Here is a 144,179-nt window from a genome sequence, read left to right on the forward strand (position 1 = left end):
TCATCACCAAGGGCTTTCTGCACCATTCTCAACGTATGCGCAGTAGAAAATTGATTCCATAAACAAAATTTAATGCAAATTCTTTGCTCAACAAATTTTGACATCGCAAAAAACGAAAAACTCACTTTTAGCAGCTCACAAAACGACACGTATCTCAAACACTAATTAATATTTTGACATAAATGTATCATACTGTACTCAAGACTTCGACTCTTTCACAATTCAGAATTTAGTACTTCCGCTGTGAGTCGCCCAGAAAAGGGTTAAATAAGTTTCGACAGGTCATGTAATGCAATTTATGATAGTATCTTGTTGTGATTTCCATAGTGTATTTGGTGAGAAGAGTGTCACTGTTGTATTTTAATTTTTTTATTGCAGAGAATATTTTTCTAGCAAACAAGTGAAATTCCAGGTTCTGCGGTTCCATGTTTGTATATACATGTATGTATGTATATGTATGTAAATTAATTTTTTATTTTCTTTATTGCTTTTTTTTTAAAGTAACTTATAACTATCGCTTATAACTCATAACTCTCGCTTATGACTTATAACTCATAACTGCCCTATTTATCTCTTATTTTTAGTTCTTATAGTATTATAATGTTGATCATGCAAAAAGGATGGCTGTGGCATTTCTTGTTGCGTGATCAAGTTCTTCTTGTAATTGTATTCCAATAGATTTTATGATGACTTTGCAAATTGGCTATTGTTGATTTTAATATTCTTTGTTTACGTTAATTCTATTTGTTATGATAGGCGGTTGGCTTGATCCTATGGATGAATGTGGTGTCGACTTACATCACATATGTGTCTACTAGAGATGAATGGGATAGGGGTTTGTTTTAGTGTGTTTGGGTTGCATTAACTACCCCCCTTGTTAAAAAAAGAAACGTCCTCGTTTCGGCTTAGGATGTTAATTCATCAATTTTGTGATAGATTCAAGCATATTGGCATTAGCTTCTTCAATTTTCCTTTTTTTATATTTTTTAATTTTTTGCCGGATTTTGATAATTACATAAATCAAAGCAATAATTATTGCCAGAAATAAGAGTGCCCAAAGGGTTGGGTGAGATTTAATTTTTTCTTGGCCCATATTTAAAAGGTTTGTATTTTTAAATTTTAAATCTATATTTTCTGATTCAAGATATTCGAGGACATCAAACCGACTAGGCTGATTTGATTTAATATAGTTCCAAATTATGCTACTTGGATTTTCATAAATTTTGTTGTCAATTACTATGGTGTTATTGAAGGTTACTAAATATGTACCATCGAGGTCGATGTTATCAACTGTGTGTTTTCCTGATATTAAGATTATGTCATCTTTAATAATTTCTAATTGTTTGTTTTTTTCTTTAATTGGCACGATTCCGATTACTTTGGCGGAGGGGTAAAAAAAACGAATTTCCGTATAAAAGGGGTATCTACGGATAGGGGAGCTCCTCCAGAGGAGGAATATCTAAAAATAATTTAAAAATTACTAATATTTTTTAAAATATTCACGATTAAAAGTTCAAAAATTTGCACTAAGAAAACATAATATTTCTCTATGTTTCACTAAATTTTTTCACATTTTTTACTTTGTATATTTAAATACACACGCTTTGAAATAAGCTCACATTTCACATTTATTTTTCAATTTTTAAGCTAAATTTTGTTATTTAAAAATCACTTAGCACACTCATCGTTGAGAAGGTCAGATTATTTACTATTATGAGGAAAACGAGCCTTGCCACATCTTAAACAGTAAATATGTAGGATTTTTAACAATTTTTCTTTGTTTGTTTTATCGCGTGATTCTTTTTTCTATATTAACCATAAAAAAATACTTTCTACCTATGTATATGTATGTGTAATACGTAATTTATGTGACTGAAGTACTTTCGCGAAGTACTCATTTATGCATTGGCGGCCTTCGGCCGCGCTTTAAAAAAATAACCCTGGTCGAGCGAATACCCGGGGTGACTGAAGTACTTTCACGTAGTACTCCTTTCTGCGTTGGCGGCCTTTAGCCGCGCTCTAAAAAAATAACCCTGGCCGAGCGAATACCCGGGGTGACTGAAGTACTTTCGCGTAGTACTCCTTTATGCATTGGCGGCCTTCGGCCGCGCTCTAAAAAAAAACCCTGGCCGAGCGAATACCCGGGGTGACTGAAGTACTTTCGCGTAGTACTCCTTTATGCATTGGCGGCCTTCGGCCGCGCTCTAAAAAAATAACCCTGGCCGAGCGAATACCCGGGGTGACTGAAGTACTATCGCGTAGTACTCCTTTCTGCGTTGGCGGCCTTCGGCCGCGCTCTAAAAAAATAACCCTGGCCGAGCGAATACCCGGGGTGACTGAAGTACTTTCGCGTAGTACTCCTTTATGCATTGGCGGCCTTCGGCCGCGCTCTAAAAAAAAACCCTGGCCGAGCGAATACCCGGGGTGACTGAAGTACTTTCGCGTAGTACTCCTTTATGCATTGGCGGCCTTCGGCCGCGCTCTAAAAAAATAACCCTGGATGAGCGAATACCCGGGGTGACTGAAGTACTATCGCGTAGTACTCCTTTCTGCGTTGGCGGCCTTCGGTCGCGCTCTAAAAAATAACCCTGGCCGAGCGAATACCCGGGGTGACTATAGTACTTTCGCGTAGTACTTCTTTCTGCGTTAAAAATAAAAACATATTAACTTTTTGCTGACAGATATAATAACCAAAAATATAACCACTTTATATCCGAAACTCATATTTTAAATATAATAATATATATATCGTCACCTAAAATACAAACCAATGTATCATAAAAAATAAATGGAAATCGCTGACAGATATAATAACCAAAATATATAACTACTTTATATCCAAAACTCAAATTTTGTTTCAATATGAGTGCATGATAACCGAAAAATATAACCACTTTATATCCAATATTCAAACAAAATTTAAGTTTTCGTTATAAAATTGATACATTTTGGTTATTATATCTGTCAGCGATTTCCATTTATTTTTTATGATACACTGGTTTGTATTTTAAGTGACGATATATATATTATTTTATTTAAAATATGAGTTTCGGATATAAAGTGGTTATATTTTTCGGTTATCATGCACTCATATTGAAACAAAATTTGAGTTTTCGTACTGTACTGTACTGTACACCTTACACTTTATTACGTAATATTATTATATAATATTACTTATACAAATGTATATAATATTATTATATAATATTACTAATACATGTATATAATATTACTTATTTGCTTAATAAATTTAAAAAAGAAAATATCCATTTGCATGAATAGAGGAATTTTTGCGAAAAAGAGGAATTTCAGCGAATTGCCTTGCCATCACATAGCAGCGCTCCATTTCTTCGTAATTTTTGGTAAACAAATGAGGTTCAAAAGAGTGTAAAATGTAATTTTTAAAATAAAGATTTTTTATACAAAAAACCTGCTAAAAGTGTAAAATGTGGATTTATTTAAAAGATTATAGTGTAATTTAATTAATTTGAAGAGAAAAATGTAAATAAAGTGTGTTTAACGTGGTGAAATAGCTTCTTGAAATGTTCGAATTTTGCGAATTTTTGAACTTTAAGGTCGAATATCTCCTAAACTAAGCGTTTGCGGTACCTATAATATATTTTTTAATCAGGAGGACTTCCTCTTTCCAACGGTACCTTCAAATCGCGGCGCCAAAGAAATCGGAATTGTGCCCTTTAATTTTCAGACATTCTCCTTTTTGATTATTTAAAATTTTAGAAAAGCAAGTTTCTTTAAAATCCATTTCACAATAACTAGCACTTAATTCTATTTTACATGTTTTAATGTTAGAGTATGTGTTTTTACATTTAATTATATCATTTTCTATTACTAATTTTCCATCGCTTTGACTTATAGATTTAGCTTCATATAGTATACATATATCTTTAATTACAGGGTGTTTAATATATATTACAATTATTTCATTATTCTGTATTATTTTAAATTTAGATGCGTCAATTACATCTGTGATTGTAAAATTATTGTGTTCATGACTTACAATATCTTTAATTTCTTTTATATTCAATATTGTTGGGTTAAGAATTCCGACTTTTCCTAATACAATAGTTTGGAGAGTATTTTCTAGATCTGTTAGTATTAATTTATTTCTGTGTTGCATTATGTTAATTAAGGTTGAACTATTCTCTATTTTACTGACAATATTTGTTAGTTGTGTAACTACCTCAAATAATTTGGAATTTGTAGTAAACTGTCTATTGTTATTTTCTATGAGTTCAGATAATTTCGCGTTTATTCGTACAATATCGTCATGGTCTGGTGTTCCCGAAATCCATTTCCATATTGTACCGAGTTCATTTATACCTCTTTTTGATTTTCTCCCCGTCGTAATTTCTAATTGTGATATCAGTCGTTCTATTTGGTCCATTTCTAAGTACGTGTTGAATTTATTATAATAAACTGTGTTTCCCGTATCACTAGTCTTGACTTTTATAAAGTTTGAGCTATGTGATTCCTTAATTAGTTTTGTTTTTGTGTCATATAGAATTTCTTTATAATATGTCAAATTTGTTACGTCAAATATGTCTCCCCAGTCAGTGTAAGTCGCGGCTGGTCCAATTTCTATTAGGACATAATCGTCTCTCGTATAGTCAGTAATTTCGCATTGAGTGAATGGTATCAAAAGGATAATTATCGATGTAAGAATCATTTTCTGGAATTAATTTTATAATTTTATATTATCTTTATGAACTATTCTTGACTTGCTATATATTTTTACAGTGTTACCTAAATCATCTTTTACCCTTTGTTTTTTGTATTTTGGTTGTAACTTATTTCTTTCTCCTATTATTTTTTCATATATAACGTCATTCTTTTTATATGTTTTTATTATTCTATTCTTATTATTTCTTTCTATCATTTTTTCCTGTGCGTTGCTTAGCTTTAATGGTATTTAATTGTGTGTGATTTTATTAAGATATATATCTATAGGTTTTTTATCAGTTACGGAATGGATTGATTTATTGTATTGTTGTGCAGCCCTGCAGATACTTTCTGAATCGCTAATTAAATGGTATTCCTGTTGGATACAACGTGATAGTTTTATTAGGGTTGAATGTACTCTTTCAAGTTGACCATTTGTGGTACTATGTTTCGGGGTGCAATAATAAACTTCGATGTTCATTCTCTGCATTAAAGATTTGAATTGAGTTGAAGAGAAACATGGTTCATTATCGCAGGTAATGTGTTTTGTCTCGGGAAAACTTTGAAGTATGTCGAGGACCTTTTGATCTAGGTCTATTCTGTCATCTATGTGTTTGATTATTAAGTATTTGGAATAAGCGTCTACTGCTGTTAAGAACTTTAATTTCTATACAAAAAATATGTCTATATGAATTTGTTCTCCTTCCCTTTCTGGTATAGGTGCTTCACCGATTGGCACTCTTTGAGGGTGGCGATTGTATTTGTTTTTGTTACATATGTCACAATTTCGAACATATTCCTTAAATTGTTTGGTCATGTCTGGCCAATAATATAATTTACATATTTGTTTTAAGTTTTCTCTAAAATTTCTATGTTCTCGATTGTGTGTTTCCTCGACAATCATGTTTTGATCTTCTGTGTTAATTGCGTCCGTTGGGAAGTTTTTAGTATAAAGAAATTTAATATTGAATGTTTCTAATAATTTGGATTTTATTTCGTACAAATCTTTTACGGTGCAATGTATACCTGAAACCACATTTGGTTTCAAAAATTCTTTAAGTATATTTATCAAATTGTCAACTGTATCATAATCTATAATGTGCCGTGTTTTTCCGAAATTTGTAACTGATTCATGTATTGTGAATCTAGCTTTACTCAGTAATATCTGTTGCGAATACTGATTTAGTGGTCGGGTTGTTTCTGCTATATTTATATTGTCGCTACTTTCTGCTGAATGTTGAGTGCTGTTACTTGAAATGTCTGATATATTGTGTAAGTATTGTCGAGAAATAGCGTCTGCTACAACGTTAGTTTTTCCCGGTTTGTATATGATTTTTGGAGAATATTATTCGATTAATGCATGCCATCGCTTCATTTTAGCATTAGGATTACGGGTAGAAACTGCAAATGTTAAAGGTTGATGATCCGTGTGGGTTTCTAGGTTTGTAACGCCATAAAGGTAATTCCTTAAAGTTTTCAAAGCAAATACGATAGCATATAACTCTTTCTCATTTGTTGCATAATTTAATTCAGTGTTATTTAATGTCTTTGATATGAACGTGATTGGTTTATCTTCTTGGGACAGAACTCCTCCGACTGCAACATTTGATGCGTCAGTAGTTAAAATAAATTGTTTTGTACAGTCTGGTTGTGCCAGTTCAATTTGGTTTGCAAATAGATTTTTGAGTTTTTCACATGCAATAACTGCTTCTTGGTCTAAATCCAGTTTTACTTTCTTTGACATATGTTGGGAAATTCTTCCATTTTCTCCTGACAAGTATCTGGTTAAGGGTTTTGCTATTAAAGCATAGTCTTGAATAAATTTCCTATAGTATCCTGTAATTCCTAAAAACTTCGTAATTGTCTCAAAGTAGATGGAATAGGGAAGTGTTTAATGCACTCAATTTTTTTGGGCCTGTTTTAATAATTAATTGGGCAACCATATATCCTAAAAACTCGACTTCGGTTTCATAAAATTTTGATTTTTCTAAAGATATTTTCATATTGGCATCCTTAAGTGTTTTGTCTATTACCTGTAAGTGTTCTCTATGTTCTTCTATATTATTTGAATAGATTATTATGTCATCGATATATGCATGACAAAACTTTCCTACATAATTGCGTAATATATTATCCATCGCTCTTTGAAATATGCTAGGGGCATTCCTTAATCCGAAAGGTAGTCTTAAATATTCATATTTGCCATTGTTGACACTAAAAGCTGTTTTTTCTATATCCTTTTCGTGCATTGTAATTTGATGGAAACCTGACTCTAAATCTAGTGTAGAGAAGTATTTTGCTGTTCCTAAGTTTGCTAATATAACGTTTGTGTCTGGGATAGGGTATTTATCGGGAACTGTATTTTCATTAATTTTCTTATAATCTATAACTAGCCTAAGTTTTGGTGTACCATTTTCGTTTACTCCTTTCTTTGGTACAAAACATATTGGTGAATTATAGGGGCTTTTACTTGGACGTATTATACCATTATCTAATAGATTCTTTATTTCATTGTTCACAAAAGTATTAACGGACAAGGGGTATGGGTACTGTTTACTCCATATGGGAGTTTCAACAATTGTGCGTATTTCAGCTTTAACGTCCGTTCTAAAGGGTAAATTTGTATTTATGTATATTTGAATGAATTTTTTCGATTTCATTCTTTGTTTCTGTTTTCAAATATTCAAGACTTCCATTTTTTAAATTATTATAAGCGGTATTATTCTTCGCTGGCTTTCAAGGATCTTTTTGTCCCAGAGTAGTACTTAAATTACATAATTGCTGGCATAATTCATCAGCGGGCGCCATAGGAGCATTTGAGCTTCCCAAGGTAGTATTAAAATTTCCATTATTATTTTCAATATAAATTTTTTCCGTTTTGTTTTTATATTTTAATATTTCATTCTTTAAATCTGTTACAACTCCTGCTTTTTTCAAAATATTAAGCCCTATTAGCATATCTGCTTCTAAATTTTCTATTACGTAAAATCTCTGTATCGTATTGAAGATATTTACATCACTATAATCTTCAATAGTGGTGAATCCGTTAATTGTTTTTACTCTTTTAATTATATCTAATTTATCTCTATATAAAAAAGTGTTTGGTTTGCAATAGCAACAAGTGGCTCCTGTGTCAATTATGACTTTTAGTTTTCTTCCTGTTACTCCGCAGTACCTATAAATGTATGGGAGTTCTGTCATTAGCCTAAAAAAGCTTGTTCTTGAATATTATTTATGCGTTGAATTTTAGATGGAGGTTGTGGTGTTCTTTTATGTTCTTCAAAATTCTGTTTGGCGTATGTTTGTAAACGCAACACGTTGTTTGTGGATACTGGAATCCACGTCCATTGGTTCAGGTTGGTTTCTTTGGTGTCCTTGATTAAATCTTTGTACGTGTTGTTGGTTATTTTTGTTTACTTGAGGGAATACTAAATTGTTCTGGAACTGGTTATTTGTGAAGTTTAGAGGAGATGTTCGAGGATTATGAACTTGCAATTTTACTGGGTTCGGCTGAGCCTGACTCCTACTGAATTGGAAAGCAAAATTTGCTCTCATATTGTTTGAATTTAATTCTAGAGCTTTCGCTAAAGCATTTGGTAAATCAGATGGGGCTAAAGAGAACAAAATGTTTGATAGGGAGCCGTTAAGTCCTGAAATGAATATTCTCAAGGCATTTTTCCTGTGTTGGTCATTAAGTTGATCTACTAGTCCCTTATTTAAACCATGTGACATTATCGTCTTATTAATTATCAAAGTCAATTTTTTATAGACTTCGTTATAATAATCAATAATGGACAAGTTTCCTTGTCGAAGAATGCTTATCTCTTGTTCAGGGATATGGATTGGTTGCTTATCGGCATAGGCGAAATCCAAGCGACTTATGATCGCGTCAAAATTGAGGACCGTTCCGTGATTTGTAAGAACGTCATTTGCGTATTGTATTATTTGGTTTCTTAATATCGTTAGTTCGGCAAAGTATCTTTTGCTACCACGGTTATACAAAGACATTGAGTTATGGGCGGCTTCTCGCCAACTAACGTATGCTTCAGGTCTTCCTGCAAACTCCGGTAAGGATTTTATTACCTCTAATGATTCGTCGCATCTAACATTTGCGTCAATAGCCTGTACTATGTATTCTGTTATATTATCTCTCGTCGTTAATTGAGTTATTTGATTTTTCAAAAGTTCTATCTCATTCTGTAACGAAATTGTATTCCTTTTTATTAATTCTGAAATAATTTCTGCTGTTAGCATTCCTGTGGTATTGCTTGCTACACTCATTTTGCTAAATTTTTCTATAATTTTATCCAGTTTCACTAATATCACTATGATACATTCACTCAAATTTTTCTCAAAGGATTTGTGTCAATCGTCTGTCGTATTCTAACAATTAAGTATGTGTATACTTATTAAAGTCTTATATATTATATTATATACTGTATTATATTATGTTATATATATATTTTACTTATACTGTTCTTAAAAATAAGCTTACGAGTATGTTTTTTTCTGTGGTTGCTGTTGCTATTACCGCTGTTCTGCTGTAGTTGCTTCTGCCGTCGTTGCTGCCACTGCTGCCGCTCCGCTGTAGTTGTTCCTGTTGTATTTATTGATGATTATAAATGCTTCTGGAGTTTCATCTACTATAACATCACTTTAAATTCCGTTAGATCCTCATATATTTAATTAATTAAAATAAGTGGATATGATTGATATCGCCTTTTCGAACATAAACGATTTGACGGCGGATAGTCTCGTTTTGGTTTGCGGCAAAATTTGATTGCTGTTTATTCGTTGCTTTACATTAATGTTTTGAATTTATATTTTAACATTTATTTTATATAATTAAATTATAATTTCAATGCACTACAAATTGTATTATATTTTTTTGTTGTTTTTTATAGGCAATGTTTTTTATTATTATTTATTTTCAAAATTTTATTAAAAAAAAAATTTAATATATATATTTTTTTTAAGTTTATTTTAGTTTATAAAAGTTTTAATTTGTTTTATTTTTCTTTTCTCCCTTTCCTTTTCTGGGATACTTGATTAATTTTTTTTTACACTTGTTTCTCCCTTTTATGGGATATTCGATTTATAAGTTTGTTTCCGTTACTGTTGTTGATTCGGGTAACCTTAAGGAAACTTGGAGGTTTATATTATTTTTTTATTTATGGACCCACACTTCCTATATGGAGCTTATCATATGGACCCACACTTCCTATATGGAGCCATCAGCTTACCGTCCTCTATGCATGCTTGATACAGCGGGAAAGCTATACGAAAGCCTCATAAAACCCAGACTCGAAGCGGCCATTAACGAAGCTGGAGGATTGTCCCCTAGACAATATGGTTTCAGACCCGGTAGATCAACAATAGGAGCCATAAAATGCGTCGTCGAAAGCGTAGAAGCAGCGCAGCGTAGATGGCATAAATATAAAAGAATAGTGTTACTGGCGACTCTAGATGTCCGAAACGCTTTCAACAGTGCTGGATGGGTGGACATGATTGACGCTCTCGAAAAAAGCTTCAAGATACCCGACTACCTCAGGGCTGTGATGCTGAGCTACCTTAGCAACAGAAAACTGCTGTATGAAACCAAAGAAGGGTCACGTTACGTCAGGAGCAGCACAAGGATCCATTCTAGGCCCAGACTTATGGAACATCAGCTACGACGCTATATTAAAACTAGAAATGCCAGACGAATCATATTTTATTGGCTACGCGGACGACATTGCGGCAGTAATCACAGCAAGGGACACAGAAGACGCGCGAAGAAAGCTGAATCAGGTCATGATACGGACGCAAACATGGCTTGACACACACAACCTCCAGCTCGCTACGGAGAAAACAGAGCTACTGCTGCTAACAAACAAGCACATACCTCTCGAGATAAGCATGCACACAACTACGGATATTCTTAGGACGCAGAGAGCAGTAAACTACCTAGGCGTAAGACTGGACCCCAGACTAACCTTCTGGGTTCAAATCCAGCACGCCGCAGGAAAGGCAGCGAAGATCACCTCTCAACTGAGTCGATTAATGGCCAACATAGGGGGCCCCAGCCAAGAAAAGAGAAAGCTCCTAATGTCGACGACAATAAGCGTCTTACTATACGGAGCCGAGATCTGGGCAGACGCTCTTAAAAAGGAAAATCGGCGTAAGGTAATGGCCAGAGTGCACCGCACCGCAGCCCTCAGAGTTGCATCAGCGTACCGGACAGTATCAGGCGATGCAATATTAGTTATAAGCGGTAATGCCCCAATTGACCTACTAGCATATGAAAGGAAAAAGCTGTGGGAGCTAAAGAAATCATCCAATAACAACAAGAGCGCAATTCAACAAATAAGGAAAGACACAATAACAACATGGCAACAAAGATGGGAGAATGAAAGTCGCGGCAGATGGACGGCCAGGCTAATAAAAAATCTAGACTTATGGACAAGCCGTAAATTCGGAGAAGTCGATTTTTACACAACTCAGTTACTATCCGGTCACGGATACTTCAAAAAGTACCTCCACAGAATGGGAAAAGTCGAAGAGCCGTCATGCCTATATAACGACGCGACAGAAGACGACGCTGAACACACATTCTTTGAATGTGTGCGCTCGCAACAAGAACGCACCGCCGTAGAAAACCTGGTTGGCCCAATAAACGCGCACAATTTAGTCAGCGTCATGTTGGAGAGTGAAGCAAACTGGGAGATCATCAAGAGTTTCGCAGCAATAAGCGGGACCTGGACGCAGGTGCGCAGATGTAAATCTCTCAATGAGAAAAATGGAACGCCACCCTGAAGTAATGCAAACGCGGTCCCAGGGTGGGCGACGGTTCCTTAGAGGGGGGGTTTTTAGTGACCTGCAAGTGGCACATACCGCTGCTGTGACGATAGCACCGATGATGCGGAAGGCATTTTCCACCCCCTCACCCGCAAAAAAAAAAACACTTCCTATATGGACATCCGTGTCCTTTTACTGGAGTCGAACCACACTTGATGAAGGATATTTTTGTGCGGGCTCGGGCGCCAATTAATTTTTTATTTTCTTTATTGGTTTTTTTTAAAGTAACTTATAACTATCGCTTATAACTTATAACTCTCGCTTATGACTTATAACTCATAACTGCCCTATTTATCTCTTAATTTTAGTTCTTATAGTATTATAATGCTGATCATGCAAAAAGGATGGCTGTGGCATTTCTTGTTGCGTGATCAAGTTCTTCTTGTAATTGTATTCCAATAGATTTTATGATGACTTTGCAAATTGGCTATTGTTGATTTTAATATTCTCTGTTTACGCTAATTCTATTTGTTATGATAGGCGTTTAGCTTGATCCTATGGATGAATGTGGTGTCGACTTACATCACATATGTGTCTACTAGAAATGAATGGGATAGGGGTTTATTTTAGTGGGTTTGGGTTGCATTAACTTGTATATGTGTACATATGTTATATGTATAATGGAAATTCCATCGAGTACATACATACAAAATATATATCGGGTGATTTTTTAAGAGCTTGATAACTTTTTTAAAAAAAAAACGCATAAAATTTGCAAAATCTCATCGGTTCTTTATTTGAAACGTTAGATTGGTTCATGACATTTACTTTTTGAAGATAATTTCATTTAAATGTTGACCGCGGCTGCGTCTTAGGTGGTCCATTCGGAAAGTCCAATTTTGGGCAACTTTTTCGAGCATTTCGGCCGGAATAGCCCGAATTTCTTCGGAAATGTTGTCTTCCAAAGCTGGAATAGTTGCTGGCTTATTTCTGTAGACTTTAGACTTGACGTAGCCCCACAAAAAAATAGTCTAAAGGCGTTAAATCGCATGATCTTGGTGGCCAACTGCCCATGCATCCCGAAAAATGCACTGTTTGGTGTGGTTTGTACGCTGGTGGAATCATTGGACCGTATTTTTTCAAAGATGCTGTTGGACGCAACGTTACGGTGAATGGCGATCGCTATCGTTCGATGCTAACAAACTTTTTGTTGCCAAAAATGGAAGAACTGAACTTGGTTGACATGTGGTTTCAACAAGATGGCGCTACATGCCACACAGCTCGCGATTCTATGGCCATTTTGAGGGAAAACTTCGGAGAACAATTCATCTCAAGAAATGGACCCGTAAGTTGGCCACCAAGATCATGCGATTTAAAGCCTTTAGACTATTTTTTGTGGGGCTACGTCAAGTCTAAAGTCTACAGAAATAAGCCAGCAACTATTCCAGCTTTGGAAGACAACATTTCCGAAGAAATTCGGGCTATTCCGGCCGAAATGCTCGAAAAAGTTGCCCAAAATTGGACTTTCCGAATGGACCACCTAAGACGCAGCCGCGGTCAACATTTAAATGAAATTATCTTCAAAAAGTAAATGTCATGAACCAATCTAACGTTTCAAATAAAGAACCGATGAGATTTTGCAAATTTTATGCGTTTTTTTTTAAAAAAAAGTTATCAAGCTCTTAAAAAATCACCCGATATATATATATATATATGTATATACGTTCTCGATGGAATTTCCATTGTTTACGCTTCGAAAATTTGTAACATGCGCACGTTTTCAAAGCTGATACATTTTTTGCCACACATGATTCAAATCAGTCCAGCAGAAAATTAATTCAAAATTAAGGAAATTTCATGAGATAGGGAAACTTCCCCGAATATTAAATAAAACTCTAAAAGATCAGGGGGGTTACTCTGTAATGCGATACTATTATGAAAATGTTCGCATCTTCAATTTTGGTACTCTGTAATTCGACAATCGCAGTAAATTTTGAAATTTTCGAATTTAGTTTTTCCCTTTCGCATTCAGTTTTTCCCTTTCGCATTAGCGGTACTCTGCTTTGCTAAAGCAATTGTCAAACATGCGTTATATTCGTAATTTTTGTACTACAAGTATAAAGAAGTCGCATTGCTTGGAAATGTAAGTTTCAAATATAAATTAGTTGTTTTAATTGCTACTAAAATATATAACGCCGTGAATATGAACTATTCTGCACAAATTTACAGGGAAGCACCGAAAATAAAACAACAAACTCAACCAAAGCAATTTGAAATTCTCGTGGATTTCATGAAGGCGCATCCCGATTTATCGAAAGGATCACTAAAAACACCAGACGCCAAAAATACCTCCAATAATTTATGGAAAAATTTAGTTTCCCATTTAAACGCAGCTGGGCCACCATTGCGCGACATTGCGGGGTGGAAAAAGGTAATTCCAATAATTGCACAGATAAATTATAAATGTGATTAAATGTAATCAATTAAAGGTTTGGGCAGACTATAAGATTCACTTAAAGGCAAAAATGCGACGAAACAAAAATAATATTTCGGGAACTGGAGGTGGTCCCTCACTTTTCATACCCTTATCACAGTTAGAGCAACAAGTGAGTGAGTTCTTGTCAATAGAGGAATCAATAAATGGAATGAGTGGTACCTTGTCATTCGGTGCAGCTACAAGCAGCATGTCGGAGGTAAATGCAGACCCTACCGAACCAAATACACAAAACAGGGAACTACCACAATGTTCCAAAGTGGCATGCACACCTCACAAAAAACAGCAGACTCCTCTTAATACACAAGAAAATGAACTACCACATTGTTAAAATGTGACGTACCCACTGCGCAAAAAGCAGCAGACTCTGCTTGAACAACAAGTCGAAAACCAAATTATATTCCACAATAACTCGATTAAAGTGTTAAACGATATAAATTTTGATATAAAAAATATTTCTAAAACATTGAAAAAAAGAAATAAATTAGAAAAACGGAGACTAACCTTTGAAAAGGAAAAATTTCTATATAAACAAAAAATTGATGAACAAAACTTGAGAAACTGGAAAATGTAAGTTAAATAACTATATAACTGCGAGAAACAGAATTAAAAACTACAAATTTAATCTGTAATTATTTAAATTTAATTTTCGTTATTACAATGAAATAGAAGACTGGATTTATTAATTTGCAAATAGTTCGTTTTAATTAAGTTGAGTTACGAGCATTTATCATATTTGTTTATTTGTTTTGTTTTTATTATTTTCTATATTTTGCTCGTTTATACTTTGACATTTTTGGAAATAATGCCAACTATTACATAAAAAGAAAAAAAAAGCAAAGGTGAACAACATTGTTAGTGATGCGTAAGCAATACAGAGTATCAATTGCCTATCGCATCGCATTGGGCTTTCGAATCGCATTGTCTTTCGCATCGCTATACAGAGTAAGCCCCCAGTATTGTAAGGGCTACTCGAAAGCCACAACTACTCGATCAAATAATGGCCGGTACGTCGTACGACTACCATTAAAGCCACAATTTTCCAACAGTCCACAAATCGGTATAAAAAACAAAGTCAGAGTTACCTATGACAGTCCATATATTAAAAGCACATACAACTTTTCGGCCCCGCAGGATGGCTTTCGTAATGAAAAAAAAAACACAATCCTGAACGATTACTTAAGCGGTGGCGTACTACTACTTGTCAAATTACAAATTTTCCAAAAAGTCGAAAAATCGACACCTATAATACAACATGGGACAACTCAAAATTAACGTTAAGGGATCACTATGTTCCCTATGCGATACTGTGACGCACCTGGACTTACAAAAAAGCAAAGGTCGCTCTTATCGCATCTACATAAGCGCTCCTCATATTGGTGATTGTGGGAATCAGCTGTAAAAAGCTTCAAATTAATTATGAATTAATAATCACAGGGTATGTTTTCAAAGGCGCACCCATTCTGGCCATACCTGAGCCAGGCATGGAGTTGCAGTCCATAATAAGCCGATAAAAAAAATAAAATAAAATGAAACTGCACCAATCGGCAATAATACAGAAAATCAAATAATAAATAAACCGCACAATAAACTGATAAAAAAAATCGCAAATATAATAAGTCGTCAGTGAAATTAAATAAATAAGCAAAATAAAGGTGATTATCTCAAACACCTACACGTATATTAAAATTCATAACAAACAAAAGGCCGTTTTCTACACAAAGGTGTAAATATACATATATCAATTAGAACTCCATCACCAAATATCCGACGGCCGCGATGCTACTCCACTAGTAGTGCGCCAACATATGTACATACGTATAATACTAGGCGAAATATTCCCCTACGGGGCCCGAAAAGTTTTATTACTCAACGTATTTTTAATAAAGCAGTTCCCTCGCGAAAATTCAGTTATTATAGGACACGTTTTGTCTTGTGCACAAAAATGGGTATAAGGATAGTTGAATTGCGAAAAATCATATTATACTGTTGAAAAGAATGAGTTAATTATGCAACTTGACAAATAATTATGCACGTGATAATGAGGACAACAAACAGTCGAGAGTATTCATTTATTTCATTTTATCTAATATTTTTACCAACTTGACTGAAATATGGAAGATTATGAAAGATGAAACGTTACTTACAAATACATACTATACGTTAAGCCTACGATCAAATTTGCCTTTTTCTAGTTTTACGCTTGTGAATCATTTTCAGCACACAAAAACATGTGCAAATCCTTTTGTTGACAAAAAAATCAAATAACGCTGCCAACCACTGATAAGCAGTAGAACGAAGCAAGATATGTTTAAATACCACAATAGCTCTCCCTTAATATTTCAAATTCAAATTTAATCAGCGCGCTTCGTTGTCAGCGCACTCTGTGCATCGATCTGTGAATCTCTTTGTCGCTCCAGCAATGAGTGGGGAATTTCATGGTGCCCAAGCATTCGTAAAATTGAGTTTCCCATTAGCGATCTATGTACATTGCATGGCATAAAGCTTTAATCTGGCAATCAACTCAGCCTGCGAAGTTCTTGGTATCAGAAATGCACTAGGAACAATTGGATTGTTACACAACTTTTTCCGTTGGCCAAAACGATTGGAAGTGTTGAAAAGCGAAATTGAGAAGTCTGGAAATGAATGTCAAAAACAAAAACTGAAATCTGTATGCCCAACAAGATGGGCTGAAAGCCATGAAGCCGTATCGACATACATCGAATTGCATCCGTTCGTGATTAAATCATTAGAAAGAATCGTAACTTAGAAGGATCCGGAGACTTCAACTACGGCCTCTCAGCTCTTTGCTGCTATTTCTGCTGCAGAATTCCAAATTTCCTGCTTCATAATGCAATCCGTACATGCAGTCGTTCTACCTCTCAGCCGGCAATTACAATCGCCTGATGAAGATCTCGCAGAAGCCATTAGATTAGCGGACGACGCTTTAAAAGAGTTCGAAGAAATGCGACAAAATGCCGCAAAAAACTTTTTTTTTGATTTTTAATAACGTTGAAGAAGTATGCACCGAACTAGGTACAGAAATAAAGGTACCACGCTACAGTAGTCGCCAAATGAATCGCTACATACTATCGCATTGCTTTTTATATTCCCTTTCTTGATACTTACATTGCTCATCTGAAAAGCGGCTTTCTTGACCACAGATCAGTGTTAGAAAATTTTTGTGTATTTTTCCCAAAGTACGAATTTGACGCTAAAAAATCTTGAGAAATATTTTCTTTTTATGAAAGGGTGATCAACTGTTCAGAACAAAACTTTCTTTCTTCTTTCATTTTCGGAATGCTCTCGAAGCTTTAGAAGCAGTGAACAAAACGTCTTTTGAGAATGTTTTCAAGATTTTACGCATATTGGCGTTATTGCCTGTTTCAATAGCATCACCGGAAAGAAGTTTCAAGTTTAAAGAGAATTAAAACCTATTTACGAAATACGACAGGTCAAGATAGGCTTAATGGTCTAGCATCAATGAATATTCATAGGGATTTTGATCTGTCAGTTGATGAAATACTAAAAGAATTCTTTCAAAAACCAAAGAAAATGGAATGTGAGATCCCATGTAATCTTCAATTAATCACTGAGCTTCAACGATACTGCTTGTACAAATGTAGAGAAAGTTCGAATTATATGAATAACAACAAAAATCGTGTAACATATTATAATTGCTCATAATTTGATGTGATTTTTTGGATCAATAACCTCATTCCCAATCACAAACACAGCGAAAATCATAGTAGAGAACTACTACCCACAGCAGTTGTCTCCATCGAATATCGAGGAGAACTGTTCAAACTAAGAGCCCTAATAGACCAAGGATCACAACGATAATTCATAGCGTCTAGGCACAAAATAGGCTAAAACTGCCAACAAAATAAGCCAATTATGAAATTACGGGAATGGGCGGACGAGTAGTATAAAACTCAAATAAAATTTGCCCCATTACCCTAATTTCCCCTCAAGCGGATAAGCGCGTTCAAGCAGAAGCCATAGTTTTACCGCAACTTACCAACATGCTTCCAAGCTATCATATAGATAGCAAACATTGGCAAAAGGTTACACACCTAAAGTTAGCAGATCCCAACTGCAAAACCCCTACTCAAATAGACCTTCTAGTAGGCAGCGATCTTATATCGCAAATTATACTAGAAGGTGTTGAAAAATTTTCAAAAACACTTCTGGCGCAAAATGCCATTTTCGAATGGTCTAGTTGCGGAACCAGTCACAACAATGGCAACTCAAGTTGATGGGGGGAACTCCCCCCATTTCAATTACAATACCAGAAGTTCAGTATTGTGAAGACTTTTACAAAGCCACAAATACTCGGTCATATAATGGCCGGTAAGTCGCACGACCACCACTAAAACAATAATTTCCAGACACACTCGCCTTAGGTCACTCTCGCATCTCTGCAATATAGCAGTTTCTAACTATGGAAAAAACGTACTTAGAAAAGGTGAGCTCAAAACAAGATTATGATGGTGTCTTAGAAGAATACCTCCATTTAGACCACATGGAGGAAGTAAGCCCATGCGAAAAAATCATAAAAGGCAAATATTACTCATTTATACTTGCCACATCATGCAGTAGTAAAGCCTGACAAAAAAACAACAAAGGTTAGAGTTGTCTTCAATGTCTCAAGATCCACTAGCTCGGGGAATTCCCTAAACGATATTCTATGGGGTCCCGCCATATTTAAGTGGCGTATATACAAATACGTATTCAATGGGGATGTCGAAAAGATGTATCGACAAATACTCGTACATAATGATGATCAAGATTTTCAGCGGATTATTTTCCGAAAATCTGCCAATAGTCCACTACGCGACTTTAAATTGAAAACAGTTACCTTTGGCGTCAACTGTGCCCCATATCTAGCCATTCGTACACTACACGAACTAGCAGAAGACACAAAGTCAGAATTTCCTCTGGCAACACAAGTCTTAAAAACGCAAACGTATGTAGACGATATCCTGTCTGGAAGCCACAGTCTTCCACAATCATACTAGGGTTTCCATTGAAAAAGATAACAGCTAATCACCCAAATATTTTAAAAAATATTCCGAAAGACCATTTGTTGGATACTAATTTCCTTATATATTATACTTATTCTTCTTCTTCTTAATTGGCGTAGACACCGCTTACGCGATTATAGCCGAGTTAACAACAGCGCGCCAGTCAAATCTTCTTTTCGCTACGTGGCGCCAATTGGATATTCCAAGCGAAGCCAGGTCCTTCTCCACCTGGTCCTTCCAACGGAGTGGAGGTCTTCTTCTTCCTCAGCTTCCTCCGGCGGGTACTGCGTCGAATTCTATCAGAGCTGGAGTGTTTTCGTCCATCCGGACAACATGACCTAGCCAGCGTAGCCGCTGTTTTTTAATTCGCTGAACTATGTCGATGTCGTCGTATATCTCGTACAGCTCATCGTTCCATCGAATGCGGTATTCGCCGTGGCTAACGTGCAAAGGACCATAAATCTTTCGCAGAACTTTTCTCTCGAAAACTCGCAACGTCGACTCATCCGTTGTTGACATCGTCCAAGCCTCTGCCCCATATAGCAGGACGGGAATCATGAGTGACTTATAGAGTTTGGTTTTTGTTTGTCGAGAGAGGACTTTGCTTCTCAATTGCCTACTCAGTCCGAAGTAGCACCTGTTGGCAAGAGTTATCCTGCGTTGGATTTCTAGGCTGACATTCTTGGTGGTGTTTACGCTGGTTTGATGACAGGAGATATTTCTTTTGCTTCCTTGTCCAGTCTGGAGAAAGCAGAACTGGCGCGGGTGTTGAGGCCGATGATATCAATATCATCGGCATACGCCGATATATACTACTATATACTACAGAGTCAATATCCGCATTAAGCGCCATAACAAAAAGACAAATTTTGTCCGCGGTCTCAAAACTTTTTGACCCCGCAGGATGGCTTTCGCCAATTATGATACAAGCGAAAATTCTGATACAAGAATTATGGCTACACGGTGGGTAAACTATTCCTCCGAATACAAAGTGGAACTACACGGCTTTTGCGACGTCTCTGAAAAGGCATATTGTGCCACTATATACTATGTGCGTATACAAAACGATGTCGCAACTACAAGCCACCTACTAGCGGCAAAAGCAAAAGTTGCGCCTTTAAAAACGCTAAGTCTCCCACGACTTGAACTCTGTGGCGCTCTGCTACTAGCAAAACTAACTTCAATGGTGCAGACCCACTTAAACATGGCGAAATACAAATTATATTTATGGTCCTCCGCCTATATGCTCAAGTTTTTAGAGGCTTAAACTTAAAGTTAAAGGAGTAACTTATATTTAACTTAAAGCTAAAGGAGTAACTTATATCCATTGCGATGCATTGACGCACCAAGACTTACAAAAAGTAAAGGTCGCTCCTATCGCATCAACCCAAACGTGCTACTTCAGCCGCGATATAGCATTACTAAGGGAATCGAAGCCTATTGATAAAAATAGCTCACTCTTAGTTCTAAACCCATTTCTAGACACGAAGACACATGTGCGAATGGTCGGCTTGCTAATTCAAGCCTAATGTATAATGAACGCACCCTATAATCACACTAGAGAGGTGTCCGTTTGCCACTTTATTTATTAGATATATCCACATACTAATGCTCCATGCCGAACATTGTCTCATACAACATATGGTCCGCCAAGAGTTGTACATACCCCGACTGAAGACCCAAATAAATAAGTGCATTTTAATATGCAAAATTTGCACTATGCTTAAGCACAAAATGCGATCGCAGATTAGGGCAGCACTTCCACCTGAACGCTGCAATTTTGCTCCGCCTTTCACCACTACAGGTGTAGATTTTGCTGGGCCTTATATGATAAACGCGTCCATTATAAGGTCTCCTACCCTCATGAAAGGCTATGTGGCATCTTGAGCTATGCACGAATCTGACGAGGGAGGTTCTTCTTGCGGCTCGTTTTGTCGGACGACGAGGCTTTCCATCAAAAATCATGAGCGATAATGGTAAAACATTTATCGGAGCTTAAAGAGCTACTGAAAGACAGTTTGTGAACTTCCCAAAACAAGTCTCACCTGACATTGTCCAAAAATACGCTCCTCAAGGTATCAATTGGCAGTTTATCCCCCCAAGCGCTCCTCATATGGGCGGCTTATGGGAATCAGCGGTAAAAAGCTTCAAATCTCATTTTAAAAAGATAGCTGGCAACCACAAATTTAATTATGAAGAACTCACGACTCTGTTAACTAGAATTGAAGCCGTTCTTAACTCACGGCCTCTCGCTGCACTCTTGCAAGATCCCTCAGACTTTACTACTCTCACGTCAAAAAAAGCATCAACTAGTAATAAACACCAACAAATGACAAAAACAAAACAAGGTCGATCCACATGACGACTCGTTCCACATTACGTGGACCCAACGGTCATATGATTATATACACATATATATATGATAATTAAAAGAACTATTTCTTAACAGATCAATATGGATGATGAGATGCCAATTGTACCTACGCCCACTGTGCGTTCGACCGTCACGGTTCCGCGCTCTAAAGCTGCCCCAGTAGCAGCGCCGCGAACAACCATCGCTACCGCAGCCCCCCGAGCAGTTCCAATAGCTCCGCGTACGCATCTGCATCTTCAAGGGAATGACACTTCAGTAACGCAGGTCGCCCAGGCCCACGGCCATTGCTTGAATTGTCTGGCGCCTACCCATCTAACGCGCGAATGCACCTCCGGGTATCAGTGCCAGGTTTGTATGCGTCACCATCACACGCTGCTACACCGCACTGCCGGACCCGACGTCGAGCGTCATCATGCCCCTCGCGGACCGCCGTACGACAGACCTCAGTAACGTTGTAGCAACTCTTCAACAACTACAGAGGCTACTAGGCTAAATACTCGCCTAGAGGGGCCAGGTTGTATAAATGAGCATCCTATCCCGACATCTACACATAGACCACACTATCACACCACATCAACTCAGTCTCACAACACTGACACGCACCTTCACCATACTCACCATCAGCGCTTACAACCCACATTCCACACTACTCAGGCGAGCACCACACATCGACACCCACATACCAACCACATCACACCATCACCAAAGGGAGGAAAAAGGGAACCGACAAGGAGATCACACCTCACTTCGCTTTCGATCTCAGTAGCGACTTGTACGCGTGTGCGAATATTGTTCCGGAACGGCATCAGCGTTTTTCTTTTTTTTTAATCCTCAATACAGAAGCGTTTAAGTTGGGAAAACTTCGGCAGGCAGTCAATGCGACTGCTGTTCCTTTAATTGGTGGAATATATTCAGGTGGCTATTGGGAGGTTAGGAAGGCTCTCAAGGACCGCTACGTGAACAAAAAGCAGCTAGCGGAAATACATGTATGCCGTTTTCTTAACCTTAAACCAGCTACCCATGAGTCATCACAAACGTTATTGGCTGTTGTGGATACGGTTCATGAGTCGCATTACGTGTTATGGACATCCTATAATTGGCTGTACCAATCGTGGTGGCTAAGCTTCCAGCCGTAACTAAGCGTGACTGGTGTATGGAGTTCTCCACTACAGAAATACCACAGTTAAAAGATCTATTGAAATTTCTGGAAAGACGTGCTCATAGCCTCGCTCCTTAACCATCGGTCTCAGTTATGGCTTGCCACTGATCACTGAGAGCGCATGTGGCTACTATGGATGCCGCTCTATGCGCTCATTGCGGGTTAGCGCATCGACTTGCCAAGTGTCCTGCAATATTGGGTCTTAGTATCGAGCAACGATTTGAAGCCCTTAAGAGGTTGAAATTATGTTACAACTGTTTACGTTCGTCTGGTAATTCTCGAAATTGTCCTCACAAGTACAACACAATCCTATGGTGAGACAAGTTCAACAAGTCGTCAAAGTTTTCTTCTACCACTACGCCAGCCGTATGCAATGAGGTACCTGCGGAGGTGCCGACAACCACAACAGCATGACTAGCCGCACCAGCAAGGCCTCTCGTTACCAATCCAAAGCCGATCACTTTTTTAGCAACAGCACCTGCATATGTCTTTGGAGAAGCATCGGTGCAGCGCGTGGCACGAGTTCTGTTTAATTCCGGAACACAGGTTAGCTTTATAACGGATCGTCTAGAAAACTGTTTGCAGCTATATTGACGAAAATGCGACTTGATGGTAGAAAGTGTAGCTGCGACCATGAATAATCGAGTGAAAGGCAGCATTAACAACAACATCTAATTTTGAAATGCGAATTGACGCCTTGGCTTTATATTCCATTACTTCTCCGACTCCAGCAGTGAAGATTGACATGAACCAATGGCCATACTTGAGAGGCATAGATTTGCGGACAACCAGTTTGGTACGCCTGGAATTATCGACGTTCTTATTGGCGCGGACGTGTGGGGGCGTCTCATAGAAGGTGAAGTCATCGGTGGAAAGCCAGACGAACCAGTTATATGATACAGTTCCCTTACGACGGAAGGCAACGGAACTGGGTGACTCGTACACACGGGCATTACAGCAATTTCATAGACTAGGGCGTCGTTTGGTTACGGATCCAGTCCTTAGAGAAAACTATAACGACTATCACATATGGTATGGCATGCAGTCCACATAAAGCAATACGAACCCTACAACAATGTGCTTATGACAATGATTCGAACGATAGTCAGGTGATAATGAGTTTATCTAATGAGCCGTCGACTGTGGTCAGTTTCGATCACAGCTTTTAGAGCTTAATCAAATTCATGCATGGAAATGGCTCCACGTGTTGAAACATCGTTTCATGGGTTTTGCGATGCTTGTTTACATGCATATGCAGCGGTGATTTATTCGAAGACGTCGTATACAGACGGTTCTGTACATTTCACTCTTCTGTTGGCACATACCAGGGTGGCACCACTCAAGGCTGCTACCATACCACGCCTGGAACTTGCCACAGCGTTACTTCTTGCCGACACATTCCAGAACGCACGGGATTCTTTGGGACTAGCTAACGTTCCCTACTATCTATGGTCGGACTCAGCGATCCTGTTGTGGTGGCTGAGGAAGGATCCAGCAAAACTTAAAACTATTCATATCAAATCGGGTTCGTAGAATACAGGAGTTGACATCCGCCGAGCAATGGCATCACATTCCTTCTGCTCATAACCCAGCTAATTGTGCCAGGAGAGGCATCACACTTGGCGAGCTACTAGTACATCCACTTTGGTGGCATGGATGTAAGGTGGCAGAGATGATTTATTTGGACAGTAATGATGTTCCTTCAGCAAGGATGAGTCAGATGTTTTACTCGCCGAAAACCGAAATACGATCAAATTGATTGTACTCGTATCACATCCGTTATTTACTCGTCGTCCAAACGGATACGCTATTCTGTTAACTGAACGGTTCAGTAGTATCACCCGATTGTTGGGAACGTTGGCCATTATCCTACGTTGATTAAGAAACATCGACACCTTCGCCAACCGGCTATCAGTGCTCAGAAATTGGACGATGCACTATACACTATAATCCGTTTAGAGCAAGAGGAACTTTTTGCAGTGGAATATCGAATGCATCTTCCAGTCGAATAATGCATTTAAGTACCTTTATAGATAAGAACCGAATCCTACGTGTTGGAAAACGAATTCACAAGGCCGAACTAGAACATGATCAACGATTCCCTATTGGTCCTGAAGCAACAATTGGCTTCCTTATCCGGGCAGAGGATTAGAGCCGCTAGACCGTTCATTTCATCTGGTGTCGATTACTGTGAACCTTTCACACTACGAATCGGAACGAAACGCCCTTGAACCAACCAAGGCTGTACATGTTCAGGTGGTTGATGACCTATCGACACAAGCCCTTCTAGATGCCTTTATATGGGATTTATATAGTAATATTGGTACAACAAAAGTATGTATATATGTATGTATGTACGTACTCGATGGAATTTCCATCGAAAATTTGTAACATGCGCACATTTTCAAAGCTGTACATTTTTTGCCACACATGATTTGCTGTACTCGTAGATTTACACGTAGTTTACCCGCAGTTTCACATCGTTTCAATCAATCGTCGCAACGCTATGAACTGACATGAGACGATTTGAACCGAAGCCAGCCATACCGTTTACTCGATCGTGATTGCCGAAGAACAGATTTTTTTGTTTATAATGAACTAAATAGATTTGATTGTGTTTTTGGTACGAGTTCTGATTTAATCATACTTGTTGCAGCTCACTGGTGCCAACCGACTCCTGAAGGAAGATCTCTCAGCATGGCAGGGTGAGAATAATCAGCGATCGTTTGCAAATTCGGGCGCGCATTGGCATTTTATTATACCCAGTGCGACGAATCAAGGAGGTCTCTGGGAGGCTGCAGTAAAGTCCGCTAAGCACCATTTGATACGCTGCGTAGGTGCGCAGGTCATACGGTACAGTCAACTGCAAACTCTGGCCGTGAGCATGTCTCAACTTCCGTCCTATTACACCACTTTACGACGATCATGAGGAGAAACTTGCGTTAACGCCTTGTGATTTTCTGATTGGATCTCCACCACTGGTTGTCCCCGAACCAGATACCAAACATATTCCTAGCAACCGACAGAAGCAATAGCAAATACAATAAGGATTTTGGAAGCGATGGAGTGAGCAGTATCTCACCATTCTACAGAGACGAAATAAATTTCTTCGGCGCACGAAGAATATAAGGGTGGATGATATCGTCCTAGTCAAACAGGAGAACCTGCCTCCAACCCACTGGTGCCTGGATCAAGTGACAACAGAACATCCCGGGGTGATAGTGTAGTCCGCAATGTCCGCAACAGCTAGAGGATACATGAAACGAGCCGTCCAGAAACTTTGTCTGTTGCTTGAGAAGGAGGATTTCGAGTTGACCGGGCAGGAAGTTTAGGATTATTGACGATAGCTTAAAATTTTTTTTAATAATCTTAAGTCTGATCTGCCAATACGGTTTTATCTAATTCTGTTTCTCATCTCTCTTTTATCATACATTTCTATTTATTTTTATATTTGTTTATTAATATTTCGAAGTTAAGGTATTTTAAATTCCTTTGAATTCCTACAAATACCGGAGGACATATATGTACAACTCTTTTCTCTGATTTTAACTCAGTGCTGATGGTACTCATCTCAATAAAGCATTGAGGACCCGTTGGTAAATTAAATTATTTAACAGTAATAAAAAATGGTTTATCTTCTATCGATTTTCATTGAAAACATTATAAAAAAAAGGACAAGCAGCCGTTTACGAGAGTTAAAAACTCACATAGCTACCGTCTGTCACTTACAAATTTGGTTATGATTAAGTGCGCAATTAATCCGGATTAACGCCGTCGTCTGTCAAGGCTATAACATTTATAGCGCAATTCTGTGAGCAGTCTCTAGTCACTCTTTGAGGTAGTCTCAATTTGTGACTAGTAACAAGTTATAGCGCGATTCTGTAAGTAGTCTCTAGTGACTATTTGAGACATTTTGAGGTAAAACCTCAATTTATGACTAGTTACCAAGAATGATAGAAACAAAGACTGCGCAATTACGAGTTCAAATTTTGTTGGTTCTGCGCATCTACGTCACGGTTGACCAACGTACAATCAGCTGATTTTCAGTTGTTTGTTTTTCTTTGCAATAAGAAGCATTTTTGTATTGCAGGCACACAAAAACATGAATATCATCAAAAGTTAACATCAGTATAAGTGAATATTTTATAGTGAACATTTACCTACATATTCATTTAATTGTATTTTCATTTTATTATTTGATTTTCTTTTTTTTGCTATGCATATGTTCAATTAAGTTTTTATTTAAGGAACGAATCCTAAAATACATTCTAGCTCTGAAAATCAATTCTTTTACTTTCGAGCTACAATTTACAAAATTACTTAAATCTAAGTGCTTCTGCACGTAATTTGTACATACATATATGCAAATCAGTACCATTAACATCGCCAAATACTGCTCTCATATGCTCCATCAACATATCTGTTGGTTTTGAGAGTCCTCCTTCAGAAAGGTGATCCACCCAAGAATAAGGTGAACAATTTTCTGAATTGGCACAAATTTCGGGGTTGTCTTTACCGAGTTTGTGGCAGATATACCCTGCCAAATTCTCAAGTCCGTCGTTGTTGAGAATCTCCAAGTCATAATTTTTTTCAATTGGGTCAGTGGAATTTAGATCAACTGACACACGTTGAAAAATATTACCTGCAAAAAATAATAAACATACATACATGCGTATAAATAAATGGAATAATTTGTTAGTCAAGATTATCATTATAGTTAGGATAAGAAACAGTGGTTAGTATGCAAAAACTTAGTTTGTATGTAAGTACATATTTGCATTTGTTAACATCAATACATTTTTATATAAGAATGTTTTCCTCTAGTTTTAGGTTTATAATACTACGTACGTTTAATATTTTGATAATTACCGGTTAGAGATAAGTAATTCCCTTCCAGATCTGGTGTGTTGTCGACTTCAACATTTCCTTCTTCTGTGATCGCTCCTTCGTTGTGACCAAGTATATAGGAACGCAGCCTATATTTGAACTCCTGCCTGTCAGGGTGATCGTGAAGACCGCCTTTTGACCTGATTACGCCAAAAAAATTTTCCAAAACATCCTGGTTTATTCGGTTGGTCAAAACGTAATCAATTTTGTACTGCTGTCTTAAGTCATCCAGCAGCAATTTCAAAACAATATTGCTTTGGAGTATACCTATAAATCATAAGTAAAATCAAAAACTGTAGAAAATCAACTTATCTAAATATATATAGCTTGGGTATTACCTTTTTGGAATGAAAGGAACCCATTTTTACCAATGACTCTCATTGATGAAACCATCTCCGTCATCTGTTCCAGTACATTATATTGTTTGTTCAAAGCCAAACCGTAGGCGTGCAAGCGTTCCCTCACTCCATCTTTGGGCTTTGACATTCATTAGATCAAACCAGTAATTTTTCTACAAAATTAATATTTATTATATATGAACATTTTAATTAATATTTTAAATATTACTTACAATTTTGAAAAGTCGATGGCATTCCTCCCAATTTTCGTTATCTAGTAGACCTAAACTAGCGGCTCGAGTTATTGCTTGAGCAATTGTGTGGGAGAACAATTTTGTGGCTAGTTTAACCTTTTGCCTTTCTGCTTCTGTTACAGACAAATGCTTCTGGGAAATTTTGTGCATGATGGACAGCTCGTTGGAGGTAAGCGAGAGCAGCTTCAGAATTATGTCTTTTCTAACAATTTTTTCATTGATAGTAAAGCCCTTATCCAAAAAATGATTTCTCTGTAGTTTTATTAAATGGGGGACCGTTGTGTGAAAACCCGCAATAGAAAAAAAACACAATTAAAAGTATATCATAATTTACATAATTTTTTAGTGAGGTTTTTCCACATTATTTTCAAGATCATTATATAAGCCTCCCTGCGAACCACGGCTACCCGCTTGAGACAAATATTCCAATACAACTACACATTTTTTCTCTATACACTAACACCAACGCACATTTTCGGGTTATTTTTTGTTTACCTAAATGCGATGAAAAAAAGTTTCTTTCATCTCTTGATTTATTTGAAGGAGTGCGAAGGAGAAAACATTATTGTCAATAGTGACAAAAGAAAATCCCAAAAAGGGTAATAAAAAAACGATTGAAAGACGCATGTCATTCGTGATCGTACTATCGTAAAGGAGGCTCGTACAACAAGAAGGTAAGTGAATGATTTTTTTTAAATAATTTGCAAATAATTACTTCATTTGTTTTTATAGCATTGGAATTAGCAGCTGCAGCAATATCATCAGAAGCAGCAAATTTAAATTGTTAAGTAAGTACGTGAGAAAAAGTGTCTGTTGTTTGAAATTGGATTGCGCAGTTCAACATAATACGCAAAAATAATTACATACATATGTACATAAGTATGTATTTTATGCGTTTAAGGTGGCCTGCACAATCCAATATAATAGGTGAAAACAAATGTTTGCCTTATATTTTAAATAATCAGATAATATTATTCTTTTATTTCAGATTTATTATGATTTTTATTTAATTATTCTTTCTTTTCAGATTTTATCACTATTTTTATTTAATTAATATTGGCTTTCATAGTAAATTCTATTTGTATTTAATATATTTTATTTTCAGGTATTTTTCTTTTATAATATTTTTCCACTCTTTTATTTTCAGGTTTTAAAAATTCTTTTCTTTATTTAATCTTTTTTCAGATATTAAATATTTTTTAAATTAAATATATTTTTATTTATATAAATTGTAATAAATTTTTTGTAACATATAAAAAATAAAATAAAATAAAAATTTTGAACATTAAAAAGTTTAGTTTGAAATTTTAAAAGTAGGAATCAAAAAATGCAACCCTGCATCAGCTGTTTAAAATGCAACCCTGTATCAGCTATTTAAAAAGAGAAAATGCAACCCTGCATCAGCCGTCGATTGGGGATATTAGAGCAGGACAGATATACTTTTTTATATGACACTGCTGAATGAGCGCAACAAAGATGTATGATCACATGTATACGTACGTGACTGGGTAAAATATCTGCCAGGCTCTATATGTTTACCACCACGTTTACCACCATGTTACCCGCTAATTATCTGGTGTTTTACCCGCTCATGGTTGACAGGGCTCTATTTGATCTACCTAAATCGCTTACAATGGCAACAATATTGTAACCGCACTTTTTAAGGCTTGACAAAATGCTAAACAGTACTTCCTTCGTCATTTTGCAATCATACACGAAGAATACAGGGTGTTTCCATTTACTTATCAAACCTAAAAGAACAAAGTACATTAGAAAAAATTGACTTCAAGTAAATTAATGAGTTTAATTACCTCTTATCATTGCCACCTGAACGTAGTTAACAGGAGGCAATGTGGAATCAGTGGATCTATCGTAACAGTAACTCTTTCTGATCTTCATTTCATCAAAACTGAGTACACAAATTTTTTGCGCTTGTGTTAGCTCAGTTGCTGCCTTCAACAGTTTCATCACCGGCTCTATGACACCTGGAGCTACGTCAATTTTCTTTGACCACCATTGCAAAGTGCGCACACCTGGTAGAGGAAAGTTGTTTCTCCGTAAAAGTTTCTACGCTTTCGGGCTCGTTGAATATAGCGTGGTCGACTTAGCTATGTCTTCTTCTTTCCAATTCCGCCGTTTATTTCCATCCCTTAATTTTTCAATCTATGTATGTGTAATGAACTTTAATATATTTTGCAATATACTTTTTAAAATTTGGGCACTTACCAGGCCGTTGGTAAAAATGCAGCTAAGTTTTTGCTCCAAATTATTTCTGTGGAATTCCGAGGTTTTAATGGAAATCCTAAGGCGTTTAACTTCTGCTGACTGCTCATTTTTGCACTTATTCAAAGTTCTAACAACACTGTTCAGCCTTTGTCTAAAAATAATAAGAAATACACATACTTATGTAAGAAAAAGATACTTCATCAATATCAATTAGGACTAACATTTCTGTTTCCAAATGCAGTATTTTCTCGTCTTTCTCATCGATGACCTCTTCTCCTGCAGTTTAAGGTGCCTCTCCAACCTCGTGTTCTTGAATTACTTCAACAGGGGCGGTATTCTTCAACATTTTTGTTAACATCTCTTTTTTAGAACGAGACTCCATCCTTTTCTGACGTTCATTAGCCTCTGCAGGAGCAGTGGTTAACGTGGGAAAAGCGCTAGGTAGCAACTTAGTTGGATTCCGCGAACTTAAACCTGCAAGAGTGTTTGGTTATAAAAGTAAAATTATTGTAATCAAAATCCTATAATTACCCATTTCAAACTGCAAGTTTCTTTCGATGGCTTCTGGCACGAAGTGCACTTCACAAATGCATGCATTTTTAACATTAATTTTGTCCGTACGACGACAAAAATGAATCCATTGTTTTACTACTGTTTTATCTTTAGGGAAATGCAAAAATCTCCATTTCGTAGCACAATTTTTACCATTATAATTATTGCACCCGAACACTGCGCAACGCATTTTAAAAAATATAAAATTTCAATTTAATACAACACTTGAAAACACAATTCGAATTCACTTTCAAAAGCGCGGGCGAATAATAAGTCAACCGTGACGTCAGCAAGAACAGCTGACTGAAAGCAAACATGCGCATTGCGTAATCTCTTTCTCTATCGTTCTTGACTAGTCGCTATTTACTAAACAGTCTCTAGCGTTAATCTCAAAATATTGCCTGATAGATAACAGGTCACAAAACTAAAAAGAACTTTTGTTTGCCATTTTGAATATACTGAATGAATCTATGAAGATCTCTATAGAGGCACGATTCCGATTACTTTTGTGGTCGGGTAAAAAAAAACGAATTTCGGTATAAATGGGGTATGTACAGATAGGGGAGCTTCTCCAGAGGAGGAATATGCAAAAATAATTTTGCTAACACTTATATTTTTTAAAACATTCCTGATTAAAAATTCAAAAATTTTTATTAATAACACATAAATATACACTCAAAACATTGAAATAAGTTCATATTTCACTTTTATTTTGTTATATTTTAGCTATATTTATTAATTTAAAAAACACTTAGCACACTCATCGTTGAAAAGGTTAAATTGTTTACAATTATAAGGAAAACGAGCGTTGCCACATCTTAAACACAAAATATGTCGGATTTTCAACGATTTTTTTTTTTTTATATTTTCGCATGATTCTTTTTTTCTCTTTATTAAGTATAATACAAAATACTTTCTAATATTTTTCAAGTTATAATTGAGTTGTGAACAATTTTTCCATCTACATATTTATAAAATAGATAGAACATATTATTAATGAGGTAATGCACCGCGACCTAGGGTCTATTGTGCCCTCTCCTATATCACATGTCTTCCCAAAATTCCCGGGCGCTATTGAGGTGATGTGATCCCTGCTAATGTATATGGAACCCAGGGCCTTAAGCCTTCTTCTGCAGATTGCTGTACAATCCAGAATTAGGTGTGCTGGTGATTCCTGTTCCAGGTCGCAGAACCGGCAGTTAGCACAGGAGACTATGCCCATGAGCTTGCAGTGCCCTGTGTAGATCGCGACGAGAAGGCGGAATTTGTTAAGGGGGAGGTTAATTAGTTCTTTGAACCTGGAGAGGTTGTACCCCCCAAGAAGCAGCTTGGCATGGCGCATACTTGCTGCCTGCTGCCAATGCCGTTCTCTCTCCATTCCTTAAGAGTGTGGGATCCTACCGCTATGCATGGTTCTGGTCCCATCATCTTGGAAGCTGCCTCTCATTTCTTCTATTCCTTTATGCCCTGGAATCCAAATTAGGTGCACCCGGTTGCACAAGGATAGGCGGTTTAGCCTTTCTATGCATTCCTCTACCAAAAGCGATTTGGTCTTATATGCTAAGATCGCTTTTAGTGCGGCTTGACTATCACTGAGAATGGCTATGCGCTGGTTGCGATAGTTGTGGCGGAGGTTGACTTCTGCGCACTGACATATGGCAAAAACTTCAGCCTGAAACAGCTTAGTACGCGGTCCCGCAATACCTGCCCCAATATCCTCCGGTGTTTTTGAGCCGTCAGTGTACCACTGGATGGTACTGTCTTCCAGCAGCATTTCTAGCGTGGAATCGTTCCACTCAGTCTTGCTGCCGAGAGTCACTCTGAAGTTCCTTTTGAAATTTATCCTCTTCGTGGTGCCGTCCTTTGGGAGGAGGGCCAGCGGTGTGCTTTTCGCTAGTGCCTCCATCTGTCGAGAGGACATTAGCTTTCCTTTTCCGCAGCCCTCTGCTGACATTAGCAACATGGTATGTTTTGCTACTTGTTTTATCCCCTGATGCAGCGGTGTGAGATCCAGAATGACTTCCAGTGCCACCGTGGGGCATGTACGCATTGCCCCCGAAGCACAGACACAGGCAAGCCTTTGCAGCTTTGATAGTCTACGGACCACCGAAGACTGCGCTGCCTTGGCAGCCCAGGCAACCGCTCCATAGGTGACGATAGGCCTTACAATCATGGTATACAGCTCATGATACCGGGCTTGCATCCTCAGGATCTGCCTGCCAGGCGTCTGCATATCATAAGTGCTTTAGTTGCTTTGGACAGCGTTAAGTCCAAATGCCTACTCCACCGTAGGGATGAGTGTAAAGTGAGCAAATACCTCCAATAGTTGGGGACCTCAAGCCTGGAAGTGATCTCTGCGTAGTAAAAGGGATCACGGTAGTTTTTGCTGGGTTAATGTTGAGCCCTACCGTGTTGCACCATCCTTTCGATAGGTTTCCTCCACCATTGTTTGCGCTATCCTAGTGTGCAGTAGGGCTCCTATCCATCTGCATACCGAAGCTGTTACGTTCTTACTCTTCAGTGCCTTGATCACGCTAGTGTGAGACGCGTTATCAAAAGCACCCTCAATGTCTAGAAAGGCGCAAATCGCTACCTCGCCGTTATCCAGCGAATCCTGCAACTCAGACGTGAGTTGGTACAGAGCCGTGTTAGTGGATCTACCCGCTCTGTACGCGTGCTGTCTGAGATGTAGGGGTCCATCCCCTTTAGCATGAAGGATGTGAGACTTATAGGCCGGACTGAATTGGCTAACGAATAGTCTCTCCTACCTACCTTGGGGATGAAGATTACTTTTGCAATTCTCCATGGCTCTGGGATATACGACAACGCCAAGCTGTCTCTCATCAGCCCCTGCAGGTGTGGCAGGAGAATATCCATACCTTGCTGCGAAAGGGCTGGGAAGACGCCATCCTCCCCGGTGACTTGTAGCTCAAAGAGGAGGCCAGTGCCCACTTGACTGAATCTACAGTGAAGAGATGCTTTGCAGTCAGCCAGTCTGGGCGATCCGGCCTACGTGTGACTGATGCTGGAGTTAGGTCAGCCTGAACTGTCTCCGGAAAGTGCGCTTGTAGGAGTGTTTCTGTCCTCTCTTCCGCGCTAGTCGTATAGGTCCCGTCCTGTCTTTTATGGATAATACCATGTCTGTCTTACCTCTCGACAACGCCTTGTGCAGCCGAGCTGCTTCGGAGGTCGAGGAGAAGCTGACACAGAATTTCCTAAAACTATTTGTCTTTGCAAACCTAATATCCTGGTTGTAGGTTGTTAGGTGCTGCTTGTATTCCTCCCAGTTGCCTGTCCGCTTGGCTTTATTGAACAGCCCTCGCACCCTATGTCTGAGAGCCGAGAGTTTGCTAGACCACCAGGAACAGATTTATTTACTGGTAGTCACTCTTAGTGGACAGGCACAGTGATAGGCGTCCATTCTGGACTGGTTTATGGCACTTAGTCTGCTCTCCAGTCCAGCTGTAGTGGACCTACCATCTGCCTGCCCCACTCCGCTTATGTGTAGCTGTAGCCGTCTCTCCTGGAAAGTAGGCGGATGCGAGAACGAAGTCTGAGCCTTCCCTGTCCTTCACTTGTACCGCCACTAGATCTTACGTTAGAAACTCTGAAATACAGAAGAAGTCTATATCGATTCTAACGACTACACAAGAACGGGGTCTCTCGCTAGAGAGATCCCAGATTACCATGATTTTTCTCGAATTGAGGCCTCTTACCTCTCCTTTGTACACCCATGGTTCTTGGATTACGAGGATGCCCAGGTTATCCGAGATGAACCTCTTTACGATGATAGGCAAGGCTGCCGATGCGCGATGCAGGTTCACCTGGTCAACTTCTATGCCGGCGCTGGGGCTTACAGTATCGGCTCGATGAGAGACAGGTCCTCGTCATCGCCATCTTCACCCACCTGCATTTCCAGCCCTTCCAGAAGCTCTTGGGGGGATGGAAGCGTGCCTTCCTGCTCGTTGGGGAGCTCACTGCTCCTACTCTTATCGGCGACAGTGGTTACAACCTGCCCAGCCATGGTGTCGTTGGGGACTCGTGTCGCTCTCCCGCAACCACAGCGGCAATCGCATCCTGCTCTGCTGAGCTGGCCACGGGTAGAGTCGGTACTGAAACAGAAGTTCGAAAGAGTGAAAGGATTCGTCATCTACTGTGATGTTGAGGTTCCACCCTGACCCCTCAACTTTGCTTGCTACGACCTTCCACGCTGAGGTACTTAAACCGAGGTTTTGTTCTTTACCAAACCAAGCGCGAAGTCGTAGGTCTTGTCCGCACTTCGGGGAAAGAATACTGTCATGTTGTGCACTTGTGGTATTTCCTCACCTCTTTTTACACACAGGAGCGGACCCTCCCAACCCTCTGGCTTTGACGTGACTTCCGTTAACCAGGTGGCCGACTCTTCATCCTGACAGTCGACCAGCAGCATACCTCCCTTAAAATAGATACCATTAAAGGAGCCGGTGTATCCATCGCCCATGAATAAGGAATTTACCAGGCCGTCTGTAGTTGCGGGGCACCACTACCATCCGGATGCTTCTCGCGGCCTCCTCGTCTGTTTCTTACGACCGTTCAGCCCACATTGTGGGCCTACCGGTCTATTAATTAGGAGGGGAATCTCAAAGGTCCGCCGCGCCAGAGCCCCTTGACGCGGTAAGGCCACCGTTACTTCCCAAGGCGGCCTGGTGTTGGGAAGGCTCCGTTCGAATACAGCCGAATTTACCTCGTGGCTGCAAATCTTCCAATGGGCACGCGAGTTGCATAACACCCTGGATTAGGAGGTAGTAGCTCTTGGTCGCCGCACACATCCAGCTTCTGCCAACCACCAGGAGAGATGCTATGCAGCATTACCCATGACGGTTGGAAGATGCCGTACTGTGTTGCAGTTTAAGCCCCTGCACCGCGACAAGGTGCCTACCATTCGCAGACATAATATGTGATTTATATTTAATAAACACAAATAAGAAAAAATCTATGATAATTTTATAAAATTTATGTCATGTGGACTTCGGCTGCGCTTTAAAAAAATAACCCTGGTCGAGCCAATACCCAGAGTGACTGTAGTACTTTCGCGTAGTACTCCGTTCGGCGTTGGCGGCCTTTGGCCCCGCATGAAAAAATAACCCTGGTCGAGCCAATACTCAGGGTGTCTGAAGTACTTCTGCGTAGTACTCCTTTAAAAATCTAAGTATTTTATTACGTAATATTGTTATTTAATTTTACTTAGTTGTTTATTAAATTTACATAAGCAAATATCCATATGCATGAAAGACTGTCTATACTCATTTTAATTTCAAATATAATTTGCAGACCCATGTTTTTAATAGAAATAAGATTGCTAAATTAAGAAAGAGGAATTATTGCGAAAAAGAGAAATTTCAGCGAATTGCTCATATTTGCTTATTATCATATGGCAGCGCTCCATTTCCTCAAAATGGTTAGCACATAAATGATGCTCACTACGAGTAATATTTAAAGTATAAATTTCTTTATTATAAAACCTGCAAAAAGTGTGAATTGTGAATTTGTTTAAATGTTTACAGTTTAATTAAATGAATTTGAAGTGAAAAATGTGCACAAAGTGTGCTAAATATAGTGAAATAGCTTGTTGAAATGTTCGAATTTTGGGAGATTTTGAATTTTAAAGTCGAATATCTCTTAAACTAAGCGTTTGCGGTACCTTTAACCCTGGATATTTTTCAATCAGGAGGACTTTGTCGTTTTTTTATATTTTGTAAGCAACTCTAACACGAAAAAGTCAATTTTACATAAATTTCGTAATTATGAAATATATCAACATATATTTTTATTGGTAATTATGCCTTTTGACTAAGTTATAGAAAATTTAATATTTGTTATAGACATATATATTTTCATTCCAATTTAAATACATCTCTAAACTGAACTGAACTGTAAGAGCTGATTAGACATGTTCGTTTTCAATTGAGAGATTTTTGTGACTGTTACGTACTGAACTGCAAAATCGTTTCAAGTGACGAAATTTGTCTCTAATTTAAGATCTCAAATTTAGAGACTCGACCTTTATCACAGTACAGAATTCTGGTCAGGAATAAAGGGATGTCCAACTTATTCCAGTGTAAGAGCGCTTCAAAATTAGGGTTTTTTGTAACATTTTCCATTATGGCCAGATTGAACAAAATAATAATTTTTGGGCATTTAAATTAAAACACCCAACATTTAGTATGAATAAAAATTACTATATAGTGGTTATTTATTATATGGAGAAACTATTTAAATCTTATTGAAGTATGTTAGAATAACTGACTTTTGACCTCTCAATACCCAATAAAAGGATTTAAGCTTGTTAGCTCTCAATCATTAAATATTTTTAATCATTTTCCATTGAAAATAATACTATGATGCTTCAAATTACAAAACCTTTCATCAAATGTCTTTAAATTTCACTAATTTATTTAATTTTCATTGCTTTTACATTTTTTATACGTGGTCTTGAACGATACAACAAATCCCTCCGTTTACATATTTTTTTGATAAGATTTCAATTTGGTCGTCCCTCTTTTTCAATTGCTAAACGTCAAAACCTTCTGAACTCGATTAGCTGTCAAAGTTCAGTAGGTTTTGACGTTTGGCAATTGTTCTCTCACTTCTAGTGGGAGAGGAGTTGGACATCTCTTTATCTCTGATTCCGGTTGTTGTTGTGATGTAGCAGCAGAATCAGAGATAAAGAGATCTTTAACTCCTCTCTCACTGGAAGTGAGAGAGCAATTGCTAAACGTCAAAACCTACTGAACTTTGACAGCTAATCGAGTTCAGTAGGTTTTGACGTTTAGCAATTGGAAACGAGCGATGGCCAGATTGAAATCTTACCAAAAAAATATGTAAACGGAGGGATTAGTTGCATCGTTCAAGACCACTTATAAAAAATGTAAAACAATGAAAATTAAATAAATTTGTGAAATCTAAAGATATTTGATGAAACGTTTTGTAATTTGAAGCATCATAGTTTTATTTTCAATGGAAAATTATTAAAAACATTTAATGATTGAGACCTAACAAGCTTAAATCCTATTATTGGGTATTGAAAGGACAAAAGTCAGTTGTTATAATATTCTTTAAAAAGATTTAAATAGTTTCTCCATATAATAAATAACCGCTATATAGTAATTTTTATTCATACTAAATGTTGGGTGTTTGAATTTAAATGCCCAAAAATTGTAATTTTGTTCAATCTGGCCATAATGGAAAATGTTATAAAAAAAACGCTAATTTTGAGGCGCTCTCACACTGGAATAAGTTTAACAACCCTTTATTCCTGCTCTACCGTTGTGGGAACAAAATTCCGGTATTAATTTTTGCTTGCTTGCAACCATTTTAAATTATGTATATATGAAACTAAAATTATTTTTACACTATTTCAACAACAAATGCGTAATACCAAATTAATGAAGTGTTAGTAGATAAAAAATTTAAAAAATATATGTGCAAAATTCATTACAAATCGGAGAAGCTCGCATTTTAATTTTTTAACGTTATATATGTATTTTTTATATAACTTTCCTTATCCATAAATACCCTTTTTAACCCCGAAAGTGGGTATGCTATTCTAAATCCCAGCCATTAATATTCATCTTTTCGTAACTAAATTGTTTAGTTTTTACTTTAAAATTTTTCAGCTGTTTAATTTTTACGTTGGCAACACAAATAAAACTTCCGACTGAAAATTGTAATACGAAAATAGTTGAGTGAATATATGCCCCAGCTCAATCTGTTATTAACTGAATATAATTGTTAATCAACAGTCGCCTATTTTACATAAATAAAATTTTAGTAAATATAAGATAAAATATAATTATGAATCATACTTTTTAATGAAAACAAAAATACGATTACTTTCTGCCCTGTCTTTACTACAGCTGTGGCCCAGTTAGTTTATTATTGTAGTATAATTCTTATAGTTCTTGCTTTTTGTTATTTAATAAATGTATATCAATATTCTAGAAAAGAGCTGAAACAACTTAATCTTTCTTTTGAAGTTGTAGTTTTTGCAGTTGTTCATTGTATAATATATATACTTTTTATTTTGGAGAATAAGATGCATCTGCACCCACTTGTAAGATGTTATATAATCTGATTTACACATATTATTGTTGGTGTTTTCATACACTGCTTTAATTGAAGCTTCCGACTTTAAGAGATTTAAATTAGATCAGCAATATTGGCAGGCATTTCCTCAATAGTGGTGTGGTAGAACTGTTCTATGTCTTTAAGAATTCTTCTATCCTCGTCCGTAATAAAATTAATTGCCACTCCTTTGCGACCAAAACGCCCACCACGACCAATTCTTTAATAAAAATAAAATAAGAATATAATTTTACATAAAAAAAATATATAGTTACCTATGAATGTAATTTTCTCTATTGGATGGCAAGTCATAGTTGATGACTAGCGAAACTTGTTGTACATCAATACCACGAGCGAGCAAATCAGTTGTAATAAGAACACGTGAAGAACCTGAACGGAATTGCTTCATAATCACTTCACGATCACGTTGCTCCATATCACCATGCATGGCAGATACAGTGAAGTTATGATTTGTCATTTCTTGGGTCAACTGATCCACCTGCCAATTCAATAAATTATTAAACCATCTAAAAAAACATCATATCCTTATGTAATCTTTAATTACCTTGCGCCTTGTATTACAGAAAATTACAGATTGAGTAATGGATAGCGTATCATACAAATCACACAGAGTACCAAGCTTCCAGTTTTCTTGCTTAACATTAACGTAAAATTGTTTGATACCTTCTAATGTAAGCTCCTCTTTCTTCACTAAAATGCTTACTGGATCTCGCATAAAACAGCGGCTAACTTCAAGAACATCAGGCGGCATAGTGGCAGATAATAAAATAACTTGAACGTCTGGAGGAAGCATTTTAAAAACATCTTGTATTTGATCTTTAAAACCACGTGATAACATCTCATCAGCTTCATCCAATACGAACAATTTAATATTGTGTGTCCGAAGCACTTTTCGGTTAATCATATCATGCACACGACCAGGCGTACCAACAACAACATGACATCCAGATTCCAGGTTTCTGGCATCCTCACGCACATTAGTTCCACCGATGCAAGCATGCGAATGAACTTTCATGTATTCACCAAGTGCCATAACAACACGTTGAATTTGAGTTGCCAACTCTCTAGTTGGGGCCAAAATCAAAGCCTGACAGTCACGGATGGACATATCGATTTGTTGCAAGATAGCAATTGAAAACGTTGCAGTTTTTCCCGTTCCTTAAAAAGTGACAAATTATTTTAAAGAACCAGTAAATAATAGCTTGCGTATTAACTTTCGTAACTACTAATATTGACATTATCTGCACCTGTCAAACTGAACACCTTGCCAATTTGTCAAGATTCACAATTTAACTAAATTTTTCTCTTTTGTAATAAGGTCGCACGAATTACTTATGGAATTTTCGAGATGTTGGTGATTAATTTTCATGGAATGATTATTATTATGCATTTATGGCAAGCAATTTGACGTAAACTGCTTCCACAGGATAACCAGAAAAAATTATGAGAGTTTAATCACGGCTACATACAAACAATTATTTATTATTTTAAATAAAAAAGTAAATTGTCTAATTATTTTGCTATGCAGATGCTTAATATATGTATGAAAACATATTCATATTTCAAAATAAATTTACCACACCATTATTATTTATTATATTGATTTTTTCAAGGAAAATGAAGATCACTAACCGAATGTATTTCTCAAGTAACCACTAAGAAAATTTTGTTTTTTTACCAAAAACCATAAAATTAGGATAGACGATTTACTCAAATACTGTATATGATTTTTTTTAACTATCACACAAATATTACAAACTAAATACCTATCCTAAGCTGCAAAATAAGATACTTCAGGCATATTCTTGTTTAAGGTAGTTTGTGCAATAACCAATATACATTGTTATAATTCCGAAAACTAATATGGTTGTACAGTTTTTGCAACAATTTGCATCTGTAATTATTATACATACCAGATTGGGCTTGAGCAATCACGTCGCGACCTTTAACACAAGGAATAATGGCGCGTTGCTGAATAGCTGAAGGTTTCTCAAAACCGTAGCCATAAATCCCCCTTAAAAGCTCTTCGCGTAAATTCATGTCATCGAAGTTGTCGTAAACTTCATGCCAAGTTGACTCAATGACACCTTCCGGATCCATACCACTGGGACCTTCATGAGCTATATCACTTCGATCATCCCTATATAATAAATATACAATTATTTATAAAAAAAAAAATAATAATTTTTTTTATTAGTACATTTTAACTGAGTATTCCAAAGTACGAGAGATTTGTAGTAAATTACGTTACTATAAAAATTTTAAGAATGAAATTGTAATGTAGCAAACGCGCACACCTAGTTACTAATGCCAACTAAACTTTCATTTTGAAGCCCTGCAGGAACTATTACCAGGTAGTTGGTTTATCAATTTTGTCTACCTTTATTTGTCAATTGTTACTACATATCTGCCATTTTGTTTTGTACTTCTGTATACTCAAAATACAAGCCATTTAACACTTTGGTATTGTTCTTGCTGGGTGTGCGAATATATGCGATGTTCAATACAGGGTTGCAAAGAATGAAAATACTAGGTTAGAAGTACAACGGCAGTTATACATATGTGTAAAAGAACAATTGCATGGAGAAAACTGATAATATTCTTATATGAATGTTCTAATATTTATAATTTTTCGTTTGAACAAATAACTTCAGATGTCTAAAATTTTATATTTGAATTAAATAAAAATTTCATGTTAGGATATTCAGTGAACGAAGAATTTCTTTGTATATATGTAAATCAATGCTCAATATGGATACATTCTGATCGACCCAATATATATGAAAGATATGATCTCCGAGGCGTTGACATTCAAATTGCCGACATCAATAATTATTCACTTCGGAAGTTTTCTTTTTCATGTATTGAATTTTACGATTTTCTTTATGCTACTCTTCCTACAAACACTATCAATGCGCAAAACACCAACACGGCAACCAAATATTAAACATTATATGTCCAATTTTACTTGAAAACGGGTGATTTTTATCTAATCATAACAATGAAAACTATTTGGACACAAAACACAATATTTTTATAATTATTAGTCAATTTTATACTAACATTTTCTGAAATTAGTTTGGCACTTTTTACACACGTGCTGAATAGGCTTCGTAAAAACCAAGCGAAAGGCTCCATCTTGCCGAATTCTGAGTCATTTGCCAATCGAAAAGTTCGTTTAGTTTACACCTGTTATAAGGTTGGCAATGATGAACTCAACGAAATAGACATATTCTATTACTACTAAAAATCAGAGCAAGTTTAAAAATGATTCAAAGTGATATATACATATTAATATAAGTACTATGATCCGGTGAAACTTGCAACTTAGTGCACATAGAAATGTACACATATATAAAAAATTAAATTTTATTATTATTATTTTTATTATGTATATTAATATTGGTATGTAATATAGTTCCGTCAAGGCAAATTTGAGAATGAAAAGGTGCCACCAGGGAATTCACCTCACGAGAAAGAATCGCCATCGCCAAATATTAATATTGCTTTGATTTTTAGCTGAAAGGAATCTGTAAAACTATAGCTTAGTGAACATTTTAAATAAAAGGCGTATTTTGTTTGACCAGCAAAAAAAAACTATTAGCTTATTTTGTATGGAAGACTTGCCATGGGATTCCGTACTGTGATACAGTCTCAAGTCTCTAAATTTGAGATTTTAATAGCGCGATTCTGTAACCAGTCTCTATTTGAGACATTTTGAGGTAAAATCTCAATTTGTGACTAGTTACTATTCACTAAACAGTCTCTAGCGTTATACCATGTTCAGACCGAAAATTTCTAAGATTAGATTACATTTAAGCATTTCATAACCCAACATTGTTCTTACTGCCGTTGAAAAGATTAAAAACAGCTGTTTTTGCCATTCAAGAATTTACATCACTCAATATTTATCAAAAGAAATCATTGTTATATAGTTTTTTGTAATAAAAGCCGTATTCTTTTAAATATTTTCCATATAATGGAAATAATGGACACATTTTTTCATTTGGGAAGTCGATTTTCGGCAGAAATTAGATTCATTGCTCTAATAAAAATTTGTTTGTTTACATTTTTTTCCTTTTTGTAGTGTCTAAACCAGCTGTGATAATATAATAGATTTCCAATGCTGCCAAGTAGATGCCGTAAAATTAGAGTCGCACAGAGAGATTTAGCGTGGATCAGTTTCAAATCACTCCAATGAAGTGATTTTGAACTGTCATTTTTGTATGGCGAAATCTTGATAAATTTATAAGATTAGTGGGATAAACCACTCAACAGCCGAAATCGTGTGATTAAGTGTCGGTCTGAACATGGTATTAGTCTCAAAATATTGACTCAAACTTGAGACCTAGTAATTAGCAGGTCACAAAACCAAAATGAACTCTTGTCTGCCATTGTTAATATACTGAATAGAGATCATTACAGATATTAATCGATTGTAGTTATTTGCTATTTTGTAAAATAAATCAATTTAACATAAATTTCGTAAATATTATGAAACAAAGTCAACATATATTTTTACTTTTATTGATAATTATGTTTTTTGACTATGTTATAGAAAATTTAATATTTGTTATCGACATATTTATTTTCATTCAAGTTTAAAAACGTCTCTGAATAATGAAATGTAATAGATTTTGTGACTGTCACCAGAGAACGTATAAGTTTGCGATTACATGAAGCAACTTTAGTTGCTAATTCTCGGGCGATTCTCTTTTGCTGTCGCCCATTACCTTCACACGAGCAACTTGTGTTGCGCAACTCTGCTCGAGTTTTTTCTCATTCTCTTTCACTTTACTTTAACCCATTGTCTACTCTTTACTTTAACCCATTGTCGTTTCTTTTTCCTTATAGGTATTTGGGCCACTCTATCACATATATTAATCAGCTCTGTCAATTAAGAAATACATTTTATTTATTAAAACAAAGATATATCACCCTTTTTACTATCGTCTGAATCAATTTGTATGGCTTCCTCCATACATTTCACAATATCTTTAATTAATTCGATTTTTTCGTCATACTCCATTTTCTAAAATATTTATATTATATTATGTAATGTATATTTGTATACATATTTGCAAATTACTTACCAAAAGATGAAATTAAATTTTTTAAATATATTCAAAATATTAATTTCAAAAAAATATACGCAAATGCAACTATGTACTACGAAAGAAAGAACACGAATGCCGAAAAACGTCGCAGCGAACTGCTACGAATAAGAACACAAAGCGAGTTGCTGAACACTGGAAACTCGGCGCGATTCCCCTCTCCTCGTCGCCCCCTCGCCTATAAACCAAGAGTTGCCGCAACAAAAGTTGCTTCGTGTGATAAGACTCTTATATAGAGAAGGTTCAACTACGGACAAGCGTGTAAACTGTCAAGAGCCATGAATTTTCTATTAGTGGATTTCACCACTTTTGGCTCGGCAGGAGAAATTTTAACAGAAATGAGTGAACAAAGCTGAGCATTCAATGAAAATTATTCTCATGAAATATACATTGCTATTACAAACGTATTTTGGGCGTTTGGCATATATTTTTATACGTTTACAAGCAATCATATTGATATGAATATCATTTTGCCAATTTTGGCACGATTCCGATTACTTTGGCGGAGGTGTAAAAAAACCGAATTTCCGTATAAATGGGGTATGTACGGATAGGGGAGCTTCTCCAGAGGAGGAATATCCAAAAATAATGTAAAAATTACTAATATTTTTTAAAATATTCACGATTAAAATTTCAAAAATTTGCACTAAGAAAACATGTTATTTCTCTATGTTTCACAAAATTTTTTCACATTTTTTTCTTTGTATATTTAAGTACACACTCTAAGCTTTGAAATAAGCTTACATTTCACTTTTATTTTGCTATATTTTACCTAAATTTATTAATTTAAAAATCACTTAGCACACTCATCGTTGAAAAGGTTAGATTGTTTACAATTATGAGGAAAACGAGTCTTGCCACATCTTAAACAGTAAATATATAGGATTTTTAACAATTTCTCTTTGTTTGTTTTATTGCGTGATTTTTTTTTCTATATTAACTATAAAAAAATACTTTCTACATACTGTATGTATATGTGTAATACGTTATTTATGTGACTGAAGTAATATCGCGTAGTACTCCTTTCTGCGTTGTCGGCCTTTGGCCGTGCTCTAAAAAAATAACCCTGGCCGAGCGAATACCAGGGGTGACTGAAGTACTATCGCGTAGTACTCCTTTCTGCGTTAAAAATAAAAATATATATTGACTTTTTGTTATAAAGTGGTGAAAGTGGTTATATTCTTTGGTTATTGTGCACTCATATTCAAACAAAATTTAAGTTTTCGTTATAAAATTGATAAATTTTGATTATTATTTCTGTCAGCGATTTCCATTTATATTTTATATAAAGTGGTTATATTTTACGGTTATCATGCACTCATATTGAAACAAAATTTGAGTTTTGTATATAAAGTAGTTATATTTTTTGGTTATTATGCACTCAAACTCATATTTTAAATATAATAATATATATATCGTCACCTAAAATTCAAACCAATGAATCATAAAAAATAAATGGAAATCGCTGACAGATATAATAACCAAAAAATATAACTACTTTATATCCAAAACTCAAATTTTGTTTCAATATGAGTGCATGATAACCGTAAAATATAACCACTTTATATCCAAAACTCATATTTTAAATATAATAATATATATATCGTCACCTAAAATACAAACCAATGTATCATAAAAAATAAATTGAAATCGCTGACAGATATAATAACCAAAAAATATAACTACTTTATATCCAAAACTCAAATTTGGTTTCAATATGAGTGCATGATAACCAAAAAATATAACCACTTTATATCCAATATTCAAACAAAATTTAAGTTTTCGTTATAAAATTTATACATTTTGGTTATTATATCTGTCAGCGATTTCAATTTATTTTTTATGATACATTGGGGGTATTCTCTTGCTCTTGCAAGACCCGGTGCACGGTGCAAGAATTGCAGATTTACAACGGCACAACAACAAACACACGCAGAAAAATATTTGCAAGGGCTGTAAATTATGTCAGACCAAAACCTATGTATATTTGCGTGCAATGCCACGCAAAAATATAATTGCAACCCTGTTTTAGTTGCCATTTTACATAAAGACATATTACGTCGTTAAATTGTTGAGGAAGATAAGTTTTAAATGGATTTTATTATTTCTATTTAAATTTTAAAGATTTGTTACAGTTTTTTTTCTTAAAAATGTATGCAGAAGGTGCGCCAATTCACAATAGCCGCGCTTAATAGTCATTCACAACAAATTGACCGAATTAGCCATTCATATATCACTAGATTCTGCAATGGGTGCTCTCGTGCTCTTGTATATTTCGGTATAGTATTTTTGCAATCTGCAATCTTGCAAGAGCAAGAGAATACCCCTATTGGTTTGTATTTTAGGTGACGTTATATACATTATTATATTTAAAATATGAGTTTTGGATATAAACTGGTTATATTTTACGGTTATCATGCACTCATATTGAAACAAAATTTGAGTTTTCGTACTGTACTGTAACCTTACACTTTATTACGTAACATTATTATATATGTAATATTACTTATACATATGTTATAATATTAGTAATACATGTATATAATATTACTTATTTGCTTAATAAATTTAAAAAAGAAAATATCCATATGCATGAATAGAGGAATTTTTGCGAAAAAGAGGAATTTCAGCGAATTGTCTTGTCATCACATGGCAGCGCTCCATTTCTTCGTAATTTTTGGTAAACAAATGAGGTTCAAACGAGTGTAAAATGTAATTTTTAAAATAAAGATTTTTTAAATAAAAAAACTGCTAAGAGTGTAAAATGTGGATTTATTTAAAAGATTATAGTGTAATTTAATTAATTTGAAGAGAAAAATGTAAATAAAGTGGGTTTAACGTGGTGAAATAGCTTCTTGAAATGTTCGAATTTTGCGAATTTTTGAACTTTAAGGTCGAATATCTCGTAAACTAAGCGTTTGCGGTACCTATAACCGTATATATTTTTTAATCAGGAAGACTTCCTCTTTCCAACGGTACTTTCAAATCGCGGCGCCTAAGAAATCGGAATTGTGCCCCAATTTTTGAGAATTCGAGTAAAATTGATAATATTTTTATTAAATTATGCTATTTTAATGTCCAAATAATATGTACGTAACTACAAATCAATTTCAAATCAAGATATTATCATTTATCAATAAGATTATATGCGCGAGTTACATATATACATAAATAACCCAACAACAAACAGTAAAACTGATAAATTTGCTGAATTTATTAATGAAATAAATAGAACAACCGGAAATCAATAAAATACCATTTCCTTTGCTATTGCAAAAATCAACTTAAGTGATACAAAAAAAAATCACTTTGTTAATAATATTTCCGAGAATCTGAATAAACTATTAAGTTATGAGGTTATTACCTTAGTAAGCATTTAAGTAAATCTGATTTATAAGCAAACACTTACTTACTTGCATATCATATGTATGTAATAAGTATAATAAGTATTTATGATTTGTAAGCAATAATTTATTGCAATAGTAACTCAAATGATTACACAGGCCAACACACAATTTGATTCTTTGAATTTATCAACTGATTCTAGTTAATTTGGGTGCGCTGAATTCAAATCTGTAATCAGTTTGTCTCTATCAGCTCTAGTTTTCATGATATAGCTTTTTTATACCCTCCACTGAACTTATGACCTGAGATATGTACATACACACATATGTATGTATGTGCGTATGACATTCTCACACAAATAATACATGCGTACACATGTAAATATGTCGCTCCCAAAAACTACAAACATTCTTCTGCAAAAACAACAATCGTCTCAAACATCAATACATACTTATATGCTTACACATGTAAATATGTGCGAATGACATTCCCACACAAACAATGCATACACAACATACATACTTACATGCGTTCACATAGGGATATGTCACCCGCAAAAATTACAAATATTGTTCTACAAAAAACAACAAGCATCAGAAACCAATATGGCAGCCAAATTGCCGACGTCAAAATTTATAGTAAATTTCCCAACAACAAAATTTTCATTCATGAACGCAAACGTACTTTCAAAAAGCATATTCGATTCATTCATAAAAGCAGACGCCATTACATCTCCCCGAGCATGCCTTGCCTACAACCGTCTTTTCGCGACGATTTCAAAAGCTAAAAATCATAAATTGAATATATTTCTGAAATGTATGGGAAGGAAAAAGTGACAACCTCGGAAATATAAGTATTAAAAAATATTAGAATAAAATAGACAACATAGTTTATTTGTCGAATTTCAAGTCTAGAAATTTTTCAAAGAAAATATTCAATATTCTTCTGATTTTTGTGTACAGTCAATCCCGGTTATGTAGTACTCCGCTTAAGTGAAAATCAAATTTCTCCCTCATCACTCTTAACAGCCTATATTATATCTTGCTGCATCTCACGATTTGTTTTTTTTGAAATACCTAGAAATTACTGTTTTAAGTACGACTCATTCAAGTATCCGCACTCACTTATGTACCATTTTATATTTTTATTTTTAACTAACTACAAATATCTGTATCTTTAAATGTGGCACATAACCAGTATTGACTGTATTTGTCAAGGAATGTAAAAAATATTTTGAAATTCTGAAATATTTTTACGCAGCTGCGTCGATATGTATGCAAGCTCACACACAAACATACATATTTACGCTTGTTTGTAGGCGAAGCTGTACAGCGGCAAGGAAAGCGGTGACAATCGGCGGCCATTCGTTTATTTTTTTCGGCACAGCTTGGATTTTCTACCAACAACACAATGTTTGACTTTTTGATAAAACGTGAAGTTCGGCAATTGGTTGTCCGTGACAACGGAGTTTTTGTAAGAAACAATGGGTGTATATACTGTATTTACACACAAATTGGTGTGTAGACAAATTTACAAACATAATGCGAATGATTCTTTCAAATTTGTTTACGTGCACACAAAATTACATATGTACATATGTGAATATGTGAACATTATGCGTATGGTTTTATAAAATCTTTTTACATGCTTATGTGAATCTGTGCGACGGCATGGTCTTTTAAACCGTTATCAGAACCTTTAATGCCCAAAGCAAACAAATACATAATGGTGTATATAACACTATATAATACCTTAACAAAACTTATTAATTATAATTATATTAGTTATAATATTTAGGTAATTATACAAATATGATTAATGGAATTCATCATTACATACATAGGTCAAATTGCACATATGTATGTACATGAATACTTATGTACTTTGATATCTAATATGTACATACATACTTATATCTTTCATGATGTCTATAAATGATATCCATAGTCGTTTGCGCATTGTAAACACGCGAATCTGTAAGCATACATTTCTAAACATTGAAATTAGCATCACTTTTCTCATTTAAGGTTAGGTTCCAGCTCTAAAGTAAATGCTGAAGAAATTATTGATATTATTTCTTTTGTGTGAAATAGTAGTTAGCAAGAAATTTTGACATTTCATATCGCACCGTGAATGTTAAAAAGTAAAAGAAGAAGAGTGTGAAAAGTAATCAAACGTAAAAGATATTTGAAGAAAAACTAATAGAACGGAATAGAAATTTGAGCAGGAGTAATTGTGTATGTGTATAAAAAAGCAAAGAGTTATTCAAACGTAAAAGATATTAGAGCAAAGCAATTGGTAAGTTTCCTTTTATGTATATTTAATTTATTTAAAAATATCATGATTAATGATTATTCTTTATTTTACAGGTGGTCATTTTTAGAATTCATAATGGAAGACGAGGAGTAGATTTTATATAATATTTTACCAAATTATAGTGTCTATACAAATGTATTTCTTATATTTTAGGTTAAATCTTATGATGTTGTTGAACTGTGGCGCGTTCATGACCATCATAGAGTCTGGAAAAACCTAATTAAAACGCAGGTGACCCTGTCATTGGGTGAGCCCTTATCTCAAGGCGAGGAATGAGAAGGGGAGGTTTTTCACCGACTTCAAAAACTTACGGAACGATCCAACTCGTTTCATCGAAAATTTTCGTATGCCACAGAGTGTATTTGATAAGCTTTGGGAAATACTGGAACCGAACTAGACCGAACGATTTCATTCCTACTAAAGCTAAGTTAGCAATTGTACTAGAGTATGTTATAAAAAAAGGTACTATATTAGCACAAATAGGATTTAACCGCTATGATTTTTCTTTTTTTCAGGTACCTGGCTTCTGGAGATATACAACGCCATATGGCCCCCTGCTATCGTATTAGCAAGCAGCACTTTGGTAGAATCGTGTCCGATGTGTGTAAGGGAATATGCAGCGTATTGAAAAATGAAATTCCAGATTGGACAGAACACTCGTTGTTGGAGATATCGAACTGCTTTCGAACACAATGGAATTTTCCGAACTGCGTCGGGACTATCGATGGCAAACACATAGCTGTCAAAGCCCCACCAAAATCTGGAAGCATATTTTATAATTACAACGTAAGTGAATACGTACATATACATATATGTAGATTATAATACCCTCGTGCGGTAGTTAATAATTTTTATTAATATGCTTTTATTATAGGGATTCCATTCTATTGTGTTGATGGCCACATGTGATGCCAATTATAAATTCACATACGTGGATGTTGCTGCTTACGGAAGCGAAGGAGACTCCAATATTATGAAGAATTCGAGATTTGGTATCAGCATACTTAATGACAGCTGCCAATTTCCGGCCGACGGCTTTATTGATGGCAAAAAAGTACCATACTTCATTGTAGGAGACGACGCATTTCCACTGCGTAAACGTATTATAAAGTCTTACAACAGCAAAAACCTTTCCAAAGAGGAACAAATTTTCAATTACCGTTTAAGTAGAGCAAGACGGTGTACTGAAAACGCGTTTGGAGTTTTGAGTGCAAAATGGCTTTGCCTCAGAAAGGTATTATTTTGTCATCCGGACCGGGCACGATCAATTGTTTCAGCATGCTGCCTGCTTCATAACTTCCTCATCAATAAATGTGGACAAACTTATAATCCTCCTATCTTCTGTGGATTCGAGGGCATCGATGGATTCTGGGAATCAGGATAATGGGAGACTATACAACAACAAGAAGGCCCTTTAAATGATTTAGGTACCTACCGGGGAAGAGCATCAGATTATGGAAAATATGTACGAAATGTCTTAAAAGATTATGTAAATTCTACATCTGGATCTGTTGCATGGCAAAATAATGCAACATTTCTTTGAATTTTTAAATATTTATGTTTATTTAAAAAACAATAATTGCTATCTATTTTATGTAAACCATGTATATATGTTTTTTATAAAAAGAAGTTTGATGTTTCCAAATTTCGTGTTTATTTATTTCATAACTAATCAGAAGATAAGTGAGTATAAAAAGATATTTATTTTAATTTTTTGATTTAAGTTCATTAACATTCTGTAACAGCATACTGTAAAATTCCATACACATATCATCACCAACTTACCGTGGAAGTTTATTCAACAACCACTCAAAACTAGCAAGAACTTGTGCATATGATGAGTTGTTCTTTGCTGCTACCAAATCTTCTTGCTTCCTTAAAATGTTGTTGAACCGATTCCATGCCTCGTCATTTTGGCTTCCGCGAAACGTACGACTACTTGTGGTGGGTGTTGGATTCTGCAAAATACACAAACAAGAAATAAAACATGCACATTATATACATCCATTTACATGCACATTATATACACTTACATAATCATATTGCGGAACACTTAACACCTCCTCATTCGCTCTATTTATCGGGGAAGCTGAATCAAAATCTTCAAACGTTGGACTTGTGAAAGTTCTGCGAAAGCACAACAAAAATTTATGAAATTTTAAAATAATATATATAATATTTAATAGACTTACGTTCTTTTGTGTGATGTATTTGGTAAAAATGCCATTTCTTCAGCAAAATCCCAATCAATCGCGTCTGAAAAAAAGGCTCCTCCAGCGTTTCTCCACCTGCGCTACCACTTTTATACTTGCGGGCCACTTTGGCGTGATAGCGACAGCTCTTCCGTAAGCTAATCCATCCAGCTTTGCACTCACTAACTATATAAACATAACAAATAAAATGAAGTTAAGAGATTCATAAAATTAAAATTTAATTTATATACACTTACCAGTTTTGCCAACGGAATTGCTTATGTGCACCCAGGCCTGCTCCACAGCATTTTTATTTGAATGCATAACGTTTGTTTTGTCCCATATTTGGGGCCATTCTTCCACTGCTTTAATTAGTTCTCGTTTTTCACCCGCTGTGAAATTTTTTATCCTCTTTTGCCGCTTTGCAACAGGTGTTAAGTCATCCATTTCTAAGGAATAAACGAAATAACATACAAAATTCAAATAAAACCACCAACTTACTTCTTCTTCCCACTCAATTTGCGTCAGAAATATATAGAAACTGTTATGTTTCTTCGCAAAACCAGTGTTGCCTATCCACAATTTATAAAATAAAAGTAGTAAATATACTTACTGAATTTCTTGAGAGCTGGATGTTGCCACAAGAAAATTTAACATCAGAAACCTTCTTGATCATTTCATAAGCGTTTTTTTATATGAAGTGTTTGCTTTTCTTGAGAGCTGGAAACCCACCTTTAACAACGAAAATGCTCAATTCTGCTATTTTCGACCCCCTCATGTTAAATATTGGTGAAATCTGCTAATAATATTTTTGTGGTGAAATCCACTAATAGAAAACTCAACCCCTCCAAAAAGAGGAACGTTTTGACAATCGGCACACTATGAACCTTCTCTATAACTGTACGTTCTCTGTTTCCCCCGCCACGATGTCAAAATCTCTCTTCGCGACTTTATCTGTAGTACCAGATTCCAGCTAATTCACCAAGCTGCCTGGCTGTTTCCGGATCGAAACACCACCAACCAGATCAATCATGTTGTGATAGACGGAAGACACGTCTCCAGTGTGTTAGACGTGCGTACGCTCCGAGGTCCTAAATCGGCTCGGACCACTATTTTGTTATAGCCAAGATTCGCACCCGCCTCTGTACAGCAAAAAACGCACGCGACAACAAACACATGGAAGGTTCGACGACGGAAAGCTGCAATCTCAACAGATAGCCGAACGTTTTTCTGCTCGACTTCCACTCTTGCTCTCCGAGAGCATTCGTCAACAACTCGGTATAAGTGAACTGTGGGACGGCATTTCAAACTCCTTACGTACAGCTGCAACCGAAACCATTGGTTTTCGGAAGGACCTCTCCGAGCCGTTCGATGTTTCAGACAAGGCGACTCCCTTTCATGCAACTTTTTCATCCTACTTCTAAAGAAAATAATTCAAGCTGCATAACTTAATCGAGCAAGTACCATCTTCTATAAGAGTGTACAGCTGCTGGCGTACGCTAATGATATTGATATTACTGGCCTCAATACTCGCGTCAGTTCTGCTTTCTCCAAATGGGTTTAGTGGGGAATGAGGGCAAAACGAAATATCTCCTGTCATCAAACAAACAGTTGTCGCACTCGCGACTTAACTCTCACGTCACTGTTGACAGTCATAACTTTGAAGTTCTATATAATTTCGTCAGATGCTACTTCGGACTGAGTAGGCAATTGAGAAGTAAAGTCCTCTTGCGACGAACAAAAACCAAGCTCTATAAGTCACTCATAATACCCGTCCTGCTATATGGTGCAGAGGCTTGGACGATGACAACATCTGATGCGTCGACGTTGCAAGTTTTCGAGAGAAAAGTTCTGCGAAAGATTAAGGTCCTTTTCACGTTGGCCACGGCGAATATCGCATTCGATGGAACGATGTGCTGTATGAGATATATGACGACAGTGATATAGTTCAGCGAATTAAAAGACAGCGGCTACGCTTGCTAGGTCATGTCCTCCGAATGGACGAAAACACTCTAGCTCTGAAAGCATTCAACGCAGTACTCCCGGGGAAGCAGAGGAAGAGGAAGACCTCCACTTCGTTGGAAGGACCAAGTGGAGAAAGACGTGGCTTCGCTTGGAATCTCTAATTGCTTTCCTTTAAAGCTATGTTGTTGTATATATATAAAATTAAAAACAAAATAATTATTAAATATAAATTTATCGAAGAACGAATTAAACTTTATAAAATCTAAATGCTTTGCGCTTTTTCGCTTTTTTCTTCTTCTTTAAAAATTCTGCATTCGTCTTTCCTATTTTAGCATGTTAATATTACAGTAAAACCTGTCTACGTTGGACGCCTTTATTTTAAAAACTTGTTAAAAAAAACGTACATTGAATTCAATATATAAGTGTGTAATAGAAAAACAGAAAGTAACACATTTTAGAATACGGATATATGTACAACTATGCTTTAGAAAATATGTATCTATTTCAGTTTGTTTTAATTTTGATAACCTTATATTTTGTTCCAATTTCGTTTTTAACTTTAAAAACTCCGGCAGCAAAGTTGATTGATGTGCTGATACATAAAGAATGACTTCGTTCATATTTAATAAAGCTTCTTTTGCAGTGGGAAGATTATAGTTTTCTGTGCACTCATCTTCACTTTCACTTGAAGCAGTTCCTTGGGAGATGTGTTTTAAATCCTCTACCACGGTTTTAAAAATAGTTTCTTGGGAATCACCCATCTGTTCGTGTATATCTATCGATTTTTTCATATTTTCCACAACTATGGGCGATACTAATTCATTTCGAATTTGTTGAGGATAGTTGTGATTTATCAAACTTCCATAATTCAGATTTTCTTGCGGTGGACATTCCAGTAAATCGTGGAAAGGAAATCCAGCATGTTGAAGGCATTTTCTTATCACAAGAAGGTCTAATTCGTCCCAGGAAGAAACCAACCAACGAATAACATCCGAAACAGAAATTATTTTCGACAATTCACTTGCATTGTTGCATTCGTCAAGGTGTGTTACCAGAGAAAGCATCATTTTTGATCTATATTTTGTTTTTACATTTTGAATAATTCCTTGGTCGAGAGGTTGTATTTCTGCCGTTAGGTTTGGTGGCAGAAATTTTACAAACACATTTGAATATTCATTTATTAAACTGTGGCTTGTAGCGTTGTCAATGAACAAAATAATTTTTCTATTTTGCTTCTTCATTTGGTCAGTGATAGAACTAAGCCAATGCTGGAAAATTACACTTGTCATCCAAGCCTTTTTATTGCGAACCTATTGCACAATAAAATTTTGAGTGTCGATTTTATTTCGGTGAAAAGCTCGCGGCTTTGCAGCGTTACCTATAACTAACGGCATTAACTTTTCTCCCGTACTGCTGCAGCAGAGACTTCGAGTAGGTAATTGACGATAAAACAATCCAGTTTTATCCTCCTTGAACTGATTCTCAGGTAAATAATTTTTTAAAAGTGTTAGTAGTTTTTCTTTCCAATCTGATGCCGCTTTAAGATCTACATTCGCTCCTTCACCACTTAAAGCTTTAAATTGAATGTTATGTCTCAAGCGGAAAGATTCTAACCACCCATTGCTTGCTCTAAAGTTCTCTATTTGTAACTCTATCTCTAGAAGCTATTGGCTTCTAGCTTAGCGTTTTCTTGAATTATTGGGCCACTGATCGGAATATTCTTAGACCAGCATTTTTCAAAAAACTATTTCACTCTCTCATTTATTTTTTCAAAATCAGTTATATGTATTTTTCTTTTGCGTTCCGGATCGGGGTTGCTTTCTAATTATTTTATAATATGTTCCTTTTTATTTTTAATATTAGCGATTGTTGATTTGGAAACTCCATATTTTTCTGCCTTTCCTTATAGATAGGCTTTTATCAGCCGGGTCATTCAATATCTCACTTTTAATTTTCAGAGATAACTTCACTGGATGTTTTCCTTTTGACATGATTGCAACAACTGATCAAATAATATAATTGTGTCATAGCTAATCCATGAAATTTGATGCATACATAATTTCGCAAAAATAACAGCATTGCAACGTTTGAAAAATTTCATTGATACCGAAATACAAATATGTACATTTGTGTGTAATATACACAGGTATAGTACATAAGTAAATAGCATACAAATATACATACATATTAAATGTATTGTCCAAGATACTACAAAGGGATTTTAATGCTTGCTGTTTAAAAATTGAGACAAATTTTTTCCAACTTCCAAGATAGACAGTGTCCAAATTAAGCAGTGAATATATGGATATTTTGTACTATATTATTTTGGTACAGAACTTTTGGTCCAATTTGAGCGAGTGTCCAAGTTATAAGGGTGTCCAACTTTTCAGGTTTTACTATACATTATCTTTAGAATGTCAATAGTTTTTCTCTCTCCTACATACGCTTTATCCCATTCAATTGAAAATTACAGAAAATATAACAGTGTTGGTAAACAGCTGAAAAATGAATGTGTTTGTGCAATCTGTTACCTTCCTTGCAGGGAAGTTGTGTGTAGACAAATTTGCAAACATTATTCGTATGGTATGGTTCGTTCAAATTTGTTTACATGTTATCAAACTTTTTAATGACCAAAACAAAAAAATATATAAATAATATAATAAATAAATATATAACGGCGCGGTTGTTAAGCCCAATGATATCAATATCATCAGCATACGGCAGCAGCTGTACACCCTTCTCTGTTTAGTTCTGCAGCTTGAATTATTTTCTTCAGAAGTAAGTTGATGAAGTCACAGGAAAGGAAGTCACTATGTCTGAACCTTCGTTTGATATTGTACTGCTCGGAGAGGTCCTTCCCGATCCTGATTTTAGTGTTGCTCAACGTCAGTTTACAAAGCCGTATTATTTCAGACATATCGGCAGTTCCTTTTCGTGCTGTAAAAAACAGCTTTGAAATCGAGGAAGGGGTGGTGCGTGTCGATTCTCCATTTACCGATCTTTGCCAAGATTTGCGCATGGTCATGGTGGTCAGTTGTGGATTTGTCAGGTCTAAGGACACACTGATAAGGTCCAATCAAATTGTTGACGGTGGGCTTTAATCTTTGTCAGAGTACACTTAAATTTATTTTACAAAGAAGATGCATGCTTCTTATCAGTTCCTTGTTTTTGAATAGCTCAATACATCGGCCCGCCGCTTTGTTGTTCTTCAGATGCGTAATTTCTCTTCGAACTTCTTCATGGTCGGGCAATCGTCATCGATTGGGGAATCGGGCTCGCCTTCTTCTGGCGTTATATCTTCACTTCCATTCAGCAGGCTGGAGAAGTGTTCCCTCCATAATTTTAGTATGCTTTGGGCATAAGTCACTAGATCACCTCTGGGGGTTCTACAAGTGTTAGTCGACGTATCTTTTCGTAGAATTTTCGAGCATTACCCCTGTCGACCAGCTTGTCATGCTCTTCGTACTCACGCATTTCGGTCTGTCTCTCAACTCACCGCACATGTTTTGTCCGATTGTAACATTGCACGGCACTCCTCATCGTACCAGATGTTCTTTTGCAGAAAATCGTTCGGCTATCTGTTGATTGCAGCTTCTCGACGTCGAACCTTCCTATGTTGACGTTGGGTGCGTATCTTGGCTGCAACAAGTTAGTGGTCGGAGTCAATATTAGGTCCTCGGAGCGTACGCACGTCTAAAACACTGGACACATGTCTTCGGTCTATCTCTCTATCACTACATGATCGATCTGGTTAGTGGCTTTTCGATCCGGAGACAGCCAGGTAGATTGGTGAATTGTTCTATGTTGGAATCTGGTACTACAGATAATCATATATCGGGCCTCGGCGAAGTCGATCAGCCTCAACCCACTTGGGAATGTTTCATCATGGAGGCTGAATTTGCCGACTGTTGTGCAAAATATACCTTCCTTGCCTACCCTGGCGTTAAAATCGCCAAGTACCTTACCATTTAAAGGATCGGACATTCCAGGTGCATACCCTCAAATCGTAGTCCTTATTTCGTATGCCATGGTCGTCATTAAAAGGACCCCGAGGCAGTTGATAGACCCAGTGCACAACCCTGTGTAGGGGATGTTTCGCCTTCTCACTTTAGCTCGCTCTCAAACGGATGTTCTTAGGGTAACCAAAGGATACTTGGTCAAAGACCGGAAGTCGTTTAGCTGCTTGAGCCATATGTAAAAGAATCGTTTTGGCCACCCCAAGTGAATGGCGATCTGAGAACTTTCCTCACTTGCGTGAACTTCTACATATGGCTCCATCCTCCAGAGTCAATTTCAGTTATATTTAATATATCGTTTTTTTCAGATATTATTATAATTTTTATATAATCTTTCTTTTTCTTTTAGATATTACTAATTCTATTTATTAATTTTTTATTTTCAGATACTAATAATTTTTTTATTAAATATATTTGTATATATGTTCACATATTAAATATTTAGGTAAAACTATAGTTTTGTTAATAATAATTAAAAGTACTAACGCAATTAGAATTAATTCTGTAAAAATTTTGTAGTAATAAAGAAGAAATCAAAAATCGGGTGATCTATGTTAGCGAATCGCTTTTAAAGTAAAAGATTGAAATGAAAACAAGATTGACGCTGTTTTAAGTATTTTAATAAAAAAACAACAGGTACATACATACATCCGTAATAGAAATATAAATTACTTATTATTACGATTAATATTCGAAAACAATTTTATTTAACATAGGTCTGTGATATGTGAAATAAGCAACATACGGCATAATGTCAACATTAATATTTCTGGGGAATGTACAGTAGGCATATAACAAATTTTGACGAAAAATTTGGCATACCACCACGTGGTGGCAAATATTGTACAAGTAATGAATATCACTTTTTTAGGTGATTTCGGTTCAAAAACGTTCCGCGCAAAAATGGATTTCTAAAAAAAGTCAAAATTTTTTAAAAATTTATTTTAATATCTTTATTTTTACATATTGGTCAATTGTTACATGAAATAAATTTTAAGTTTAAAGTATGTGATGATTTACACAATGGTAAAATGTCTGCACATTTTTAATTGCACGCTCTGCGCAGATGTTACTTCGCTGAACTTCCTTAATAGCTGATGGTTTATTTACCCAATGTCTGAGAAAACATTCATTTGCTTTTGTGAAGCCGGCCAATGATTTCTGTAGTGTGGCGAAATTATTTTTGTTGAAAGTATGATCGGAAAACCAGATTTCGCTCCAAGCACCGCACACAAACTTACAAATAGGATATAATTGCAAACGATATTCAGGAATAAGTATAAAGGCTAAAAGTGCCAAAATAGCTCTAGAATTCCAACGGGCATTACTGAGTGCTGGTATTGCTTTAAATTGTATGTAGGGAAAACGCTCATTTTTCTCGAAGTATTTAAAAGATTCAGTGTACAAAACTTTTTTTGTTTTTTTCAGCAGTTCTGATAAAAAGGTAATTTCGTTTTGCTCGGAAACTTTTTTGCAATTTCGCAAAAAAAAAAAAATAATGGAGTTCATACTTTTTTATTCTCTATTCGACTATGGTATGCCGTTTTTCATATTTGCAAAAATTGTAAAAAGTTATATGCCTAATGTACAGTCTATAGTGGTATTGCCTTGATTGGAGTCTCCAAGTCTGGCTGAGAGTTCGGTATTAATTTTGTTAAGTTTGCTGAATATGGAAGGAGTGATTGATAAAGATATAGCTTAACAGCTTCAGCCGACGCCTTAGGATGGATACATACGGCACTGAGGATAAACAGCGAATGATCTTCGACTTTAACGTCCACCAGGCATATGTCACCAACATTATGTTTTCTCAAGACTGAATTTCCGCATGACTTGTTATCATTTACGATGATTTTGCTACAGTTCGTGGAGCTTTGCAGGTTTCTGTAGATTGCAGAACCTCCGGCTGCAGAAACTCGAACCGAGAGTTCAGATGAGGTAGACGGACAATCTGTACGATGTTCAAGTGCGGTGTTATTACTTGCTCTTAGTTCGAAGCCATTGATTATCACAGTGTTCGCGCAATTCATCCAAGTCTCGCTAATTACCATATAATCGGAGTTCATCAATATATTATCGCTTTCAATATCTCCTGCATGGGCAACTAAACTTTGTGCATTGAAAGCAGATACGATCAAAATTAATTGCCGTCGTCGATGTAGGTAGGCTTCTGTAAGCGAGAAGGCTCTTGCTTGCATTGACAACGTGGGAAGGCGATGATTGGCCATCCGATCGTACTCGTCGCGAATATCTTTCACCGTTGGCGCCGTGCTGTCTCGCCCGTGATAAAATTTAAAATCGTCTTTATCATCACCGTCAATCGATGTAACTCTACTCAGTGCTGTGTACAAGCTGTGTCTGTTGTGACTTATCGTAGTTGAAAACGACTTCGTCGAATGTGCCACCTTTAGATTTATGAATGGTGATCGCGATTGCGGACACAACCGGGAATTGATTACGTCTACACTTGATATTCCCACCGAGCGGTTGCATTGCTTCATTTGTACTGATATTGACATCTCCTAGTTCCGTTGCAGATCCAATAGATATATCGATCGTCTGTTCATTCGTTACGTCCATAAGTATAGGTATTCCAGTGGTTGAGGTACTCGCGAGGTCGGCGGCAGCAGCTTTGCGACGTTTCCGAAACCGTCTCGCTCGGCGCCGGGCATTGGGGTACCTATGCGTGGCCCATAGCCCTCTCTTTGTAACGATAGCCGTAATTTATATTTCTGGCTAGCTCTTGCACGAGCTGAGGCCGACATAGCAAAAGTTTATATATTTATTATCACTTTCTGGTTATTTTAAATATAAATACTGTCTAAATCACACTTATTTTTGTATAAATCAATCGGTTTAAATAAAATTGACAAACGCACGAAAGAATCACCGCGCTATAAAGTCGGAGTCACGAGTTACACTGAATAGAAACAAGCGAGAGCACCGGTTTCGTACAGTTAACGCAGTATGGCTCCTTCGCGACCCCGACACGAACTCAATGTCATAACAGCGAGCTGACTATATAAGCAAAATATTCACACCACATTTTTGTTTCTAAGACTAATAGTTTTTTTAATTATTAAGGTACGATGATATAGACCTTTTCGTTATGGTCCAACTTTTAAACCTGGTACCCGTAATTTTCGCCGCGATTTTAAAGACGTTTCACGTCAAAAATTTAAATTTAAAATGTTTGTTTAGAATTCTAAAAATATTTTAAATTAGAAATCAGAAAGTGCAACCCTGTATCAGCTGTCGATTGGGATTATTAAACCGCTCAATTATACTTTTTATATGACTCTACTAATCACACGTATACGTACGTGTAAGCAGAAAAGTGGTTAGAATCTGCACAGCGCCTATGGCGGGCTAACTAATTTTGAGGGTTTGCAAACCTAGTGTTCCACTAGTTTTTTCACTACTTTTGGCTGGCAGGGATCTACACATATACATATACATACATGTGTATATTTAAGAAATTTAAAGTCTAAACTGAAACGAATTGTGCGGTTTCAAATATAATTAAATAAATATGTTCATTTGTACGTCAAAGATGTCTGTTGGTATCAGTGATCTGCAGTGAGTACTTGGCGTATGATTATACAATTAAATTCATAAATCACCCCCTTGTTCTCAATAAGAATATTATCTTCTTACAATCGCATGGCTTCCACTTGGCTTGGTTTGTTAGAGCTATTCGTTGTATACTATTAGATGAGTTGGGGGATGGAGTCATGTGTAGAAGTTCACGCAAGTGAGGAAAGTTCTCTGACCACCATTCACTTGGGAGTGGACAGAAACGATTCTTTTACATATGACTCAAGCAGCTCACAACTTCCGGTCTTTGACCAAGTATCCTCTGGGTAGCCTAAGAACATCCGTTTGAAGGCGAGCTAAAGTGAGAAGGCGAAATATCCCCTACATAGGGGACCCGCCACGTAAAAAAACACCCCCAATGAAAGGAAGCAACAAGCCTCGGATGACAGACCCCCCTTTTGATGACGACCATGGCAAACGAAATAAGGACTACGAATTAAGGGCAGGCACCTGGAATGTCCCGTCCCTTCATCGGGAAGGTGCCGCTGCTCAGCTGGTTGATGTCCTCGTGAAAATAAAGGCTAACATCACCGCCGTCCAAGAAATGCGATGGACGAGACAAGGACAGAGACGAGTAGGTCCTTGTGCCATTTACTACAGTGGCCATAGAAAGGAGCGCATGTTTGGTGTGGGATTCGTGGTGGGAGAGAGACTCCGGCGCCGAGTACTATCATTCACTCCGGTGAATGAACGTCTAGCCACAATCCGCATCAAAGCAAGGTTCTTCAACATATCGCTGATTTGCGCCCACGCCCCGACGGAAGAGAAGGACGAGGTCACCAAAGATGCCTTCTATGAGCGCTTGGAGTGCGCTTATGAGAACTGCCCCCGCCACGATGTCAAAATCGTGCTTGGCGACTTTAACGCCAGGGTGGGCAAAAAAGGTATCTTTGGCACTACGGTCGGTAAATTCAGCCTCCACGAGGAAACATCCCCAAATGGGTTGAGGCTGATCGACTTCGCCGGGGCTCGAAATATGGTTATCTGTAGTACTAAGCATAAAAAGATTCACTCAGATGTAGTTCAAGCATAAAAAGATTCATCAAGCTACCTGGCTGTCTCCGGATCGAAAAACTACCAACCAGATCGATCATGCTGTGATAGATGGAAGACACGTCTCCAGTGTTTTAGATGTGCGTGCGCTCCGAGGTCCTAACATCGACTCGGACCACTATCCTGTTGCAGCCAAGATTCGCACCCGCCTCTGCGCAGCAAAAAGCGCACGTCAACAAACACAAGGAAGGTTCGACGTCGAGAAGCTATTGATATCATCGGCCTCAAACCCGCGCCGTTAGTTCTGCTTTCTCCAGGCTGGACAAGGAAGCACAGAAAATGGGTCTGGCAGTGAACGAGGGCAAGACGAAATATCTCCTGTCATCAAACAAACAGTCGTCGCACTCGCGACTTGGCTCTCACGTCACTATTGACAACGTCCGGTGTGTTTTACGTGGGCACCTGCTGGCGACAGCCTTACTCCACGCGTCACTATTGACAGTCATAACTTTGACGTTGTAGATAATTTCGTATATTTAGGAACCAGTATTAACACCACCAACAATGTCAGCCTGGAAATCCAACGCAGGATTACTCTTGCCAACAGGTGCTACTTCGGACTGAGTAGGCGATTAAAAAGTAAAGTCCTCTTTCGACGAACTCTATAAGTCGCTCATAATTCCCGTCCTGCTATATGGTGCAGAGGCTTGGACGATGACAGCAACTGATGAGTCGACGTTCGAGTTTTCGAGAGAAAAGTTCTGCGAAAGATTTATGATCCTTTGCGCATTGGCTGCTCCGAATATCGCATTCGATGGAACGATGAGCTATACGACGACATCGACATAGTCCAGCGAATTAAAAGACAGCGGCTACGCTGGCTAGGTCATGTTGGCCGGATGGACGAAAACACTCCAGCTCTGAAAGTATTCGACGCAGTACCCGCCGGGTGAAGCAGAGAAAGAGGAAGACCTTCACTCCATTGGAAGGATCAAGTGGAGAAGGAGCTGGCTTCGCTTGGAATATCCAATTGGCGCCACGTAGCGAAAAGAAGATACGACTGGCGCGCTGCTGTTAACTCGGCTATAATCGCGTGAGCGGTGTCCACGCCAATTAAGAAGAAGAAGACTGGCTCATAGATTATTCATGAATACAAATCTCACGGCTATTCAAATCATATTTTATGCCTACGCGGTGTTGGTAAAGAGTGGTTTTAGTGACTTCGTAAAAGCTACAAAACTGAAACTTCTTTATTTCTCATCTTTTCATATAATCATTTTCTTAAAGCTTCATCTTACATTCTTGGAAGTGCAAACCTTAGGTTGTTAGATGATTCCCTGAAGTTTTCTTTTGAAATAGCACAAGAAATCACATCAAAACATCGTTAAATTACTAATACTATACATAGGAGCATTTTCCTTCAAAAACCGAACAAAAATGAAAATTACTAACTTCAGCGATGCTACTCAAAATTAATTTTTTTAGTACCTAAGTAACCGTTCTACAATGTACCGGTTAAATGAATGACTTTTAGCCCGCTATATTGCCACACAAGTAGTCGGAACCTAGACTTCGTTCAGAACGCACGTGCTTATTCGCAAAACTCTCTATTGTTCTCGAAATTGCAAGTGGTTTTTTGTGTTGCTTGAAGTGAATTCTGGAAAATATTTTTTATGGATTCTGGACAAAATGGTACGTCTTTAATATTAATGTTATAAAGATTAATTTAGTTAATGTATAATTTTGTTTTTTTTCGGAAAACAATGAGTCATTAAAAAAACAAAAAAACATATACGATTAAATATTTTCCTCGTCTTTGGAACATAATATTCCTTTCATATTCCTATGTTACTCTGTGAAAATGAGCGAGATCGGACTACAACCACGCCTACTTCCCATATAACACAATTTAAAAATCCATTTGATTCTTTCACTTTCCAGTACACAAATAAAGAATTAATTAATATAACGGAATAAAATTTTGCGGTAATAATTCTCTTAGAGTAAGCCACCTTTTAACCAATAATTGTTCAAATCCAATCAAAACTGTTCAATCCCCTAGGTAACGAATATGTGGACCCCAGTACCTATAGTTGACTTTTGACCGAAAATATCGTTTAATGTGTGATATATGAAATTGAAATTCACATAGAATCCTTTCCTGGCAATAGTATTTCATTGTGTCAAAAATGGGTTGAATCGGGTCAATACCTTCCTGAGCCCCCTTATACCTAATATAAAGGTTTTAGAACTTCTCGGTCACTTTATTTTGAATATATCCGCCAATATTTGAGTCATCTCAATTAAAATTGCAGAACATGTTTTATTCACAACAGTGTATCTTTGCGCCTTAAATAGATACAAATGCGCGAAAACTTTACCCCCCTCTACAACTATTACCAAGATTTTCGGACATCCACTTGACCTTGCTCCATATAATTGGTGATTGTATGTAAGGTACCTAAGTGAGACCGAGGGAACATTTTTTTGAGTATGTGACATATTAATAATATATGGGATGAGCAAAAATAGATTAAATCTGGTCGACACTACCCCCTGCTCAAATATAAGTATTCAATATAAAATGTTCAGTTGCACCCGAATTTAGTCCTTCCTTACATGTTTTATTTTAATATATTGCATTATTACATTCAATCATGCATTCTTATTCATTTTCATTCATAAAATCACTTTAAATAATTTTGTCCGGTTTTTGAGAACAAATGCTCCTATGTGCGACATTGAAAATATTTTGAAAACACATTTGTATGCTGTGGAATCTAAGTCGTTCGGACCGACAATGTGTGTTTTCGAAGAGTTTTCACTGACAACTATCAATAGCGGCAATCTCTTGCTCTTGCAAGATTGCACGATGACACAAAATGCAAAAATCCTATACCGAAATATGCAAGACCAAGAGAGCACCCATTGCAGAATCTAGTGATATGTATATGACGGCACGAAAATAAACGTGGGGTTTGGTCTGACATATTTATAGCCATTGCAAATTTTTCTGCGTGTGTTTGTTGTTGTGCCGTTGCACCAAGAGGAAAATTCTGCAATTTCTGCACCGCCCAAGGTTTTGCAAGAGCAAGAGAATCCCCCTAATATGAGAATATCAAGCGACAGCTGTTTTTTTATATGGAATGAAAACAAATATCAAATGACACTTTAGGGACGGCAAAATATGTATGTCTTCCAAAAACATCGATTAAACTAGAGCAGGCACCAATTATAATGAGTGGAATGTAAGTTTTCAAGTAGTTTTCAGCGAAAACTGTGTTTTCGTTTGACAGATTTTACATGGACGAAAACACAAGTTTTCGTGCGAAAACCAGTTTTTCCCACGAAAACATGTTTTCGTTGTCGGTCCGAACATAGTATAAGAGATACATATATACAACAAATGTTGGCAGGTTTTGTGTCAGACAAGAACATGAGATGCGTACTTAGGACGGTCCGAGTACTTCTCGAACCACTTGAAAATAAATTAAGGGGAGTTTGTAGAAGAAAGGTCGGTATGCGAACATACCGCGCTCTGTATAGTGTAATTTATATTGTTGAATAAACAAATCTAAATCTGGAGGAAAATATTTTCAAAACCGAGCTCAATTTGGCTTGAAGTATTTTAATTGGAAAGTGTGTAATTTCGTTTTTTTGTTAATAATTCATATAATTTTTATACCATTTAACTGACGTCATTTTTATTTTTAATTTTAATGCGATTTAACAGAACTCAAATCTCATTTTATTAAAATAAAATTTAATATTATACGTGATTAGCAGCCCGCCCCGGCTTCACACGGGTATTAAACAATCATTTCAAAAGTTATAATTTTGTACACACTCTCCCAGACATACTTTCTCGGTTTTACGTGGGATCATTAAGAATTAGGTAAATGAAGGAAATTCGAACATGAAAGTATATTTTTTTTTTGTATTATAACTATTTTTTTAATTTTGGTTAAAAGACTTTTATTATATATTTTACTTTATCTGCTCCTGAAAAATAATTTATTTAGTCAGAGGTCCCTGTCTACGATATTTGTTGTTAACTTGTTTTGTGGCAGCAATATAAATTAATTTTCAGGACCTCCGATCTGGGATAGACCAACATACAGTTGGCCATGAGTAAAACATTCTTTTCGTAGATCAATCCATACTGATTCGAAAGTTTGGCCTTGGGACTTGTTTGTAGTTAGAGCGAAAGATGTTTTCACTGGAAATTGAAGCCGTTTAAATGGGATCGGCAGATTACTTGGGATCATCGGAATCCTCGGTATATGAAGTAGTTGACCAGCTGCTGTGCCGGTGATAATGGTTGTTACAACTAAGTTGTCCTTCAATTCCTTAATAAGAAGCCTCCTCCGTTGCACATGCTCGGGACTTAAATTCCTCAAAAGCTTGCATGGAATTCCAATTTTTAAAGCCAATTCATGTGGTGGCAGTCCAGAACGGTTCAATGAATTTAAAAGCTCCTAGGGATAATAGACAGCGTCTTCAATATTAGTAATGGTGTCTATCGATTTGTATCGGGAACTTTTTAAATAATTAAATCTGGACTTTTTGAATAATTAAATCGTTTATTCCGTTGACACTATCATTCCTGGGTGACACTATTGCCCTAGAACACAACCAATGAAATTTCTTTTCGAGCAAAGTCTCGATGTCCGTGTATACTCCACCTATTAAAATTTCTAAACTATGGACTATTTGGCCTAGGGACTCATCCTGAAGAATATTACAATTACTCCTTAAATTTGGAGTGGGAAAAATTCCCTCCCCAAGTTTAAGCAGTTGCTGTGAAAAATTACCATCAGTAATTCCATGAAGATGAGCTCTCATATTCGTCCGTAATTTTATATTTTCAATCGAAGTCCTTAAGGGCGACGATATTAAGCATGCATTGATGTTAATGACAGGAAGAGTCTGTCTCGCATACCTGTTAATGACAGGAAGAGTCTGTCGGAAGTCTCCAGCAAATACAAAGGTTATACCGTCCATGAGAGCAAAGGAGTTTGTACGGCCTTTTAATATTCTGTTCAAGGCCTCTATAAGTGCTTTATAGCTCATGGTGTATTCATCCTACATAATCAATGGGGCGTCTTGCAATAGTTAACCAATAGGCCCATTTTTGCGGATAGAACGTATTGAATGATGTTCAAGATTTATGGATAATGGAAGTTTAAACGCTGAATGAGCAGTTTTTCCATCCTTGAGAGAGTTGCAGCAACTTCTGACGAAGCAACTGCTATCGCTATCTTCCCTGTTTGTCTAATTTTAGCAAGTATTAAATTTGCAAGAAACGTCTTGCCAGTGTCTTGCCGCATCCAAAAAGAAATGTTGTTTTTGTTATTATTCACGCCATTACTCGCCCTTTTCACTGTATTGCCGCATAGTTAAATTCTAAATAACATTATCTGTTATAAATATATTATAAAATTATAAATGGTTCAGACCATCTTTCATTTCATGCAACGGTTTAGTCAGCTAATCCCGTTTTTTTTTTTATTTCATCATATGTAATCATTATTGGAACTAGTTACAAAATCCTTGCTGTATAATATAACAGTAATTCTTAATACTTTCGTTATGGTTTTTCTATCCTTTGATTCATAGCGTTACGGCTTAAATGGTTCAAGAGGATTGCGAACGCGTATATTCACAACTGTTTTGGATTCATCATTTTCAGAGAATCCTAAGCAAAAATTTATAAGTATTGTGAACTCATAACCAAACACTTGGGAATATTTCGCAAACTTGCACCAAAAAAACATTCCTTCGTTTTGGCGTAAAATTCAATTGCATCGGTTCGGTTATTTAAAGTTAATTTGGTTTTTATTTATTATAACGTTTAATAAAGATACATTTTGTGAAAATTTCAACTGGATTTGGTTAATAAATTATAATTATAATCAAAAATATTCCGGATAGTATGTCGTTGTAAGTAGTAATTTATTGACCATCTATAAACGCATCAAACAGCGGAATACCCAAACCAAACCAAGACCATAACGCTACTTTATGGACATTTTTTTAACGAATTTGATGCAGCATATGACGTAAGCCATTCAATCAATCCACCACTAAATATTCTGCAAATGTCCTTCCAAAATACCTTCGAGGAAACATTAACAGCAACGGAGGGTAATTTATGCGATTCGCCCAGTGCTGGTACTAAAAAGAAAAAAAGTGGATGGATAATATTAAAATAATGATCTCAGCACTTGTGACATTAAAACTAATATATATTTGAATGTGGAATTAATTAAAACTCTGACCGACTTAAAAACTGTTTCTTTATAAAACTGTAACTAGATCTTACATTTCATTTTAATTAATGTTAAAATATATTTTAAAGTGAATGATTGTGTTTTATTAATGTTTAATAAGTTGTATGTATTATGTATGTATATAAATGTGAAAATAAATATATTAATAGCGGGATTCTGTAACCAGTCTCTAGTCTCTATTTGAGACATTTTGAGGCAAAGTCTCAATTTGAGACAAGTTACTATTCACTAAACAGTCTCTAGCGTTAGTCTCAAATTATTGAGACCTGGTAGTTAGCAGGTCACAAAACTAAAACGAACTCTTGTCTGCCATTTTGAATATACTGAATAGAGATCATCATAGATATTAATCGATTGTCGTTTCTTTATATTTTGTAAGTAACTCAAACACGAAAAGGTTAAAAATAAATCAATTTTACATAAATTTCGTAAATATTACGAAACAAAGTCAACATATATTTTTATTTTCATTGATAATTATGTTTTTTGACTATGTTATAGAAAATTTAATATTTGTTATCGACATATTTATTTTCATTCAAGTGTAAAAACATCTCTGAATAATGAAATGTAATAGATTTTGTGACTGTCACTTACAGAATAGCAATATCATCTCAAGTCTCAAAAATTGTCTCTAACTTAAAATCTCAAATTTAGAGACTTGAGACTGTCTCAAGTTACTGAATCGCACGGTAAATCTAAGATGCAAACAAAGTTGCCAATTATTTCTCATTCAATATTGTTGGGAATTTTGGTCTTGGATTCCTTTATCAACATTAGTTGTTCCAATAGTTAAAGGCATGCAATGATAATATTCTGGATGGCACTTTCTAAATGGCCTGACATTAATGCAATTTAAAATTTTGAATTTTTGTTTGTAAACACCAAAAGCCTGCTCTACTTATGTGGACTCTTGTTGAGCCGAGATAATAATTAAAAGTGCTCTGCTCACGGTTGAGGGTGCCTTTTCGATTGTAATAACTAATGGCATCCACCTTTGGGGATGGTATTTTAAAAAGAGTTTCGAAGTTTTAGTCAAAACTGTCTCTCTCTCATAATTGTAAGTGAGCAGGGGTCGAATCGTTACATCCGTGCACGGATCGGCAAATATACGAAAGAAAATTACGTGGTACGTCAATCGTATGCGGTGATTGGCATTATGACATACGATAGCAAACGGATCTTAATGTATTTTCAATTCACAATAGTTTTTAAATTCCACATTGCTTTGGATCGTATTTTTAGGTCACAATAGATGTGGAACTGTCAAAACTGTTGCGAAATTTTCAATAAACTAACAAAAACTAATTAAATATCAAAATGAATCCAACTTTGTTTTTTTATTTGAGCTGAATAGTGCGGAGATAGCTATGAGAGCCGTAGGTATAAAAAAAATTATGAATCCTCATTAATAAAATTTTCTTTGTAGATGTATCGTTGAACAAAGCATTGAAATCTTAAAAAGACGGTGGAGTATTTGAGGACATGGCAAGAGAAAAAGGTATCACCCCACAAAAGTGGAAGATTTGCTAACGTTTGTGAGGCATTACATAACATCTGCATAAAATTTACAATTAGTTACGACCCTCAAAAATTGCGATTCTTATCACACACAAGAAATTGACAACGGGGTAGCGAACCGCTTCAAAGCAATTGACCAAATAAATAATTTTAATTTAAAAATGTATATATCCTTAACCTTGTAAATAATTTTATTTTTATTGTCAACTCAAATACAAAAATTTTGTTCATATAAATAATTTTCTTTTTAATTTTTAATTAGATATTCCATTCAATGGTTTCTTGTTTATGTTCTTTATTCCTAAAAATGATAAAAAAACTCAAAATTTAAAAAAAAATTGCTCACATTTCCATAAATTTGTCTATTACGATTGGTAGTTTGCGTTCGAACGACGATTCGAACGAACGGATACGTTTATATACTCGCTCACGTATGTCATCATGCCAGGTTACGATAGAAGCGTTACGATCACGTATATAAGCGTTACGATCACGTATATCATAATACGAAATACAGACTTTTACGTGACGAGTTATACGTTCACGGATGTAACGATTCGACCCCAGTATTCACACTTATACTCATTCCGTGAATAATTTGCCTGCTTCATAGTCAATTTTTTGCAAGTAGCTCAAAGTTGTGCTTAACTCATTCACTGCAAATCACTGGTTTGTTTGATGGATATCGAAAATTGTTTAAAATAAAAAAATAATAATGGAACATTATGGATAAAAGTAAACATAGTTACAATATACATACATATGTATGCTCATTTCAGTTCGTATGCGATTTATCGCATTTAATATAAACTAAATGTACGTCTTGGGACATATATTTGTTAATAATGTATTATTATATAAATATATAAATATTTGCTTTATAAAAATATATTTATGCATTTCAGATATAATCTAGAAGCTGGATGCTATTGAGACCCATACGGTAAATGTGGTGTTGATGACCTTCTCACTGCCATACAAAAGCAATTAAAAGGCAAAGTAAGTTAAAAAAACAAAACGGTAACTATATTTAAATTATTAATTTTCTAGATGTCAGAAAAGGTCGAAGTGGAAGCGTAAAGCAAATTCCGCGTCAAAGCGGCAAAGATGCACCACTCAATTAGCAGAAACAGCGAAAAACGCTACTACCTTCCTCAGTTGCCGACCTTACAGCAGGCATGGATAATATAATACGAATCTCTCGCATTGGCTGTCATTTTTCTCTCAAACGCGTTCCCTGCATTTACAAAGTGTTTAATTTAGTGTTTTGTATAATTTATCGAAAAAGCCAAAAGTAAAGAAATGTGGGGTGTAGTATATAAGTATATACAGCAGTGGTCGGCAAGTGCCGAGTGCACGCATACAAAAATATTCTTGCTTGTGTATGTGGCAAAAATACTCATTGCCGCTGTCAAATTGTAAGCCCAAAAAATTTTGCGCGCAAATAATATATACTTTTTTGAAAATTTCACAGAACACTTTAAAAATAACTGAGAAGTATTAGATATTACAAAATAAAAAATATCAGAACTGCTTTTCGAAAATTTTAAAAATCATTCCCTTGTAAGGGGTAGAAGTCTGAAAAAATGTTAAACGTATTCTGAATAATATTGGAAAAATGCGCAAAGCTAATTCGATTCACCTTGCAGTGCTAGCGCCCCGGAAGGTGACGTGATAGGTCGCGTGGATTATATAAGTATGTACATACATATGTCATTTTCAAGCTTAAAAATAAAACACACTAATCCACATATTTGTTTACTTCTTTGTTTATTGTTTACTTCAGGTATTTTTCATTATAACTAAGAAAAAAACGTGAATGTATTTAATTTCACTAAAATTATAAAAAAAAATAAAAACTTCAATTTGTTAATCATAAAAAGTTTATACATATGTAATCCGCACAACTACTGCAGGGTTAAATATATGAATATTTAATTAAAAAAAATATTATTAATATTATTTAAAATTATAGGTTAACTTTTCGTTTACTGTTTGCACCTTAAGTTTAACCATTAAACAGTTCTTAAAATGTCATCTATATTTATATCAGTTTTGTTAAGTTTAATTCTCATGAGGTCTTCTAAATTCGTGTCTGTTAAACGATTCCCATGTTTGCTTTTAATGATTTTTAATATAGAAAAAGCGTTTTCGCACATATAGGAGGTGCCAAACATTGAATAGAGCTTATATATTTCGGTTGTGCAATTCGGGTATTTTTTTTTACATATTTGCTTCCAAAACTCCTTTCCCGTCGCCAAAGGTAATGAGACATCTTCTATCATTTGTTGTATTTCTTTTCTAATTGCGGGGCTTTGATTTTGTACATCAGAAACATAAGTGTTATTGTGTAGGTCTATAGCCGGTAATATTTTTTTAAAATCTTCAAATCTCTTGTTTCTGTTGTGAAATATTTCCTCACTTGTTGTAAAGAATTCTTGAAATAAAGAATCTGAAATACATAAATTAAGTGATCCAGTTTACGGCAGTGAGCTTCTATTTTTATTTCTTAATTTTTCATTTAAAATTTGTAATTTTCTTTGGGTTTGCTGATATATAATGCAATGAAATGTTGGCACATCAATATGTTTGGTTAAATGCCCAATAAAGCCCTTCTTTTTTCCAACCATCACCTTTGCTCCATCTGTGCAGACAGCACTCAATTTATTTTTGTCAATAATTGAAAAAACTCTCTCATTAACAGCTTTCCACAATGTTTGTCCATTTACATGACCATGCAAAGAAACTAACCCAACAAATTCCTCATAAGTAACCAAATTTTCGTGGACTGTTTTCAAAAAAATTATTAATTGGCATGTATTACCTATGTCAGTACTGTCATCTAAACAAATAGAAAAAAAACAAACATTCCTGAAGGCGTTTTTTCAAATCCTCAAAATTACTAATTTTTGCTGTACGGCGATTAAGAGTTCTGGCTGATAATGGAATCGTTTCAACAAGCAAAGCCATATCTTTGCCACTTTGGCCAAAGCAATTTAAAACATTTTCAACAAGATTTTTTACAAAAGGACCGTCTTCATATGGACGACATTTCTTTGCCAATGCAAGCGCAACAACATAAGAGGCTTTTAATATTTGGCGTTCTTCACAATTTTGATTATGATCTGGCTATTTTAAAAATTTATTGAACACTTTGGCTTTCATTTCGACAAGTAGTTCCGCTCTTTCATCATTTTTGTACTTTTCATAATCAATATGGTGTGACATGTTATATGATTATGTTATATTTGCTGCATTTTGCTAATTGTGTCGAACAAATGTAGCATTGCGGCTTTTTTAAATAATTTTCAAAGAAAAAAAACATCAATTCCCAAGAATTGTCAAACATATTTTTGCAGTGTATTTGAATTAAATAAGCGCGCATAATGTTGCTTTAACAAAAGTCAAGCTGAGACCAGGAATAAAGGGATGTTAAACTTATTCCAGTGTGAGAGCGCCTCAAAATTAGCGTTTTTTATAACATTTTTCATTATGGCCAGATTGGACAAAATAATAATTTTTGGGCATTTAAATTGAACCACCCAACATTTAGTACGAATAAAAATTATTTATTATATGGAGAAACTATTTAAATCTTTTTAACGAATATTATAACAACTGACTTTTGTCCTTTCAATACCCAATAATAGGATTTAAGCTTTATACCTCGCAATCATTAAATGTTTTTAATCATTTTCCACTGATAACAAAACTATGATGCTTCAAATTACAAAACGTTTCATCAAATATCTTTAAATTTCACAAATTTATTTAATTTTCATTGTTTTACATTTTTATAAGAGGTCTTGAACGATGCAACAAATCCCTCCGTTTACATATTTTTTTGGTAAGATTTCAATCTGGCCATGGCTTGTTTCCAATTGATAAACGTCAAAACCTACTGAACTCGATTAGCTGTCAAAGTTCAGTAGGTTTTGACGTTTAGCAATTGCTCTCTCACTTCCAGTGAGAAAGGAGTTAAACATCTCTTTATCTCCTGAGACTAGCTGCTTTGTGTATACAAATCTCTTGCGTGAATTGCCGATCGTGTCTGTGTAAAAACACGATTGCAGTCGGGCCCGCGGGTCTATGGGCTGCCTACCACTGATATACAGGGATGGGCACATTTTTAGCCCGGAAAGTTAGCAAAGTGCGCACGAGGGCTAGATGAGGGGAATATCAGTTTACGGAGGGAAGGACATAAAAAGTTGCGAAAAAAATCAATTACATTCCTCCATAACTTAATGTTCATCGCAGAATGCAGAGATAAAGAGATCCCCAACTGGATTGGGTAGGTTTTGACGTTTTGCAATTGGAATGACTGGAACGGCCAGATTGAAATTATACCAAAATTAATGTGAACGAAGGAATTTGTTGCCGCCGAAGGAATTTGTTGCCGCCGCTAATAAAAATTAAAAAAATGCGAAATTTAAATATATTTCATGACACGTTTTGCTATTTGATGCATAGAATAATTAATTTTCAATTAAAAATGACTAAAAACATTTATTAATTGAGAACTAATAGGCTTACTTCACCTTCATCTGAAATATAAAAAGTTAGTTGTTTTAATATATCATAAAATCATAATAAAGGATTTAAGTAGTTTCGCCATATATTAAAAGGATGGATGTTTTAATTTAAATGCCCAAAAATTCTTATTTTGTTCGATGTGACCATAATGGAAAATGTTACAAAAAACGTTGGAAAAAGTTGGGCATCCCATTATCTCTGGCAGAATGGTTGCGGCAATACTGACATTGTACACAAATTAAAGAGCGGAAGTTTACTTCATATCGGAATTGTACAGTTGTGTGAACCAAAAGAGGTAAACATGATTTGCAGGTCTTAGAGTTTCGCATTAATATTTATTTTTATTTACCTTTGCATGGAGGGAAATTCTAATCACTGGTAGGAAAAATTATATGAGTTATACTCGTATCTAAAAAACAATTTTATTTAATAAGAAAACAGCACATTTTAAAACTTCATAACACCTTATGGTTGTTCCTATTTTGTGCACACCACTGTACATGCGATAGAACAGTAATGGTGGTGATGCCAGGTGTAAAAATTCATTTTAGCTACAATTGGGAAAACTTTTCTCAAGTTGTGGGATTTTATACGTACATATGCAAGGCAGTTTTATATATCTGCATATATAAAAAAAAGATACTTGTGACCATAATATATATTTTGTTTAAACATATTGCACTTCCATTTAATGAAAATGCTTATATAAATATATATATATTAATATTTGTGATATTTTTAGTTTGGTTGTTTTATCAAAATATTCACAGAATTGAGGTTTTTTTCTATAATTGTTCTGTTAAATTTAAAAAATCTAAGTAGCCTCTGGAAATGAATTAAAATAATAATACGCACTATAGAAAGGGAACACATATTTTCAAAAATATAAGAAATCATCAAATAAAAATATATGAGCGCGGTATGGCATTATTGATTGAGAGTGGCTGAGAACACAAATAGAATACAAACGCTAATGGCAGAAACATCGTATTTCGCTTCTCCCTCCGCTACGAGCGGCAAGCGTTTTGTTCTCGTTTTCATGCGAACAATGTTGTCATTACTCAATACGCATATGTAGTTTTGCACACACATAACTTTTCAATTATAATTTTTCTCAATATAAAATATCAAAACTGAAATCAAACTAGTAAAACCAGTTTATATATTTATAAATAATAGCACTCGATTCTGATTTTGAGTTAGTTTAAGAAAATTTCAAATATATTGAAGACAATTTTTATAATTACTACAGTATATTGAGCCTGGCAACCCTGCGTTGTGAGAGAGCAATTAGCTGAGTCGTTTCTATGGGGAAACCCCAAGTCGTTGGAAATTCTACGGTAAGCGGGCGGTAGAAGCGTTGTTGGGTAATTATTTACATTGCGCTCTCATAAGATTCATTTGTGTATATGCATTTGAAGAAACAGTGGTTCATAACCTGAAGTTATTACTTTTTATAAAGAAGAAGAAGAAATAACCTGGTTTGAAACTTTTTGCTTCGAAAATTATATCTATGTTTCGAAACACATACACTTGCAAACAATTTTTTTTCAAAAACCAAATTAAACAAACATAAAATAAGAAGTAGGTTATCTGATTTAAATTTTGGTACAATTATGCGTGTAGCTACAGCAAATGAGATTAAACCAAACATAGAAATTACTATATGAAATAAACTAAATTAAATGCTGTTATAAGAACATATTAAAATAATTATTACTAAAAGTAAATATTTATTATACTTTTTGTTATTTGTCTTACATTTTATAAATTTATAGTAGTTACAAAAAAACTTAAAATTGTTAGGCAATTTTACAGTTATTACCCACAGTGCAACTTTCCATATATGCGCGCTCTCATTTGTAAACATGGTGTGGCAAAATACGTTGCTCTGATTTGTAAATATGGAGTGATAAAATACGTTGCTCTCACTTCCCTCTTCATGTTTGCCCGCGATGATCCCCTCATATAGCCCTCAAAATGTGAACTCGTGCCCGAACAGGCAAAATGCCACTCGAACAGGCAAAATGCCCACCCCTGAGTATACATATATTGTATACATGTATCTTGAATATGTGACGTTTTTTTATGAATTGTTTTGTTTTTCTGTTTATTTATTATTTTAAATTGTTACATTAATTAGAAAAAATTTAATTACTTATCTTCGTACTTATTAGTACTAGCATACAAATTGTGATGTCTTTTGTAAATTGTGAAACTCTAAATAATTTTGCTTAAAATAAAAGGAAATTATTTATTAATGATATATATTTACTAATATTTGATTCAAACGTCATAATGTGCAATATTTCACCCATAAAAATATCACTTACTGATATTCAGATATTCTTATGTAGTGAGTTCTTATTAATAAAATGTAACCCTGTTTTTAGATTTATCGGTGGTGAGTTTTCTTCTGAATGTATTTGTTTAAGGTTGGTACGCAGCTCTCAAGTAATTGCTCAAGAAAAAAATACATTATTTCTCAAGTAATTTTGACAGCTGGTTACGCATTGTGAATGATCCACATTAGAAGAGCAAGAAAGAATAAACAAAAAAAAACAAACTTTGTGCGTAATATGTATGTGTGTATGTGTATGGTAACATAAATATTTTCATTGAGATTTAAGAAATGTTGTTGATGATTGGTAGGTTTTATACAACATTTCAAAATGGAATATACTTCATAATAATGATTTCAACAAATTTAGGATGAATTTGACGATTACTTCGATTTTCCTTCAAGAAACAATTGTTGATTTGATGTTTCTTCGCAAAACCAAGTTTGCCATATTCACATTTTACTGAAAAAAAGTATTAAAAATTAGTACTAGATTTCTTGAGAGCTGCGTACTAGCACAAGTAAATTTATCGCAGGAAAGTTTCTTGACCGTTTCTTAAGCGTTTTTTTATATGCAGTTTTTACGTTTCTTGAGAGCTGCGTACTAAGCTTTACAATTGACAGACAGAAAACATAATAATTTTAATTTAGAAATCCAATCCCAAGATATTTTATATACTGAAAACTCAATTTCCAATTGATGGTTTCATATAACGGATAACGATTTGTCAATTTGTATATGTCAAACGGCAAATTACCACCCAGGATTGTATCCTATTGCATGCAAAAATTTAGAAATAATTGAAGCGTGTTTAAAAATTGCACAAAAAAAAACAACTGATTTAACATTGACAACAAGTAATATTGAACAGATATGCAAAGTAATTCAATATAATAATTTAAATACACACAACACCATAAGGTTTTCTAGAGTTGAGCTTATGTATGTACATATGTAAACAAAGCAAAGGTTTATTACTGTATATACTGAGCTGATCATGTCATTGGAAGAACACCTGCGCTTCGTGGAAGAAAAACTAATAAAAAAAGGAAATCACGAATGAGTGATTAATGCAGTTGTAAAATAAATAAAGGCAGTGTTGACAGCGTCTTGCCATTTCCACCAGAGATAAAGAGATGTCCAACTCTCCTGTCATTGGAAATGAGAGAGCAGCTCACCTACCCAATTTTGACAGTTGATTAGATCTAGTAGGTTTTCATGTTTCGCAACTGGAAGAAAAGAGACGACCGCATTGAAATTCCCCCAAAATAAAAGAATGGAGGAATTCGTAACGGACATCGGTTCTTCGAAGAAAATTAGTGTTGTTATTAATTAAAAAAAAAAAAAAAAAAAAAAAAGTGGTAAGTGATAAGTGATAAGTGCAATAGTGAAATTTTCTGAAGTGAATATATCACTGAAAATAAAAGGATAATACAGCAAATATAAACGTAAGTGACCTTTAAGTAATTTGCGTACATAATTAAACACAATTTAAGGTTCGTATTCAGCTCTCAAGTATTTGTTTAAGAAAAATAATGCATTCTTTCTTCAAGTAATTTTTTATAGCTGGTTACGCATTGTGAATGATCCACATTAAAAGAGCAAGAGAGAATAAACAAGCTTTGTGTGTAATGTGTATGCATGCATGTGTATAGTAACATAAATATTTTCATCGCGATTTAAGGAATGTGGATGAAGATTGGTAGGTTCTATTCATAATCAAAATGAACTATACTTCATAATAATAATTTTAACTAATTTAGGATGAATTTAACGATTACTTTGAATTTCCTTCAAGAAACAATTGTTGATTTCATGTTTCTTCGCAAAACCAGGTTTGCCATATTCGCATTTTATTGAAAAAATGTATTAAAAATTAGTACTAGATTTCTTTAGAGCTGCATAGTATCACAAAAAAATGTACCGCAGGACATTTTCTTGACCATTTCTTAAGCGTTTTTTTATATGAAGTTTTTACATTTCTTGAGAGCTGGATACTAAGCTTTAATTTGCAGAAAAAAAGACCGAAAACACCAATGTGGAAGAAATCAAATTCCTTTAGGAAAATTGCTTCTAATTTATTTAAATAATCTAAAAATTCCTGTGGCGGTCTTACTAAACTACACCTGCCAACTTGTCTCTGTTGAATAAAATAAAATTCTCGTGAAATATCTTCATCTCCTATATATGGCAAGGGTTGGGAGCAAGCGTGTGTCTTATAAATTTTTAAATAAAAATAACCACAGAAATACGAATATGCGTTTTCTTTTAAGAAATCTACTTCTAAATCTAATTCTAAATTTTCTCCTACGCTATCCGATTAAAGGTGTGGTCTGGTCGCGGTAGACCTTGAAATTTTTGCCAAGAAAGATCCCGTACCACTTTGTCATTGCACACACTTGCTATTATTTGATGAGACTGTGCAATTGAAAAGGTTTCGTTTTCTGGAACGGGTTCGCAGTTTCCCTTTACTACGATATTGGCGTATCGCAACCCGCAAGATTTTTTAAAAAGATTGCAAAACATGTAAGGAGTAATCCTTACACTTCTTCCCCCTCCTCTTCTAATATGTCCGAAGTAGTGTTCTAAATTGTCCTGGCAGAGTCTTCGCGTCTGTAGGTTAGTGAAGCCTGACTGTGACAAAAATCGCCACAAACGTCTTAAACTACTTATGTTTAAAATCCAACCCTTAATATAATTAAAAGAATTTGTTATGTCAGACCCATTTTCGTCTTCTATTCTAATTGTCTTTAAAATTCCTGCTGCCTCATCTAAAAATTCTAACTGGTCGTCTGACGCCGAAAAAATTTTTTTTGTTGGCAAAATAGCTTCAAAGTTGCTGCTATTAAAAATATCAAATAGCTTATTAAAAAATAAAAGATATTCCGCGGTACTTAAAAATCGAGCAATTAGGGCACGACAAAAACCCTGAACTGTATGAAGCGAGCATATCAGAGGCTACAGTGTCGCTCATAACCTGGGATGCCAGCTTCACGCTCATTTTTTGAAAGTTATTAGGAAACATATGTGCTTCAGACAGTTTAGGGGCGCAACGCAAGAGATTTTGGGAATCCTTATTATAGAAATGTACAATGTCATCCCAACTCACCGGACGCGATTTAAAACTGACTTTATTTTTTGAATTTTCTAAACAATTCCTAGTGCTTTTTAAAAGGTGGGGGCTATCAAAAAAAAAGAAGATATCCTTGCCATTAACCTGAAAATATGGGCGTTCTTCGGTCACTCCTAAAATCCTAGATAAATAGACAAAATTAGATCCCTGATCTGAAACAAAATGGCAAGGTATGAGACCTATGTTTTGTAATTGGGTGATGGCCTCAAATATATACTTTTTGGCGACATCCCCTTTACATAAACCATGGACAATGAAATAGGAGAGTGGGTGTGTCCAAGGCATTCCACCAATACCTTGAACCATAAGAGTCATTGCACTATTACCTATACGAGACGTACGATTTTCATCGCCGTAATCTTCTACTCCTATAATCTTATCGTATTTAGGGACGTATTGGAAATGACTCTTAAGTTCCATTTCATCGCACAAAATTGATACAAACTTTTGTTCCTGCGTAAAACCCCGACTTTTTAACTCTAAACACTTTAAAGAACTATTACTACAACCGGGGTCTCCGGGCCATTCGGAAACGAACTCGTCAAGTGTTCTCTCTTCCGGAAATGTAAGAAGAGGTTTTAGGTGTCTATATACTAAAGGTGAAAGAAAGTATACACCTAAAGCCAAAGTTTTGAAATAGGTGTCGTATCTACGACCTTTTGGTTGACGGCTCCAATTTACTAAACTATTTCTTATTATACTACTTCTTTGAGGAGGAAGATTTCTATTAAAATTATCATAATTACTAACCTCTCCTAAATTTTTAATTTCACTTTCTAAAGTCTTCAGCTTTACCGACATTTCTTTTAATTGAAATTTTAAATTACTAATCTCCTCATCTTTTTCTTCTACTTTAACCCTCAAACTTACATTTTCCTCCATTAATTTTAAGTTTTTAGACGCGAAGGATGTCAAACTAAAACTTGTTTGACATCCTTTTTCTAACGAACTATCGCCCATGGAAATATTTTCAAAAACTCCTATTTCCTGTTCGAGTGCGTCTTCTGCTACAGACGCTAGCAATAACAGGTCGCTTGAACCTGAGGGGTTCTCGACCAATTTAGGTTCAAAATCTACGATTCCTAATTCGGTAGTCGAAGTAGGATCGCTAAATTCTACCTGAAAACTGGGTGTAGGAGTTAAATTTTTATCCGGAACCGCAGTCGGCGGTCACAGGCATATAAATATTTTTGCCGATTTTCTCCTACGCCCAATCGTAGTTTCCAAATACTATGCCTAAGAAAAAACAGATATACCCTAAACCTTAATACCTTTACTTATAATAATAAATTTTAAAATCTAATATCGACTACAAATAAAACCAATATTGTTACATTATAACATTTATCATAAAGTTTTTTAAATTTCTCGCAAGATCTTATGTTGTGACCTCCTTAACAAATTCCACATAATGGTTGCCATTTATTAGTTGGGTTTGACACGAAAGTTTGACTTTTATTAACGTGTCTATTGTATTGCATATTATTGCTGGCTTGAGGTTTAAACAAGTTTTTACTTGAGTCGTTTTGATGACTTTTTAGATTTATATTTTTGTTGTCAATTCGCTCAGCTATCTCGTATTGAGCAGTGAGGAATGCTTTCATTTGCTCCCATGTGGGCATTTTTTTCCTTTCCACAAGTGATTGTTCCCATCGTAGTAACGCAGCATCAGGGAGTGTTTCTGCACAAATAGTTACTATGATGGGGTCCCACGATTCTGTGGAGATATTTTGTGTTTTTAACACTGATATGCAATTAGTCACTGTCGAGTATAAATTTTGAAATTCCTGGCTGGTTTCTTTTTGAATTTTTGGTAGATAATAATGTTTTTATTGGGTTTTCTATCATAATCCTTCCATTTTCGTATCTTTCGACTAGTGCTTCCCAAGCCAGCTTAAAATTTTCGTCATTTAAAGCGAATCGCTTGACGATACTGCCTGCTTCCCCTTTTGTTTTGTACCTTAGATGGTATAACTTTTGTGCTTGTGAGAGCTTAGGATGGTTTATATAAACGGCAGTGAACATGTCCCGGAAGGACGGCCACTGGTCATAACATCCATTGAAAACTTCAGTATCACAAGCTGGTACCTTTAGATACATGCCTTTATCTAGGTCTTCTTTTTGTGTTGTAACTACTCTGGGAGGGGAAGTAGTGGCTCTACTTGGCCTTACTAAACTTATTTGTTCAGTGATCATTCCCTTTGTCAATTCGTAGTGATCGCGGCAGTTATCACACTTGGCTGTCGCCGAAGCTTTTGTGTTTTCTGGGAGTTCTGCGTCGTCAGTATCTAGTACTGTATCGTACACTGTCAGAGGCGTGCCCATAGATTGTTAACACTTTCTAATTTTATATTTAAAACTGATTCCGTAATGTCAGTAATAGGGGAAGCTTGAAATCTTGTACAATATCTTATAAAACTGTCACTTTCTGTGATGAATCTAGATATTGTCTGATCTTTTGATCTTTTTTGTTTTATACTCTGCTTTGAGCGTGTAGCTTCAGCAGGTGGTTTATCTTCATCAGCCATTTTCGGAATTTCTAATGATAGAGGTGTTTTTGGCTTAACCTCTCTTGATTTGTCAGATTGCATTAATTTGAATAGAGTTTGAAGCTTTTAGCTTAAAGTTTTGTCAACTGAATAATTGTCTCAAAATTAATATTGCTACAGCAATGTAGTCAAATAGAAAAAGAATATATTAAAAATTTTGTTAATAGAAGATATATTTTTGTAAAAATATATATATTTTTGTAAAATATATAATGTGATCAAATTTTCGTTTCGTTACCGCAAAGATCTTTTTGTTTTTTTTTGAAAAAGTTCGATATTTATTTTTTTTATTTTTATTTTTTTTTTTTTAATGTGACTGAAAATTTTTTTTGAAGTGTATCAAAGTATCTTCAGTTCACTCGCGCTTCCCTGCAAGACGGAGGTAACAGATTGCACAAACACATTGAAACATTTTCAGCTGTTCACTAACACTTACATTTTCTGAAATTTTCAATTGAATGGGAAAATACGTAAGTAAGATTGAGAAAAACTATCGACATTCTAAACATATTGTAATATTAATTTGCTAGAATAGGAAAGACGAATGCCCAATTTTTCAAGAAGAAGAAAACGAAAAGCGCACTTTATTTTGGTTTTTAAAGAGGTAAGTTCGTTATTTCATTATTTGATATTTTATAATTAATTTCTTATATACATTTATACTATATATGTTATTAATTTCTTTTATATAGAGTAAACAAAAAAGATTAACAACGAGAAAAAGGTAAGCATTGTGAATTGAATGTCGTGTGTGTAATTAAAATTTTTAATATTACAGAAATCATTTGGAGCGTTTGAATGCGTATAACAAAGACGCACCATTCAATTAGCCGCATCACCGGTGACTTGGAGGACGAGCATTACGTGGAGCTCGCTATTAGTTTAAGTAAATATTTGATTATTTCATTTGTTACATGTTATTATTAAATAAACCGAAATAATAAAAAAAATGAATTTTATTTAAAAGAATTGAATTTTCTAGAAGTAACAAATGGGTAACAGATAATCTTGTTACTGCTCGTTCTTGCTAACATGCTTATATGTTATAGGTAACAAACTGATAACGAAAATAATAACACTAACAGATATTCGGGTAACAAATACTTTTTGTTATCCATAACACATAGGTAAGCAATGCGCTAACAAAAGAATTTGTTACCCGTAACATACTGTGAAGAGATTTGCTAACAAATGCATGTATTCTGTTAGAACAAGGCAGCATGCGATATTTGCCATTGGTTAGAGCGAGATAACCATTGAACATCAAATAGCGATGTGTTACTTTTTTCCCACTCTTTGAACAAAAGTAACAAATATTTTAACGAATGCAAAAGTGAACAATAACAAGCCGCTTACACGTTTGCTAACAGCTAACCGTCTTGCAGGGTTATTTTGTATAATTGTATCTGCACGAATCAAGAACGCGAAAGAGAAATAAAATACGTAAAATTGTTTGTATGTATCTATGTATATTTTATTACCATATGTTTGCATATGCTTATGCTTTATATGTTTGCTTTTGTTTAGCTTTTCTCGTATCCCTTTTAGGTATGTAATTGTTATATATGTATGTATATATGTCATGTAATGTAACATATAACAATTTGCTAATCGGACCTAACCCTGCAAGACGGGTAGCTGTTAGCAAACGTGTAAGCGGCTTGTTATTGTTCACTTTTGCATTCGCTAAAATATTTGTTACTTTTGTTCAGAGAGTGGGAAAAAAGTAACACATAGCTATTTGATGTTCAATGGTTATCTCGCTCTAACCAATGGCAAATATCGCATGCTGCCTTGTTCTAACAGAATACATGCATTTGTTAGCAAATCTCTTCACAGTATGTTACGGGTAACAAATTCTTTTGTTAGCGCATTGCTTACCTATGTGTTATGGATAACAAAAAGTATTTGTTACCCGAATATCTGTTAGTGTTATTATTTTCGTTATCAGTTTGTTACCTATAACATATACGCATGTTAGCAAGAACAAGCAGTAACAAGATTATCTGTTACCCATTTGTTACTTCCAGCAAATTCAATTCTTTTAAATAAAATTCAGTTTTTTTTTATTATTTCGCTTTATTTAATAATAACATCACAATAATCAAATATTTACTTAAACTAATAGCGAGCTCCACGTAATGCTCGTCCTCCAAGTCACCGGTGATGCGGCTAATTGAATGGTGCGTCTTTGTTATACGCATCCAAACGCTCCAAATGATTTCTGTAATATTAAAAATTGTAATTACTCACACGACATTCAATTCACCTTACCTTTTTCTCGTTGTTAATCTTTTTCGTTTACTCTATATAAAAGAAATTAATAACATATATAAATGTATATAAGAAATTACGTATAAAATATCAAATAATGAAATAACGAACTTACCTCTTTAAAAACCAAAATAAACTGTGCTTTTCGTTTTCTTCTTCTTGAAAAATTGGGCATTCGTCTCTCCTATTCTAGCAAGTTAATATTACAATATGTTTAGAATGTCGATAGTTTTTCTCTATCTTACTTACGTATTTTCCCATTCAATTGAAAATTCCAGAAATCCAGTTTCAATATGTTTGTGCAATCTGTTACCTCCGTCTTGCAGGGAAATGTATAAATGCGCGGGAAAAAGAGAAATATATAATATGTATATGTTTATACATATATTTATGTATTGATCTATGTATATGTGTTGAATAGTAGTTCAAATGTGAACTATTATTAGAAAAAAGAAATAGAAATTGAAATAAATAATATATGTATGTTTATATATTTATAATTATGTATATCAGTTGATGTATGCCGCACTGGAGATGCATAAGTTTACCGGCACATAGGTACATACATAAATGTAATGCCTTTTTTTCTCTATTATTTCTTTATTCTTTTTTTTTTTTATTACCTACCTTTGCTTGAATGCTCTAAGCGATTTTAACATCCAAGCAGGTAGTTTGGTATTATTTGGTATTATTATGTGTTCTAGCTTTATGCTAAATTATGTTATGTTTGTATGTACCATATGATTGTGTATGCATATATGTAAATATGTACATCTGTATATTAAACGGAAGACTTGCAATTTTAGGGGAATATGCTTATATATACGTATGTTTTCTTTTATATATATTTATGTATATATTTCGTTTTCTTTTCGTGTCTTCCGCTTTTGCTTAGAGTTTGAGCGATCCTGCTATCGCAAGAATTATAGCAAGTTATACTTGACTTAGGAAAATTTCTCTTTTTTTTGAAATTATAATGGGGTGCCTAACGACACAAACTAAGCAAAAAGCGGGTACTGTACTTTTTATTATTTTTTGTAGATATACATATATCGAACTGTTAAGAACAGGGTTCTCATTTACTACTCCGTAGCAGCGAAATTTCTAAAATTATTGCTATGCTATCGCTACCGCTCTCACTTTGTTGGGAGTCATAGCATAGCCTTAGCATAACAATGTAAAGTATGTGCTCTACTCTGCTCCGAGTTTTGTTAGGTAAAAAACTATAGCGGGAGCAAAAAATTAAATTCTGCGCTATGCTCTGGCGTAGCGGTAGCAAAAACATGGGAGCGGTAGCACAGCGGAGCTAATGAAAATTTTCATGTGCTACAGCTCCCGCATGTGTTTGTTGTATTTTTTTTTTCCTTTTTGCCATTTTGCTTCTGTCATAATATTTGAATTAATTGAATAATTCAAACAAAAGAATGTTATGCAAATCATTTTGGCACTTTTTGCGTCAAGTGACTTTATAAATCTAAAATCAAATATTTTAAGAAATATATTAAAAAATGAATCAGATAATAATTGAATAAAGTATAATTTTTTTTTTATTATGTAAAATATTTACCATTTTTATATTACCAAAAACATCATCTATTCCAAATGTATTACAATACTCAATTACTATGAATTTTCGAAACTAATTTTAACTACATATACTTTCCCCCTTTTTATATACATTAGGGTGTTTTTTTTTTTGAACTATTAATTTTTTTCAGTCCCGTCACGAAATTTCCTTGGAAATACCCCAAAAAAAAATTCCCTGAAAATTTTAGCCCTAAATATTAACATTAAAAACTGGACCGAGGCATGTGAAATTTTTCCATAGAAAATACACTACAATCCTGATTTTTTATCCTTAAATTCCTACAGATCAGAGGTATTTTATGGCATCGCACATTGAGTACTCAAAGCAAATCGACCTTTTCGACATAACAGAAAATATTTGTACACATATACATACTTCAATGTATAATGCAAAGAATCGAAAAGATTTCTGTATATCTTAAATTATAATAAACCTTTTTATCAACACTCCAATTATTCCGCTATATCTTTATGTTAGATATCGCGTTTGGTTTGTTATGAATGCATTTGCGTCCTTGACCAATAATCCAGCAAAGTATCTGCAGTGCCTTGACGATGAAAATTTCAATGCCATTTTTTGTTGTGATATTAAATACAGTCAAACCTGGATAAGTGAGAAAACTCTATAAGTGAGAGTAATAGCTAGGACCCGTCATTTTAAGCTTCCTAAACCTCTAATAGTGAGAAACAAAAACCTCTATAAGAGAGAGTCGTTTTTGCCTCATAGACCTCCGTAAGTGAGACTGCTACTTATCTATACCTCTATAAGCGACAGTCGGCTTTATTTATTTATGAATATTATATATGAGGAACTATAGCTACAATAAAAATACATACATACATAGAAGATACATATATACAGTAACAAATGACAAAACAAATAACAAATTTAACATCTGCTATTTTATTACCCATTCTTAATTTCGTGGAACTTCTTATCATTGATTTTGTATTGTTTTCTTCTCAATAGATTTTATTTGTTGTTAATTTATCGCACTCGGGTTAGTGAGAAACCTCTATAAGCGAGAATAAAATTGTGCTCCCTTGAACTCTCGCTTATACAGGTTTGACTGTATATCGGACGGGTTCGTCTTAAAAAAAAACTACCTGGTTAAGGAGCAAAATCAGTATAACCCATATACTAAGCATGTTTGGATATGAAAATTTTTACTTATTTCTTTCTATTTTTGTATTACTAAAATTTTCAAATGATTCTTACATAAATTTTGAACAAATGCTTATGATTTGAAATATAATTTTTGTATTTATGAGTTGTATTGAATTTTAGCATAAAGAGATAGATCCTATGTCCTTACCCTGATTCTATGCTACATCCCCACCAATTTTAAGCCAAATCGGTTCAGCCGTTCTTGAGTTATAAACGACTTTCTTTTATATACCAACTTGTACCATTCTTGTAAATGACAGAAAATAGCAAAAAAAAAAAAAAAACAACAAACACATGCGGGAGCTGTAGCACATGAAAATTTTCATTAGCTCCGCTGTGCTACCGCTCCCAATTTTTTGCTACCGCTACGCCAGAGAATAGCGCAGAATTTAATTTTTTGCTCCCGCTCCAGCTATAGTTTTTACCTAACAAAACTCGAAGCAGAGTAGAGCACATACTTTACATTGCTATGCTAAGGCTTTGCTATGGCTCCCAACAAAGTGAGAGCGGTAGCAAGAGTAAAATGAAATGCTACGAGAGTAGCGTAGTTTTTCAAACGCTGGTTAAGAACAGTTAACGGTGTCCCGAAATACCGTCAAACTGTACCTCAACATACATTCATATATATGTGCATAAAAAAATGGAATTTATATATTTGTATATATCAAATTATTTTCCGCCAAGGGTTTTGGGTCATTGAACTTATACCCTTTTTTTGCTTATTGCAGTTCCTTTTCCTTTTATGTATGTATGTCCAGCGCTGTCCCTGTTGATTTGCTGTCTTTCTCTTTGTTGTTTGTTGGTGTAGTCTCCCGAGACTATTTATGGTAATTGTGATTTGTGCATATGCCTGTGTATATCGCCTGTTTGCTATTATAGAGTAATGTTTGTATGTTTGTTGAACTTTGTGATTTTACCGCGCCCGATTTTAATGGAGGATGGAGTCATGTGTAGGGAGGATGGAGTCATGTGTAGAAGTTCACGCAAGTGAGGAAAGTTCTCTGATCGCCATTCACTTGGGAGTGGCCAGAAACGATTCTTTTACACATGGCTCAAGCAGCTCACTACTTCCGGTCTTTGACCAAGTATCCTATGGGTAGCCTAAGAACATCCGTTCGAAGGCGAAACATTCCCTACAAGGGTTGTGCGCTGGGTTTGGGACCCGCCACGTAAAAAACACCCCCAGTGAAGAGCTACAACCAGCCTCGGATGAGAGACCCCCCTTTTGATGACGACCATGGCAAACGAAATAAGGACTACGAATTGAGGGCATGCACCTGGAATGTCCGGTCCCTTAATTGGGAAGGTGCCGCTGCCCATCTGGTTGATGTCCTCGTAAAGACAAAGGCTGACATCACCGCCGTCCAAGAAATGCGATGGACGGGACAAGGACAGATACGAGTAGGTCCTTGTGACATTTACTACAGTGGCCATATAAAGGAGCGCAAGTTTGGTGTAGGATTCGTGGTGGGAGAGAGACTCCGTCGCCGAGTACTATCATTCACTGCGGTGAATGAACGTCTAGCCACAATCCGCATCAAAGCGAGGTTCTTCAACATATCGCTGATTTGCGCCCACGCCCCGACGGAAGAGAAGGACGATGTGACCAAAGATGCCTTCTATGAGCGCTTGGAGCGCGCTTATGAGAGCTGCCCCCGCCACGATGTCAAAATCGTGCTTGGCGACTTTAACGCCAGGGTGAGCAAAGAAGGTATATTTGGCACTACGGTCGGTAAATTCAGCCTCCACGACGAAACATCCCCAAATGGGTTGAGGCTGATTGACTTCGCCGGGGCCCGAAATATGGTTATCTGTAGTACTAGATTCCAGCATAAGAAGATTCATCAAGCTACCTGGCTGTCTCCGGATCGAAAAACTACCAACCAGATCGATCATGTTGTGATAGACGGAAGACACGTCTCCAGTGTTTTAGATGTGCGTGCGCTCCGAGGTCCTAACATCGACTCGGACCACTATGCCGTGTCGCAGCGGAGAGAAAACAGGCTGCCTACCTCGCAACGTTACGATCGACCACTACACGTGCGGGATGGGATAGATACCGAGAGTTGAAGAGGGAAGCGAGACGCATTTGTAGACAGAAGAAGAAAGAGGCTGAAATGCGTGAGTACGAAGAGCTTGATAAGCTGGCCGACAGGGGTAATGCTCGAAAATTCTACGAAAAAATGCGGCGGCTTACGGAATGTTTCAAGACCGGAGCGTATTCCTGTAAAACCCCCAAAGGTGATCTAGTCACTGATGCCCAGAGCATACTTAAATTATGGAGGGAACACTTCTCCAGCCTGCTGAATAGCAGTGAACGCACAACACCAGGAGAAGGAGAACCCGATTCCCCAATCGATGACGATGGAGCAGACGTTCCATTACCCGACCATGAAGAAGTTCGAATAGCAATTGCCCGCCTGAAGAACAACAAAGCGGCAGGGGCCGACGGATTGCCGGCCGAGCTATTCAAACACGGCGGCGAAGAACTGATAAGGTGCATGCATCAGCTTCTTTGTAAAATATGGTCGGACGAAAGCATGCCCAACGATTGGAATTTAAGTGTGCTATGCCCAATCCATAAAAAAGGAGACCCCACAATCTGCGCCAACTACCGTGGGATTAGCCTCCTCAACATCGCGTATAAGGTTCTATCCAGCGTATTGTGTGAAAGATTAAAGCCCACCGTCAACAAACTGATTGGACCTTATCAGTGTGGCTTCAGACCTGGCAAATCAACAACCGACCAGATATTCACCATGCGCCAAATCTTGGAAAAGACCCGTGAAAGGAGAATCGACACACACCACCTCTTCGTCGATTTCAAAGCTGCTTTCGACAGCACGAAAAGGAGCTGCCTTTATGCCGCGATGTCTGAATTTGGTATCCCCGCAAAACTAATACGGCTGTGTAAACTGACGTTGAGTAACACGAAAAGCTCCATCAGAATCGGGAAGGACCTCTCCGAGCCGTTCGATAACAAACGAGGTTTCAGACAAGGTGATTCCCTATCGTGCGATTTCTTCAATCTCCTTCTGGAGAAAATAGTTCGAGCTGCAGAACTAAATAGAGAAGGTACCATCTTTTATAAGAGTGTACAGCTGCTGGCGTATGCCGATGATATTGATATCATCGGCCTCAACACCCGCGCCGTTAGTTCTGCTTTCTCCAGACTGGACAAGGAAGCAAAAGAAATGAGTCTGGCAGTGAAGGAGGGCAAGACGAAATATCTCCTGTCATCAAACAAACAGTCGTCGCATTCGCGACTTGGCACTCACGTCACTGTTGACAGTCATAACTTTGAAGTCGTAGATAATTTCGTGTATCTTGGAACCAGCGTAAACACCACCAACAATGTCAGCCTAGAAATCCAACGCAGGATAACTCTTGCCAACAGGTGCTACTTCGGACTGAGTAGGCAATTGAGAAGCAAAGTCCTCTCTCGACAAACAAAAACCAAACTCTATAAGTCACTCATAATTCCCGTCCTGCTGTATGGTGCAGAGTCTTGGACGATGTCAACAACGGATGAGTCGACGTTGCGAGTTTTCGAGAGAAAAGTTCTGCGAAAGATTTATGGTCCTTTGCGCGTTAGCCACGGCGAATACCGCATTCGATGGAACGATGAGCTGTACGAGATATACGACGACATCGACATAGTTCAGCGAATTAAAAGACAGCGGCTACGCTGGCTAGGTCATGTTGTCCGGATGGACGAAAACACTCCAGCTCTGAAAATATTCGACGCAGTACCCGCCGGGGGAAGCAGAGGAAGAGGAAGACCTCCGCTCCGTTGGAAGGACCAAGTGGAGAAGGACCTGGCTTCGCTTGGAATATCCAATTGGCGCCACGTAGCGAGAAGAAGAAACGACTGGCGCGCTGTTGTTAACTCGGCTATAATCGCTTAAGCGGTTTCTACGCCAATTAAGAAGAAGAAGAAGTTTGTATGTTTGTTGAACTTTGTGATTTTACCGCGCCCGGTTTTAATGTTAGTTGGGGTTAGTTTTGTTGTTTTGGATTTTAGTTTATTTCGCGCCCGTTCTGATGTTAGTAGGTTTTTTTTTTCACGTTATGTTTTAATTTCTTTTATGTATCTTTGCACGTCACTTTCTATTTTTCGTATATTTAAATTTCTTTTATGTACTTATTTTTTCACATTACTTTCTGTTTTCCGTGATTCTTGGATGTTTCTTTTTTTCACTGCAACATATGTATTTGTTCACTTAAATGTTTTGTTCTATTTTATTTTATGAATTTTGTGCTTCAACACTGCACTTGCGCACTTTTACCAGGAATTTATTAAAATTTTTGTTTTATTTTTTGCTTAGGTGCCTATCTGAAAGGCTAGAAGGACCATTAGTTACGAGTGCCACTAGTATACTTACTTGTCGTAGTATACTTATGAGGTGGGAAATAAGGAAATAAAACGCTCTGATTTCCACACACCTTATAAAGGTTTATTAATTGTAATTAATATATATAATTGTATGTATATTTTGTTTGGGTTTTCTGCGAAACCCACGGTGGTACACGGTTGGCGAACTCGCTGCGTCACGTCACTCCCGTCACTTGGGGGTTTATTAAACCCAATTGCGGTGATTATTGCGGTAGCACAAGTGCAAAGATAAAAACGATGATAAAACTGAATTTCGCGGACGACTGTCTTTCTTTACGGATGAAACGGTGAGAGGCCAATCCCGGTCGGATCAATCCATTTTGATGGTTTGGGTGGTGAATATTAGCTGACATTACGAGTCGTCTCGTTAATAATCGTATGGTTGTTGTGTTGTAGTAATAATCGGTGTTTGATGCGTGTGTGTGTATTGGGGTATGCTGTGAGCTGTTGTGTGATGAGGTGTTGTGACGTGACGTGATGTGTGGTGATGTGATGTTGCAGAATGCTCATAGCTCATGTGAACAGATGTAAATATTACTATAATTATAAATTATAAGTACAAATAAATGTAATACGAGTAGGAAGTATTGTAAATACTAATAAATGTTATAATGTAACAATATTGGTATTTACAATACAATACACGTGTACCACCGTGGGTTTCGCAGAAAACCCAAACAAAATATACATACAATTATATATATTAATTACAATTAATAAACCTTTATAAGGTGTGTGGAAATCAGTGCGTTTTATTTCCCACCTCATAAGTATACTACGACAAGTAAGTATACTAGTGGCACTCGTAACTAATGGTCCTTCTAGCCTTTCAGATAGGCACCTAAGCAAAAAATAAAACAAAAATTTTAATAAATTCCTGGTGAAAGTGCGCAAGTGCAGTGTTGAAGCACAAAATTCATAAAATAAAATAGAACAAAACATTTAAGTGAACAAATACATATGTTGCAGTGAAAAAAAGAAACATCCAAGAATCACGGAAAACAGAAAGTAATGTGAAAAAATAAGTACATAAAAGAAATTTAAATATACGAAAAATAGAAAGTGACGTGCAAAGATACATAAAAGAAATTAAAACATAACGTGAAAAAAAAACCTACTAACATCAGAACGGGCGCGAAATAAACTAAAATCCAAAACAACAAAACTAACCCCTACTAACATTAAAACCGGGCGCGGTAAAATCACAAAGTTCAACAAACATACAAACATTACTCTAAAATAGCAAACAGGCGATATACACAGGCATATTCACAAATCACAATTACCATAAATAGTCTCGGGAGACTACACCAACAAACAACAAAGAGAAAGACAGCAAATCAACAGGGACAGCGCTGGACATACATACATAAAAGGAAAAGGAACTGCAATAAGCAAAAAAAGGGTATAAGTTCAATGACCCAAAACCCTTGGCGGAAAATAATTTGATATATACAAATATATAAATTCCATTTTTTTATGCACATATAATGTATGTTAAGGTACAGTTTGACGGTATTTCGGGACACCGTTAACTGTTCTTAACCAGCGTTTGAAAAACTACGCTACTCTCGTAGCATTTCATTTTACTCTTGCTACCGCTCTCACTTTGTTGGGAGCCATAGCATAGCCTTAGCATAGCAATGTAAAGTATGTAGAGCACTCTCGCTTATACAGGTTTGACTGTATATCGGACGCGTTCGTCTTAAAAAAAAACTACCTGGTTAAGAAGCAAAATCAGTATAACCCATATACTAAGCATGTTTGGATATGAAAATTTTTACTTATTTCTTTCTATTTTTGAATTACTAAAATTTTCAAATGATTCCTACATAAATTTTGAACAAATGCTTATGATTTGAAATATAATTTTTGTATTTATGAGTTGTATTGAATTTTAGCATAAAGAGATAGATCCTATGTCCTTACCCTGATTCTATGCTACATCCCCACCAATTTTAAGCCAAATCGGTTCAGCCGTTCTTGAGTTATAAACGACTTTCTTTTATATACCAACTTGTACCATTCTTGTAAATGACAGAAAATAGCAAAAAAAAAAAAAAAAAAAACAAACACATGCGGGAGCTGTAGCACATGAAAATTTTCATTAGCTCCGCTGTGCTACCGCTCCCAATTTTTTGCTACTGCTACGCCAGAGCATAGCGCAGAATTTAATTTTTTGCTCCCGCTATAGTTTTTTACCTAACAAAACTCGGAGCAGAGTAGAGCACATACTTTACATTGTTATGCTAAGGCTATGCTATGGCTCCCAACAAAGTGAGAGCGGTAGCGATAGCATAGCAATAATTTTAGAAATTTCGCTGCTACGGAGTAGTAAATGAGAACCCTGTTCTTAACAGTTCGATATATGTATATCTACAAAAAATAATAACTGCAAAAAAGTACAGTACCCGCTTTTTGCTTAGTTTGTGTCGTTAGGCACCCCATTATAATTTCAAAAAAAAGAGAAATTTTCCTAAGTCAAGTATAACTTGCTATAATTCTTGCGATAGCAGGATCGCTCAAACTCTAAGCAAAAGCGGAAGACACGAAAAGAAAACGAAATATATACATAAATATATATAAAAGAAAACATACGTATATATAAGCATATTCCCCTAAAATTGCAAGTCTTCCGTTTAATATACAGATGTACATATTTACATATATGCATACACAATCATATGGTACATACAAACATAACATAATTTAGCATAAAGCTAGAACACATAATAATACCAAATAATACCAAACTACCTGCTTGGATGTTAAAATCGCTTAGAGCATTCAAGCAAAGGTAGGTAATAAAAAAAAAAAGAATAAAGAATAAAGAAATAATAGAGAAAAAAAGGCATTACATTTATGTATGTACCTATGTGCCGGTAAACTTATGCATCTCCAGTGCGGCATACATCAACTGATATACATAATTATAAATATATAAACATACATATATTATTTATTTCAATTTCTATTTCTTTTTTCTAATAATAGTTCACATTTGAACTATGTACTATTCAACACATATACATAGATCAATATATAAATATATGTATAAACATATACATATTATATATTTCTCTTTTTCCCGCGCATTTATACATTTAGGTCCGATTAGCAAATTGTTATATGTTACATTACATGACATATATACATACATATATAACAATTACATACCTAAAAGGGATACGAGAAAAGCTAAACAAAAGCAAACATATAAAGCATAAGCATATGCAAACATATGGTAATAAAATATACATAGATACATACAAACAATTTTACGTATTTTATTTCTCTTTCGCGTTCTTGATTCGTGCAGATACAATTATACAAAATAACCCTGCAAGACGGTTAGCTGTTAGCAAACGTGTAAGCGGCTTGTTATTGTTCACTTTTGCATTCGTTAAAATATTTGTTACTTTTGTTCAAAGAGTGGGAAAAAAGTAACACATCGCTATTTGATGTTCAATGGTTATCTCGCTCTAACCAATGGCAAATATCGCATGCTGCCTTGTTCTAACAGAATACATGCATTTGTTAGCAAATCTCTTCACAGTATGTTACGGGTAACAAATTCTTTTGTTAGCGCATTGCTTACCTATGTGTTATGGATAACAAAAAGTATTTGTTACCCGAATATCTGTTAGTGTTATTATTTTCGTTATCAGTTTGTTACCTATAACATATAAGCATGTTAGCAAGAACGAGCAGTAACAAGATTATCTGTTACCCATTTGTTACTTCTAGAAAATTCAATTCTTTTAAATAAAATTCATTTTTTTTTATTATTTCGGTTTATTTAATAATAACATGTAACAAATGAAATAATCAAATATTTACTTAAACTAATAGCGAGCTCCACGTAATGCTCGTCCTCCAAGTCACCGGTGATGCGGCTAATTGAATGGTGCGTCTTTGTTATACGCATTCAAACGCTCCAAATGATTTCTGTAATATTAAAAATTTTAATTACACACACGACATTCAATTCACAATGCTTACCTTTTTTCTCGTTGTTAATCTTTTTTTTTTACTCTATATAAAAGAAATTAATAACATATATAGTATAAATGTATATAAGAAATTAATTATAAAATATCAAATAATGAAATAACGAACTTACCTCTTTAAAAACCAAAATAAACTGCGCTTTTCGTTTTCTTCTTCTTGAAAAATTGGGCATTCGTCTCTCCTATTCTAGCAAGTTAATATTACAATATGTTTAGAATGTCGATAGTTTTTCTCAATCTTACTTACGTATTTTCCCATTCAATTGAAAATTTCAGAAAATGTAAGTGTTAGTGAACAGCTGAAAATGTTTCAATGTGTTTGTGCAATCTGTTACCTCCGTCTTGCAGGGAAGCGCGAGTGAACTGAAGATACTTTGATACACTTCAAAAAAAATTTTCAGTCACATTAAAAAAAAAAAATAAAAATAAAAAAAATAAATATCGAACTTTTTCAAAAAAAAACAAAAAGATCTTTGCGGTAACGAAACGAAAATTTGATCACATTATATATTTTACAAAAATATATATATTTTTACAAAAATATATCTTCTATTAACAAAATTTTTAATATATTCTTTTTCTATTTGACTACATTGCTGTAGCAATATTAATTTTGAGACAATTATTCAGTTGACAAAACTTTAAGCTAAAAGCTTCAAACTCTATTCAAATTAATGCAATCTGACAAATCAAGAGAGGTTAAGCCAAAAACACCTCTATCATTAGAAATTCCGAAAATGGCTGATGAAGATAAACCACCTGCTGAAGCTACACGCTCAAAGCAGAGTATAAAACAAAAAAGATCAAAAGATCAGACAATATCTAGATTCATCACAGAAAGTGACAGTTTTATAAGATATTGTACAAGATTTCAAGCTTCCCCTATTACTGACATTACGGAATCAGTTTTAAATATAAAATTAGAAAGTGTTAACAATCTATGGGCACGCCTCTGACAGTGTACGATACAGTACTAGATACTGACGACGCAGAACTCCCAGAAAACACAAAAGCTTCGGCGACAGCCAAGTGTGATAACTGCCGCGATCACTACGAATTGACAAAGGGAATGATCACTGAACAAATAAGTTTAGTAAGGCCAAGTAGAGCCACTACTTCCCCTCCCAGAGTAGTTACAACACAAAAAGAAGACCTAGATAAAGGCATGTATCTAAAGGTACCAGCTTGTGATACTGAAGTTTTCAATGGATGTTATGACCAGTGGCCGTCCTTCCGGGACATGTTCACTGCCGTTTATATAAACCATCCTAAGCTCTCACAAGCACAAAAGTTATACCATCTAAGGTACAAAACAAGAGGGGAAGCAGGCAGTATCGTCAAGCGATTCGCTTTAAATGACGAAAATTTTATGCTGGCTTGGGAAGCACTAGTCGAAAGATACGAAAATGGAAGGGTTATGATAGAAAACCCAATAAAAACATTATTATCTACCAAAAATTCAAAAAGAAACCAGCCAGGAATTTCAAAATTTATACTCGACAGTGACTAATTGCATATCAGTGTTAAAAACACAAAATATCTCCACAGAATCGTGCTACCCCATCATAGTAACTATTTGTGCAGAAACAATCCCTGATGCTGCGTTACTACGATGGGAACAATCACTTGTGGAAAGGAAAAAAATGCCCACATGGGAGCAAACGAAAGCATTCCTCACTGCTCAATACGAGATAGCTGAGCGAATTGACAACAAAAATATAAATCTAAAAAGTCATCAAAACGACTCAAGTAAAAACTTGTTTAAACCTCAAGCCAGCAATAATATGCAATACAATAGACACGTTAATAAAAGTCACACTTTCGTGTCAAACCAAACTAATAAATGGCAACCATTATGTGGAATTTGTTAAGGAGGTCACAACATAAGATCTTGCGAGAAATTTAAAAAACTTTCCGTTTCTGACAGAAACAATCTTGTCAGACAACATAAACTTTGCATCAACTGTCTGTCGAATGCTCATACGACAAAAGACTGTGAAAGCAAATTTAATTGTGTGTACTGTCAACGAAGACATCACTCATTGCTTCATATTACAAATTTTCAAAATATGAAGCAAAATCAATTTCATAAAACCACCGGGTTAGTCACTACAACCAAAAGTGATAATCCCGAAATCTCAAATCCCGAAAAAAGGGAAGAACAACCATGCTGCTCTAAAGCAGCAAAAATTCAAGATCTTCCTTCCGAAAATGAAAGCAAAATTCTTTAACCCACTGCGGTCATCACCATAGAACATAAGGGTGATTTATTCAAACTAAGAGCACTAATAGATCAAGGATCTCAAAGATCCTTTATATCATCAAAGGCTCAAAATCGGCTTAAATTGCCAATAAAACATTCAAATTTCCAAATTTCGGGAATGGGCGGAAGAATTATCTAAAATTCGAACAAACAATGCCCAATTACCATAGTATCTCCAAATGCGGATATTAGAATAGATGTACAAGCCATCGTTCTTCCGCAACTTACAAATTTGCTTCCAAGCTATGAAGTAAATAAAATACACTGGGAAAAATGCTCACATCTTAAATTAGCAGACCCCAATTGTCATACCCCATCACAAATCGACATATTATTAGGCAGTGACTTAATACCTCAAATAATTCTTGAATGTATTGAGAAAATCTCCAATAAATTGTTAGCCCAAAATACAATATTTGGGTGGATTATAAGTGGTCAAGTCCCTGAAAAAATCAATTCTTTCACCACACAAGTGGAAAATATCTCAAACGAATTTTTAAACAATCAACTTAAAACATTTTGGGAAATAGAAGAATTACCCCAAATCACCCAGCTTTCAGAAGAAGACCAGGCATGCGAAGCCTATTACAAATCCACAACAACAAGAAACGAACATGGTCGTTATGTTGTGCGATTACCATTCAAACCAACTTTCCCTGAAACCATAGCTCTAGGCCACTCTAGAATATCAGCAGTCCAGCAATTTCTAAACCTGGAAAAAAGCCTGATAAAGAAAAGGGAGCTTAAATCGGCATACGATAATGTGATGGACGAATATCTTGACCTCAATCATATGGAAGAAGCTGTACCATATAAAAAGGTATCTAAAGGTAGATATTTATCTTTTTATCTGCCACATCATGGGGTAATAAGACCTGATAAAATTACAACAAAAGTACGAGTGGTTTTCAATGCCTCAAAGTGTACGAGCTCAGGCAAATCACTCAATGATGTACTATACACAGGGCCAACCTTAAAACCTGATCTCATGCTGTTAATATTAAATTGGCGCATGTTTAAATACGTTTTTAACGGGGATGTAGAGAAAATGTACAGACAAATTCTAGTACATAAAGATGACCAAGATTTTCAGCGTATCGTCTTCCGCAAATCAAGTAATAGTCCAATCAGCTACTACAAACTTAAAACCGTCACCTTTGGCATCAATTGCGCACCCTATTTGGCGATCAGGACACTACATGAAGTGGCAAAAACAAATGCAACAGATTTGCCTTTAGCATCTTCTGTGTTGCAAACACAAACATACATGGACGACATACTATCAGGTAGCCACAGTATCGCATTAGCATGCGAATCACTATCGCAAGTGATCAAAGCATTAAATTCAGCAGGTTTCCCCCTAAAGAAAATTACTTCAAATCACCCTGAAATAATAACGCTACTCCAAACAACATATTAAATTGGATCTATTAAATATTACAATACTATTTACTAAATTACATTACATTTCGCAAGTATAATATATTTTTTATCATGCAATAAATTGCATCTAAAACAATATCAAAATAGGCCAATATATGAAAAAATATTTCTAAATTTCACTAAATAACTATATTTTTCTACTAATTAAAATTATTTACGAACCTGGATCCTTCCTTCTCCTTGTTGGGGAAATTGAAAAACCGTCGCGCTCCTACGCATCCAGCCACACACTTATTTTTAGTTCTCGGCATTTTCCTATAATACGTTAGGAAAACATAATATATTTATATACATACATGTATTAACGATGGTTTTAATAATACACTTACCAACTTTATTTTTAGTAAAAACCCTTATACGCTGTATTTTTAATAAAAAAACCTAAACACTATATTTTCACAACATGTACTCCACAATGAAAAATAACGAACTGATTTTGTTAGTTATTTTTAACGGGATTTTTATCTGGCAGTTCATTCTTTTGCTTGTCACCTGATTCGTAGCCCATGAACTTTCAGTATTGCCATACCAAACCGTGAGATCATGGGCTCTCTCAGAAAGCGAAGAGAGGAGTTTCGGATCAATTTATCCATGGTTGTAAAGCTACTGCCGATGAACACAGTCACGTTGTGTGGATTAGCTGAAGGGTATGTACTTATGTGTTTGTAAAAGTAAGGTAGTCGTTATGACTAACATTGGGTTTAGTGCAACTTTTTTAGGGAGTAATATGGCTGCACATAGAATATCTGACGATGAAATTGAGAGAATTTTGGATCTTTCCGATGATGAATAAGAAGATTTCAGTGCTTCCGAAAGCGAGTACGCACCAAGTCCATCCGAAGAAATGATGCAAGGAAGTTCGTCAGATGAAGCAGTAGATAGTGATGGTTATGAGGGCAGTGATCACAATCTGGAAGGCAGCGATGAAGAAAGCAGTAATAGTCCTACTCAACCTCAAACTCAAAATATTATACCTTTTTCAAAAAACATTTTACGTGGGAAGTACATATAAACACAAATGGACGACAAGCAAAGGAAGACGGCATCGTTCAGCGGGAAATATAGTGCATCAGGCTAGGTGCCCAACATGACAGGCTGAGGGTATTACTGAACCTTTAGAAGTGTTCAAGCTTTTCTTTACTGAAGAAATTATAGACACGGTGGTTCGCTATACCAATATTGAAATTGAAAAAAGGAAACAGAGCGCTAATGCAGAGTATGCCACTGAAAAGCCAGTTGATAAAAAAGAGATTGAGGCTCTTATTGGAATTTTGGCCTTAAGCGCTGTTATGAAAGATAACCATTTGACTTCTCATGAACTATTTAACTCAGCATATTCTGGCACTAGATACATAGCAACAATGAGCCGCTCCCGATTTACTTTCTTGATGGCGTGTTTGCGTTTTGACGATAGGTCTCAAAGAACTTTACGTCTTAATGACAGATTGGCTCCTATAAGAGATGTTTGGGAAATGTTTATGCAAAAATGTCGGGAGAACTATAACCCCGGGCTCTATCTCACGATTGATGAGCAGCTTTTAGCATTTCGTGGAAGATGCCTGTTCCGAATGTACATCCCAAACAAACCAGCTAAATATGGGCTAGTGTAGTGTAATGTAGTGGATGCAATGCCTTATTTAGGAAAGGGTACCAACTGTAGTAATATTCCTCTTGGTGAGTATTGCGTAAAAGAAATTACGAAAACTGTTCACGGCTCCAATCGAAATATTACGATGGACAATTGGTTCACGTCAGTTCTGCTCGCAAAGTCGCTGTTACAAGAGCCGTACAAGCTCACATTAGTTGGTATTTTGCGTGCAAACAAAGCAGAAACTCCGCAGGAAATGAAACTGCAAAAAGGAAGAAAAACTGGCACCGCTACGTTCTGCTACGATAACAAGCTAACACTGCTTTCGTACATGGAAAAACCTAATAAGATTGTGTACTTGCTGTCTTCTTGCGATGAAGAAGGCGCAATTAATCCACTAAGTGATAAGCCAAATTTGGTCGAGTTTTATAATAAAACAGAGGGTGGGGTTGACACTCTTGACCAGATGTGTAGTGTTATGTCGTGCTCACGAAAAACAAAGAGATGACCAATGTGCCTATTTTTTGGCATATTAAATATTGCATTTGTTAACAGCTATGTGATCTACACGCACGATATGATAAGCGAAAAGAAAAAACCCCTTTCTCGTCGTGATTTCATGAAGCAACTTCATTCATCTCTAGTCACACCATTCATGGAAGAGCGCTTGAGGACTCCTACTCTTAAGTCATGTGTACGCGAAAACATACAAAATATTTTATCGACACAAGTCGAGGAGACTATCACAGAGAATGCTGCTCCAAAAAAAAAACACCAAAAGAAAAATTTGCGCCTTCTGCCCATATCAAAAACACCGCATGACGAAGACAGTATGCACAAAATGCGGCAAAAGTACCTGTGGTGAGCACAAAGTTGAGCTTTGTGCCTTCTGTGCAAAATAAATATTTGAAAGTTTTTTCCTAGTTTAGTTACTTAAAGTAATGCTTTAATTTTTTAACGGCAGAAAGTCTTTTATGTTTTTAAGTTATGTTCTATTTTTTTTTTTGTTAGTACCATATGATACTACTAAGACTGAATAAGAGTAGCAAGTAATTTTATACCAAAATTAATCAAAAATAAACTAAATATGAATGATTTTTTCTTTTTAAAAACAAAAAACTGTATTATTTCCTTCTTTGATATCTTTTATAATATTTAATGAAGAACCGGTTCCATAGAATCGATTTTTAGGGTACATTAGTCGAATCGACTAACATTGGTTATAACGCATAAAAAATATGATTGGTTATGCAGGGTTAAATAAGCGTAAATGTTGGCTCAACCGTTTAGGTGTTTTATTTTTGCTTGTGAGCGACATTTTTCCGCAAAAATGCGCCTTGAGAAGCGACTGAGTTCGAGGGCGTTTCCCAATATAAATTTAAGAGTTGAGGCTACATTTGACGTCTCAAATTCTAATTTAAAAGAAAAATTTTATTGGGTTTTGAAGATTTTGCTCCCCAAGTTAAAAAAGCTGTCTCAAATGCGCACAGCCCATCGAGGCAGCTTTTTCCAGTTATTTAAAGGGAAAATGATGTTGGAATTTTAGAGGCACTTAAATTTTTTGAAGAGGATGTAACCCCTAATTTTGATAAGGCCACGCAAACAGGTAGGGGTCTGACAGCAGGAACAGAGAGGAAGAAGAAATTGAGGGAAGAGAATAGGGTTTTGAAAATAAAGTTGGATGAAAAAGAGCAGGAGAATAGAAGTTTAAAGGCCCAGTTAGTTCAAATGGCCGCAGAATTAGAAAGAGGTAGGAAACAGTTAAGGCATAGCTCATTTAGGGAAAAGTCAGACCCTCTTTCATTAGTTTGTGGTAAAGTTCCTCCTCAGTTAGGTGCTTGTTTTAGGAGTAGTTTTATAAATATCGGCGATATGACAGGTACAAGGTACAGGTGGAGAGCCTTGGTCCCACTTATTGGTTTATTTTTTCGTTTTTTAATGTTAATGGCAAGGAAATATATTTTTTATGATAGCTTCCATTTAATAAAAAGTAAATAAGTACGGTTTTCTTAAAAATTTTTCGCAAAAGTCGGTAGGATATTGTTTACTTTTATCAAACCGACTTGTTGGGTCACCTAACGTTACACCCTATTAGTTATTAAGTTATTTTTAGTTACTCATATATATGTAATATAAGAGCACAGACTCAATTGTAAATACAAACAGCAAACCAAGGTATTATAAATTGTACCTGCATAATGCTCCCACATAACTCATTTGTATATACACACATATGCATGTCTACATATGTTCGTCACTCCTTTTGTGTGACTCTTTCGCATGTGCAAGCATATGGACATCCATCGAAAATATTAGCATAAGTCTAATCATTGTACCTAATTACATTTTTTACATTAAATAATGGAGTCAACGGCTGACCACCAAGGCGACAAGTTGGATTTCCTCGTTCTTCTTTCAATTTAAGTACATAGCCCAAATTCTCAAATAAGTCATTGTTGTTTCGTTGAACTAACGCGGTTGGGAAAAACTCTTCCTGATCCTACATTTTTTGGCGCCCAACGTGGGGCTAGTGTTTTAAATTGACTTAGAAGTTTCGATTGAATTAAATAAAGTGTAATTTAATTTAATAAAGAAAAAAAAAATTTCACAAGCTATGCTTATTTATTTAGTTTTACAGAAGGCAGATGAAGAAACCAATCGCAAATGGAAGGAGTCTCTGGACTTTAAAACTTTGCCGAGCTGGGAAAATTGCACCCACATTTTGGAGAGACATTGCCAATACCTCGACTCAATTGATAACGCTCACACCGTTGGATTAGTACACCAAAGCACTACCAACACGCATAAAGCAAAACCTTCACGTAAAGGCTATTCGTTTTCTTGTTCCAGCACTTGTTTTTCGGTGTGTTCCAGCAACAATCATAAAATACACAACTGCGACCGTTTTAAGGCACTTAGTGTGTCGCAACGCTTTGACCATGCAAAAAAGATGGGTCTCTGTATTAACTGCTTATCAAGGGGACATCAGTTATCGAACTGCGCATCAACTCATAAGTGTAAGATTTGTAATCGTCAACACCATACCTTGTTACATCGTAGAAATTCGCCAGATTCGTCAAATTCTACTTCGACATCCGCTGTTCATACACACATGAACAATTCGTCATCGTTTGACAACATCATCCTCGCCACAGCAGAGGTTCTAGTTCGCGACGTTTCCGGAAGCTATCATCTTGGCCGTGCTTTGCTGGATTCTTGTTCACAAGTTAATTTCATAACTGAAGAATTTTCACAAAAACTGATGCTTCCACGTAGCAAACACAACATAGAGATTGAAAGTATTGGTAAGTCCTCTACCAATATCAAGTATAAAACTTCCACAAATATTAAGTCGCAAGCAACAAGCTTGCAGTTACCTCTCGATTTTTGCATTACGTCGCACATCGCCTATCATCCAGAACCGGAGATAGATACATCTACTTGGCATATCCCTCCAAATATTATACTTGCTGATCATCAATTTAATAAATCGAGGAAAATTGATTTACTCTTGGGGACAGAGAGCTTCTTTAGTTTACTTTCTGTAGGACAAATTAAACTTGGTAATAATCTTCCGATTTTGCAGAAAACGTTATTAGGATGGGTCGTTTCGGGACGCTATCGAGCAAGCACTAACGCGCTTAATGCTAAATGCTTGTTTGCTTGTGAGGAGTCCATAGATTTAAAGTTGGAAAAATTGTGGCAAATTGAAGAAATTACAACAAAGCCGAACGTGTGGACACTTGAACAGCACAGCTGTGAAAGATTATATAACGACACCGTTTCTCGAAGTCCTAACGGTAGGATCATAGTGAACATACCGTTCAAAGATGACCCTTCTTGCTTGGATGAATCTTATAACACAGCTTTGCGACGATTTAATGCGCTAGAACGCCGATTGCAACAGTCCCCTATGCTCAAGAAAGAATACGTAGCCTTCATGGATGAATATGAGAGTCTAGGCCACATGGAAGCACTATCCAATCCAAAATTGGAGGAACCTCACTACTATATCCCTCATCACTGCGTTTTGAAACCAAACAGCACTACAACGAAATTGAGAGTTGTATTTGATGCATCTTGTCGAACAACTACGCAAAAATCGATAAATGACATTCAAATGGTTGGACCTACAATTCAAAGCGAACTTGTAATTACCTTGCTTCGTTTTCGTTTACATCGATTCGCTCTTACTGCAGACATCGTTAAAATGTATAGGCAGATACTAATCAATGAGGAACATCGAAGGTTCCAATACATTTTGTGGAGGAGTTCGCCTCATAGGAATATTCAGACATTTCAACTCAAAACTGTCACCTACGGAATGGGAGCTGCACCCTATCTTGCTGTGCGTAGTCTACACTACCTCGCGGATCAGTATGAGTCGCAATTTGTCGTTGGGTCAGATGTCGTCAAATCATCATTCTATGTCGACGATCTGCTGTGTGGAGCTGACTCACTTGCGGAGCTATCAAGGATAAAACATGAGGTAGCAGAGTTGCTAAAACTAGGTGGATTTGAGCTGTCAAAATGGCATTCCAACCACCAAAGTTTCAGAGTCGAACACACTGACAAGTATTTAAATCTTGATACTTCTGTCACCAGTGCTCTTGGCCTTAAATGGGATCAAATTAAAGATAATTTTATGTTTTAATTTCTACCAAAGCAGCCAATAAATGGAACCATCACTAAAAGGACAATTCTATCCATCGCCTCATCGCTCTTTGATCCGCTAGGACTACTAGCACCAGTAATCGTTACCGCTAAAATTCTACTTCAGGAACTGTGGTTGCTGAAAATTGAATGGGATGAATCGGTCCCACAAAACATCGCATCGGCATGGCAAACTTTTGTCAACAATCTCTCGGATTTACCTTCTGTTAGAATTCCAAGGTATTGTTTATCTGCTAACATGAAGTCTTTACAAATACATGGATTTTGTGATTCTTCGATACGTGCTTACGGCTGCGGAATATATACACGCATAGTTGACAATGTTGGTAATGTTAGCGTTCGCCTGTTTACAGCAAAATCACGAGTGGCACCAACTAAACGACAGTCACTCCCAAAATTGGAACTTTGCGGTGCACAACTACTTGCTCGACTTTTTGCAAAAATTAAGTCTACATTTTCTAATTACACTTTCGATACGTTTCTTTGGACAGATTCGCAAATTGTTCTTCACTGGCTTCAAATGCACTCGAGTACACTTTCAACCTTTGTTGGGAATAGAGTATCGGAGATTCAGGATTTGACTGTGGATGCTTGTTGGAGACATGTGCCAACGAAAAGCAATCCAGCAGACATTGTTTCCAGAGGAAGCACACCATTAGAACTCACAACTTCAATTTGGTTTAATGGTCCTGAGTTCCTATACGAAGATGAAAGAAAATGGCCTAATGGAAAAAGTAATGATGTTGACATGGAAATTGTTAATGCAGAAATGCGTAAATCAGTATTTAACATAATCGTAAACAATAATTATCTTCTTGAAGCGCTTAACAGGTACAGTACTCATACTCGAGAAGTGCGGGTTGTCTCATGGATGCTACGTTTTTACACCAGACTTAAAAAAGATAACACGAAAATGGTGGATGGACCACTTACTCCTAATGAACTACATCGCGCCTTGCTATGCATTGTTTGGAACGTTCAACAACAGCATTACGCTACAGACATTCGATTGTTGCAGCGAAATAAAATGACAAATGGTATACTACGAAATTTGAATCCGTTCTTGGAAACAACTCAAGAATTTGAACTACTGAAGGTTGGAGGTAGACTTGAACTGGCCAATCTTCCAGAAAGCCAGAAACATCCTATTTTGCTACCAAGTAAATGTGGATTTGTTATGCGATATGTTCGATATCTACATATTAAAAACTACCATGCCGGACCTAAAGCGCTGGTGACTTTAATTCGTTTACAATTCTGGATCGTCAACGCTCGTGATCTCACTAGACGTATTGTCCGATCATGTATTCATTGTGTGCGCTACAAACCGAAATTGCTTCAACATATGATGGGTAATCTTCCTGTTGAGCGATTAACACCCACACGCCCATTCTCTCGTTGCGGCGTCGATTTCTGTGGACCTGTCAACATCTATCTTCGCATCAGGGGCAAAATTCCCTATAAAGCTTATATTGCCATATTTGTTTGCTTCGCGACAAAGGCTGTCCACATCGAAGTCGTTTCTGACTTGTCTACGGATGCATTTTTGGCATCACTCAAACGAATGATTGGAAGAAGAGGTCTTCCATCAGATATTTATTCTGATAATGCAACTAATTTCGTCGGAGCTTACAGCAAACTTTCAGAACTGAAAGCCTTTCTTTTCAAGAAGGAAACCAAAGATGTCATCACAAATTATTGCGCTAATCAATTTATCAATTTTCATTTTATCCCTCCTAGGGCACCTCATTTTGGTGGCATTTGGGAAGCCGCAGTTAAATCAGCCAAAGGGCATTTGAATCGTAGCGTTATGAATACCAAGTTAACATACGAGGAACTCACTACAGCTTTAGTAGAAATAGAAGCAGTTCTAAATTCTCGGCCTCTATCACCACTTTCGTCTGATCCCAGCGACTACGAAGCTTTGACTCCAGGTCACTTCTTAACTGGTAGTGCGCTAAAGAGTCTTCCGGAGCGAGCAGTAGCTGACAACGTCAATCAAGTCAACAGATGGAATCAAATAACTGCCGTCAAACTAATATTTTGGAAACGTTGGTCACACGACTATATAAGCGATCTGCAAGCGAGAACAAAGTGGAACACTGACCATGGAAATGTTGGTAAAAATGCAATGGTTCTTATCCATGAGGACAATGTACCACCGCAACGATGGCTAATTGGTCGTGTCATAGATGCTATCCCAGGAAAGGATGCACGAGTCAGGGTGGTTGATGTGCGAACCTCAAAGGGTATAATTCGTCGCCCAATCCACAAGATTGCAGTTTTACCTGTTTGAAAGTCCTTTCAACGGGGCCGGGATGTTGGGTCACCTAACGTTACACCCTATTAGTTATTAAGTTATTTTTAGTTACTCATATATAATATAAGAGCACAGACTCAATTGTAAATACAAACAGCAAACCAAGGTATTATAAATTGTACCTGCATAATGCTCCCACATAACTCATTTGTATATACACACATATGCATGTCTACATATGTTCGCAACAACATAACAACGAGAGTTTTTGTCACTCCTTTTGTGTGACTCTTTCGCATGTGCAAGCATATGGACATCCATCGAAAATATTAGCATAAGTCTAATCATTGTACCTAATTACATTTTTTACATTAAATAATGGAGTCTACGGCGGACCACCAAGGCGACAAGTTGGATTTCCTCGTTCTTCTTTCAATTTAAGTACATAGCCCAAATTCTCAAATAAGTCATTGTTGTTTCGTTGAACTAACGCGGTTGGGAAAAACTCTTCCTGATCCTACACGACTCTAAGTCGAGTTATCGGTGTGCGCATAAATTAACCGATGCTCATATTTATTCCAAAAAATTAAGATTGAATTCGCGTCTCAAGTATTGAGTAATACGGTCGTTTCAGGTATGTCGTTCCTATATAGCTCGGGACCCTTAAGCTCGAATAGTAGGATCTTTATTAATACCGCGGAATTCATTTCGTTTTTTAATAAATTATTTGATATTTTGAATAGCAGTTTCATTGAGGCTGTTGTATCCACTAAAAAAGTGTTTGTGAGTTTCCCAGAACAGTTAAAGTTTATATATTTATAAACTATTCGGGTCGTAGATGATTTAGAAAACAACGCAACCAATAATTTTAGTTTTGTAAAGGGGTGGGTGTTAAACATAAACAGTTTTAGACGATTGTGGCGATTTTTGTCACGCTGAGGTTTTCCGCTCCTAAAGACGAGACGACTATGTCAGAAAAGCTTAGAACATTTTTTGGTCAGATTCGAAGCAGAGAAAGTACCAGAGTAACGCTCTATATGTTTCTAGTTTGGTTAGGAAATCGTGGAGCTTATGCTACGTAAAAGGAAACTATGAGCTGCCTTTAGAACCTGTTGCTACTGTATTTTCGAAACATATTAATAATGTTCTATTCAATGTGTGCAATGATCCACTTTTGAATGACCTTTCTTTGTAGGATTTTCAAGGCTTACCACGGCCTCAACACTCCCTCGTTAGATCAATTACATTAGATAGTACTCTAGACCATGCGTGTACTTTTGCAGCTATTTTTATTTAAAACTTTTAAAGTCACCTTAACTTTCCTCAACAATGGAAAAAGTCAACTATAGTGATGATACCTAAGCCTGAAAAGGACAAAATGCCCGCCATCCTCCTATAGGCCCATCAGCTTGTTATCCTACATGTCGAAATTATTTGAAAGACTTCTTATGCTCCGAATTAAGCCACATCTTCAAACCCACAACATAATACCATCTCACCAATTTGGCTTCAGGGAAAAGCATGGAACGATCGAGCAAGTACATAGGATCACATCTGAAATTCGAACAGCTTTTGAAAAACGGGAATATTGCTCTGCAATATTTCTTGATGTCGCGCAGGCTTTTGATCGAGTATGGTTAGATGGTCTTATGTATAAAATAAAAACGCTTCTCCCGCAAAACACCCACGAACTGTTTAAGTCCTATCTTTATGATCGAAATTTTGTAGTTCGATGTAACACCACTACATCTGAAGCCCAAACGATTGAAGCTGGTGTACCACAAGGCAGTGTTCTTTGCCCAATGTTATATGTCTTATACACTTCAGATATCCCGGTAAACGACCGCTTGACTATGTCTACTTTTGCCGATGACACTGCAATAATCAGCCGTTCCAAGTGCCCAATTCATGCAAATGCGCTCCTAGGAAATCATATTGAAGCTGTAGCCAACTGGCTCGCAAACTAGAGGATAAAGGTTAACGAGCAAAAATGTAAGCACGTTACATTTACCCTTAACAAAAGAAGCTGTTCGCCTTTGACACTGAATAACGTATAAATACCACAAAGCAATCATGTTACTTACATAGGGGTCTATCTGGATAGGCGACTCACTTGGCGAAACCACATAGAGGCTAAAAGGACTTACCTTAAGTTAAAGGCAGCTTCTTTGCACTGGCTTATTAACTCTCGCTCAGCCCTGAGTCTGGAGTATAAAGTCATAATATACAACACAGTTTTAAAACCAATCTGGACCTATGGGTGTGAGCTGTGGGGCAACGCGAGTAGCAGCAACATCGAAATTCTTCATCGTATGGAATGAAAAATTCTTCGTATAATCATCGTGGTACCGTGGTATATCCGAAATGAGAACATCCAACGCGACTTAAAAATTCCAGACGTACGAACTGAAATAGAACACCGAAGCGCGAAATATGCATTGAAACTACATTCACCCAAACCAACTACCAAGATCATTATTGCGTGTGAACAAGAGCTCAAGATTACGTAGAAACGACCTACCAGCCCAGACGTAATATATCTTAGGCCCAGTTTAAAACAAAAAACAAAAAAAAAAAAAAAAATAATAATAATAATAGTGACCCATGTAGGGTGTAAATTAAGTGAGTAGTTTAAGATTCGAAAACTTATTGTTAGGCTCCTAAGCAAGGGAGATTCAATAAATAATGGTATGGTTAAATAAAAAAAAAAGTTCACAACTGCAATAGAGCACCAAGCTCAATAAAAGACAAGCTCCAACTAAACTTGATCTGGGTTCCCGGCCACAGGAACATTTTCGGTAACGAAAAAGCAGACGAGTTGGCAAAGGCAGGAGCTTTCCTCAATGAATCCGAGGAGGTTTGAGAGAGAAGGTGAAACATAATAGCAGATACAGGAGGTTCTACGAATAGTGTATCAAAATGGCACATCAAGTGCTAATTGAGCCCGATAGGGCTGCACTTCTACCTACCTACCTATATATATGTAGGTATATTAGCCCTAAAGGATTCTATTGGTGAGGACCATTACTACCAGGCTACTATCATGCAAAATGTCTTATATCACTGAACCCAATGTTGCCACCAAATCTTGGAAGAATTCGTTGATTTGTTTTAAAATATATTCGGAGCTGACTGTACTATTCAATATACTCCTCTACATAACTTTTCCACTTACTATAAGTTTGAAAATCACATACAAATACCCAAAATTAATAAAAAACGAAGTAGAATTTAAATAAATAAAAAGACTCCTATTGTTTTAGTCCAAAATTAGGCCCCACAAAGTAACAGACGTGACAGACTAATCTGGTATCGCGATATAGTATCGGCACATTGTTTATTGGGTGTTGAAAACTACTTTTAAGAACCATTGGAATCGTTATCTGGTATAGCTATTTGTTTGAAAAATACATTCTGTCAAATAAGCACCCGGAAATTCTCATTTTAATGTTTCCCGCTGAGAATATTTCAAAAAAAAATTTTTTCCAGGTTGGCACAACTGTCAGCCACTATTCCGTCAATTTTTATTGCTATGTGTCATTTAGTTTGTTTACGGCGTTATTAGGAACAAGTCAACCTTTTGTGTGCGTTGCATTTTTACTATGGATAAAAATATTGAACAAAGAGTTTGAGTGAAATTTTGTGTTTCTTGAAATGTTGAAAAAAAACATCTGATAATTCAACCATGTCGAAAACTTAAGTTTACGATTGGTAGAAATCGTTCAAAGAAGGGCGAGAAAAAGCGATTTGCAACGTTCAGGACGGCTGTCGACCTCTTGAACTGAATAAAACGTCGACAAAATAAAGGAAATGGTGCTCGAAAATCGTCATTATAGTTTGCGAGAGATAGCCCAAATAATGGGCATATCTCATGAGACCACTCGTCATATTTTGGTTGATGGTTTGGGTATGCGAAAAGTCGCAGCGCGATTGGTGCCAAAATATCTGAATTTTCTTCAAAAAGTGAATCGCGGTAAGGTGGCTGAAGACATGCTTGAACGCGTAAATACCGATCCAACGTTCATCGAGCGCATCATAACTGGTGACGAGACATGGGTTTTCGAGTACGACATGCAAACAAGACAACAATCATCGGAATGGCGCGACAAAAATGAGACGAACCGAAAAAAATCGCATCTCACAAAAAGGTTGACTTGTTCCTAATGACGCCGTAAACAAACTAAATGACACATAGCAATAAAAATTGACAAAATAGTGGCTGACAGTTGTGCCAACCTGGGAAAATAAATTTTGAAATATTCTCAGCGGGAAAATTTAAAATTAGATTCACACCTTAAAATACAAAGAGACGATATGTTTATAAATATTTTTCTATTTCAAATAACGGCAAGCTTAACCTTATTACCATTTTTAATCATCTATTTTATGAATTCTCAAATTAGTATTATTTACTATCATAAGTAATTATTATTAATTTATTTTATCATGTTAAATTATTTAAAAAGAATTTTGATACTGCCAAATTTTTATTTCTCAATCAGATGGATTCACCAGCGCTATTCGATGAAATTTATTTGGAGGAATGCCCAAAAACTTCTTCAAATCCCGTAAAAGGTAGATGTAAAAATGTCGTTTGTGTTTTCAATTTATTTTTACGCATTTGTTATTGTAGAACAATTGACGTCCGACTAGAAGAATCGACTTCAGGAGTTGGTAATATGAAAAAGAAGATGGACATCTAAATGAAAGAAAGTATAAGTTTATGTGCATAAAAGTATATAAATACTAGCTAACTCCTCAGCCGATGTCCTGCGTGAAATTATGTGCTTTGAAATGGAAAGAAAGTTATATTTATCATTTCATTTTTTGATAAATAACATTTTTTGGTTTCTGTTCCGGTGTACAGAAAAGATGGTTTACCAACTCGTGAGAACGCCACGTATGTATATCTGACCGTGTGAAAAACATAGCATTTCCAAATTTATGCCACACACTATGCGACTATCCTTGTGTCCTGTTGATTGTCATCTCAAATGCAATTTTCACTGGAAACGGAATACGTTTGAACTGAAATGGCAAATCGTTAGAACTCAAAAGAACTTTTAGAATCAAGCATTCTGCCCCCCTTGTATTATATAGTGCAGATTGTGGATTTTGAAGGCTGATATGTCGAAATGTTTATCGCGAAAAGTGTGCGAACTTCGTTTTCATTCCAGTGATTAACATGTTCCAGCAAGTGTAATTGCTGGCTTACTTCTCCAAAACTTGCACACATCGCACCATTCACAGTATGCAATGACTCAAATAAAGTTGAACCGCGTACATTAATCAATAGCAACCGAAGTTAGAAGCAATCGTGGGCTTTTCGGGTGGATTGTGAAAACTCGTCTTAATGTGTTGAGAACATAATGTTCATCTACTTTTTTGCCTTGCTTTCTACGTAACTATTACTTCGACGATGCATTCCACGTATAATATCAAGGCATTTTCGAATGAGCAATGTTCTCGGATCACTGACGAAAGTTGAGAAAAAACCCGTCAATGTTAATTTAGTTGGTTTTCCAATATATTCTCTGGGTGGAAATACACTCTTTGGCCATTCTTCTAATTAACTGCGAGACGCACAACAGTCGGAAAACGTTCATGAATTGCAAAAGTAAATATCTTACTTAACACTTCATTGCAGTACACGTAGCGGCCCATTTGTTATTTCTTTCGGGGACGGACTTGCAAACGCATTTGATCGATTTCAACAAACTGCAATACTCAACATTGATATGAGTTTTGAATGTGAATTAGACAATAGTGGTGAATATAGTACTGTAGATGTGTTGTCAACTTCGATATTCACTCTTCTAAATTGAATGCTGAATGTTCTGCCATTGTCGTCTGGTGAGCGACGCCGATACAGTGAATATCCATCATTTCCCATTTCCGTTTCCGAAAGAAAAGCACATGAGTAGTGTTTCGTGCATTTATTGTCAGACATACAAACCAAAGTGGGATTGTAAGGTTCGCAAGGTCCATGAACCATATTGGTTTTCATCACTTCGTATAATTCTGCTTCTATCTCTGGATCAGAAATTTCCGCAGAAATGATTTCATCAAATTGATTTGGTGTAACCACCATCCACCATCCAAAGAAGAATATTTGCGTGCGGCAAACCTCTCTTTTGCCACTCAACAGAGTACATCCAGCATCTAACTGCACCACATATACGTTGCTTTAAGATAAAGTTTACAAAACATCCCAACTGTTGTTTGAAAAGTTGTCCTCTGACATCGTGACGATCGTTTGCTGATTGCCCGCGATCCATAATTTCATTCGTATGTCATCGCATCCTGGGAATACTCGGTCATGTGCCATGGGCTGTCAATATACATACTTATGTTGATGCCAAAACGAACGCGACCTCTTCGTGGCATCGTAACAAATTTTAATCTGTAATTGAGCACTTTGTGTGAAACACACATAACGTTTTCACTGAATAAATTTCAATAATTTTTTTTTTTGAGTAGCCGGAATAAAGAAAGCAAACGACAAATTTGACAATTGAAAAACAAAAGGAAAAAAGTTGAAAAAAAAATTTTTTATGAAAAAAAGTTATTTTTTTGGATTCGTCCAATTTTCCGACTTTTCCTTACGAAAAGCATACGGTTTTTTATTTCTAAACTTTCCTCGATCCACAGCGAACAACCTCTGGAAATTTCATCAAGATTGGTTCAGGCGTTCCGTTTGTATGGGAAAAAGAAAAGGGATCTTTTTAGGGGTTTTCCGGCAATTATTCGAATCTTTTTCGCCATAAATTCATTGATCTCTTATAATTTTTGTAGCGCCGAAAGAAGTCATTTGAAAAGACGAATTGTACTCTTGTATATGATTTAAAAAATGTTTCGATTCTGGTGATGTCTCAAAAATTAATAATTGTAATGGTTCAGGAGGCGGTTCAATTTCCGGCAATTTTACTTTCCCGTTAGCGCAACACATTCCAGCCGTTTCACCCGAGAATTTAGCCGCTTCACAATGTGGGCATATAACATCCATCATTCCAGTATATCCATGTACATTATAGTCGATTGAAAACACGACGTCATATTCGCGTAGGTCTTGCTGGATTTCTTGCATGATGAGCTTCTTCAAATCTATTTCGTGGACGTCGCACTGCACTTTGTGATACTCTTTGTGACAACACGCCCCGAGTTTTCGACCTATGTTTGATTTTGGACGTGCCGGCATTTTCTTTAAACTAATTTCTTATATGATCACTTCCTTTGAAACACACATAAAGTTTTCACTGAATATTTTTTTTTTAATTATTCTTTTAAATAACCGGAAAAAAAAGAAGGCGACCGAAATTGAACGATTAAAATAATTTACAAATCAAAATATTGAAAAACAAAAAAGAATTGTATGAAAAGTCACTTTTTGGAAATTTCCAATTTTTCGACTTTTCCTTATGAAAAGTATATGGTTTTTTTTTTATCTAACCCTTTCCAGATCCACAGCGAACAACTTCTGATTTCATGAAGATTGGTTCCGCCGTTCTCGAGCGTTAGCGTTACATATGTACATATGTATACGTAAAAATATATACGTTTGTATGGGAAAAAGAAAAGGGCTGTTTTTAGGGGTTTTCCGGCAACTTTCGTAATTTTTTCTTACATAAGAACCTTCTCCTAATAATAACAAAAACAACAAAAAAAAATCAGCCAAATCGGTTCAGCCGTTTATGAGTGATGAAATTACAAAGAAAGTGGCATTGATTTATATATATATATATATATATATATATATATATATATATATATGTATATATATATAGATTCATCAATACAAAGACAACGTATTGTTTAGTAATTGTTGTTTAAAATTTTTAAAGTACATATTCTCTAACTGCACTTGTTCTCTTTTCAGATAATTCATAAAAGGGAAGAAATGGCCCAACAATATACTGTCCATGATTGGAAGGCTCTAATTCGCAAAATTCACCATTTAGTATGCCGACTGGCTGGCGAAGAAATCGATAATGTGCGAACTAAAATTACTTCCACCCTACATACATATGTACATAGATAACACCGGCTGCAGCTTTGGAAATGAATGAGAAACTAAAGTGCGAGGAATTTGCCACAGCAACGGTTAGTAATGCATAGTATACAATTTCTTCAATAAACGATATTTAAATTTTTGCATAATATTTTGAATTTAGAAATGCAGTTCAGAGAGCGTATGTGATGTGTTGCGACATCTGTACACTGACGAATTCCTCATTTTGTGTAACTGGTCTACTGGTGTTCAACATATTATATGGTAAATTTAATGCTTACACATTTACCTAAAATATTTATTTTAATTTGATTTTTCATTATATTTTTTATAGATTCTTTCATCACTTGTGAACTGGCAAATTTCGAAAAACAAATTCGAAAATCCATCGAAATGGGAATTAATTTGAAAATCTAATTTTTTTTATGAATTAAGTTTTGGATTAGAATATTAAAGAAAAATTAATTTAATTTAAAAAAACGCAAAATTAGTTTTTAATTTATTAAACTCACAAAATTATAATATGATGTTATTATTATTGAAATAAATAAAAACATTTTAGTAAAAAAAATCTTTCTTTCCTGAAAGCAATTTGATCTGACCAAAATTTTCAAGTCTGAGAAAGAAGTATAAAGTTTTATTACGACAGAAAATGAGTGAACGAGAAGGTGATAAAAACTCACATTTATACAAAACTTTTAGGAGCTTTTTTGATTCGTTCCTAAAAAATTCATTCTAAAGAAATTAAACTGGCACGCGTTACCGACCCTTCAGTATGTAACGTGACCGTCACTGTTCTACCAACAAAAAAGAATTTGTCACCCAAATTTCTGTTAGTGTTATTATTTTGTTTGGCAGTTTGTTACCTTTAACGTACAAGCATAGTAGAGTGTTAGCAGAAACAAACATATCTGTTAACTCGATTTCATCAATATTTTATTTTATTTGTTACTACTAACAAATTCATAGGTTAGCGTATTGTTACCATTTTGTTATTTTTAACTAGTTCCTAAAAATCTATTTCAAATAATTTTAAAAAATGATTTGTTAATATTTCACTTTTTATTTTATTATTGAAACATTCATATTTAAATTAAATATGTATTACAATTAATTTACAACTAAAAAATATATTTAAAAACTAAGTTTAAAATAAAAATTAAAATATTCTTATATAACAAATTTACACGAAAAATAATAATTTGCTTAATACGTGTATACATTTTTATAATATTATTCTTAGTTTCTGATATCTTAGATATTTACAAATGTTGTTTATCTATATAAGTTTGCAAATATTGCACAATGATTACAGTTATGTGCACATTCTCTAAAAAGTCTAATTTAAAATTATAGTAAATTATTTACATATGTTAATTATTACATTTATATACATACATATAATTATGTGCGGTTGTAAAAGTCCTAAAGTAGACCATGTCTCTGCTTGAGTCACTGGGTGGAAATCAGACCACACCACTCAGGAGGTATACAAAATGGTGTATTACCGAAGTTGTTTTCGGGTGCTCAGTACCCCTTTAATCCTATATTACCCATTAAAAAATTAATTTACATAATAAATGTAAATCAACAAAACGATAACAATTTATTAATATATACATATAACGACAAAACAAAAAGATAACAATTCATGTAACAAAATACATAAATCAAAATATCACAGAACAAATATTTACATATATACAAATGCCTACATTTATATAATAAATTCTAATTTTATTTAAAAACAAAATCTTTCTAAATTCTATCTGTTTAAAAAATTTTTACTTTTTATTGTAAGTTTAAGTTCGCTTATTGTAACCACTAAAAAATTAAAGAGTGAAACCTATTGGTGTGGAACACAAAAAATTTTATTCTTAAAATTAGGGACAGAAAGCTCTTTATTTAAACATTTAGTTAAAAAATATATTTATATTCTAATAAAAAGGGCTATAACTATTTTTGGGTCACAATTTTCATAACACAAAAATGGCCTAACATTTTTCATTTTATTAAAAAGAATATCTCTTATTCCAAAAATCTGGTTTCCACGGTTTCTCTAAGTTGCATTTGATTTTGATACATGAAGATGAATTCGTTCGAAGGGATTTCAGCTCCTAAATATTGAGAAGTTAAAGTCATAACTTCATGTATCAAAATCAAATGCAACTTAGAGAAACCGTGGAAACCAGATTTTTGGAATAAGAGATATTCTTTTTAATAAAATGAAAAATGTTAGGCCATTTTTGTGTTATGAAAATTGTGACCCAAAAATAGTTATAGCCCTTTTTATTAGAATATATGTAAATATATTTTTTAACTAAAAGTTTAAAAAAAGATTTTCCAAAGAAGAATATTTGAATTAGGGACAGAAAGCTCTTTATTTAAACATTTAGTTAAAAAATATATTTATATTCTAATAAAAAGGGCTATAACTATTTTTGGGTCACAATTTTCATAACACAAAAAGGGCATAACATTTTTCATTTTATTAAAAAGAATATCTCTTATTCCAAAAATCTGGTTTCCACGGTTTCTCTAAGTTGCATTTGATTTTGATACATGAAGATGAATTCGTTCGAAGGGATTTCAGCTCCTAAATATTGAGAAGTTAAAGTCATAACTTCATGTATCAAAATCAAATGAAACTTAGAGAAACCGTGGAAACTAGATTTTTGGAATAAGAGATATTCTTTTTAATAAAATGAAAAATGTTAGGCCCTTTTTGTATTATGAAAATTGTGACCCAAAAATAGTTATAGCCCTTTTTATTAGAATATAAATATATTTTTTAACTAAAAGTGCCACTCAACAGAATTTTTTTTCAACTTTTTTCCTTTTGTTTTTCAATTGTCAAATTTGTCGTTTGCTTTCTTTATTCCGGCTACTCAAAACAAAAATTATTGAAATTTATTCAGTGAAAACGTTATGTGTGTTTCACACAAAGTGCTCAATTACAGATTAAAATTTGTTACGATGCCACGAAGAGGTCGCGTTCGTTTTGGCATCAACATAAATATGTATATTGACAGCCCATGGCACATGACGGAGTATTCGCAGGATGCGATGACATACGAATGAAATTATGGATCGCGGGCAATCAGCAAACGATCGTCACGATGTCAGAGGACAACTTTTCAAACAACAGTTGGGATGTTTTGTAAACTTTATCTTAAAGCAACGTATATATGGTGCAGTTAGATGCTGGATGTACTCTGTTGAGTGGCAAAAGAGAGGTTTGCCGCACGCAAATATTCTTCTTTGGATGGTGGTTACACCAAATCAATTTGATGAAATCATTTTTGCGGAAATTTCTGATCCAGAGATAGAAGCAGAATTATACGAAGTAATGAAAACCAATATGGTTCATGGACCTTGCGAACCTTACAATCCCATTTTGGTTTGTATGTCTGACAATAAATGCACGAAACACTACTCATGTGCTTTTCTTTCGGAAACGGAAATGGGAAATGATGGATATTCACTGTATCGGCGTCGCTCACCAGACGACAATGGCAGAACATTCAGCATTCAATTTAGAAGAGTGAATATCGAAGTTGACAACACATCTACAGTACTATATTCACCACTATTGTCTAATTCACATTCAAAACTCATATCAATGTTGAGTATTGCAGTTTGTTGAAATCGATCAAATGCGTTTGCAAGTCCGTCCCCGAAAGAAATAACAAATGGGCCGCTACGTGTACTGCAATGAAGTGTTAAGTAAGATATTCACTTTTGCAATTCATGAACGTTTTCCGACTGTTGTGCGTCTCGCAGTTAATTAGAAGAATGGCCAAAGAGTGTATTTCAACCCAGAGAATATATTGGAAAACCAACTAAATTAACATTGACGAGTTTTTTCTCAGCTTTCGTCAGTGATCCGAGAACATTGCTCATTCGAAAATGCCTTGATATTATACGTGGAATGCATCGTCGAAGTAATAGTTACGTAGAAAGCAAGGCAAAAAAGTAGATGGACATTATGTTCTCAACACATTAAGACGAGTTTTCACAATCCACCCGAAAAGCCCACGATTGCTTCTAACTTCGGTTGCTATTGATTAATGTACGCGGTTCAACTTTATTTGAGTCATTGCATACTGTGAATGGTGCGATGTGTGCAAGTTTTGGAGAAGTAAGCCAGCAATTACACTTGCTGGAACATGTTAATCACTGGAATGAAAGCGAGCCTTCAAAATCCACAATCTGCACTATATAATACAAGGGGGGCAGAATGCTTGATTCTAAAAGTTCTTTTGAGTTCTAACTATTTGCCATTTCAGTTCAAACGTATTCCGTTTCCAGTGAAAATTGCATTTGAGATGACAATCAACAGGACACAAGGATAGTCGCATAGTGTGTGGCATAAATTTGGAAATGCTATGTTTTTCACACGGTCAGATATACATACGTGGCGTTCTCACGAGTTGGTAAACCATCTTTTCTGTACACCGGAACAGAAACCAAAAAATGTTATTTATCAAGCTGCGTTACATTGAAAAAAAAATGAAATGATAAATATAACTTTCTTTCCATTTCAAAGCACATAATTTCACGCAGGACATCGGCTGAGGAGTTAGCTAGTATTTATATACTTTTATGCACATAAACTTATACTTTCTTTCATTTAGATGTCCATCTTCTTTTTCATATTACCAACTCCTGAAGTCGATTCTTCTAGTCGGATGTCAATTGTTCTACAATAACAAATGCGTAAAAATAAATTGAAAACGCAAACGACATTTTTACATCTACCTTTTACGGGATTTGAAAACGTTTTTGGGCATTCCTCCAAATAAATTTCATCGAATAGCGCTGGTGAATCCATCTGATTGAGAAATAAAAATTTGGCAGTATCAAAATTCTTTTTCAACAATTTAACATGATAAAATAAATTAATAATAATTACTTATGATAGTAAATAATAAGCAATGTTACGATCGACCACAACACGTGCGGGATGGGATATATACCGAGAGTTGAAGAGGGAAGCGAGACGCATTTGTAGACAGAAAAAGAAGGAGGCCGAAATGCGTGAGTACGAAGAGCTTGATAAGCTGGCCGACAGGGGTAATGCTCGAAAATTCTACGAAAAAATGCGGCGGCTTACAGAAGGTTTCAAGACAGGAGCATACTCTTGTAGAACTCCCAAAGGTGATCTTGTCACCGATGCCCAGAGCATACTTAAATTATGGAGGGAACACTTCTCCAACCTGCTGAATGGCAGCGAATGCACAACACCAGGAGAAGGCGAACTCGATTCCCCAATCGATGACGATGGAGCAGACGTTCCATTACCCGACCATGAAGAAGTTCGAATAGCAATTGCCCGCCTGAAAAACAACAAAGCGGCGGGCGCCGATGGATTACCGGCCGAGCTATTCAAACACGGCGGCGAAGAACTGATAAGGAGCATGCATCAGCTTCTTTGTAAAATATGGTCGGACGAAAGCATGCCCAACGATTGGAATTTAAGTGTGCTATGCCCAATCCATAAAAAAGGAGACCCCACAATCTGCGCCAAATACCGTGGGATTAGCCTCCTCAACATCGCATATAAGGTTCTATCGAGCGTATTGTGTGAAAGATTAAAGCCCACCGTCAACAAACTGATTGGACCTTATCAGTGTGGCTTTAGACCTGGAAAATCAACAACCGACCAGATATTCACCATGCGCCAAATCTTGGAAAAGACCCGTGAGAGAAGAATCGACACACACCACCTCTTCGTCGATTTCAAAGCTGCCTTTGCACGAAAAGGAACTGCCTCTAAGCCGCGATGTCTGAATTTGGTATCCCCGCAAAACTAATACGGCTGTGTAAACTGACGTTGAGTAACACGAAAAGCTCCATCAGAATCGGGAAGGACCTCTCCGAGCCGTTCGATACCAAACGAGGTTTCAGACAAGGTGATTCCCTATCGTGCGATTTCTTCAATCTCCTTCTGGAGAAAATAGTTCGAGCTGCAGAACTAAATAGAGAAGGTACCATCTTTTATAAGAGTGTACAGCTGCTGGCGTATGCCGATGATATTGATATCATCGGCCTCAACACCCGCGCCGTTAGTTCTGCTTTCTCCAGACTGGACAAGGAAGCAAAAGAAATGAGTCTGGCAGTGAACGAGGGCAAGACGAAATATCTCCTGTCATCAAACAAACAGTCGTCGCACTTGCGACTTGGCACTCACGTCACTGTTGACCGTCATAACTTTGAAGTTGTAGATAATTTCGTCTATCTTGGAACCAGCGTAAACACCACCAACAATGTCAGCCTAGAAATCCAACGCAGGATAACTCTTGCCAACAGGTGCTACTTCAGACTGAGTAGGCAATTGAGAAGCAAAGTCCTCTCTCGACAAACAAAAACCAAACTCTATAAGTCACTCATAATTCCCGTCCTGCTATACGGTGCAGAGGCTTCGACGATGTCAACAACTGATGAGTCGACGTTGCGAGTTTTTGAGAGAAAAGTTCTGCGAAAGATTTATGGTCCTTTGCGCGTTGGCCACGGCGAATATCGCATTCGATGGAACGATGAGCTGTACGAGATATACGATGACATTGACATAGTTCAGCGAATTAAAAGACAGCGGCTACGCTGGCTAGGTCATGTTGTCCGGATGGATGAAAACACTCCAGCTCTGAAAGTATTCGACGCAGTACCCGCCGGGGGAAGCAGAGGAAGAGGAAGACCTCCACTCCGTTGGAAGGACCAAGTGGAGAAGGACCTGGCTACGCTTGGAATATCCAATTGGCGCCACGTAACGAAAAGAAGAAACGACTGGCGCGCTGTTGTTAACTCGGCTATAATCGCGTAAGCGGTGTCTACGCCAATTAAGAAGAAGAAGAAGTAAATAATACTAATTTGAGAATTCATAAAATAGATGATTAAAAATGGTAATAAGGTTAAGCTTGCCGTTATTTGAAATAGAAAAATATTTATAAACATATCGTCTCTTTGTATTTTAAGGTGTGAATCTAATTTTAAATTTTCCCGCTGAGAATATTTCAAAATTTATTTTCCCAGGTTGGCACAACTGTCAGCCACTATTTTGTCAATTTTTATTGCTAAGTGTCATTTAGTTTGTTTACGGCGTCATTAGGAACAAGTCAACCTTTTTGTGCGATGCGATTTTTTTCGGTTCGTCTCATTTTTGTCGCGCCATTCCGATGATTGTTGACTTGTTTGCATGTCGTACTCGAAAACCCATATCTCGTCACCAGTTATGATGCGCTCGATGAACGTTGGATCGGTATTTACGCGTTCAAGCATGTCTTCAGCCACCTTATCGCGATTCACTTTTTGAAGAAAAATCAGATATTTTGGCACCAATCGCGCTGCGACTTTTCGCATACCCAAACCATCAACCCAAATATGACGAGTGGTCTCATGAGATATGCCCATTATTTGTGCTATCTCTCGCAAACTATAATGACGATTTTCGAGCACCATTTCCTTTATTTTGTCGACGTTTTATTCAGTTCAAGAGGTCGAAAGCCGTCCTGAACGTTGCAAATCGCTTTTTCTCGCCCTTCTTTGAACGATTTCTACCAATCGTAAACTTAAGTTTTCGACATGGTTGAATTATCAGATGTTTTTTTTTTCAACATTTCAAGAAACACAAAATTTCACTCAAACTCTTTGTTCAATGTTTTTATCCATAGTAAAAATCGCAACGCACAGAAAAGGTTGACTTGTTCCTAATAACGCCGTAAACAAACTAAATGACACATAGCAATAAAAATTGACGGAATAGTGCAGGCCCGTCCAACATAATTTTGTGAAGGGCCAGGTTTAGCATTTTCATAACCGTAGCGGGCCAAAAGAAAAATAAAATGACCTTCAGTTTTGGTATATTTATTTATTTATAAAAAGCAACATCACATAGTAAATCTTAATATATTATTATTAATGTAACTATGGCCTTAGCATGTAAAGATATTCTTATTCTTAAAATCTAATTAATGAGATCTCTGAAATTTTTTCTGTTTTTTCAGCGCATCTATGTCAGCTGGAGTTTTAGAAGTGGCTATGCGCAAACTGCGTTTAAGATGGCTATCTAATAAAGATGATCTGGTTTATGATTTGTTAAATTTCATGCGAGAAAACAGCTGCTCGCAAACATATGTACTACCAAATAAAGAAATATGTTGAATAGCCAGCTTAGTAAGGTTTGGGTATTGACTGGGTGTAATATACTTTTTGTAAAATTCAATTAAGTGTGGAAGACAATTATTATATGCTGTTTTTAGATGAGAGCTGCTTTGCAATTCTATTAACTCCAGCTGTAAACTCAGCGCAGCGCCTTCAATTTCAACATCAAATGGATTTTGAAACACTTTAATGCAGGGAGTTTGTGATTTGAAGTCTGCGTATCTGTCGTTAAACTCGTTCCTTAATCTTTCAACACGTACTTGTCAAAATCCAAGGTATCTTGCTTTCTTGTAGATAAGGTCTCCCAATGAATCAACTGCTTTTGTTCAGGCTGCTTTTCCAACAACAAAAGCTTTTTGTGAAAGCTAGAACGTGTTCGTATAACTGTGTCCATAGTTGGTCTTTCCCTTGCAGTTTCAAGTTAAGATCAGAAAGATATTTAGTTATATCAACTAGGAAAGCCAGATCAACCAACCACTGCTCATCAGTAAGGAAAGTAATTTCTTGGTCTTTGTTGCCAAGAAAAATCTTTAAGTCGTCCAGCAGGGAATAGAATCGTTTTAGTGTAGCTGCTCTGCTGAGCCAGCGAACGCGACTGAAGTATACAATGTCTTCGTGATCTGAACCGACATCAGCCATAAAAGCCTGGAACTGTCTGTGGTTAAGCCCTCTTGCGCGTATAAAATTAACTGTCTGCACTACTTTATCCATGACATGGATGCCCAAAGGCTATAAGAGATGGCGGGCCGGATGAAGGGCCTATGCGGTCCGGATGGTGGCCCGGGGGCCGTATGTTGGACAGGCCTGGAATAGTGGCTGACAGTTGTGCCAACCTGGAAAAAATTTTTTTTTGAAATTTCTCAGCGGGAAACATTAAAATGAGAATTATTTGACAGAATGTATTTTTCAAACAAATAGCTATACCAGATAACGATTCCAATGGTTCTTAAAAGTAGTTTTCAACACCCAATAAACAATGTGCCGATACTATATCGCGATACCAGATTAGTCTGTCACGCTTGTTACTTTGTGGGGCCTAATTTTGGACTAAAACAATAGGAGTCTTTTTATTTATTTAAATTCTACTTCGTTTTTTATTAATTTTGGGTATTTGTATGTGATTTTCAAACTTATAGTAAGTGGAAAAGTTATGTAGAGGAGTATATTGCATAGTACAGTCAGCTCCGAATATATTTTAAAACAAATCAACGAATTCTTCCAAGATTTGGTGGCAACATTGGGTTCAGTGATATAAGACATTTTGCATGATAGTAGCCTGGTAGTAATGGTCCTCACCAATAGAATCCTTTAGAGCTAATATACCTACATATATATAGGTAGGTAGGTAGAAGTGCAGCCCTATCGGGCTCAATTAGCACTTGATGTGCCATTTTGATACACTATTCGTAGAACCTCCTGTATCTGCCATTATGTTTCACCTTCTCTCTCAAACCATTTTGAGGTTTCGATGAAACTACTTATGTCTGATATGCTTTTGGTGGAAATCCATTCAAGGTTCGGTGCTTGGTGGATTCCGAGTGTTTTGTCTCGGATCTGTGCTAGAGCTGGGCATTCGCAGAGAAAGTGGAAGATTGTTTCCTTGTTCCCTGCTACTCCGCAGCCACGGCAGATTTCGTTGTAGGGCATACCCATTTTGGACGTCCTAGCGGGCTTGGTATTAGCTCCGCCTCGGATTCATTGAGGAAAGCTCCTGCCTTTGCCAACTCGTCTGCTTTTTCGTTACCGAAAATGTTCCTGTGGCCGGGAACCCAGATCAAGTTTAGTTGGAGCTTGTCTTTTATTGAGCTTAGTGCTCTATTGCGGTTGTGAACTTTTTTTTTTAATTAACCATACTATTATTTATTCACTTAATTTACACCCTACATGGGTCATTATTATTATTATTATTTTTTGTTTATTGTTTTAAACTGGGCCTAAGATATATTACGTCTGGGCTGGTAGGTCGTTTCTACGTAATATTGAGCTCCTGTTCACACGCAATAATGATCTTGCTAGTTGGTTTGGGTGAACCGATAGTTTCAATGCATATTTCGCGCTTCGGTGCGCTATTTCAGTTCGAACGTCTGGAATTCTTAAGTCGCGTTGGATGTTCTCATTTCGGATATACCACGGTACTCCGGTGATTATACGAAGAATTTTTCATTGCACACGATAAAGACTTTCGATGTTGCTGCTACTCGCGTTGCCCCACAGCTCACACCCATAGGTCCAGATTGGTTTTAAAACTGTGTTGTATATTATGACTTTATACTCCAGACTCAGGGCTGAGCGAGAGTTAATAAGCCAGTGCAAAGAAGCTGCCTTTAACTTAAGGTAAGTCCTTTTAGCCTCTATGTGGTTTCGCCAAGTGAGTCGCCTATCCAGATAGACCCCTATGTAAGTAACATGATTGCTTTGTGGTATTTATACGTTATTCAGTGTCAAAGGCGAACAGCTTCTTTTGTTAAGGGTAAATGTAACGTGCTTACATTTTTGCTCGTTAACCTTTATCCTCTAGTTTGCGAGCCAGTTGGCTACAGCTTCAATATGATTTCCTAGGAGCGCATTTGCATGAATTGGGCACTTGGAACGGCTGATTATTGCAGTGTCATCGGCAAAAGTAGACATAGTCAAGCGGTCGTTTACCGGGATATCTGAAGTGTATAAGACATATAACATTGGGCCAAGAACACTGCCTTGTGGTACACCAGCTTCAATCGTTTGGGCTTCAGATGTAGTGGTGTTACATCGAACTACAAAATTTCGATCATAAAGATAGGACTTAAACAGTTCGTGGGTGTTTTGCGGGAGAAGCGTTTTTATTTTATACATAAGACCATCTAACCATACTCGATCAAAAGCCTGCGCGACATCAAGAAATATTGCAGAGCAATATTCTCGTTTTTCAAAAGCTGTTCGAATTTCAGATGTGATCCTATGTACTTGCTCGATCGTTCCATGCTTTTCCCTGAAGCCAAATTGGTGAGATGGTATTATGTTGTGGGTTTGAAGATGTGGCTTAATGCGGAGCATAAGAAGTCTTTCAAATAATTTCGACATGCAGGATAACAAGCTGATGGGCCTATAGGAGGATGGCGGGCGTTTTGTCCTTTCCAGGCTTAGGTATCATCACTATAATTGACTTTTTCCATTGTTGAGGAAAGTTAAGGTGACTTTAAAAGTTTTAAATAAAAATAGCTGCAAAAGTACACGCATGTTCTTTCAAAAAATCAATTTCTAAAGTACTATCTAATGTAATTGATCTAACGAGGGAGTGTTGAGGCCGTGGTAAGCCTTGAAAATCCTACCAAGAAAGGTCATTCAAAAGTGGATCATTGCACACATTGAATAGAACATTATTAATATGTTTCGAAAATACAGTAGCAACAGGTTCTAAAAGCAGCTCATAGTTTCCTTTTACGTAGCATAAGCCCCACGATTTCCTAACCAAACTAGAAACATATAGAGCGTTACTCTGGTACTTTCTCTGCTTCGAATCTGACCAAAAAATGTTCTTAGCTGTTCTGAGCTCGTCTTTAGGAGCGGAAAACCTCAGCGTGACAAAAATCGCCACAATCGTCTAAAACTGTTTATGTTTAACACCCACCCCTTTACAAAACTAAAATTATTGGTTGTGTTGTTTACTAAATCATCTACGACTCGAATAGTTTATAAATATATAAACTTTAACTGTTCTGGGAAACTCGCAAACACTTTTTTAGTGGATGCAACAGCCTCAATGAAACTGCTATTCAAAATATCAAATAATTTATTAAAAAACGAAATGAATTCCGCGGTATTAATAAAGATCCTACTATTCGAGCTTAAGGGTCCCGAGCTATATAGGAACGACATACCTGAAACGACCGTATTACTCAATACTTGAGACGCGAATTCAATCTTAATTTTTTGGAATAAATATGAGCATCGGTTAATTTATGCGCACACCGATAACTCGACTTAGAGTCGGTTTGATAAAAGTAAACAATATCCTACCGACTTTTGCGAAAAATTTTTAAGAAAACCGTATTTATTTACTTTTTATTAAATGGGAGCTATCATAAAAAATATATTTCCTTGCCATTAACATTAAAAAACGAAAAAATAAACCAATAAGTGGGACCAAGGCTCTCCACCTGTACCTTGTACCTGTCATATCGCCGATATTTATAAAACTACTCCTAAAACAAGCACCTAACTGAGGAGGAACTTTACCACAAACTAATGAAAGAGGGTCTGACTTTTCCCTAAATGAGCTATGCCTTAACTGTTTCCTACCTCTTTCTAATTCTGCGGCCATTTGAACTAACTTGGCCTTTAAACTTCTATTCTCCTGCTCTTTTTCATCCAACTTTATTTTCAAAACCCTATTCTCTTCCCTCAATTTCTTCTTCCTCTCTGTTCCTGCTGTCAGACCCCTACCTGTTTGCGTGGCCTTATCAAAATTAGGGGTTACATCCTCTTCAAAAAATTTAAGTGCCTCTAAAATTCCAACATCATTTTCCCTTTCAATAACTGGAAAAAGCTGCCTCGATGGGCTGTGCGCATTTGAGACATCTTTTTTAACTTGGGGAGCAAAATCTTCAAAACCCAATAAAATTTTTCTTCTAAATTAGAATTTGGGACGTCAAATGTAGCGTCAACTTTTAAATTTATATTGGGAAACGCCCTAGAAAGCAATCGCTTCTCAAGGCGCATTTTTGCGGAAAAATGTCGCTCACAAGTAAAAATGAAACACCTAAACGGTTGAGCCAACATTTACGCTTATTTAAAAGAAAAATAATATATAAAAACATAGAATACCTACATACTCGTACAAGTATATTATATATTATATAGTGCAAAAATACCCAAAACATATACATATATTTATCTATTCAAATGAATTCGTTACATTCAAATTTTTAAAGAAGCTTAATTGAGTTTAATAATTTAAATTATAAAATTAAATGTTAGTTAAATATCACTATCAATTTCAGTTTGAAAATATTTAAATAAACCCATATTAACGTTTTATTTAAATGTTTAAAATGGTAAATTTCCAAATGTCGAAATGTATCGAAAAATTTGTTACACTTTTGCTGTTTCTTAAAAAAAATTGTAACATCGGATTGTTTAAGTATTTGGCCATTTTTTGCTCTACTTTTAGTGTACTTAAATTACTTACCGTTCGAGATCCGTTCCCTCGTTTCCAATTAATCGCATTTCCCTCGCTGCAGCTCACAATGCATTTTTTCCACATTGGTGTTTTCGGTCTTTTTTTCTGCAAATTAAAGCTTAGTATCCAGCTCTCAAGAAATGTGAAAACTTCATATAAAAAAACGCTTAAGAAATGGTCAAGAAAATTTCCTGCGGTAAATTTTTTTGTGATACTATGCAGCTCTAAAGAAATCTAGTACTAATTTTTAATACATTTTTTCAATAAAATGCGAATATGGCAAACCTGGTTTTGCGAAGAAACATGAAATCAACAATTGTTTCTTGAAGGAAATTCAAAGTAATCGTTAAATTCATCCTAAATTAGTTAAAATTATTATTATGAAGTATAGTTCATTTTGAAATTATGAATAGAACCTACCAATCTTCATCCACATTCCTTAAATCGCGATGAAAATATTTATGTTACTATACACATGCTTGCATACACATTACACACAAAGCTTGTTTATTCTCTCTTGCTCTTTTAATGTGGATCATTCACAATGCGTAACCAGCTATAAAAAATTACTTGAAGAAAGAATGCATTATTTTTCTTAAACAAATACTTGAGAGCTGAATACGAACCTTAAATTGTGTTTAATTATGTACGCAAATTACTTAAAGGTCACTTACGTTTATATTTGCTGTATTATCCTTTTATTTTCAGTGATATATTCACTTCAGAAAATTTCACTATTGCACTTATCACTTATCACTTACCACTTTTTTTTTTTTTTTTTTAATTAATAACAACACTAATTTTCTTCGAAGAACCGATGTCCGTTACGAATTCCTCCATTCTTTTATTTTGGGGGAATTTCAATGCGGTCGTCTCTTTTCTTCCAGTTGCGAAACATGAAAACCTACTAGATCTAATCAACTGTCAAAATTGGGTAGGTGAGCTGCTCTCTCATTTCCAATGACAGGAGAGTTGGATATCTCTTTATCTCTGGTGGAAATGGCAAGACGCTGTCAACACTGCCTTTATTTATTTTACAACTGCATTATACTTATGTAAAAGCGCTTACCATAGCATTCGTGATTTCCTTTTTTTATTAGTTTTTCTTCCACGAAGCGCAGGTGCTCTTTCAATGACATGATCAGCTCAGTATATACAGTAATAAACCTTTGCTTTGTTGACATATGTACATATGTACATAAGCTCAACTCTAGAAAACCTTATGGTGTTGTGTGTATTTAAATTATTACATACTGTGAGCGTCAAAAATGAGTAAACAGCAGTTCTATCAATATTAACGTGTTTTTAACAACGCAGTGTTTAATGCAACAATAAAAAGTTGTGTTACAGAATTCAAGGCTCATATTATAAGAGTTTAACTTAGTAAAAATAATAAACAAAAATTAAACACAGCCAAAAATAATTGACATAAACTAAAAATACTCTCATTTTTTCGCGTCAAAAAAAAGTAAACAGTAGCAACAACCGTTGCTTGTTTTTAATACTTATTTCGGGGAAGCGCCAAATATGCTTTGGAAACAGGTATTATTCAAGAGACTAAGTGCAGTAAAACATATTTTTTATATCATTATGTTTTTTTTTTTGAGGTTAAGTTGCTAAAATATTAATATTTGTAATGGGTAAGCGAACGACCACTGAAACGGTTGAAAACTCATATTAGACTTGCATAAAAAAGATAAATCTTTGCGCGAAATTGGAGAAATAGTTGGAAGACACTATTGCACAATAAAAAAAATTATTGATAAACATGGCACACATCAGACTGTTGAAAATTTGTCACGGCCGAGACGACCAAAGCGCCTTACTGACACTGAAGCGCGATAAATAGTACGGGAAGTAAAAACAATCCTAGCTTCTAACGCTGCTCAAATATCAAAAGATATAGCGAAGACATTGGGTAAACCAGTAAGTGCCAGTACAATCAGGAGAACTTTGCACAAAAGCGGTTTGCATGGACGAGCACCACGCCGAATGGCCTATACATCAAAGACGAATAACAGATGAACTTGGAATTTTCAAAAAAGTATACAAATCAGGCTGAAAATTTCTGGGAAAACATTTTTTATGCAGACGAAAGCAAATTCGAAATATTTGAATCGAAAAAGTCTCTCAAAATTTGGAGATCCAAAAATAAAGCCTTTACTGATAAGTGTGTTACCCACACCGTAAAGCACGGTGGAGGATCGCTTATGGTCTGGGGCTGTATGGCAGCATCTGATGTTGCGAATTTGGTTTTTATTGAGCCCACGATTAACACATTGGATTATTTCAACATTTAAAAAAAATGTTGCTCAAAGCATTGAAAAATTAGGCCTATCAGGAAACTGGATCTTTCAACAGGACAACGATCCTAAACACAAGTCCAAATTTGTTAGTGAGTGGCTGTTATATCAAACACCAAAACTTTGGATAACCCTCCTCAGACCCCAGACATTAATAATATCAAGCATCTGTTGGCGCACCTTGACCGAAAAATCAGGCAGAAGGACATTTCAAGCAAGGACGACCTAAATAAGGCTTTGATTGGAGAATGGAGCAAAATCTCTCCAGAATTTACAAAAAAAATTTTGCAAAATACATGCCCAGAAGAGTAAGTGATGTCCAGAAGTCCAAAGGAAAGAACACAAAATACTAGCATAAATATTAATTTAGTTTACGTACATAGATTTTAACTTTACAGAACTCTGTTTACTTTTTTTTGACGCGAAAAAATGAGAGTATTTTTAGTTTATGTGAATTATTTTTCGCTGTGTTTAGTTTTTGTTTATTATTTATACTAAGTTAAACTCTTATAATATGAGCCTTGAATTCTGTAATACAACTTTTTATTATTGCATTAAAGACTGCGTTGTTATAAACACTTTAATATTGATAAAACAGCTGTTTACTTATTTTTGACGCTCACAGTATATTGAATTACTTTGCATAATTATTTTTGCTTAAATTTTTCTGCTTCAATTATTTCTAAATTTTTGCATGCAATAGGATACAATCCTGGGTGGTAATGTGCCGTTTGACATATACAAATTGACAAATCGTTATCCGTTATATGAAACGATCAATTGGAAATTGAGTTCTCAGTATATAAAATATCTTGGGATTGGATTTCTAAATTAAAATTATTGGTAATAATTGCCTAACAATTTTAAGTTTTTTTGTAACTACTATAAATTTATAAAATGTAAGACAAATAACAAAAAGTATAATAAATATTTACTTTTAGTAATAATTATTTTAATATGTCTTTATAACAGCATTTAATTTAGTTTATTTCATATAATAATTTCTATGTTTGGTTTAATCTCATTTGCTGTAGCTACACGCATAATTGTACCAAAATTTAAATCAGATAACCTACCTTAGCAGGACGGGAATTATGAGTGACTTATAGAGTTTGGTTTTTGTTTGTCGAGAGAGGACTTTGCTTCTCAATTGCCTACTCAGTCCGAAGTAACACCTGTTGGCAAGAGTTATTCTGCGTTGGATTTCTAGGCTGACATTGTTGGTGGTGTTTACGCTGGTTCCAAGATAGACGAAATTATCTACAACTTCAAAGTTATGATTGTCAACAGTGACGTGAGTGCCAAGTCGCGAGTGCGACGACTGTTTGTTTGATGACAGGAGTTATTTCGTCTTGCCCTCGTTCACTGCCAGACCCATTTCTTTTGCTTCCTTGTCCAGCCTGGAGAAAGCAGGACTAACGGCGCAGGTGTTGAGGCCGATGATATCAATATCATAGAGTCAGAAATTTCTTATGGTGAGCATTTGTACAACTCTGGTGTGTGAAACTATCGGAATAGATGACTTTTTGAAAGTATTTTCAACCTTTTTTGCAACCATTTCTGTAACCTCTTTACTCCTAGGTTCATAGTTGTCGCGTCGGAGTCGCCCTATACGAAATCTTTCAAGCTGATAACACAAAAGAACATTCTGGTAAGTAGGTAACTGGGACTCAGAGAGATTGTACGGATATATGCCAAACACAGGACATTTCTGTCTAAATTTAAATTTAGATACAGACATTTTGAGTTCTGTGTTCTGTTGAGAGAAAATAAGGGGTAGCACTCGGCGAAATCAACGACAAGAGTGAATTAACTCGATGAAAAAATATTTATGTGGAGACCAGTCCGAACGTGTCGTATGGCGCAGGGAAATGAATGTAAGTGATAGAACTCGGCGAAATCACCGACAAGAGTGGAGGAACTCGATGAAAAAATATTTGTGTGGAGACCTATCCGAACGTGTCCTTTGGCGTAGGTGAATGAATGTGAGTGGTAGCACTCGGCGAAATCAACGTCAAGAAGTGTGGCCGATTTTCACCTTGCGCTGTGGCGCGCCGCATTTTCGCCCGTATCTCGGGAACGGTTCGTCCTACGGCCATGACCTATGCCATTTCGGTAGCAAATGACGTGACAAATAACTTCTGTTTTATACATTTTGCCATAAGATGCGTCTTTCAGGCGCTAGGTAGACAATTTCACGATTTTAGGCGAATTTCCGAAATTTCAAGGTCGGAGTGGGGGTTGAAGATGCAATCCGATCTCAAAACAAAAAGTTGCATTGGAATCAGGAAGTACTAAGGCAACTTTTCCGCACTATTAGAAATCCCGAATCGAAAAAAGTCCGGAATCGACCCACCCTACTGTACACTCTTATAGAAGATGGTACCTTCTATATTTAGTTCTGCGGCTCGAACTATTTTCTCTTTTAAATAGTAAACTATTCTAAAAACTTCTTGTTCCTGGTTTAGATAACCCCTCAGAATCATATCTATTGCTTGAATGAATGCTGGCAATTGGCCGGCATCACCCTCAAAAGAATTTACAAATTTTATTTTTTCAATACGTTGCCTTATTGACCTTCATTTCATCAATAACGCACAATCTAGTGATGGTGTAACATTGGTAAAGTATACTCAGTTTATCGCTTTTAAAAAGGGCATTTCCAATTGCAGAGAAAACAACCTGATACATCTTTTAACATTACATGTAGGATTTCAGATAATGCAAGCCGCGCTTCAGCGACGATTTTGGTTACCAAGAATTTGTAACTTCGTCCCTGGTATATATCGACAAGGCATTCATTGCAGACAACTGAGTTGCTTACCATTACAACGTCCGGTGTGTTTTACGTGGGTACCTGCTGACGACAGCCTTACTCCATGGCGCTCAAAAGCACAGCGGATCAAATCAATACGTTGATCAGCGCTCTGAGAATGCTAAGCATTTCCAGTACCAATTGGCAGTGGGGAATGGAAATGGACCACCTTGGTCGGGTTCGAGGCCCATCTAAAACATCTGCTGTGCTTTGGGTCCGGCACACGTTTGCAATGTAACTCTACATCCAACTGACAAAGTCAGTTCTTCCCGCGTTTGGGTTTCAACCACAACCACCACGATACCTCCAAGGGCTCCTGCTCCCCGTGGTACCAGAATTAATCCTCCGTCGTATTTTGCCTACGGTTGCCTGAAGTCGCTCCTTCACTTTCGCCAAGTGTGGAGTAAAACACATCCTTTCACTCATGGTCAGCCCGAGATATTTGACTTGTGTCACATATCTGATGCTCACCTCATTCACACGGACAAGCGGTGGACGAACCGGTGAAAAGCTGCCCTTAAGCAGCATCAATCCCCACCCTCCCTTAACCTCCCATATATCGCTGAAAGCCCTACTTGCTGCCTCATTCATAAGCGTCACGTCAATGTCGCGCACGCCCCCAGGCCCATGGAACGTATACCATTCGCTCGGCTCATTCAAAATGTGGAGGCTTTTAGCCACCACCCATTCGCTTAATGCCTCGCCTCGACTGTGGCTCTGGTATCCAGACTGGAGTAGAGCAATACCGCACCCACATAAGAGCATAAGAGCCCTGACAGTTGAGCTGGATGATCCACCCCATTAGTGTCTGGCGAGGGCGCGCTCAACAATGCCACAATAGACAGGGCATACAGCTGACATCATCAGATGCCCAGCTGACCTACCATTAAACTCACAGTTGCGCATTGACGCAACCGGCAGCTTTGTGGCCTTCTTGACCTCACCTCCGGCAGACATCTGCTTTAGCCCTACACTCAGTCACCCTGTGATCAAATGCCATACAACGGAAGCAGCCAGCGACGGGGCTATCCGGTCGCACCCTGAAAGAGAACCACTTTATGTAGCACCTACTTGCCTCCAGGAGGGCGGACATTAACTTGTCCGTACCCTCAAGGACGACATTGGTGCTACCGTCAGCGGTCACCTTCCAGGGACGACTGACCATCCTCACGTCAGTACTCTGGGACGCCGGGCTGAAGTCCTGGAGGTTCAGCTGGAGTAGTTCCTCCATGATTTCCTCATGGGGGATCTCCTTATGGACCCCCTGGACCACCACCCGACGACCCAACTTCCGGTTGACAGACACGTCCAACCCCACCTCCCCAAATTTTGTGTTACTCACCACTCTGCCCCTCTCTAAAACAGAGGGAGTGCGAATAACTGCCCCACCACCCTTAATTGGTCTAACTTCGTGAACCCTCACTCCAAGTGAGGGACCCACCTCTTTGACCACCTTCTTTATAAATTCCTTAGAGGAAGTTGCAGTCCCCTTACTCCTTACCACAACCGACCGGGTCTCCACAGGCTTCGGCGTCACCGGTGCGATTGCTTCCAGCACGGGTGCAATGTCGAAGAGTGTCTCCCGCAACGTCCTTTAAGGGCATCTACCTGGCCGCGAAGATGGACATTCTCGGTTATGACCGTCATCAAGAGCGCCTCATACTTTGAAGCAAGCTCCAGCAGCCCCTTCGTGGTCCCTACATCGAAATTTTTAGCATCGAAAACCAGCTCAATCAATGCTCCCCGCGAAACATCCCGTTTTATCTCGCCCCCTTTTCTGACGCTTTTTTTAACGCGCCCGACGGCCGTTTCTTTAGACGGTTGGACAACCGCTTTCTCAGCGGTGGCCACACTGGCACTCCCACCACAACTACCGCTCCCTCCCTCTTTCTCGCACACATTACACGGCGACTCTGCACGCGTAACCGCTTTCTCGGCGGTAGCCACACTGGTACTTCCACCACGACTACCGCTCTCTCCCTCTTCCAGGCACACATTACGCGGCGACCCCACACGCGCAACCGCTTTCTCGGTGGTGGCCACGTTGGCACTCCCACCACAACTTTCGCTCCCTCCCTCGCTTCCGCCCTCTTGACGCGGCGACCCCAAACGCACCCTGCTCCGCGGTGGAGACCCCCCCGTTGGGATGGTAAATGTCATTTGTGTTGTCGTCGATGTCATCTAACGGTAGGCCCAAGAAACGTGCTGTTTCGACGGGGTTGGACCAAAGGGAGAAGGGTGTTAGATGGGTGGGGTTTGTGGGGCATGCAAAGAGGTGGTCAGTATCATGCGGAGACTCGTTGCATTCAGGACATACGTCGGGTATATCAGGGTCTATTCTGGATAAGTAGGAGTTTAACCTGCTACAGTATCCAGAACGAAGTTGCGCAAGGGTCACACGCGTTTCTCGCGGCAGCTGGAGCTCTTCGCCTGCGATGGGTGGTTGTTTAACTCCAAGAACGCCATTCACGGGAAGGGAGTCGGTGAAGGTGTTAATGGCTCCGCTGTGAATGGCGGTCAGTACCTGTCTAAAGTTAGTTGCGTCCGAAGTCCGGTCGGCGTACTGTACGACGTCGTCGACGTAATCCAGGAATGACCTTTTGATGCTCCTAGGAGGCGGTTCCGCTCCAAGCAGATGACTGCAGGGGTGATTTCTGCGAAAGCATCTCAGCAGGAACTGCCTGGAGAGGAGTTCATTATGCTCCTTAACTGGGAGCATAAGCGTCTCACTGTGTAGGTGTTCAATGGGAGACATCAAAAGGCATCCTGTAGTGGTCCGGAGTGCAGTGTTCTGACAGGTCTGTAGTTTCCTCATCTGCGTACCACTGCATCCAGGCGACCATATGGGGGCTGCGTAATTGAGGACCGGCCGGCCGATTTCCTTGTATGTTGCCAGCAACGTTTCTTTGTCTTTTCCCCATGTGCTGCCGGCTAGCGACTTGAGGATTTTGTTGCGGCTCTTTACTTTGGCGATAATCGCGGTCGTATGAGGAGAGAAGGAGCATAGACTGTCGAAAGTTACACCTAAAATCTTAGGATTGTTGACAGTCGGAATTTTGACGCCGTCGACTGCAATGTTAAGCTCAAGTCTATACTCCTTCGTTCAGTTTGTGAATATGGTCGCTGTGGATTTGGTGGGGGAAAGTGTGAGATTTCGTGCAGTGAGGAAACGAGAAAGGTCGGAGAGGTAGCTGTTTACCTTCGAACACATGCCATCGATTAGATTGCCCGACGCCAATATCGTGCAGTCATCAGCGTACGAGGTTATGGAAACTCCTTCTGGTGGTTGTGGGAGTTTCGAGATGTAGAAGTTAAACAGTAGTGGGGAGAGGACACCACCCTGCGGAACCCCCTGTTTAATTCTTCTCAGTTTAGATGTTTTACCTCGAAATAGTACGGATGACTGGCGACCGCTCAGATAGTTCATGGTCCACCTCTTTAGCCCTGGAGGGAGCGTAGTTGTTTCGATGTCCTGCAGTAGCGTTGTGTGATTGACCGTGTCAAACGCTTTTGACAGGTCCAACGCTACGAGGATCGTTCTTTCGCAGGGTGGTTTCTGGCAATTTGATATTTGCCGGGGCCAACGCGCAAAGGACCATAAATCTTTCGCAGAATTTTTCTTTCGAAAACTCGCAACGTCGGCTCATCAGATGTTGTCATCGTCCATGCCTCTGCTCTATATAGCAGGACAGGAATAATGAGTGACTTGTAGATTTGGTCTTTGTTTGTCGAAAGAGGACCTTACTTCTCAATTACCCACTCAGTCCAAAGTAGTCTGCGTTGGATTTCGAGGCTGACATTGTTGTTGCTGTTAATGCTGGTTCCAAGATAGACGAAATTATTTACAACTTCGAAGTTATGACTGTCTACAGAGACGTGGTTGCCTAGTCGCGACTGCAACGACTGTTTGTTTGATAATAGGAGACATTTCGTCTTGCCCTCCTTCACCATCAGACCCATTTGCTTCGCTGCTTTATCCATTCTGGAGAAAGCAGAATTAACGGCGGGGATGTTAAGGCCAAGAATCTCAATATCATCAGCATACGCCAGCAGCTGTACACTTTTATATAATACTGTAACTGCTTGATTAAGTTCATCAGCTCGAATTACTTTCTCCAGCAGTAGGTTGAAGAAGTCGTACGTTAGGGAATCGGCTTGTCTGAAACCTCGTTTAGTACCGAACGACACGGAGAGGTGCTTCCCGATCCTGACGGAGCTTTTGGTGTTACTCACTGTTAGTTTACAAAGCCGTATTAGTTTTGCGGGGATTCCAAATTCAGACATCGCGGCATAACGGCATCTCCTTTTCATGTTGTCTCTTTTAACGAGTCTTTTACAAGATTTGGCGCATGGTGAATATCTGGTCGGTTGTTGATTTCCCAGGTCTAGAGTCACACGGATAAGGTGCAATTATTTTGTTGATGGTGGGCTTTAATATGTCACACAACACGCTCGATAGAACCTTATATGCGATGTTTAGGGTACTTGTCCCATGGTAGTAGACCACACTTAAATTCCAATCGTGGGCTATGCTTTCGTCCGACCATATTTTACAAAGAAGCTGATGCATGCTCCTTATTAGTTCTTCGCCGCAGTGTTTGAATAGGTCTGCCGGCCATCCGTTGGCCGCTACCATTTTGTTCTTCTTCAGACGGATAATTGCTATTCGAACTTCTTCATGGTCGAGTAATGGAACGTCTACTCCATCGTCATCGATTGGGGAATCGGGTTTGCCTTCTCCTGGCGTTATGCTTTCACTGCCATTCAGCAGCCTGGAGAAGTGTTCCCTCGATAATTTTAGTATGCTCTGGGCATCGGTTACTGGATTACCTGTGCGGTTCCTACAAGAGTATGCTCCGTTCTTGAAACCTTCTGTTAGCCGCCGCATTGTTTCTTAGAATTTTCGAGCATTACCCCTGTCGACCAGCTTGTCAAGCTCACGCATTTCGGTCTCTCTCTGTCTGAAAATGCGTCTCGCTCCCCTCTTCAACTCTCGGTATCTATCCAATCCCGCACGTGTTGTGGTCTGTTTTCTCTCCGCTGCAACACGGCACTCCTCGTCGTACCAGCTGTTCTTTTGCATTCTCCGAAAACCAAAAATTTCGGTTGCAGCTGCACGTAAGGAGTTTTAAATGCCGTTCCGCAGTTCCCTTATACCGAGTTGTTGACGAGTACTCTCAGAGAGCAGGAGTGCAAGCCGAGTAGAAATCGTTTGGCTATCTGCGGCAGCTTCTTGACGTCGAAACTTCCTTGTGTTTGTTGACGTGCGCTTTTTGCTGCGCAGAGGCGGGTGCGAATCTTGGCTGCAACAAAATAGTGGTCCGAGTCGATGTTAGGACCTCAGAGCGTACCCACGTCTAATACCCTGGAGACGTGTCTTCCGTCTATCACAATATCTTCTTGTTGGTGGTTTTCCGACCCGGAGACAGCCAGGTAGCTTGATGTAGTTTCTTATGCTGGAATCTAGTACTACAGATAATCATATTGCGGGCCCCGGTGAAGTCGATCAGCCTCAACTCATTTGGGAATGTTAAATCTAGGAGTCTGAATTTACCGACCGTAGTGCCAAAGATACCTTGTTTGCTCACCCTGACTTTAAAGTCGCCAAGGACGATTTTGATATCGTGGCGGGGGAAGCTCTCATAGGTGTGTTCATACAAGGCATCTTTGGTCACATCGTCCTTCTCTTCCGTCGGGGCATGGGCGCTTATCAGCGATATGTTGAAGAACCTCTCTTTGATGCGGATTGTGGCTAAACCTTCATCGCCCGGAATGAATGATAGTGCTCGGCGACGGAGTCTCTCTCTCACCACGAATCCCACACCAAACTTGTTCTCATTTATATGGCCACTGTAGTAAATGCCACTAGAACCTATCCGGCTGAGTCCTTGTCTTATCTATTGCATCTCTTAGACGGCAGTGATGTCAGCCTTTATTTTCACGAGGAAATCAACCAGCTGGGCAGCGGCAATTTCCCAATTAAGGGACCGGACATTCCAGGTGCATACCCTCAAATCATAGTCTTTGTTTCGTTTGTAATGGTCGTCATTAAAAGGGGGGTCTCTCATCCGAGGCAGTTGATAATTTTTCATTGGGGGCGTGTTTTTAACACGTTCGCGTTCATTTAAATTTAGCGGGTTGCTGCCAGATCATCACTTAATTTTTCCATACAAAATTGAAGGGCGGGATCCTCCGCTTTATTTTTACAGGTTAATTTTTTATATAGTAGTTAATTTTTTATATAGTAGTCTTTTAATAGTCTGAACAAATTATGGAATTCCCGCCATTACCGGAATTCCCGCATTTAATTTTTCAAGAGCATTTTTATATGTGCGGAAGAAATTGCGGGAATATAGCGCGGGAATTCCCGCAATTGTTTTATTGAAGGAAACATGAATGACGGGAATTCCCGCAATTTACGCGAATGTGTTAAGTGGCGTGTCCCAAACCCAACGCACAACCCTGTGTAGGTCATGTTTCGCCTTCTCACTTTAGCTCGCCTTCAAACGGATGTTTTTAGGCTACTCAGAGGATACTTGGGCAAGACGGGAACTCGTGAGCTGCTTGAGCCATATGTAAAAGAATCGTTTATGACCACTCCAAAGTGAATGACGATCAAAGAACTTTCCTCACTTGCGTGAACATAGCTCTATCTTCCAGTTTAATTCAGCGATCTATTCTGTGAACTTGGCAAATTCAACATATTTCTAGTTTGTCAAAATTTTAAATTTTTCAAGCATTTCGTATTTTGCGTCTGAAATAAAAAGCTCTTTTCTTCATAAGTTGTTAAGATATCGAATGCTCTTGACAGTGCTCGTTATGAATTTAATATCTGATTGTGCATCTTGTTGTGAAAATGGAAGTTACTTTACTTTTGTTATTATTGTTAAACGAAGATGAAAATTGCGAGAATAGGGATCGCGAGCGGTATTTAAAAAGTTTACGCGACGATAGCAATCCATTTTCTTTGAGCGAGAATACCTTTGTGCAAAATTTTCGATTAACTTCGATTAATTGAAGAACTGGCTCCACATGATAATCAGAAAACGTCACTACCTTTAACTGTAAAGGTTCTAGCAGCTTTGAACTTCTTTGGGCACGGCTCATACCAGAAATGTGTAGATAATAACGTCAACTAGCCCAGAGATAAAGAGATCCCCAACTCTCCTGTCACTGGAAATGTGAGATCCGCTCACCTACCGAATTTTGTCAGTTGACTGAATTGGGTAGGTTTCTGACGTTTTGCAATTGGAATGACTGGAACGGCCAGATTGAAATTATACCAAAAATATATGTGAACGGAGGAATTTGTTGCCGTTCAAGATCGCTAATAAAAATTTTAAACAATGAAAATCAAAGAAATGCGAAATTTAAATATATTTCATAAAACGTTTTGCATAGTAGAAACAAGTGATTAAAAACATTTATTAATTGAGTACTAACAGGCTTAATTCACCTTATTAAGTATTGAAAGATCAAAAGTTAATTGTTTTAATATACCATAAAATCATAAAAAAGGATTTAAGTAGTTTCGCCATATCTTAAAAGTCCAATATACCATAATTTGCGATCGTAATAAATGTTGGGTGTTTTAATTTAAATGCCCAAAAATTCTTATTTTGTTCGATCTGGCTATAATGGAAAATGTTATAAAAAACGTTTATTTTGAGGCGCTCTCACACTTGAATAAGTTGGGCATCCCATTATCCCTGAACTTGCCCATGAGTTAGTCGTCCCTTTCGAGAAGTATGCGAGCTGTAGCAAAACTTATTGTGATGGTGAAGGAAGGAGAAATGAAGTTTCCCAGTTCAACAGATGAAGAAACTGTTATGAAAACGTGGCAAGCATTATTGTAATACAAATAATAATATACTAATTTAAGCTAATTTATTTGAAATATATTCTAGATTTTTCGGAATTCGGAATAAAAAGCACCATAGGAGCAATTGACTGCACGCATATTGCAATCATTGCTCCAACATCAAATAATGTCGAACGTCCTCTTAATTTATATTTAAATAGAAAAGGATTCTACAATACCAATGCGGAAGTAGTAAGTTTTGTTGTTGCATGCAACAATGCAATGCAATTTTTGAATGTATCATTTCTTAGGTTTGCGATAACCGTTTATGTTTCACATTTTTAAATACCAAATTTCTGGGTGCAACCATGACTCTGGAATTTGGGCAATTTTCGACCTACGAGAACATCTCATTCGTCAGCATATTAATACGTCTGAGCAATAACGGAGAGAATCTTTGCTTCTTGGCGAGCAAGGTTATCCTCTAGAACCGTGGCTTTTAACACCAGTAGGAGCACCTAATACCCATAAAGTGAAAAAATACAACAAATTACATGGTTCTGCAAGAAACTTTATAGAGAGGGCATTTGGTGTTTTAAAATCTCGCTTCAGATGTTTTTTGAAGCACCGAGTTCTACATTATTCACACGAAACTTCCGCTTTGTTTAATTAAAAGTTTAAGAACAAGATCAAGATATATATCAGCTCTTTAGTTATATATGTATATACAGAAGCCAATCCAAATATGTATATAAATATTCTCACAATTCGACTTTCGAAATACACTACTTACTTGCATTATTTGTTTATTTTTAATACTTTTTATTAAAAGAAAACAAATTGAAATTTGTATTCCATTTTTTTTTACTCAAAAACAAAAAAACCAAACTTATTAAATTCAATAAATATTAATTTAAAAGTATTACACATAAGTTATTATTACTTTAATCAAACTTTAGAAATTATTTTAGATTAACTATTTTAGATTAATTCCGTTATGGAATTAGTTAAGATTTGAATGGCCTGCACCATTTCACGATGTTCCCGTCGCCTCTCCTCTTCAGCAGTATTCCTCTTGGGTATATCAGATATCAAAGTGCTGATGAGTTTTTTGAGTACACTTAGTGATAACAGCGAAATTGAAGCACCCTTAAAAGAAAAAACGTAATAACAAATTGCAAAAAAAATGTGTATATTTTGTAATTATATCATAATGAAAACTCAGCTGGTTTTCCAAGCTAAGTAATTGGTATGTAGATGGTGTAGATGGACTTGCTGTTTGTTCGGGATTTGGGGTTGTTTCCACGGGACTGCATAATTGCAGGGGACTATCCGTGGATGATGAAATTGTTAATTTTGCGCATTCAACGGTCAAAGGCTCTATTGGCGTTCAACCACGGCTTTGGACATCATTTATCCAACCACAGCAGCCGAACCAAATGTAGATAAAGCCTTTTATTCAAATTCGGT

General features: G+C 36.4%; 4 protein-coding genes and 6 long non-coding RNA genes across 20 annotated transcripts; 5 read left to right on the top strand and 5 right to left on the bottom strand.

The window, feature by feature from the left end:
- Positions 1–13,660: 13,660 nt before the first annotated feature.
- Positions 13,661–14,379, top strand: LOC126765045 (uncharacterized). Its single transcript, XM_050482629.1, has 2 exons — positions 13,661–13,888; positions 13,947–14,379. Exons 1-2 carry the CDS (start codon positions 13,661–13,663, stop codon positions 14,280–14,282), a joined length of 564 nt encoding a protein of 187 aa, XP_050338586.1. The 3' UTR covers positions 14,283–14,379.
- Positions 14,380–26,519: 12,140 nt separating this feature from the next.
- On the top strand, positions 26,520–29,130 carry LOC126764971 (uncharacterized). Of its 4 annotated transcripts, none has more exons than XR_007668181.1 (5): positions 26,520–26,645; positions 28,113–28,159; positions 28,534–28,664; positions 28,723–28,778; positions 28,956–29,130. It is a non-coding gene; the product is annotated as an uncharacterized LOC126764971 (long non-coding RNA). The 4 variants fall into 4 exon arrangements; XR_007668179.1 differs by having other exon boundaries at positions 28,979–29,130; XR_007668182.1 differs by having other exon boundaries at positions 29,018–29,130.
- A 172-nt stretch (positions 29,131–29,302) lies between these two features.
- On the bottom strand, positions 29,303–31,374 carry LOC126764989 (uncharacterized). Its single transcript, XR_007668206.1, has 4 exons — positions 30,438–31,374; positions 30,217–30,367; positions 29,802–30,153; positions 29,303–29,741 (listed from the first exon to the last, which is right to left on the bottom strand). It is a non-coding gene; the product is annotated as an uncharacterized LOC126764989 (long non-coding RNA).
- Positions 31,375–38,636: 7,262 nt separating this feature from the next.
- Positions 38,637–83,245, bottom strand: LOC126764866 (eukaryotic initiation factor 4A). 3 transcript variants are annotated; one of them, XM_050482504.1, is made up of 5 exons: positions 83,238–83,245; positions 40,806–41,032; positions 39,437–40,050; positions 39,147–39,370; positions 38,637–39,091 (listed from the first exon to the last, which is right to left on the bottom strand). In XM_050482504.1, coding segments are annotated over exons 1-5 (1,212 nt in total). In that variant the 5' UTR covers positions 83,240–83,245; the 3' UTR covers positions 38,637–38,946. The 3 variants fall into 3 exon arrangements, with proteins under 3 accessions (XP_050338461.1, XP_050338459.1, XP_050338460.1); XM_050482502.1 differs by lacking the exon at positions 83,238–83,245 and adding an exon at positions 41,956–42,069; XM_050482503.1 differs by lacking the exon at positions 83,238–83,245 and adding an exon at positions 41,093–41,111.
- Positions 43,784–44,353, bottom strand: LOC126764981 (uncharacterized). The gene is made up of 2 exons (XR_007668195.1): positions 43,986–44,353; positions 43,784–43,924 (listed from the first exon to the last, which is right to left on the bottom strand). It is a non-coding gene; the product is annotated as an uncharacterized LOC126764981 (long non-coding RNA).
- Positions 49,283–51,312, top strand: LOC126764885 (uncharacterized). Of its 4 annotated transcripts, XM_050482534.1 has the most exons (5): positions 49,342–49,649; positions 49,721–49,756; positions 49,821–50,112; positions 50,183–50,453; positions 50,542–51,312. In XM_050482534.1, the coding sequence occupies exons 3-5, from the start codon at positions 49,940–49,942 to the stop codon at positions 51,049–51,051; spliced, it is 954 nt and encodes a 317-aa protein (XP_050338491.1). In that variant the 5' UTR covers positions 49,342–49,649; positions 49,721–49,756; positions 49,821–49,939; the 3' UTR covers positions 51,052–51,312. The 4 variants fall into 4 exon arrangements, with proteins under 4 accessions (XP_050338494.1, XP_050338491.1, XP_050338492.1 ...); XM_050482537.1 differs by lacking the exons at positions 49,342–49,649; positions 49,721–49,756 and adding an exon at positions 49,283–49,327; XM_050482535.1 differs by lacking the exon at positions 49,721–49,756.
- Positions 51,305–52,537, bottom strand: LOC126764929 (uncharacterized). Its single transcript, XM_050482608.1, has 5 exons — positions 52,361–52,537; positions 52,117–52,308; positions 51,860–52,045; positions 51,695–51,794; positions 51,305–51,625 (listed from the first exon to the last, which is right to left on the bottom strand). Exons 3-5 carry the CDS (start codon positions 51,892–51,894, stop codon positions 51,449–51,451), a joined length of 312 nt encoding a protein of 103 aa, XP_050338565.1. The 5' UTR covers positions 51,895–52,045; positions 52,117–52,308; positions 52,361–52,537; the 3' UTR covers positions 51,305–51,448.
- Positions 64,046–71,997, top strand: LOC126764995 (uncharacterized). Its single transcript, XR_007668213.1, has 3 exons — positions 64,046–64,122; positions 71,150–71,243; positions 71,295–71,997. It is a non-coding gene; the product is annotated as an uncharacterized LOC126764995 (long non-coding RNA).
- Positions 83,246–84,867: 1,622 nt separating the features above from the next.
- On the bottom strand, positions 84,868–96,464 carry LOC126764945 (uncharacterized). Its single transcript, XR_007668142.1, has 3 exons — positions 96,350–96,464; positions 85,076–85,107; positions 84,868–85,025 (listed from the first exon to the last, which is right to left on the bottom strand). It is a non-coding gene; the product is annotated as an uncharacterized LOC126764945 (long non-coding RNA).
- Positions 96,465–108,772: 12,308 nt separating this feature from the next.
- On the top strand, positions 108,773–116,979 carry LOC126764966 (uncharacterized). Of its 3 annotated transcripts, none has more exons than XR_007668172.1 (5): positions 108,773–113,039; positions 113,098–113,364; positions 116,341–116,564; positions 116,636–116,736; positions 116,807–116,979. It is a non-coding gene; the product is annotated as an uncharacterized LOC126764966 (long non-coding RNA). The 3 variants fall into 3 exon arrangements; XR_007668174.1 differs by having other exon boundaries at positions 108,774–113,039; positions 113,098–113,138; XR_007668173.1 differs by lacking the exon at positions 113,098–113,364 and having other exon boundaries at positions 108,778–113,039.
- The last annotated feature ends 27,200 nt before the right edge of the window (positions 116,980–144,179 follow it).

Source organism: Bactrocera neohumeralis, unplaced genomic scaffold, assembly GCF_024586455.1.
Source record: "Bactrocera neohumeralis isolate Rockhampton unplaced genomic scaffold, APGP_CSIRO_Bneo_wtdbg2-racon-allhic-juicebox.fasta_v2 cluster10, whole genome shotgun sequence".
Taxonomy (NCBI): domain Eukaryota; kingdom Metazoa; phylum Arthropoda; class Insecta; order Diptera; family Tephritidae; genus Bactrocera; species Bactrocera neohumeralis.

Coding starts and splice junctions, on each gene's coding strand:
- LOC126765045 (XM_050482629.1), top strand. CDS start 13,661: ATGAACTATTCTGCACAAATTTACAGGGAAGCACCGAAAATAAAACAA. Junction 13,889..13,946: donor ACATTGCGGGGTGGAAAAAG/GTAATTCCAATA, acceptor AATCAATTAAAG/GTTTGGGCAGACTATAAGAT.
- LOC126764885 (XM_050482537.1), top strand. CDS start 49,940: ATGAGAAGGGGAGGTTTTTCACCGACTTCAAAAACTTACGGAACGATC. Junction 50,113..50,182: donor AAGTTAGCAATTGTACTAGA/GTATGTTATAAA, acceptor TCTTTTTTTCAG/GTACCTGGCTTCTGGAGATA. Junction 50,454..50,541: donor GCATATTTTATAATTACAAC/GTAAGTGAATAC, acceptor CTTTTATTATAG/GGATTCCATTCTATTGTGTT.
- LOC126764929 (XM_050482608.1), bottom strand. CDS start 51,894: ATGGCATTTTTACCAAATACATCACACAAAAGAAC. Junction 51,795..51,859: donor AATACATCACACAAAAGAAC/GTAAGTCTATTA, acceptor GTGCTTTCGCAG/AACTTTCACAAGTCCAACGT. Junction 51,626..51,694: donor CGCAATATGATTATGTAAGT/GTATATAATGTG, acceptor TGTATTTTGCAG/AATCCAACACCCACCACAAG.
- LOC126764866 (XM_050482504.1), bottom strand. Junction 40,051..40,805: donor GATTGCTCAAGCCCAATCTG/GTATGTATAATA, acceptor TCACTTTTTAAG/GAACGGGAAAAACTGCAACG. Junction 39,092..39,146: donor AGAGAAAATTACATTCATAG/GTAACTATATAT, acceptor TTTTTATTAAAG/AATTGGTCGTGGTGGGCGTT.